The sequence below is a fragment of the Camelus ferus genome, chromosome 10 (assembly GCF_009834535.1).
Source record: "Camelus ferus isolate YT-003-E chromosome 10, BCGSAC_Cfer_1.0, whole genome shotgun sequence".
NCBI classification, from domain to species: Eukaryota; Metazoa; Chordata; class Mammalia; order Artiodactyla; family Camelidae; genus Camelus; species Camelus ferus.
In genome coordinates this window covers 64287008-64408903 of record NC_045705.1, presented here as the reverse complement: position 1 = coordinate 64408903, position 121896 = coordinate 64287008, and the positions used below count along the sequence as shown (strand labels likewise).

At 41.8% G+C, this 121896-nt stretch overlaps 4 protein-coding genes, 1 long non-coding RNA gene, 1 other non-coding gene and 1 pseudogene across 13 annotated transcripts; 4 read left to right on the top strand and 3 right to left on the bottom strand.

Moving 5' to 3' along the window:
- The first annotated feature begins 679 nt into the window (after nucleotides 1–679).
- Nucleotides 680–44800, top strand: ATL3 (atlastin GTPase 3). Its single transcript, XM_032489656.1, has 13 exons — nucleotides 680–980; nucleotides 11034–11248; nucleotides 11389–11532; nucleotides 17505–17609; nucleotides 18579–18629; nucleotides 23296–23352; nucleotides 24183–24275; nucleotides 25156–25294; nucleotides 36801–36928; nucleotides 37576–37632; nucleotides 38467–38538; nucleotides 39083–39514; nucleotides 40290–44800. Exons 1-13 carry the CDS (start codon nucleotides 935–937, stop codon nucleotides 40374–40376), a joined length of 1626 nt encoding a protein of 541 aa, XP_032345547.1. The 5' UTR covers nucleotides 680–934; the 3' UTR covers nucleotides 40377–44800.
- Nucleotides 38938–39009, bottom strand: TRNAA-AGC. The gene has a single exon. It is a non-coding gene; the product is annotated as a tRNA-Ala (tRNA).
- Nucleotides 44801–50024: 5224 nt separating the features above from the next.
- PLAAT3 (phospholipase A and acyltransferase 3) lies at nucleotides 50025–79457 on the top strand. 3 transcript variants are annotated; one of them, XM_014552523.2, is made up of 5 exons: nucleotides 50067–50205; nucleotides 50688–50753; nucleotides 64595–64697; nucleotides 67474–67742; nucleotides 79183–79457. In XM_014552523.2, the coding sequence occupies exons 2-5, from the start codon at nucleotides 50739–50741 to the stop codon at nucleotides 79282–79284; spliced, it is 489 nt and encodes a 162-aa protein (XP_014408009.1). In that variant the 5' UTR covers nucleotides 50067–50205; nucleotides 50688–50738; the 3' UTR covers nucleotides 79285–79457. The 3 variants fall into 3 exon arrangements, with proteins under 3 accessions (XP_032345540.1, XP_014408009.1, XP_032345542.1); XM_032489651.1 differs by lacking the exon at nucleotides 50067–50205 and adding an exon at nucleotides 50299–50457; XM_032489649.1 differs by lacking the exon at nucleotides 50688–50753 and having other exon boundaries at nucleotides 50025–50205.
- On the bottom strand, nucleotides 77649–77758 carry LOC116666721 (annotated as a pseudogene).
- Nucleotides 79458–88145: 8688 nt separating the features above from the next.
- On the bottom strand, nucleotides 88146–96065 carry LOC116666688 (translation initiation factor IF-2-like). The gene is made up of 5 exons (XM_032490519.1): nucleotides 95982–96065; nucleotides 95449–95932; nucleotides 94798–94891; nucleotides 93871–93979; nucleotides 88146–89955 (listed from the first exon to the last, which is right to left on the bottom strand). The coding sequence occupies exons 1-5, from the start codon at nucleotides 96063–96065 to the stop codon at nucleotides 89890–89892; spliced, it is 837 nt and encodes a 278-aa protein (XP_032346410.1). The 3' UTR covers nucleotides 88146–89889.
- A 76-nt stretch (nucleotides 96066–96141) lies between these two features.
- On the top strand, nucleotides 96142–97914 carry LOC116666511. Its single transcript, XR_004323413.1, has 2 exons — nucleotides 96142–96343; nucleotides 97317–97914. It is a non-coding gene; the product is annotated as an uncharacterized LOC116666511 (long non-coding RNA).
- A 2839-nt stretch (nucleotides 97915–100753) lies between these two features.
- LOC102508077 (galectin-12) lies at nucleotides 100754–111105 on the top strand. 6 transcript variants are annotated; one of them, XM_014565057.2, is made up of 11 exons: nucleotides 100754–100845; nucleotides 101512–101717; nucleotides 103420–103508; nucleotides 103640–103853; nucleotides 104609–104728; nucleotides 105316–105354; nucleotides 105968–105994; nucleotides 106224–106312; nucleotides 108020–108125; nucleotides 108439–108589; nucleotides 109041–109178. In XM_014565057.2, the coding sequence occupies exons 1-10, from the start codon at nucleotides 100821–100823 to the stop codon at nucleotides 108586–108588; spliced, it is 1065 nt and encodes a 354-aa protein (XP_014420543.1). In that variant the 5' UTR covers nucleotides 100754–100820; the 3' UTR covers nucleotide 108589; nucleotides 109041–109178. The 6 variants fall into 6 exon arrangements, 5 of the variants coding, with proteins under 5 accessions (XP_014420543.1, XP_032345534.1, XP_006191624.2 ...); XR_004323412.1 differs by lacking the exon at nucleotides 109041–109178 and having other exon boundaries at nucleotides 108020–108191; nucleotides 108439–108571; XM_006191562.3 differs by lacking the exon at nucleotides 108020–108125 and having other exon boundaries at nucleotides 100765–100845; nucleotides 109041–111105.
- The last annotated feature ends 10791 nt before the right edge of the window (nucleotides 111106–121896 follow it).

Here is a 121896-nt window from a genome sequence, read left to right as displayed (position 1 = left end):
TTGCCAAAGCAGCTTCTAAACACGTTTCTGTAAACCTGAGGTTTACAAAAGATGACCATGGCTTAGACTGGACAAAGGCAGTGTAAGGAGTTTCACTGGAAGTTCTTACGTTAGCTATTAGAGTGGCGTTAGTGCACCATCAGGTGTGGGCAAGGACGGGAATATGAGGTGAAGCTGACGATGGTGACAATGTCACGTCCTCCTCTCCTTGTGAAGTCAAAATCATTTTAAAAAATAGTTATGCTCACGTCATCCAGGTTTGGGGCCTCCTTCGGACCTTCGGGCAGAGTGTCGCCTACCTATGGCCCCGGCTAGGGTTAAACACCGAAACCGCCTCAAACACAGCGGGTTGGGTTCGAGGCAGGTAATACCAAAGCCTCAGCTCGGGGCCTGGCCACAAGGCTAGGGGCGGGGCTGGGATCACAGGCCGGTCCGCGCTCGGGCCGGCCATCCCCTCCCCGTACGGCCTGCTGGGAGTTGTAGTTGAGTCGTCGAAGAGCCGTGTCAAGCCCCGCCTTTCTCTTCCACTTCCTCCCGGCCCGCGATGAGTGTGCAGAATGGGGACCGCGGGCGGGTACCCAGAGAGCGTGGGACTACAATTCCCAGCGGACCGTTGCGCCGGTTGCGCAGCCCCAGGTAGCTGGCGGCTCGTGGGGCTCCCGCGCACGCGCACACGCGTCGGGCGGTGGCGGGGTTCCGCCGCGTGCTCTTTCCCGCCCCAGTCCGCACGGCCCCAGCTGCATCCCGGGCTGCTGGTGGATCCTCCCTAGCCCACTCTGTGCTCGGTCCCTCGCGGCTTTGCGCGGCCCTCATTCTCCTTAGTTTCTTCTAGAGCCCAGGCCCCGCCCGTTTCCCGCCTCCAGGGCCCCGTTTGTTCCCGCCCCAGCCCGCCCCTCTCTGCGCCCCAGCTCCTTCTGCTGGAGGCGGAGGCTCCATGTTTTCCCCTCAGCGAGCGGTAGCGGCTGCATCGGGAGGAGCAGGTGAGGCGCCCAACTTTCCCCGAGCCCGCCCCGTGGCCACTCCCGCTGCCGTCCCTGCTATATCTCCGAGGAGACTGCACGCCCTCCCCACCGCCCTTCCTGGTCCCGGGTTTGGGACTGCGGTCCCTCGCTGGGGTCCCTTAGTCCCCAAATTCCAGGCGGAGGGCTGCTTGCGGGGCCCGGACGGTTGGGCGCGGGCGGCGCCTTCCTCCGTCCCCGGGGGTCGGGCCCTGTCCCCGGGGGATGCCGTTAGTGCTCCTCGGGGTTGCCGGTGCCAATCTGGCACCTCCCCTCCAATCCTGGGGCAGCCCCGAGGGCCGATGGTCCCCGGGCGGCGTTCTCCCGGGGCGGCGTTCAGAGGTGCGGGCCCCGCCGGCCCGGCCCTGGGCAGAGCCAGGCTCTCGGGGTGCTGCCCCCTCCCTTCCTGGGCTCCTTGCACGCTCGCGGGCTGGGAAACTTGGGTCCAGTGGCTCTGGTCGTGTTAACGGGCCCAGAGGGGACGGTAGATGCTTTCAGCCTCTTTAAAAGCGCTGGAGGGCTGCGAAGCCTCTGAGTTAGAAGCTTTATTTTTATCCTAACGACCTTGAGTCACTGACAAGAAGTATCAGGCGAGTGGATTTTCAACCCACACTTTATCTCCGTAAAGAAGATAAAAGAATGTGGCCTAAATTGATTTTTAGAAAGTTCTTTTAGTACGTTTGGTACGGTACATTGTTCTGTTCTTTTGCTTTCCTGAAGACAAAAAAAAAAAAAAAAAAAAAAAAAAAAAGAGTAAAAGTACTAAAAACAAATCGTCCCCATCATGGATACGATTTCATCTGTCATTTTACCTCGCTTTATTCTTGTTTGATGTGTGTGGTCTTGAAATTGCCAGAAGTTTCACTTGCGAAATCTGAAGGCCAAAGGGAAAAAAAAAAAAACCAGAACATCGTTTGAAGACCCTTTTAATAAATCCCAGTTCTCGAATTTGAATACGAAGTTGGGTGGAATGTTTTGGGAAAGGGAGAAAAGAACTAATGGATCAAAAACGTGATTTTACATTATGGCTTGCTTTTGGAGAGGCAAAGCTTAACGTAGTTTTAAACCGTGGCAAGTATTTAACATTGCAATGTACTGAATTTCAAATTAGTGCTTTTTTTTTCAGTGCCCACAAAAACGAGCTCATAGTACAGAAATCCCCGTTGCTACTTTAACACCTGTGAAGGAAACGCTTGGCTGAAAAGGATCTCGCCGTAATGAAGCATTACACTAGTAGAGCGGATTGTTTTATTAGCTATTGTTTGTCTCATTGGAGTAATCATAAAATTAAGAAAAGTGATAATAGAGGATAAATGTGACGATGTGTACTAGCATATTGTCTTAGTTCTCACTAAATAGGACTTGTTTAGAATAGGCTTTTTAAAAATTGGTTTTCTATGGTGTAACACATGCACTTTCATTTTTATGATTCCTAAGTCATAGAATAAAGGATATACTCATGCTAATGAGTTAAAATGAAATAATGGAGAATTTTAAGAAGAAATATAAATTCCTTTCTACCTCCTCAGTTCCCCAGTGGTAGTCATTACTCAGTTTGGTCACATATTCTTGGAAGGTTTCTATGAAGTACTTTAGGGAACCCTAGGTTGTGTGAACTTGTTTGAGAACTGGTTTAAAATTTACCGATAATGATGAGGCATGCCTGTTAAAGTTTCTATGGCCTTGTGTTTCATATTGAGAAATTGTTCAAATAACACAACTGTACAGTTTAAAGCTAGTCTGAATTTTAAAAAACATTTTCCTGACTTATCTTTGAGGTTCTAGGAGCATATTCTCTAAAAAAAAAAAATCGGAGGGGGATTTTTATTTAAAAGCAGAAAAATTTTCTAGTTATTGTAGAGCTGTGGTTCTCAGCCCACATGCATGTTAGAATAACCTGGGGTTTTTAAAACCTGCCAATGCTTGGGACCTACATGTTCTGATTTAATTAGTTGAGGGGCCAGGTAACAGTTAAACCCTCAAACCCAAGTAATTTCTATACTAATATATAATTAAATTTCCTTATAGTGGTTGTTTAACTTGAATTGATTTATTACTTGATAAGAAGTATAATTTGTAATAGCAATATCTTTGTACTGGGAAGTTGATGCACTTTAAGCAAATATCTAAAAAGTGCCTTTTATTGGTATGAAGGTTCAAACCAATAAAAGGCAGTCAAAATAGCTTGTTAGAATATTTTAGATATATTTCACAGCTAGAGTATATTACAAAGTAGAAAATAGGCTTTACCGTTGTAGTAGGCGAATAAGTAGATTAACTCTTTTTGTGCCTTGAAATGATGAGGAATCCAAATTAAATATAGTCAATTAAGAAAGTCTTATTCAACTGGAATACAGGTAATTAAAACCTCCAGGTACCCAGATTGATTGTTAGTGGTGTTCTTGTTTGTAGGGAAAAGTCAACTAAGATGCATATTGAATTCATTCTATTAAAAAGATTTCTTTCCTGTAGTATAGCCTGGTATCTTTTTTAGATTCAGCTTGGTCATTGCATTTCTGAATCATTAATACTGTTTAGTCATAATTGATCTTTATAAATCCATGAAACACTATAAAATTCTTAGTTGATAAAGAAAATGTGGTTTTCAGCATTCTTTGCTACTAAAGTACAAAGATTTTCTACAACAGATAAATTGAGAAAAAGCTTCCTCTTGAACCCTTTAATTAATTAGAGGCAAATTTCCTGTACTAAAATTCTGTTTAGTTGGATTTAAATAGTATTTTCACTAAAACACGTTAAGTATGTGTATCTACCAGCATACTGACTGCCTTGAGACAAAATAGTCTTTAAGAGCACTCCCCCACCGTCACCAAAAAGGAGGCACACCCAGCAGGTCTAGAGTTGGCTCAGGGCTTTTGTGTACTTACGGTCACTTAAGATAATGTGTTTTCGCTGGCTTTGTCTGTGAATTAGGAAATTTAAAGACTGCCAGTGAGAACCAGACATGAAGATTGTATGCTTCTGTTTTTGGGTGTGTTGCTTTTGCCCTTTAGAGAACATGGTATTTCAAAAGGAGAGTGGAAAACTCAGGTCATAACTTAATCCTGAGTCATGCACTCTACTCAGTGAAGTATTTCTGTAACTGTAGTTATGATTTGCTTTTTCAGAACTCTCTGGACAGTAAGGATGAGCACTGAGGCAGGCTGTACCCCAGTGGTTATTAACCCAGGGTGATTTTTGCCTGGTGGGACACTAGCAATGTCTGGAGACATTTTTGGGTCTCATAACCAGAGAGGAGCACTGTTGTATCTCGTGGGTAGGGGCCAGAGATGCTGCTAAATATCCAGCAATGAATGGGATAGCTCCCCACAACAAAGAGTTATCCAAATCAAAATATCAGTGGTGCCGATGTTGAGAAACCCCGGTCTAAACTATTGAATTGATTGACTAGGTTCTGTATGAATCATCTGAAATGGCAGTTGTAATTGCTTTCAATTAACTAGTTGCATTGGATTTATCATTGTTTAGATGGTCTTCTCCAATATTTGAGGGGCATTTAAACTCCACCCCCCGTGATGCTTTTTCTGATAGAACTTACTGCTTAAGATTTATGTTTTCCGTAAGACCGGATAGGTCAGTTATGATTCAGTAGTCTCATTTTTTTTCCCATCTACATTTGTTTAACCTGTACAGCTGCTTTTTTTTTTTCTTCAGTCCTTTAAAAATTCAGAAATAATTTTAGGAAGAATCAGTGCTGTAATTTGCACAGATCTCTACAAATTTTTTCCCTCTGATAATTAATTTCACGTGTTAGTCTTTCAACTTCATTCTATTTGGGTTGTCTTTGTCATTTTAGTCCAGAGCTAGTCCATTGAGTCCAATTATACAGTGATTATTTGAGTAGACATCCTTAAACCTGTTGGTTAGCCTGGATTATTGTGTGTTGTATCAAAAGTAAAGGATAAGTTAGTATTTTAAAATTAGAAAAAAGGTTGTAGTTCTGCATAAACTATTGGAGTGCTTTTTAATTATCCAAATTTTTCATTGTTTCTACGTACTTTAAAGTGATGGCTAATACAGTATTACTATGAGCTATTTACAGCAACAATCAGAATTGGCAGTATGATGTGATATTTCTACCACTCACCTTTTCTTTTTAAACAGGTTTTAAGTTCATTTAAATGTATACGGATGATAGATATGACTATGGTAAGGCCTTATCTTTGTATGTGTACTAAAATGTCACATCTGTTATTTATATAAATGAACATAGTATATATAGCATAAACTCTTCATATAAATGAACATTAGCTGTTTACATAAATGAGCATTACTGTTGTCTCAGAATGCGTATCTAGACCTTGGAAAATGATTGCTTCACTCAAGGGAGAAGGCATATAGGATTGCCACTTAAGTTTTTTTTTCCCCTTAACTGATACTGGGGATTGAACCCAGGAAGTTGTGCATGCCAAGCATGCAGTCTACCACTGAGCTATAGCCCCCACCCCCTTAATATATATATATTTTAAATGGAGGTACCAGGGATTGAACCCAGGACCTTGTGCATGCTAAGCATGTATACTACTGCTGAGCTATACTTAGCCCCGACTTAGAAGTTTTTCTAGTACCATCCCTCACTGTAAGATCTCCAGAGTATAAGATTCCTAATAAGTGGGAGTAATTTCACTGCAAATGGGAGAACCCTCTCCCCTGCAAAAACAACAACAACAACAACAACAACAATAAAACCCCCAACAAACCCTCAAGTCTTTGTGTGGTCCTTACTGGGCAAGTTGCTTTGGTGTTTTTATCATCGTAAATTTTGATCTGTTCTTTAGCCAGGCCTATACAATATAAATTAAACCAAGGCATGAATAGGTTACCTAGCAAGGTTGGCCAGTTTATTAGATGCTCAGGATATTTTCAGTTGTTCAAGAGACATTGAATTTTAGAGTTAGAAAATAGCTTTACCTAACTGCCTGATTTTGTAGAAGAAACTGAGACACAGAGAGGTAAAATGATTTACTCATGCTGTTATAGTTAGTACAAAACCAGGCCTAAGGGGTAGGGGTGTAGCTCAGGGGTAGAGTGTGTGCTTAGCATGCACCAGGTCCTGAGGTCAATCCTCAGTATCTCAAAACAAACAAACAAACAAAAACCAAAACCAAAAAACAAAACTGGGCCAAGAAGTCTGATCTTTTCTGATTGTTAGGGGAAGCCCTTTATCCTGAACATATTGCCTCATGAGCATAATAACCTTTGCCAAAACAGGAGCTTAAGTCATGGAAGGAAGAAATGAAAGGGTTTGGTGGCATGTTGCACATGGGAGTCAGGGAAAATGTGGAGGCTGAAAGGTGGAGATTTCAGAGAAGTGGAGTAACTGAGAGGATTCATTTTGATGACACTAAATGTAGACTTACAGAATTGTTAGTACTGAAAGGGTTGCTAGAGGTTAAATCTTAACTCATTTTACTGTTGAGACTGAAGACTAGACATGCCCAGAATCACACAGGTTGTTGGTGGTAGAACTGGAGTAGGAACTTGTTTCCTGACTCTTCTACCCATATATTTCTACATAATACACCTCTGAGAGTGAGCTGTTGGGTAGAATATCCAGGTGAATTGTCCCTTAGGCAGCTATACATTTGGACCTAAATGCAGGTTAGAAATTAATGAAGTTGCATCACCAAACTGGAAGGTGTAGGGAAATTATTAGAATAAAGAGCTCATCCAGGGAGTGGATGAGAACTGCACCGGGCTGAAGCAGATGCTAGTGTGCATCACAGGAAGCTGAAAAGGAGGACCAGTGAAAGGGGTGATAGAGAGGCTAGGAGAGAACTAGGAGTGTACACTTTGGCTGAGTCCAAATGTTTTAAGAAGTTTTAGAAGTGGGTGGTATTTTGTCACAGGTGTAAGCTTGAATGGGAATGAAGAAAGTCCTGTTGGTTTTGGCAGGAGGTCACTGATGAACTTGAGAACAGTTTCAACAGAGAGATTGGGAAGAAGGTCAGAATGGAAGGTGATAAGAAGGGAAGAGGGGGATTAGTGGATGAAAACATACCTTCAAGGAGTTTGACAATGAAAGAGACTGGGAGGAAGAAGGGAAGAAGTTGACTTTTTTTTGAGGTTCTTTGCATGTACTGTTGGGTTTAGTGTTCACAATACTAGGAAGTTATTATTCTTCTATGGTAGATACTGGGGCTGATTCTAACAGTTTCTCTATCCTCCCAGGAGTACCCAATCTGGGTGATAAATCATAATTACAACATACTATTTTAATGAGTGAAATAATAGTATGTACAAGGTTTTAGTGGAAATAGGAAAGTGGGTTTACTGTGGAGTCCCTGTTCTATGTCAGACACTGTGCTTTGAGCTGGGTATTAGATTTATCAATAAATGGAGCCACAAATGATTAGAAATTTATCTGCAATCACATTGGGACTAAGTGATGGAGTTTGTTCATTTATTCCATAAATATTTATTGGATGTCTACTACGTGTGGGCACCGTTCTGCATCTTGGGGGATATAGCATTAACAAAAGAGACAAAAATGTCTGATTTCATGGAGCTTACATTCTATAGGGGAGAAAGTAAGGAATCAAGCCCTGCCCTGTCTTGATTGCTTTTCAGTGTACCATGTAAAGTGGTAGGCTCTGAGAGGGAAGTGAAGGTAAGTGTTGAAGGATGAGCACGTGTTTTGCCTGAAGTCAGGCAGAAGCAGCATTTCAGGCAGTGGGAACAAATGGTCGAATATGCTGTACATCTGAAATTTTGGAATCAAGACAGGACAGGACCTGAATCCTCTTTTCCGGGAGGAAGACCAATGAGAATAAATCTACCTGGGAGAATGAGGAGAATAAAGAATTAGAGGAACGAAGGCAGTAGGGAGAATAATGATAGGCTTTGACTTACAGGATGGAGACGAGCTTTGAGCCGTCAATCCATAAAATGTTTCCGCTAGCTTTTTATACGATTGCTATCAGGATACTGTCAGGATACGTGTATGTACTGTAATGAAGGCGGTCCGCCCTAAGGGATGAGGTGACATCGTCAGTGCAACACTTGGGGATGATGACTTGCATGATCAATCTAACAGACAAGAAAGGTTGGAAAGTGGCATGGCCAAAGGAGAGGGCCCTAAGGTTTTGATTAAGGAATCTAAGGGACTGGGGAGTCTGAGACATGAGGAAAATCAAATCAGCAAAGGACATTTACATGATATCTAGAAAGGAGTGAAAAGAAATAAAGTTTTTACTTGGACAATCAGTAATATAGTCCTATTAGGAAGTAAGAGATGAAGATGTTGTGAAAAGTGAGCAGCTCTATTTAAGCTGACTTACAGTTCATATGTACAGTTCAGAATGATTTTTCGCTTAAGTGGATCCAAACCAAAGGAAAAAGGTCTTTTAAAATCCGATATGCCCAGTATATAGTTGAGGAGGAATGCAGAATCACCCCAGTTCCCCCAACTAAACATAGCCTGGTTCTCTTCCTTTTCACTGTGCTATAGGCAGAAAGAGGAAGAGATGAGTGAAGGCTTTATCACTTTTTTTTTTTAACTGTCCTCAGTGATCTTCAGCTTCTCTTGAAGTGCAATTCATTGTGTCCAACTGCAGACATTTTTGTCCTTAGAATATTCTGTCTTATTTGTAGCCCAGGTAACCTTATCTTCCATGCCTGTTGCCCTGACAATACCACCTGCATCCCTAGGGTGGTAGCCTTCAACTGTATTACAGAGCATATCATTCATTCTTTTTACAGTTGTTAATTGTCTGCCTGCTATGTGCCAGTACATTCATGTTGCTCAGTAAGCTTTCATAGTGAAATAGATGAAACTGAAAGAGCCAGTGTCATGAGCTTAGTTGTGAAGTCCTGGGAAACTCTTGTATTGGTTGCTAAGTTTAACTGTTTCTCATAGAGCCTCCAATTAAGTGATTTAAACAAGGTAGACATTTTTCTTTCACATGAAAGTGAACCAGCGTGGCAGTTCTGCTACACAAAGTCCTCAGCCCTACCTCCAGTATTCCTGGGGTGTTGCCCCTCATGTGCGTGGTCTAGGGGAACTTGCTCTAACTTTTGCATCAAGCCAGCAGAAAGTGGGGAAATGCCTGATCTGGAAGTTGCTGTATCATTTCCAGTCAGAGCTTAGTCGCCTAGTGATACCCTGCGTATAAGGTTGGGTTGGAAGTGTGTTTCTTTTGAACAGTTATATGCCCAGCTGAAAAATCTACTACCATAGCAGGAGGAGAAAAATGAATATTGGAAGAGCAACCAGCCATTTCAGGGACTTCGGTACTGCTTTGATTACTTCTCAGTACTGAACCCTGTGGCTTATCCGTAAGGTCTCAATAAATTGTTCTCATTTGTTCTTTCATATGAAAGATTGAAGGTCTTCAGGTCCTGGATTCACCTGCTGTTATGGCAATAAGAAGAACCCTAAGAGATTATTTTAAAAAAAATGTTTCTTTTTTATCCAGACAATAATGGGAAAGCAAAGTATTACTATACATTTATTACAATGATAGCATGACATTTAATCTATATTTATAAACGTTTTCCACTAGTCTGCAAAAAATTAAAAAGGGGGCAAGAACCCTTTTGTTGCTGTCTGATACTCTAAGTATAAAAAGTGAGCAGCAATTCCCATAGCTTAAAGAGTGGAGTCTGGCAGTCGATCTGTTTTGTCGACTTCGCTGTGATCATGCAGCCTTCAGTGCTTCCCGGACCACAGTGTTTCTGGGACCATATATGTGATTTTGGTCATAACTGCCTCCCTGTCCTGTGCCCTACTTAGTATTTGTCCTTCAGGTTACTTTAAATTGATTCTTTTCTTAACTTAACTTCTTTCTAAGCAATAGTCCATTAAGACATGGTTTTGCTTCCTAATATACATTAAAATATATCATTATTAACATAAAACAAATTTCATTTTAACTTCCTAAAAAATACCTACTTTAGTACCAGTGGTACATACTCACACTTAGGGAAATAGTGCTTTGCCTCATTTCATAGACCCCACGGCTGGTTTTTTGTAAACTTTCCATAAATCCATATAGCTACTAAGTGGCTCTGAATTTCTAAGAATCAGTATCTTTGGACTTTAAACTCTAGTAGGGAAACTACTAGTTAGTGCTTAATTTTGAGCTAAAGAATTAGTTGCCGCTAAGACTAACTAGGTTATTAAGAGCGATCTGTAAAACATAGCCACCTAAAGGTCTTTTCAAGCTTTTCTCCAGACCTGTTGGGCAAGATGTTAACTTTTGTAAGCCTAGGTTTCTTTATTTTTAAAATGGAGCATTATTATTTACTTCATGGGGTTGTTCCGAGGATTATATAAAATTGTGTGTAAAAGGCTTAGCATTGCCAGGAACCCTTTCTACTGTTGGTGGATGGTTTATTTCCAGTTTTAGACCATTTTGAATAAAGTTAATGTGAGTATTCTTGTATATATGCCTTTTGGTGGACATACACATTTATTTCTCTAAGGTATGATCATGGTTATCTGTAGTTTTTAGTAGATACTGTAAACAGTTTTTCAAAGTGGTTATAATCCCATCAGAAGGTACAAGAATTCCAGTTGTACTCCAATCGCTACTACAGTTTTTGTCAGTATTTTAAATTTTAGCCATTCTGATGGGCAAGCAGTGGTATCATTATGGTTTGAATTTGCAGTTTTTATAAGTAATGATATGGAAGCATCTTTTCATATGATTGTTGACCATTTGGATAACCTTTTTTAATGAAGTGCCCATTTACAATATTTTGCCCATTACTGTTTTTAAAATTAGAGTAATTGTCTTTTTCTTGTGGATTTCTATAATGATTCTAGATTCGAGTCTTTTGGATTTAGGTGTTATGAGTATTTTCTCCTAGCCTGTGACTTGCATTTTTACTCCCTTAATGATGTCTTTTAATGAACAAAAATTCTTAATTTTAATGAAGTCTGATTTGTCATTTTTTTTCTTTTATAGTTAGTGCTTTTGTGCCCCGTTTAAGAAGTTTTTACTCTTCCCATGTTAAAACATACATATTAAAAAATATTTGAAACTAATTTTTTTCTCTGCCACAACATAGGTGATGCTATGGAGAGTGGAAAGCCTGGTCCAGTGCAGGTTGTTTTGGTTCAGAAAGACCAACATTCCTTTGAGCTAGAAGAGAAAGCCTTGGCCAGCGTCCTCTTACAGGACCATATCCGAGACCTCGATGTGGTGGTTGTGTCAGTGGCTGGTGCCTTCCGAAAGGGCAAGTCCTTCTTTCTGGACTTTATGCTACGATACTTATATTCCCAGGTAAGGTAGAATTGTTTCATTTCAAATTAGAAAGCGAGACTTTTATGTCCAAAAGAGCAAAATAAGCTCATGAATTATCCTTGATGTGTAAAGTTACTCAAAATTTAAGATTCAGTGGAAATTTCTTATTTCTTCTGTAGAAGGAAGGTGGCCATTCAAATTGGTTGGGTGACCCAGAAGAACCGCTGATGGGATTTTCTTGGAGAGGGGGCTCTGACCCAGAAACCACTGGGATTCAGATCTGGAGTGAAGTTTTCACTGTGGAGAAGCCAGGTGGGAAGAAGGTAAGGAAGAAAAAGACTTAGAAACTAACAAACACAACAAAATGAGAACTTTAATGTGTAGTCGGATAATCCAATTAAAAAATAATTTTTATCAAAATGATATAAGTGCAGGTTTAAAAATAATGCATGCAGGTCAAATAGTAATATAAGGCTTCTGATGAAAAATAGCCATCAGATGCCCTAGTCTTCCCTCTGCTCATTTTCATGTCCCAGAGGCGAATGCTCTCAGCTGTTTTAGATGTTCCTTCTGTTCTTTACACTCCACTCCTGTGTGGGCTGCACAGACTTGGCTGCCATTATCTGGGAGCTGAGCAGAGAAGGGGCTCTGGGTGGGGGGGTCTCCCAGTTCAGAAGGTGAGCATTCACTCCCCTTACCTCCCCTTCTATCAGGGTGCCTCACCCCATCTCATGGAGCCAGTAAGCTACCGTTGCAGTGCTTCTCCTCAGATTTCTTTGTAAGGGTCAGCAGGGGCAGGTCATGTGTGGAAGAGGGGACCTAGGGGGTACGACTGTTTCTTAAAAGACTTTAACCCACTGTTTCTTTTTTTTTTAATTAAAAAAATTTTTTTTTGTTTTTAATGAAATGGTTTCATTACATATTCAAAAACTACTAAATACACAAAATTCTGCATGCTAAATATTAAAATCAGATATTTTAAGTGATCATAAACTAATCATGTCAAACCCACTGTTTCTGATTTTTAGCCCTGCCCTAAAGCATGCCTTCACAGCTGTTTGTACCTATCATTTCTGAGTCTTTCCAGGGCTTAAGGTTTCAAATCCCCCATTCAGGTTGTTCAGTTTCAGCCTTTTCCTAGATGCTAAGTCAGTCAATATTTTGGGAGCTGGAGAGTTGATGCATGACTCTTGATCACTTTTTATAACTTCTATTCTTTTTCCTTATAAATTTCCTTATTAATTTATTTAATATTTTATTTTTCTTTTAACATTTTATTTCTCTTTTTTTTTAAAGTGAGGTTTCAGGAGAGAGGTATATTGGAAAACCCACTAATTTCTGTTTTAATGCGTGGATACACATACTCAAAAGATGTGTAGCAAAATGGGGAGATTATCACACAATTTTTTAAAGAAAATGTAGGAGAATAAAGAGTTATTGAAATATAATATTAGAAACAAACAAACAAACAGAAACTCCAAAAGGAAAACAAATGTAATATTAGAAACTTTTTCATGAAGAAGTTTTAGATACTATTTTGTACAACCTTTACTTTTTGAGCAGTTTTACTGAGATAGAATTGACTTTTCGTTTCTCCCCTCCCAGCTTTTGTGCTTTTGTCACTGATTTTACTTTAAGAACATGTTTTTATTTTTGTTTAAATGGTCAGTTATCTTTTAAAGATAAATAATAAGAAAAAAGCTGTATATTCACCCATATAGTTACCAATAACTACCCTTCACTTTTTGTGTCCCTGTTTCTATTTTTTGTCTCTGTTTTTCTTTCTGCCTGAAGGACTTTCTTTAATATTTCTTGTAGTGCTGCTCTCCTGCTGCTGAATTCTGGCTTTCATATGTCTGAAAAGTATTTTGTCTTTGTTTTGAAAATATTTATGCTGGGTGTAGGATTCTAGGCTGACAGCTTTGTTTTTCAGTGCCTCGGAGATGTCGCTCCCCTGCCTTTTAGCTGACACGGTTTCTGCTGAGAAATCTGCTGTTATCTTTGTTCTTGTGTGTCGAACGTGTCTTTTTTCTGTCTGGTTGCTTTTAAGATTTTTTTCCCTTTATCGTTTGTTTAAAGCGATTTAATTGTGATGTCTCTTTGTATAGTCCTCTTAATGTTTCTTGTGTTTGGATTTGTTGAGCTTTTCGAATCTGCAGGTTTATAATTTTTATAGAATTCAGACATTCTGGGGGCCATTATTTCTTCAAATTTTTTTGTCCCTTATTCCCTGTAGGGACACTATTACATGTATGTCAGGCTGCCTGAAGTTGTCCCATAGCTCATGATGCTCTGTTTTAAAGTTTTTATTTCTCTCTCTGTTTCCTTTTGGACAGTTACTATTACTAGGTCTTCTAGTTCACCAATCTTTATAATCTGCTGTTAGTCCCATCTAGTGTGTTTTTCATTTCAGATATTGTGATTTTCATCTTTAGAAGTTCATTTTAGGTCTTTTATGTCACTTCTTAACTTTTTGAATATATGAAATATAGGTATATAGAATACTGTTTTAGCATCATTTTCTGTTAATTTTAACATCTGTGTCAGTTCTGGGTTAGTTTTAATTGAATTTTCTCCTTATTTGGGTCTTATTTTTCTGATGCTTTGAATGCCTAAAGATTTTTGATTGATATCAGATGTGTGAATTTTACCTTGTTGGGTGTTGGGGTTTTTTTGTATTCCTACAAAATGCTGAGCTTGTTAAGGGATGCAGTTAAGAAATTTGGAAGCTATTGGATCCTTTTTGGTCTTTCTTTTAAATTTTAAGGTTTATTAAATGGGACAAGAGCTGTGTTTAATCTAGAGCTATTTATTTCTTACTACTGAGGCAAGATTCTAGAATTCTGTATTTTCTCAACTCAGGGAATCTGTTGGATCTGCCTGGGTTCCTTCTCCTGTGGCTTAGCCAGTTAGCTGAGCCAACTGAAGGGCTCACCTCATCCGTTTCCTTTCTCTCGAGGATCATTATCTTCTGTTACCTGATGTCCAGTGTCTTGAGTATATGTACAGATTTAGTTTTAGCTTTACATGTGTGTATATTTGGTCATAGTGTAAAATATATTTCTTACTGTGGGTTCCAGTTAAAAACACTAAAAAGCCACCCTGAGGTGGAATTGCTGGGTCTGAGAATGCCCATTTCCCCTTTTTTCAGCTGTTACCAAATTGTTCTTGCAGGTGGTTGTGGCATTTTGCTGTTCCACTACATGTTAAGAGAACACCATTTCCCCCCGATAAGCAGCACTTTAGGTATACATATGACTCCTATTCCTCAAAGAGCTTCTCTTTTGTATTTCTCCTTGTTTTCTCTATTTAGACTCATTTTTCTAGTTAGCAGATGCAATGATTTTCTCTTTTTCACTGAGGTATAATTCACATACCATAAAATTCATCCTTTAAAAGTATGTTAGCCAGCAGTTTTTAGTACACCCACAAGGCTGTGCAAGCATTGCCATCTAATTCCAGAACATTTTCATCACCCCAAAAAGAAACCCAGTACCTGTTAACGGTCACCCCCTACTACCCTCTCCCCCCAGCCCCTGGTCACTGGTGATCTGCTTTCCGTCTCCACGTTTGCCATTTCATACAAATGGAGTCATGTAAGGTATGGATCTTTTGTGTGGCCTCCCCAACCCAGCCCAGTGCCCTCAGAGGCCATCCATGACATGTGTTAGTACTTGACTCCTTTCCATGGTGGAGTAATATTCTATTGTATGATTATGCCACATTCATCAAAGGACATTTAGGTTGTTTCTATATTTTGACTACTGTTAATAATGCTGCAGTGTACATGGGAGTGCAGAAATCTCTTCAAGATTCTGATTTGAATTCTTTTGGGTGTGTACCCAGCAGTTAGATTGCTGGATCATAAGATAGCTTCAGTTTTAGTTTTTTGGGGGAATCTCCATATTACTTTCCATAGTGGCTGAACCATTTTGTATTCCCATCAATAATGTCCAAGTGTTCCAGTTTCTCTACATCTCTACATCCAATGCTTAATATCTCTTTTTTTTTTTGCTGATAGCTTTAATAGGTATGAGATAGTATCTAATTGTGGTTTTGATTTGTATTTTTCTCATGATGAGTAATATTGTGTACCTTTTCATATACCTGTTGGCCATTTGCATATCTTCTTTGAAAAAATGTTTATTCAAGTCCATAACCCATTTTAAAAACTGGATTATTATTATTGTTTTTTGCTACTAGGTTTTAGAGTAAGCATGTGTTTTCAGTTCTCTTGGGCATACACCTAGGAGTGGAGTTTTGGGGTCACTTGGCAATACTGTATCTAACCTTTCAGAAACAGCCAACCTGTTCCCCGAAGCACCCTACATTCTTACCAGCCATGCGGGAGGCTTCAGTCTTGCTACATCCTTGCCACACTTGATATCGTTCGTCTTTTTGATTATAGTATGTGTGAAGTGGTATCTCTCATTGTGGTTTTGATTTGCATTTGCATTTCCTTAATGACTAATGTTGTTAAGAATCTTGTCATGTAGCCGTTTGTATATTTTGTTAGGAGAAATGTCTGTTTAAATCAAATTCAAATCCAGTTTTTAGTTGCATTATTTGTCTTATTATTGTGGAGTTCTTTATATGTTCTGGATACTAGACCCTCATCAGATATGTGATTTGCAATTATTTTCTTCCATTTTGTGGGTTGTCTTTTTGCTTTCTTCAGAGTATTCTTTGATATACCAAAGTTTTTAATTATGATGAGTTTCAATTTGCCTTTTTTGTTTGTGCTTTAAGTGTCATATCTAAGAAACTACTGCTTTGGGGCAACAAAGATTTACATCTGTGTTTTCTCCTGTGAGTTTTGTGGGTTTTGCTCTAATATTTAGGTATTTGATCCATTTCAGTTAGTTTTTGTATATGATGTGAGGTAGAGATCCAACACCATTTTTTGGCATGTGGAACTTCACTTGCCCTGGCCATGGCTAAGCTTTATTGGTCATTTAGTTTGACAGTATCCTCTTCACAAAACAGCTAAAGTGTGGGTAGGATAAAATTGCCTTCTATGTGTGTCATTAGATGTTAGTGTATTCAGGCTAGAAACTTGAATTGATCTTTTTTTCTGCATAGTACTTTCTTTTGCTTGAGTTTATACCATATCTATTTGACTACAGTAGTGGGTTGGGTATATGAGAATAAACTCATAGGTATATAATGTGATTAATGAAACCTGATAATATAAAGTGATAATCTTATTTCTAAGAATAAAATTATTCTTTACCTTTTCTAAGTAATAAAATTTTTTCGTTTGTATTTGTTACCATAAATCTTACTTAAAAGTGTTTTTGATTAGGGCATTTCTCTTCTTGGACTCAATAGAGCTTCATGGAAAAATTCTCTTCTGGCTTTTGCAAATAATATAGGTATTGGTAAAGAACCAGGCACTTGCTGATGAATTTACTAATTTTTCTGAACATATTAATTAAACCCTGTTCTCTTTTGGAACCAGTTATGCATGGGTTTGAAAAGTTTTGTTTTTTTAATTACATGACTGAAAATTATAGCAAGTTGTATAAGGATAATAAGGTCGTATATCTTATTTAACATTTTGTATAAATCTCACTTCTAAGGTGGGAATGAGTCAATTAGGTTCTTTTCAGAAAGCCTGAGGCTTCATGAAGCCTAGTTACGTCGAGTGCAGGGATAGCCTAGATTCTCTTGCTTTCATTTGGCATCTCTGGTATGCTCTTTCTTTCATAATGATTGAAATAAAATGTTCATTTTCTTTTATCAAACAACCAGAAAACCCTAGAGATTTGAGAGAAGAATACAGCCTTGCAGTTGAATGCCAAAAATATCCCAGGCCATATGTTTCATTTTTTTGGATTAAGCCTAAGTTTAAACCAAGTCAGTTAGTATTTAAAATTTTTTTTTCAACAACAAAAAACATCCAGATGACTGGTTTGGAAAGTGAGCCAGCTGGCTTCAACTTGCAGCTGTTTTGATTGTTAGAGCAGTTTTCCCCTCCTTTCATATTGCTCTGTACACCTGTTATATATCATCTCACCAGGTCAGAGCAGATAATCTTCTACAGCAAAATTCTCTGGTCAAAAAACAAGGTGCCTAAATACTTACATTTATTTAAAAAAAAAAAAATCTGTGAGTGGACCTGTACAGTTCAAACCTGTTGTTCAAGGGTCACCTGTAATTCTTTTCTGATAGACCCTATAAGCAGGTGCTTAAGCCTCATTTAAATGTTATCTGCACTTCTAAATTTCCCCTTGTGTTTTGCCCTTTTCACTTTAACATGTTTTGTTTGTATTTTCTTTCTTTTTTTTTGTAGGTTGCAGTTGTTCTGATGGATACCCAGGGGGCGTTTGACAGCCAGTCCACAGTGAAAGATTGTGCTACCATCTTTGCTCTAAGCACCATGACTAGTTCTGTTCAGGTAAAAACCACTTGACTAGGAAAAAAGTTTGTAGAAAAATAAAGAGAATACATCTAGTTTCAGTTATTGTTCTGTTATCAGAATTCCTATGGTGACATGTAAATGTTCTTTTTAGGCTGCAAATGTAAGTTAAGCTCTTAGAAGCTCAAGAAGGAGCCTAAACTTTTATTTTTCCACTTTGGTCATAAATATATACAAAATACTCCAAGAAAAGTCTGAAAAATGGACATTGAAATTAATTCAGTAACATTATATAGGAAATGTAGATTTGGTAAGAGTTTAAGAAAACTATATTTTAAACTATAAAGGAAGAATTATGTAATTTCAACCTTATATGCATAGTTTTCCAGAAGACAGATAGTATTACTGTTTGATCAGACCGTATTTTTTTTTAAACCCACGTAGACCATTTTAATAACAAGTGGTGTATAAAATACAATGAAGTGTAGATGTTATTTATATGTGGAATATGGAAAACAAAACAAATGAACAAATATAACAAAACAGAAACAGAGTCATAGATACAGAGAGCAAGCAGGTGGTTGCCAGAGGGGAGTTGGGGGGGGGTGGTGAGAAACAGGTGAGGAAGACTAAGAGGCACAAACTTCCAGTTACAAAATAATTGAATCATCAGTATGAAAGGTCCAGTGTTGGGTATATAGTTAATAATAATGTAATATCTTTGTATGGTGACAGATGATAACTTGATGTATCATGGTGATCATTTTGTAATGTATAGAGATAACAAGTCACTGTGTTGTACACCAGGAACTAACGTGGTGTTGTAGGTCAATTTTACTTCAAAAACAAACTCATAGATAAAGAGATCAGATTTGTGGTCACCAGACAGACTTCATATTCTTACATGCAGACCTTTAATTGTACAAAGCTTCTGTTCAGTGCTTTAGGCTTATTTGGGATTCGTTTGAAGTAAGGTAGAGTATATCAACCTGATTTTTTGTTTCCCAGATTTATAATTTGTCCCAGAACATTCAGGAAGATGATCTTCAACAGTTACAGGTATTTATTCCTCATAAAAATGTAAATGTATCATTTAAAAGTTTTAAGATTTCACAACTGAGTAGTTTTAGCAAAAGACTGAAATGTAGAGGAAAGTTTTGAGTTCATGGTATCCTGCACTCTGTATCTGTTGCTGGGGTGGTCAGGGAAGGCCTTACTGAGTTGAGCAGGGAACCTGCTCAGGTGGGTAAATCCTGCAGGATACATCTGAGGGAAAGTGGTGCAGGGGAGGGAACAGCAGGAAGAAAGACCCTGAGGTGGAGCGTGCTTGGTGGGATCCAGGAACAGTGAGGGAGCCAGTGGGTGGGATTGGGGGGTGAGACAGGAGGAGGCTCGTGCTGAAGTCAGAGAGACGTTCAGCTTCCAGTGTTCGCTGCCATTGTAAGGACTTGGGCTTTTCCTCTGGTTGAGATAGGGCCATGTTTTGATCAGAGGGGTGGTACTATTTGACATTTTAAAAGGATCACCCTGGCTATTGTGTTCAGAATAGATTTTTAGAGGCACAAGGGTGCATTCAGTGAGACTGGTTATGAAGCTAATGTAATAATTCAGGTGAAATTAAATAAGCTTAATATTTATAAAATGCATAGGATCATGTGCCTGAAAAATAGTATGTGTTTAATAACTGCTAGCCATTATTTATTGTACCTATTACTACTACTGTTATTAGTCATTGTCTTCTCTTCTCCATAGCAGCAGTTTTTATATGTTTTTCCTGTAAAATCCTCTTTGTTGGATATTCCAGAGTTGAATGCAACCTGGCGTGCTTCTCTAATTCCACTCCTCCCACTGACATTCAAGAAACATATGGGAGAGGGGAGAGTATAGCTCAGTGCCTGCTTAGCATGCATGAGGTCCTGGGTTCAATCCCCATTACCTCCACTAAAACCTAAGTAAATAAACCTAATTACCCCCCACCAAAAAAAAGTTAAAAAAAAAACATTTAAAAAATTATCAGAATATGAGTGAATGAGGATGTGATTTATTATAGAGGTTACTTTGACTTAGTTCTAATTTATATTCCTTTAAAAAAACAAAAAATAATTCCTAAATTTTGACTCTTAATGTTATTATTAGCAATTACTTGTATTTCATAATTGGTGGTTCTATACCAGTGCCATGAAACATTTCCATCAAAACTTGAGTTTGACACCTTTTCACCTGAAATTTATTCCTTTCTAAGTGCCTTTCTTTCACAGTTTTTTTTTAAATGCCTAGCTTGTGTGAGACAGTGCACCAAGTGCTATAGATACAACAGTGTTTGAGGCAGACGTGATTTTTTATGGATGTGTAGTCCAGTCAGTGAGAGAGGACCTAAATGAGTAGGCACAAGTGATGCATTAGTACTGCTGTAAGAGTGTACCACAAAGGGTGGCTTAAAACAGTAGAAATGTATCATCTCACAGTTGTGGAAGTTAGAAGTCAGAAATCAAGTGCTTGACAGGGCTACAGTCTCTCTGAAGCCTGCAGGGAGAATCCTTTCTTGCCTCTTGCTAGCTCCTGGTGGTTTGCTGGCAGTCCTTGGCTTTCCTCGGCTTGCAGCTGTAGCACTTGTCTCTGCCTCTGTCTTCATGTGGCTGTGCCAGTTTAAATTCCCACCAAGAGTGGACAAGGAAGGACTCCCTTTTCTCCACATTCTTGCCAAATCTTGTCTGTTTGATAATAGCCATTCTAGCGGGTGTGAAGTGATAGCTCATTGTGGGTTTGATTTGTGTTTCCATGATGACTTAATGATTTTGAACATCTTTTCATGTACCTGTTGGCCATGTGTATGTCTTCTTTGGAAGAGTCTGTTTATATATATCCTCTGCCTAATTTGTATGAGCTCTTTTTATATTTTGGATATTAACCACTTATCTGACATATGGTTTGCAAATATTTTCTCCTGTTCGGTAGGTTATCATTTCATTGTGTTGATGGTTTCTTTTAAGTCTTTGATCCATTTTGAGTTAATTTTTGTATATGGTATAGTATAGTTATCCAGTTTCATTCTGTTGCATATGGTTGTCCAGTTTTCCCAGCACCATTTATTGAAGAGGCTGTCCTTTCCCCATCGAATATTCTTGTCTCCTTTGTTGTAAATTAATTGACCAACATTTGCTAGTATCTATTTCTGGACTTTCTGTTCTGTTCCATTGATCTATGTGTCTGGTTTTATACCAATACCATACTGTTGTGATTAGTATAGCTTTGTAATATAGTTTGAAATCAGCCTGGCAATTTCTTTTCAATTCCTTTCTCAGTTGGATCCCATTTACTCTTTGATTTGTTTATTCTCTCTTTAATTTTATGTATTCTCCAATAGCTTCCTGAGAAAGGCTGCATAGGAGATAACTTTTTTGAGGTCTAGTAAGTCTGATAAGATTTTAACTTTATCCTAGAATTATAGGAAAATTCTGTTAGGTTTGAAGGCATTGCTTCATTGCCTTCCAGCTCCCAGTGTCGCTGCTGAAGTCCCACACTATCTGATTCCTGATCCTTTGTATGTGACCTTTTTGTTTCTCTCTGAAGCTTTTAAGATCTTACTCTTGGCATGCATTTTCATGGTAATATACCTTAGTGTGGGCTTTTTCTTCATTCTTTGTATACTCATATCCTCAGAAAGATAAGACGTTGCAACTATTGCAACCAAGAAATAATAGCAAGATGCTGTTAAAAAGCAACGTTCAGAAAACAAAAAAGAGCTCCTGGAAATTGAAACTATGACAGCAAGAATGGAAAATTCAGTAGAGGAAGAATTAGAAGATAAATTGGAAAAAATTTCCCTAACAGGTTGAATAAAAAGACAGCGAGTAGAATTCGGTAGCAGAGTTGGCAGTGAAGCAGAGAGAGAAGGGAAGAGGAGAGAGGGAAGGGGAGGAGAGGAGAGGGAGAATGGAGGGCATAGAAAAATAGGAGCAGTTGAGGATCAATTCAGGAGAGATTTAGTATGTTAATGGGTATTTTAGTGAAAGAGCCCAGAAAATGTAGGGAAAGAAGTTATAAAAGGAAATAATATGAGATGATGCTCTAGAATTGAAGGACATGAGTTTTTGTCTTTCCTGCTAGAGGCTTTTCTCAAAGGTTGGTGGTCCTTGGCTATCTGTATTTAAGAGTGAGCTGCTAAAAATCTGACTCAGAGCTTTTGGTAAGAGATTGGGCCTTGTATACTGGTTTGGATTACAGTGAGATAATTGGGCAAGATTATTTAGTTATTTTGTTGCAGCCCCTAAGTGTCTGTATTTGCAGACTATTATCTTGGGCTGTCAGTTTCCCCAGAGAATTGTTTAAACTCTTGCCTGGTGGGTAGAAGCTTGCTGTGGCTCCAGCAGGGTGAGAAGGCTAGGGAGTCTCACTGTTCCACATGTAGACTTTGACTAAAGTACCTATTCCAGTAAGGTAGGGGACTTATTCCCATCCTCAGCTGAGTTTGGTTCAAAGTCTAAATTCTTTTTGGTTTATCCTCTCCAGATAGTACACTTCCCATCTTCTGTGGGGACAGGAAGAGGATTGGAGCTGGGGGAGCAGGATCGAGAATGTTGATTCTCTCTCCAAAACTTTCAACCCTTTTCTTTGTTACCAGCCCTGATCCCCCAAGTCCTCCTTCAGGGTGACTGTGGCTTCTAATTTCTGATCCCTTCAGGGACTCTGCCAAGAGACTGCTTATTTCTTGTTGGCTCCTGCCTTTTGCATATTTCTCAGTAGGGCCAAAACCCGAGACAGTTCTCATTTGTCTGTTTTATTTCCAGTGTTTTTGACAACTCATTTCTGCTGTCATATCATTTCCCATCCTCTTTATTCTGGGAGTTTGTAACTTTTAAAGTTCATTCTGCTCTACTTTTTAGTTAGGCTTCTTGAAGAAACAGAGGTAAATGTATGTGTAACCCTAACGTTAAAGAATTCATTCATTCAGTCATTTGAATGGCACGTGTACCGTGGGCTCAGTATGTACTGTTCTTGCTGCTGGAGGCCCAGTAGTGCACAAAACAAACATTACTGCCCTCATGGTGTTTAAATGCTAGTAGTGAAGACAGACTCTAATCAAGATAAGTAAAGATACAGTATGTTAGATAGTGAGACAGATGAAGGAGAAAAATTAGGAAGAGACATGGGGTAGGAAATATTATGTGGAGAGCTGTAATCTTTTTAGGGAGATGACCACGAAAGGCTTCATTGAGGAGTCATTTGAGTTAAGATCCTAAGAAGTGAGGGAGCTGATTGTGTAGATATTTGGGGGAAGAACGTTGCAGGCAGAAGGAGGAGGCAGAACACAGGATCAGGCTTTTAAACTGAATGAGGTTGGAGGGTTTTGAGCAGAGACGTGATGTGGTCTAAGTAACCTTATTTATAGCAGAGCCACTGTGGCTGCTGTATTGAGAATAGCCTGGGCGGGGGGAGGCAAGGGCTGATTCAGGGGGACCAGTGAGGAAGCTGGTGCAATATTCCAAGCCACATGGAAGTTGTGGGTAGTTGGATTTTGGGTTTGCTAATTGGAATGAGGAATGTGAGAGAGAGGAATAACCAAGTTTATTTTAAGGTTCATGACTCCTGTGGGCTTTTGAAACTGTAGAACTTGGGTCTCTTATAAGTAGTCTTCAGTCTGTTGAATGAATTCTTTGCTAAAAAATAGCTGTAGAAATACTTTATGTAACACTGCCTTACAAACCATAACTCTTCTTTTTTAAAGCTCTTCACAGAATATGGTCGGCTGGCGATGGATGAAATTTTTCAAAAACCCTTCCAGGTAGAATGTTAACTTATAAATATAAGTAATATCTTAACTATAAATGTAAGTCATATCTTTGTTTTAGTTTGGAGATGAGCAAACTATAATCCACAGGCCAAATCTGGCCAGCTGCTTGTTTTTATATGACCTGTGAGTTAGGTAATTTTTTTTACATTTTTAAATGGTTGAAAAAAATCAAAAGAGGAATAATATTGATGACATGTGTAAATTATCTGAAATTTAAATGTCAGTGTCCATAGTGAAAAGTTTTATTGGGACATGGCTACAGTCATTTGTATTGTCCTCAGCTGTTTCTTGCTACAACAGCCTAAAATATTTACTCTCTGGCCCTTTACAGAAAAAGTTTGCTGACCCCTGCTTTAACTAATTGTTTTATGAGAATGAGAATGCACAGTGACCTAAGTAATATTAGAGGATCTTAAGTATTATTATTTATTTCAGTTTTCTTTTCTAACATTAACAGTAAGTTGAGTTTTATGAGTAGCTAGTGCTGTATTGTTTTCTCATCCTTCACCACATTCCTCATACCTGCTTTTAGAGCAGAGCCCGGAGTTTAAGATTTTCTCATCAGTCTCTTCTCATCAATCCCTTCCTGTTCATCCATGAGGAAAAAGTATCAGATGGGGTATATTGACCTCACACATGGCTTATACTCGTCCTTCTAGTGTTTGTAAAGTTTCTAAGACATTACAGAGTAGATAAATCCTTCAGCACATTTTTCTTGCACCCTTTGAAGAAACTGGCATTATGCAAAGAAGTATTTCAACTGTTATTTTGAAGATGCATTTATGCAGCATTATAATACAGTCTGCTCTTTTCCTAAATAGACACTGATGTTTTTGGTTCGAGACTGGAGTTTCCCTTATGAATACAACTATGGACTACAGGGAGGAATGTCATTTTTGGAAAAGCGTCTACAGGTAAATAGAAATATAATCTTATGAGGAATTACCTGAAAGTAGTGATAACTTTCTTTCTTTCTTTCTTTCTTTCTTTCTTTTTAATATTGTTTACTTTTAATTTTGGGAGGAGGAGGTAGGTAAGTGGGTCTATTTATTTATTTTGTTTATTTAATGGAGGCACTCGGGGATTGAACCCAGGACCTGTGCATGCTAAGCACGCATTCTACCACTGAGCTATCCCCTCCCCCTGTGATAACTTTCTTATTTGGCTTTAGCTATTGTATTTAAAGCAGATTATGGAAAATTAAATTAAGTGTGTTAAACACTTGGGAATATTAGCACACACTAATATTATTCATAGTAATATTAGAAAACCTGAGTATATAACACACAGGGATTAGAGAAGAACCCTGGGCAAAAGCCCAAAGCTTTGGTTACAATTTCTGTTTCACATTTTATATGAGGGTCTATGTGCTTCTTTAGAATGTCACATTCAGAGCTTTAGTTCTGTTGTTCTTATTCAAATTTTTATTTGCTTTTGGTGCGGATATAATCAGGCTTAGCCTGTTCTCCAAAATTAAAACACAGAAGTCCTTTGTCAATACTGCTTACTGGTTAGATCCTCCTTCATGCCCACAAACCTTCCTTTGTGCTTCCTAAGTCTTGCACAATACTTTTTAAAGAAACTCTTTAGTACCTGTTCTTTGGTAGCCATAGGAGCCAAGCCATAGTTAATCAAACATATGCACTTATTACTTCTTCAGGTTCTGGGGTTTTTCATTGGACAAGAACTGTGATCCATTAGAATTGTGAAGTCTTTCTTCCTTTGTCCTACACCAGTGGTTACTGGTGAAGAGAAACGAATGCACTTTTGTAAATCGTTGGCCTTTGTTGGCAGGTGAAAGAGCATCAACATGAAGAAATTCAGAATGTCCGAAATCACATTCACTCGTGTTTCTCCAGTGTCACCTGTTTTCTCTTACCACATCCAGGACTGCAGGTGGCCACAAGCCCTGAGTTTGATGGGAAACTGAAAGGTGTGTTACAGATGATGTTATTTTATACATATGATTTTATCTTTGGAATTAAATAGTGATTAGAAAATATCAATTATGAATAGCAAATGCTTAAGAGAAATAGTGTGTTCTCTCTTTAGAAAGAATAGTATTTAGAGTCTAGTTCAGTTTTTGCTCCTGTCTTAGCTGTAAAACTGATTTAGTTTCTCCGTTTGAAATGGTTGTGGTGTAATACCCATTAACGCTCTTTTTAGGAGAGTGGTTATGATTGGTTTACAAGAGATAAAAGTACTCAATAAAGGAGGATTTAGCATTAGTCAGATCATATTTATGAAGTAAAATTAAATTCCCAAAACAAAGGTAGCATGATCCCTAGCGTGGCTGTTGTTTTCATCTTAATTGTGATTATAGCAAAACCTCATGCTGGGTCATGTGTTACTGTCAGCAAGTGCTGACTAGATGGTAGTTTAGGGAAATCAGAGGTGGGACTCTGGGGTTCCATTATCTTATTTTTCTTCCTTATTCACTGAGACCTTGAGTCATTTAATGGCTGGTCCTCAATTTACATGTGTTAAACTAAACACTTTTGTTTATAAACGTACCTGAGCTTCTTAGGTTCCCAGTAAAGGAGAGATGATAATAGCTGCCGTTCCGTTTTTAGAGGCCCAGCTGTGTTCCCAAATGTCAGGCTCTTCCAGCTGCCATAACAAAATGCCGTAGACTGGGTAGCTCGTAAACAACAGAAGTTTGTTTCTAACAGTGCTGGACTCTGGAAGTCTGAGGTGGTTGTGTGGGGGTTCTCTTTCTGGTCTCAAGACTTCTGGTTGTATCCTCACAAGGTGGAAGGGGCTGGGGAGCTCTGTGGGGTATCTTTCATCAGGGCACTGATCCTGTTGTTGAGGGCTTCACCCTCATGACTGAATCACCCCTACTGATACCATCATCTTCAGGGGTTAGGATTTCAACATACGAGTTTTGGGGGGAACACAAAACATTCAGACCATAACACCAATGCTTTGCTAGTTACATTTATACTCAATGTTCCCAGTAATTCCATGAAGCTGATATTATTTCCTTTATCTTAAAAATGAAGAAACTGGGGGGAAGAAAAAGAAAGACAGAAACTGGCTAAGGAAAGTTAAATAACTTGCTCAAACTACTCAGCTAGTAAGTAGTAGGGCAGAGATTCACATCCAGATCCTTTTTGCCTCAAAGCCATACTGTGCTGAAATAAAAGTTCTGTTATATCGAGGAAATCATTTAGAGGAGATATAGAATTTTCCTTTTGAAGTGGAAAATTTTTATAGCCTCACATTAAAGATAAAATGCATCATTTTCAGTTTGACTCAGTTGACTCAAGAAAGTTAATATATTTATTCAACTTAAGATTTACATTCCAGCTGGTCTTAATATTGCACAAGAAACTGAGTTTGAGAGACTTCACCTTTATTTTCTGTTTGTCACTTGTATGACATTTTTATGTGGTGGACCACTTTCCAGAGCAGGAAACTTATACAGCCTTAGAATGCTGTTGGCAATTGTTGGCAATTCAGAAATTCAAGGTCGGGGCCTGGCTTTGGAGAGACATCTGTTCAGGCAACACTGGTGCTAAAACTAAAGCAGTTTCAAGTGACTTTTCTGAGTGGAGAGGAAGTTGAGTGTGTAGGTGATGTTTTCTTTTAGAGTTAATAACGCTCCATCATTAGACATACTTTTACCAAACCTAAACTCAGGTTCATTCATCCCTGGTAGGGAAAGTGTCCAGTGGAAACCTTTACTGGGGATGTAGAGGAGGAGATGGGTTAGAGAGACTCCTCCTTTCTTTTTGCCTCAGGGCAGGTCTTAGGTTATTGGGCAGAACTATACAAAATGACATTCCTCCATATAACTGAACATTTAAGTATTTCAGAACATCCTGTTTTAAAATTCATTTTTATCATGTTATTCCAGAAAATAGGAAGAGCTTTTTAAAGTTCTATAACCCTGACTTTTGAAATTTGTATCACTTTTGGGTATGTGTATTGTATTAATTTCCTAGGGCTGCTGTAACAAAGTGCCACAAACTGGATGGCACAAAAAAGTTTATTCCTTAACAGTTCAGGTGACCAGAATTCTGACATCACGATATTGGCAGGGTGGGTTCCTTCTAGAGGTGCTGAGGGGGGAATCTGTCCTGTGCTTCTCTCATAGTGGTTGCTGGCAATCCTTGGCATTTAGTTTCATCACTTAGTCTGTCTCCAAGGTCACATGGCCACCTTCTCTGTGTGTTCACTCTTAAAAGGACATTACTCTTTGAATTTAGGTCCCACCCTAATCTAGTATGGTCTCAACTGGTTACATCTGTAAAGACTCTGTTTTTAAATAGATCACATTTTGAGATTCTAGGTGGACGTGCATTTTGGGGTGAGGATTAGGGGACACTATTCAACCCAGTACACATATTTATAGATATGAGTGGTTTATTACCAAAGTTGTGTATTAAGTTTCATATTTATTGTATTTATAAAATAGGGAACAAGCTCTGTATAGGCAACCTTTAATCTCATAATTATGTGCTGTCTGCTTCTCTCATCTGTGATTGAACTGTAAAACACATTTGTAGGGTTAAAATCTGCTGCTGCTCCATGCAAAAGCAAGTCCCAAAGGAAAGACTACACATGGTCAGTATATATTCATGAAAATATATATGTGTAGCATAACAGCAATCAAGGAAGTGCAAATGTATTGATACACATTTGTGTGGTCTTTATGTGTTAGTATCAAATTTTAAAGTGTTCACATCTTTTGATCTAGGATTTTACTTTTAGGAAATTATGCTAAGTAGTTACCCATATATAAGTAGGTAAGAATACGTGGACAAGGATACTGCTGTGACATTATTATAATAGCGAATAATTAGAAACAACCCAAATGTATGTTTTTGAGGAATTGGTTAAATTATGGTAATCTGCACAAAGGAATAAAAAGAAAGTCATTTAAAAAGATAAGATAGATAGATGGCTCTATCTGTATTTACATAGAAAGATGTCCATAATATGTTATTAAATGTAAAAGGATTGCAAAGTGGCATATACTGTATGATCCTAATTATTTAAAAATACATATTTAAGAGGGGAGGGTATAGCTCAGTGGTAGAGCACATGCTTAGTGTGCACAAGGTCCTAGGTTCAATTCCTAGCACTTCCATTAAAATAAATAAAAACCTAATCCCCCCCCCCCCAAAAGTAAAACAATTTAAAAAAATATATATTTATGAGGATATTTTTAAAAGGAAAGATTTGAAAAATGAAAATTTCCTTTTTTGTTTCACTTTAAAATCATGTTAATAGTTTGCCCTTGTGTAGCTATTTAGGGAAACTTGGGTTACTAGGAGAATTGTTCATGAATTCTTGTTCTGCACAGTTTTATGTACTTTTTAGCTTTGGAGATGGATATTTTGTAATTTTAGGGAATCTTTTAAACAAGATATTTAAGAGTTTTGAGTGAAAAGTAAACTGGATGCTACATTGCAAATAGAAGGGGGTTTGTGAATATTTGGCAAGTGCTTGATTGAGAACTGTGTAAACATTATTGTGGGGGACCTGTAAGTAGAGCTGATACATTTCTCAGAGTTCAAAAAAATACCTAGACATGGTATTTTCTCAAGTATATACTTACGCAATGACTTGGTTGAGATCCTGCAGCCCTGCTCCTTATAACCTGGACAAGATGCCATTACCTGAGTATGTTCAGGGTTAATCCATAAAAGGACCTTCATGTATTTTCTATAGAACATTTAAATTTAGTAAGAAACTGCATTCTGAAGCTATTTCTGCAGGTGTTCCTCTACATACTTCAGGGGTGGTTTTAATGGTTTTATTTTATTTTTTAAAAGGATGACCATTTATTCAGAGGTGAACACTTGCCAAACACAACCTTAGTTTTGGTATAGTCAGTGCTAAGCTGCTGCTTCCTGCAGTAGTTAGCTTGGAGATTAGCTCATTTTTGAGACCCCTTTTCATCAGACACAGGATGACTGTGTCATTACCATAAAGAAAACTGTCTTTTTACTGGAGCAGAGAGAACTAATACAGTGACTACTGAGTTGTTTAGCTAGAAATTAAACAGAAGAGTTTGTAGGCAGCAGACTTCTTTGACTCCATGAGATGAAATACTGAGATTGTCTCAGTCATGAGATGGTTCTTGTCTACTCTGTCTAAAACTCATGTTTTGGTTCAGCCTTCCCAGAAACACTAATAGCTGAGGGTCGTTAAATCTGGGTAAAACCATGGATACTAATAATCTGTAGTATCTAGATCCTGCTACTTCCTTGTGTGAAATATTTTTGAAGCTCTCAGTGTGATGAACGTTGAAACCATAAAAAAATTTTTTTTTGGAATAGGTAAATGCATTTACATGTTTAAAATCCCAAGAAGGATTAAAAAGTATTCAGTGAAAAGTCTCTTTTCCATTTTTGTAGACTTCCAGAGTTTCTTTAATATATGCAAAGCAAATGTAAATATACACAAAATAGCATATTATATATGCTATTTTATTTTATTTTTTTCATTCCAGGGTTGTAAAGAATTTGTCCCACTTTTTTAATTAAAATTTTGTGGTTCCATTTTTCACTTTATAACTTACGATCCAATTTGGATCCAGCTTGTTTTCCAAATGGCTACCCATTTGTCTCAGCAGTGTTTATTGAATAGTCCAACTTTCCCCCACAGGTTGAAATGTCACCTTTATCATGTTTTAAGCCATTAATCAATGTGGGGATTAATCCCTTTTTAAAGTTGATATAGTCCATACTTTGGCGCCATCCTGAGGAGACTATATAGAATTAAGAGTATCTAGATTTAGAATGTTACCCATTTACTTAGGTAGGACAGATTTAAAAACTTAAATTGTTTTTTAATATCTTGAGATCTTATGCTTGATCAGTTATTTAAGATGGGATGGGGATCAGTGGAGATTAGAAGTACATGTTACTATTTAGAGAAAAATCTCACAAAGATTTCAACTTATAAGCCATAAATAAATTCAAATTACGTAATTTAAAGCATGGGGGAAAAAGTTAATTTTATTAAACCTCTGGAATTGGGGGAGGACTCTTTAAAATTAGAAGGAATAAAAGAAATTATCAAGGAAAAGTGCTATAAGTTTGAATACATAATAATTAATCTTATGCATATTTTAAAAATGGCAAACAAACTGGAGAAAATATTTCAGTTATCATAGTACATGTAAGGTAGTGTATTTATTTACTTGCTGAAGAGTGACTGTATTCTAAGATAAACGCCCCTAGTAGATCACGGAAAAGGAAATCAGCTGAAGAACAAATACAGAGAAAATTTGGCCTGACTAGTGATAAAAGAAATAAAAGCAAATTAAAATAATGAGCTGCCATTAAATTTTTAAATATGCTATTAGATATCCAAAAGAATGCAAAAGTATTACATATAAGAAATAATACACATAATGTATACATGTAAGGTATAAAACATACTGTATGAACATCATCAACCCAACTTACTATCTAGAACTAGAATTGGCAAACTTTTTCCGTAATGGACTAGGTAGTAAGTATTTTAGTTTTTGTCGGTTATGCAACTACTCAGCTCTGCTGTTGTAGCAAGAAAGCAGCCGTAGACAATTGTATAACTGAATGTACATGATTGAGTTTCAATAAAACTTTATTTACAGATAGTTAGCAGGCTGTATTTGGCCCAAGGGCTATAGTTTGCCAAACCCTTATTTAGAACATTACCAGTACTGTTTTCTATACCTGTGTGCTTTTTCCTTGTCCCTGTCTTGCCACAGAAATAACCACTGTTCTGAATTTTGCTTTTTCTGTCCTTGAATTAAAAAAAAAGTTATTACTTATGTTTGATTCAGTTTACAGTCTACTGCTAAGTTTCTTTACTTTTGAACTTTATAAAAATGTAGTATGTGGCCAACTTGAATTTTCACTGAGTGTTTTATTTTTAAGGTTATCTGTAGCATTGCATGTAGTTACAGTGCATTCAGTTTCATTGTAGTATAATGTTGCCTTCTGTGTATATAACAATATATTTTTAATGGAAATTTGGGCGTCTCCAGTTTTTTGCTATTATGAACAGTGCTACTACGAATATTTTTTTTCTTTTTCATGAACGTTCTTGTATAAGTGGCTCTATGGGAGTTTCCCAAGGTATGTGCTTAGAAGTGGGATTGCTGGATATTGGAATATGTGTATCTTCACCTTTAGTAGACAATGCCAAATTGTTTTCCAAAGTACTTGTTCCTATTTATACTCCATCAGTATGTATGAAAATGCCCATTGATCCATATCCTTGGCAACACTTGATGTTATCAGACATCTTAGTTTTGCTAAATTAGTGATATAAAGTGGTATGTCATTGTGATCTTAAATTGCATTTCTCTGATTACTAATGGGATTAAATATCTTTTCATGTATTTACTTCTGTTAACGTTTTTCTTCCTCTGAAATTCTTCTTGTCCAGTTTTCAATTGGGTTGTCAATGTAAAGATTCTAAATGTCTTATTTTAAGATATGAACCTTCATTGGTTATGTGTTGCAGACATCTGCTCCCATCCTGTGTCTTGTCTTTTTTCTTTAATAATGCTTTTTTTCAATGAGTGCTTTAGTATTAATGTGGTTGAGTTCATTTACCTTTGATTTTATATTGTGCTTTTTTATTACATTTTTCTTTTTCCTTTTTTGTTGAAGTATAGTCAGTTTACAATGTTCTGTCAATTTCTGGTGTAAAGCATCATGTTTCAGTCATATAGCATACATATATTCATTTTCATATGCTTTTTCGTTATAGATTACTATTGTTCCCTGTGCTATATGATATGTAGTGCTTTTTAAGTCTTGTTTTAGAAAATCTTTTCCTTTCTCTACGGACACACACATGCATACAAACAGTCTTAAATTTTGTCTTTTATATTTGTGTTTTGTCCACTGGGAATTAATTTTCGTGTATGTGTGGGATAGAGATCTGTTTTCTATTTTTGTACATAGATATCCATACTTTTGACATCATTTATTGAATACTCTTTTTCTGTTATTTGCAATTTGTTATGTTTTAAAAAAAAACTTATTTCTGCATGGGTCAGATTCTAGCCTTTTTATTCTGTTCCTCTGGTCATTTTGTTTAGTTCTGTGCCATTACTACATTATCATAATTATTATTTTATAATAAGAGTTGCTATCTGGTAGAACAGTTCCCTCCCTTTTTTACCCTTAGTCTTCAGGAGTGTCTTAATTATGCTTTTATTCTTTGCTCTTCTGTGTAATTTTTGGAATCAGCTTATTAAATTTAGTAATGTCCCTGTTTGGCTTTTGATTGGAACCACGGAGGATCCATAAATTGCTCTGAGGGGAATTGGCATGTATTCATGATAGTGGGTAGGTATTCTCTATTTTATGTGTACAGCCATCTTTCTAAACTCTCATTATTTCCGATAATACAGCTGTAAATGTTAGGTATTGTCTATGTCACTTATGAAGGATGGAGTTTTTGCTTTTTTCCACATCAAGTAATATATATATATATATTTTTCATTTAATTCTTAATTAATGTATCCATTGATTCACATCTCCCCAGTCCCAGGCAGCCTGGGAAGGACCTCAAATTTTATATTCTAAAATTTTGTTCTTGACTTGTAGGTCTAGGATTCCAGTATAATGCTGAATAGAAGCAATGACAATAGACATCTTTATATCTTGGTCCTGATATTAAAGGGACTGCTTCTAACATTTTACCATTACTAATGTTTGCAACAGGTTTTTAGTATGTATCCTTTTTAGATTAAGGAAGTTCCCTTCCGTTTCTACTTCACCAAAAATATATTTTAAATTATGTGTTATTATTGTATTTTGTCAAATGTTTCTTGTGCATCTGTTGAAATGAGCATTTGGTTTTGCTGCTTCACTCTTAATGTGATGAATGACGCAGATTTTTCTAATGCTAAACTACCTTTGCATTTCTGGAATAAATGGGTCCTGATAATTTTTTTTCTTTCTTTTTAAAATAAATATCTGTCACTGGATTTGATTTCCTAATAATTTATATGGAATTTTGGTATCTAAGTATACGAGTAAGCTTGGTCTGTAATTTTCTGATCTCACATGCCATTATCTGGTTTTGGTATTCTGGTCCTACAGAATGTAAGTAGTTCACCCTGTTTTCTGGAAGAGTTCACATCACATTGAAGTGTTTAAAAGAAACCTCCAAAACTCCTTGGGGCTGTCTGTTTGTGTGTGAATATTTTACTGTTGGTTCAGTTAAACTCATTTTCTTCTGTTTTAATACTTAGGTATTTGGTTTTCTTTTCTTTTTTAACAGAGGATTTTAAGGCTGTAAATTTCTCTTAGTGCACTTCAGCCAGTCGTACTAGGTGGCATTTTCATTGTCTTTCACTTGTAAATAGTATTTAATTTTTCTGATTTCTTCTTTGACCCATGTGTTACTTAGAAGTATGATTTTTAACTTCCAAATGTATGAGAATTAAAAAACTTTAATTCTCTGATGCTTAAATGCTTGATGATGCGTTTATCGACACATTTTATCAAATGTGCTGGTAGTGCATGAGTCCTGGGGTGCTGATTCTTAAAGATTTGCTGATACATATTTTATGACCTGGACCTTCTGTACATGTTCCATGTGTGCTTCAGCACAATGAGAATTTTGTTTAAACTTGGGGTGTAGGGTTCATCTGTGTCTCTAAATCATACTTGTTATTTATGTTATTTTCTTCATCTTCGCTAATTTTTGTCTCCTTTAGATCAGTAACAGATGGGTATTGATCTTCCTCTTGTCAGTGCTCCCTGTTGTTCTCTCATACATTTTGAGGCCATCTTAGTAAAGTTTAGAATTGTTACAACTTTTCTGGTGATTTGAGGCAGTATAACCCTCTCCATCCCTAGAACTGTTTTCATTATTGTTTAAGCATTCTAAGTCTTTATTAATATGGCTATCCCAGCTTTGTTTTCCTTCATATTTGTGTATGTTTTCTGTCTGTTATGTTCAGCCTTACTGTGACTGTATGTTTTAGGTGTGTCTTTTTTAAGCAGCATATATGTGGAGTTTAAAAAATTTCAGTTTGACAGCCTCTTTTTTTGATTGGTATGTTTAGTCCGTTTTCTGGTTCCTGAAATACTTGGTTTTAGAAGCTGTCTTGCCTTTCGCTTTCTATCAGTCTTACTCTTTCTATGCTCCCCCCCATTTGTCTTTTTGAAAAATTGTGTTTGTTTTCTTATTCCATTCCTCCCCCACCAATATGGAAGTTATACCCTTTATAAAAATCTTTGGTTGTTATCCTTGAAATTTTACCATGTATACTTATGTAAAATGTACATAAAGAATTTACTCTCCTTGCAGAGCTTTAGAGCAGTTTAATTCTGATTACCTTCCTCTCAACTACCATTCTAATTCTGCCTTCTTTTTCACCTCAGCAGTTAACTGTCATTATTATATAAGATAATAGTTGCTTAGCTTTTCTTACATGTTTTTAAAATTTCTTTGCTCACCTTCTTGTATTGCAAACCTTCCTTCTGGGAACATTTTCCTTCTTTCAGAAGGTCTTTGCTGTGTTAGTTTTGCTGTTACGCATATATTTCTTTCTGTTTAACCTGCTTGTGATAAGCTGCGGTTTCTGAAGCTGTGGATTCATGTATTTCATCAGTTCTAGAGAATTCTTGGCCATTATCCCTTCTCTTATTGCCTCTAATTCACTCTCCTTCATCTTCCAGGACTTCAGTTAGTTGTGTGTTAAATCTCAGTCTATCTTCTTCATCTTACTTTTTCTTCCTTATTTCCCATCTTCAGGTCCCTCTGTGCTGCTCTTTGGTACATTATTCAGATCCCTTTTTTCCTCCAGAGAAGATCTGTGTTTGCTCCTTTGGGGAGCCTAGGGGCTAACCAGTCTGGGACAGTTCCAGTCGCATTTCATGATCCAGCTTATTTTAGGAGTTAATTTTGTCCAGTGTTTGGTCACCTCATCGCAGCCTCTCAGTGAATGGCCTCACATGAGCCACAGCTTCACGTGTACTTGGAGCTCAGTGTCCTGGTTTCTTGCCGCCTGTTCAGCCCCTTGCAGCTCTTTTCCTTCCAAGTCTACAATGTAATGGAATATAGTTTGGGCAGGATCTTGTTAGGAAGAAGATCCCTTCAGATTCTCCCAGTCAACAGTATTGTGAGAAGCAGAAGTCACAAGATACTACTATTTTTAAACCAATCAGGTCAGTAAAGGTTTTATAAACAGTAAAAATCTCAGGTGTGTTCAGAGTAGTAAACAAGCCTTATACGTTGATGGTAGAGTATAAGTTGGTACAGTCTTCTATAGCAATATTTAAGGGCCTTAAAAAGGAAGGAGCATGTTTTAAATGTTAATTGTGATTATCTGATGGTGGGCTAAAGTATGGTGGTTTTTTTTTTTTTAAATAGTTTTGAATGTCTACATTGATGTCACAAATCTAGTAATTCCTCATAGACGACTGTATAACCTGAGGAAATAATCTAAGGAAATAAAAGTAACCTGACGTTTTTTCTACAGAGATTTTTATGGTGGTATTTGTAATTGGAAAAATTTAGAAACTGCTTTTGTTTTATTCACTGCTTTGTCCCCAACTCTTACAACAATGTCTGCCACAGCAAGGTGCTCAAAACTGTTGAATGAATAAATAAGAATGTCCCAATTTGTAAGTTAGGGTGATGGAGTGTTGAAGAGTTCCTCCCTTGATGTGGGTTCCTATCCATTTTCTTTTCAGTTGATAGTTTCAGTTAGTTGGGAACCTAGGAAGATGTTAGATCATCTAAATCAGATTCCGCGCATTTTCATAGTTCCAGCTAGTTCTCACTTTGAGGAAAGAGCTCTATTTAATGACTCTCCAGAACCCTCTGTGGGAGCTTCATAGAAGCTGAGAAGAAGCTGTTCCTTCCCTGAGGTGGTGGTCTTTTCCCTCTGGGCCTCCCTGAGGAGATGATAGAAAATAAATATCACGTATAGGTGCTTCTACTTCTTTTAACATTAAAATATGAACGAAAATAGAGCAAATGGGGAAACGGTGATTTCTAATGGATTTAAGGGTGTTTGTGAGGGTGCAGCCAGGACCTGACCTGGGAGAACCTGAAGGGTTGATCATTGGTTTGGTTTTTTTGTTGTTGTTTTTTGTTTTTGAAGACCTTGTTAATGAAATTTTTTAAAAAGTAAGATTTCTTGAAAGGCTAGGGAGTAAGCTGAATCTTCCAGGATGGTAACCAGGGTAGAGATATTCTGCATATTCTACTCTGGACTAGGGAGGACTTAATACTGCAGAAGGGAAGGAGACAGTAAAGATGAGTGAGAACAGAGAGTCAGTCCATCAGCAACCTGGTCATTGCTGGAGAGTGCCAGACATCCAGGCTGGGGCCCCCTCCCCTCTCTTTCAGCTTGCAAATGTCAAAACTACTTGATAGATTGTGAAGATTGTGTTCATGCTCCCTTTGGTTGAATACATCTGTTTGGCTCATTTCCTTCCTCTTGATCCTCTGAACAGATATTGCCAGTGAATTCAAAGAGCAGTTACAGACACTGATACCATATGTATTAAACCCAGCTAACTTAATGGAAAAGGAGATCAATGGTTCAAAAGTCACCTGTCGGGGGCTATTGGAGTATTTTAAGGTAAATACGGATTTTAATTATTAAAATGTTTGACTTTTGGTAAAACTGATGTAGGTTATAAACTAACGGGGTTTCAAATATTTTAAGTGTTTTAGGGGAAAGTTTCAAATGTTTTAAATGTTTTAGGGGAAGTTTCATGGGGGAGATCTCGGTGAGAGGCATTTTCAGAGACTCCAGTGTCCTTCCAGGAATGGGCCACTGGGTGGCAGTATCAGTCTAAGAACCAAATGGATGTTCTTTGCACTCTCTTAGAGGAGTGATTACTGTGGCTAAAGGAAGATTGTTCCTCAAGGAAGATGGTGTGGACAGGAGGTGGTTAGGAAGTTGCTGTGAGTAGGAGGAGACGGCACCTAGATGAGACACGACTACCTCAAGGCGGATGGTCACTCTGCCCACAGGTAGTGGTGAGGCCAGTGTGCATGGGGAGCCTGGTGGGAATCCTAGCCTTGGTAGGCTCGTGCTGCTTTGAGAACATTTTTAGTTAACTAAAATGCTAACATGCACTCAAAGGTGTGCTGTGTTTTTGCTAATTCCTGGGTGTTGATCTAGGTCTTTAGGAAAATGCAGTTGTATGGTCACTGCTTAAAGTACAATTAAATATGACAGAATGACATTTTTCATAAGTGTTTTTATTTTTATATTCTAAGGCATATATTAAAATTTATCAAGGAGAAGATCTGCCTCACCCCAAATCCATGCTGCAGGTAAGCAGTTCTTTGGCATTCCAAATGACATCCTTTGATTTTTGGGTTGACCTGCATACAGGAAGGAGAGCCCTTTACGAAGAGAGTGCTGTTGCTCCCCCTTTTCATTATGCTGAGGTCCTTTCATGTTCAGCACATTTTCCAGCAGTGTGACTCCCTTCCAGTTTCCTTGTCTGTACTCGTGGTCGTGAAGTTAGAAAGGCCTCTCGCTGGGCCTGGTCTTCTTCCCAAACACGCTGTGGAAACACGCACCCAGGTTAGATGCACCCAGTCCTGTTAGATGAGCCCTTTTCCTGTTGCCTGCTGTCTGCTTTAATAGAAAATATCCTGACACGCCCATTTTCTATTTACTGATCAGGTTTTTTATTTTCAACATTTTGATGTTTTTGAGATGTCATTTTGTTAAAACATGTAATTTCTGACTTTCATGAACTGAAGATAAGGCCATTTGTTGCCAAGTGTTTATTTCTTTAGTAGCAAAACATTTTCACAATGGAAGCTGGAGCTTGGAATTTATGTTGTAAAGATAAAATTTTTCCTTTCCTTTCTGAGTTACATCTATTTTTTTATTTAAAATTGAAGCAAAGGAAATATTTTCAGAGGTTTAACTTTATGATAAAGATTCTTATGTATAAGAGCATTTTTTTTTGCAGAAAGTTTGACAGAAAGGGGGTGTTTTATTTCATAAATTGGGCTATATGGAAACCTAAAAAATAGCAGAAGAATAAGGAAGGAGGAACGGGGAATAGGGGGAGAGAAGAATTTTACTTGGCTTTTTGAGGAAGAATGTTAAAAGAGGAAGGATTTATAGTTCATGCTTTCTTTTCTTAAAAGGCCACGGCTGAAGCCAACAATTTAGCAGCTGCAGCCTCTGCCAAGGACATTTATTATAACAACATGGAAGAGGTATGTTGGGCAGATGTCTTGTTCTGAAACAGCTATCACCTGGGCATTGTTGCTGACTTCAAAAGTCCAAACTTGACCCTGTTTAATGTATCTTATGATGATGAGGCAACAAAGCTGTATTCAGGTCATCCCGGTCATTGGGGCCTTTTCATTATCACCCTTTCTGAGCAAGGCTTTGTCACACTGTCCCTGCGCTCGCTGATCAATAGCACCGTGGTTACCAAGTGTGCTCTTCAGAGGACTTGAACCCAGACCTTTATTGTTCTTGGTCATCATTTTAAAGTTAATTTCTAATATCTTAAAATAGTCTAAGCTTTTCAGTGTTTTCAATTCAAATAATTTTTTTTGGTGGGGGAAGGGTAATTAGGTTTTTGTTTATTTATTTATTTATTTTTTAAATGGAGGTACTGGGGATTGAACCCAGGACCTTGTGCATGCTAGGCACACACTGTACCACTGAGCCATACCTCCCCCACTTCACTTGTTTTATTTGGCACTTGTTTTTGAAGGGATCATCAACACATTGTGTCTTTATTCTTTTTAGGTTTGTGGGGGAGAGAAACCTTATTTGTCTCCAGACATTCTAGAGGAGAAGCATTGTGAATTCAGACAACTTGCTCTGGACCATTTTAAGAAGACCAAGAAGATGGGTGGGAAGGATTTTAGCCTTCGTTACCAGCAGGAGCTGGAGGAGGAAATCAGGGAACTCTATGAGAACTTCTGCAAGCACAACGGTAGCAAGAACGTCTTCAGCACCTTCCGAACACCCGCAGTGCTCTTCACGGGCATCGCGGCTTTGTACATAGCCTCAGGCCTCACTGGCTTTATTGGGCTTGAGGTGGTGGCCCAGCTGTTCAACTGTATGGTTGGGCTGCTGTTAATAGCGCTTCTCACCTGGGGGTACATCAGGTACTCCGGTCAGTATCGTGAGCTGGGCGGTGCTATTGATTCTGGTGCAGCGTACGTGTTGGAGCAGGTAAGTGGTGCCACCTGAGGAGGCTGAGGGCTGATAACGGACAGATATTTGTGCTTTTATTGTAACATACCTCCATTTGGAAAAGTTTCATAGTGAAAGAAGGCATGAGAAACTTCCCCTGGCCATTTATTTTTCTGATAGGCCTTATGTTTTATTAGTCTTCTCTAGGATATTCATATTTGTTCCTAGCATTTTGCCTAAAAACTACTCCTTAATGGAAAAAAATTTGCAACTTACATATGTTGTGTTCTTCATGGGACACTTAACTACATGTTTTTCAGACATAGTTCCTGTGTTTCTCCCCCATGCAGGGTTAATTTGCTTCACTGAAATCACAAGCTTTGACAAATATGAACTTATAAACAGAATTTTCTGTTTTGAGCCCTACTAATGGATGGCATCTCTTTTACTTAAATCTTCCAAAAGACCAATGGTTTTTGACATTGACATGATCTCTAGGTTTACAGATCTTTGAGACTCTGATTGATTCCTTTTTTTTGAGTAGCAAGAACAGATCAGTTAAGTTAGAAGCTTATGTTAAAGCTAGGAGGGCTGCCTGCCCGACTCTGGTAACAGAACAGAGGCTCAGCTGACTGACTCTGGGGAGGTGGCAGCTGCCACAGCCTCCCTGACCCCTGCGTTCTCATTCCCTTATTTTCCATAACACACTGACAGTGTAGACAGAGATTTTTGAAAGTCTGTCTCCAATGACTTACTCTGTTGATGTTGTGCTATATTTTATTAACTTACATGTTGAATAAATGGACTTTTGCAGGCCACTTCTCACATTGGTAATTCCACTCAGGCTGCTGTGAGGGATGCAGTTGTTGGGAGACCACCTGCTGATAAGAAAGCTCAGTAGCATCTTAACAAGAGGATCCAAAAAGAACCCAGCCAGCGCCTTCTTTCTGGGCTCCTGCCACGGCCACAGGTCCAGGTCCAGAGGAACGCAGACCTGGGACCATCTGGGAAGAGCTGAAACACAGCACCAATAAATGAGCAGACCTTTCCTGTGGTTTCAAATTCTTAAACACACTTCCATTTCTCTTGGAAGCATTTCTTCCCCTTGCTGATATAGATCCAAGCCTGTGTCTATTTTCTTATTACTCTCTGCTTTGTGCACTTTATGGGGGAAAAAGCTAAAGGAAAAAATGGAAATGCAGTTTTAAGTCCTTTATGTGCCACTTAGTGCCTTTTCATTGAATCCATGCTTTTGAGGACATGATAGGGAGGGGACTGAGGATAACCTCATAAAAGATGCTGTTCTGGGGGGAATTGTTAGTGCTTTTGTACCTTACTCTTTTGAGAAGGGTTCCTTTTTTAAAAGTTTACAAAACTTGCAGAAGCTTCAGAACTAAAGACTGACTGAAAATGATGCCATTCTATTTTTTAAGATCGTATAATATTAGAGAATTGTTTGCCACGTAGGATAGAAAAATCATATCATACTTAAATCTACTATACACTGAAATTTAAGGTCTGTTACCTGACAGGATGGCAGTTTTGTTAGAACATACTTTTTTTTTTTTTTTTTTTAACCTTCATTCCTATAGCTTCTTTCTAGAAAAGAGTCATACATGCCTTGAAAAGCCAGGTAACTCATAATAAAAGGAATGAGCTTAATACTTTAGGGGAAAAACTTGAGTTTAAATGAACCACGTGACCTCTGATAAGTCACTTGAACTTGTGCCTTGGTCAGATTCACTGATGTAGGTTTATATACATATACATGTTTTACACAACTCATGCGCAATTGTCATTTGAGAGATTTTGTTTTTGAGAGTTCTGCATGAGAACAGAACTTTATTAAGGATTAGAGGAAAGGCGTTACCAAACATACTGCCTTTAATTGATGTCCTGTTTTATGTGGCTTAGCAGTAAATCAGGTCTTCATCCAAAACGTTTATTTGCATTCTTCTATGCACCAATGTTTCTAATAATGAAGCTGAAACAGTTTTATTTAGTGGCTCATCTTTTACTTAACTTTATACATGACTAGTCTGGTAGCTTTAAAATAACTTTGGCTTAGTAAGGACCAAAGTCCCACTTACATATGGACGTATAATATCTTGAAGTATCTAAGAATTCTTTTTTATTTACCTTGATTGATTTTTTATTTACCTTGATAAAAAAAAATTTTGTCTATTACTTGCCTTTTCCTTTGATTTATAATGGTGAATTTTTGTGGATTTTAAAACTTCATAAATTGCCTGCAAGTATTTATATAAACATTCAGGTATGTGAGCCTTAATTCTTAAGATAATTTTAAGTTTGTTGTGGAAGGGAGGTAGGAAGTTTTGGGCAGATTCTGAGCGTAAATTCTATGTACATGAAGTATAAAAGGAACATGGAAAAAAGAAAGTCTCTTCTGGCATGTATTCCCTTTATCAAAGAATGTTGACTATTTTATATTAATACTTTACCACTCAAGTATTTTTTTTATAAGTTCTGAATTAATTTCAAGTGTTTTATATATTTTTTCGTATTTACATACCATCTTGCCCTGAAGTTTTTGCTATTTTATTGTCACTGTTAAGTTTTAGAAAAATTCCAGCTTGTTTTTAAAACTTCTAACTTGCATATCGGTGATGCTTAACTTTGTTAAATTAAAAAGCTTAGTTTTGAAATTTTGGTGCATTTTCAGTGGCCTCTTCCTGAAAGTTCATACTTATTAGCTAAAGGCCTTGCAGGTGCTGAAGATACTTGGGTTTAAATGCTTTCTATAAGCACATTTATAGATTTCAGAACAGTTGTCTAGAGTGAGCCCACTTATAATGGTGAGAAAAAGATGCTGTGTCTAAAACTTTAATACTAAACTATTAGGTTTTTAAAAATAAAGAATATGTGATAATGTATGGTTTAATGAAATCTTAGGATTTAGTTACTATTTAAATTCATCATTTCTGTTTTGATCTTAAAGGAGTAACTTGGTTTGATTACCCTGGAGAAGCCTTTTTTTTTTCCTCCCCAAATCTTTGTTGGTTAATTTATTCTGTTTCTGGAAATTGTTTATAAAATTGTCTCAGTGAGGATTTTTATGAATTTCCTTTGGCCTGTTTTAACAGCAAATTGATGATTTTATATCAACTTTTCCAATAAAAGATGCATACTCATTGCTGGCTGCCAGTAGTCCTGGGGAGGTATGATCAGATTGAAAAGAATGTCTTTTCCCTTCCCTCAGCCTTAATTTGTGGGTCAGGAACATTACTGAGGACTGTGAAGGTTTTGCTAGGTGGTGTGGTTTTTTTTTTTTTTTTTTTTTTTTTTTTGTTTGGTGTTTGTCACTCTGCCGCTCCTGCCTTTCCATGTAAGCATTTTTAATTTGCACATTCCTAACATGATGTGGGACACATTCCTATTAACATATAAAAGGTTTTCAAATTTTTTTATGAGAATTCATTTTAGGAGGAGTTAAATGTTAGGTTTTTGGGTATTTTTTTAAGTTTTTTTTTTTTTTAATAGTTCCAGTTAGCATCTTATAGTAAAAATAATAGAGTCAAAATTTGGATTCTTTCACTGAGAAATCTTTCTATATTTTGTGTAGACAAGATGAGGGAAACCAATCTTGTGTGGTTATAAAACATCTTCAGAGTCATACCTTATTTTAGCAGTATGCCAAGAAATTGGTTTGTCCCCTGGAGGTTTATGTATTAACACCTACTTCATACTTGGTAAAGCTGCCTGTGAACATTGTTTTTATTTTACCTGTTCTTTTTTTCTTTTTCATAAAGTAAAATTCTTTATGCGAAAAAACAAACTGCCTTGTATGGGCAGTGCGTTTCTTTAGCAGGGCATACCCAGCGTTCTCCCTGGCTTATGAAAATAGTATCTTAGGATGAGTTTGGATGAGTATGTATGAGTTATAGAGAAATTAAATAGTTGATTTAGGTCCAGGCAAAAGTGATAAAAAAATAGTTTTATTTTTCCTTAGATTTTTTTTTTTAAATAATGTGACTTAATATGACCATCTTCATAGAACAATTCTTTTCCCCCATAGAACTACTGAAATACAATTTAGGATTATTTAGGATGGCTACCATCTAAGTCAGCCAACATAGGCTGCATTATTCCGACTTCCATTTAGATCCACAAAATTTTAGTCAAGGAATAAGGGCATAATGAAGGCAGGCTCCAGTTACTAAACTACAAGTTATTTGTGTTAAGTGACATTTTAAAATGACATTCAGAAGCCTATTGTAAGAGCCATTTGCAATTGAATAGTTTTCCTCCTGTTAAACCATACCGTAGCTCTGTTTTGGGTAATGGTTGCTCCCCAAAAAGCTATCTTGGAGCGCATAAGACTTAACCCCTGGGATGTGTTTAAAAACATTCAGATTCCCAGCTTTATACCCAGGGATTGCCTCAGTGAGTCTGGGTCTGAGCTGTGGCCGTGGAATCACCACTTGTATAACAGCATAGCAGGTGGTCCAGAGACCGCGGCGATAGAGACCACTCCATGGAATGGGAAAGTGCAATTCAGTACTGTCTGGAGGCAAGTGGACGGCTTCTACCTGAGGTTCAGAATCGGTGGTCTACTGCCAGATGCAGTCACTGAGAGTTTACATACGGTGTTCAGAGAAATAAGGATGCCTGTAATCTAGAGGCTTGTCTAAGCTTAAGAATGTTTTTTCTAAATTAGGATGTCATAGTGCCTTCTCTGAAAAAGTATCTGAACTTGTTCTCTGAACAAGTATCCTATTTAATTACATGTAGTTATGATTAAAGAAACTATTTTGAAAGTTCTTTTAAAAAGCAAAATTCAACACTGTGACTGGAACCCCTAAGTCTTTCATGCACAGAAAACCTTAAGCCATAAATAAAAATAATGAAGGAAACGATCATAACTTTGAAATTCAGTGACAAAATACCCTTTGTCAGGGCCTTTTCAAGATAGATTTAAGGGCAGAAAGATTTTAGGAGAAATTTTTCTTCCTTGGAAAGGAATTTCATGTGCCAGAACTAAAATTTAAATGTAGTCTTCTTATGACCAAGGGAAGGTTGCATTTGATTCCCAAAGCTTCCCAGTTTAGATGAATAGATGGTGTCATGGATTTAAGCCTTAAAGGAGTTAATTTTGAGCATATATAACTTTTCCTCTCTTATCTTTTTCTTTAAAAAATGATTTGGTTTAAAGCACTTTCTTCTAGACCCTATTTGAATGGCTTTAAAATTTAATATACTTTTTTAAAAAGTGCAATGGGATGAGATTATGCTATTAGTGTATTAAAAGCATGTTTCTGTTTCTTAGTTTTAAGGTCATTTAATGGAATAAAGATCACAGCACTATGTTGTCTGTGTTTGCTTTCTTTCTCTGCTCTTTAATATGGGAAGATCTGTGAAGTAGATTTGGGCTTGGCAAAGCGAGTAGGATTTCTAAGGGATGAGAACTTGGTGTCAGAGTTGGTAGTGGTAATGTGGTTTGAGCGGGTCAGCTTTCTCTGTCCTGCAAGACAATACCGAACTCGTCTCTTACTAGCATAGTGCTGGAGAAAGCTGTGCTGTTGGTATTACCTCAGATTGAACACAATATTTATAGTAATGGATATGTGAGGGCCTTTGAATGTGTAGCCCTTGCATTTGGTTGCCCCATCTGGAGCCAACTGGTTAAGTGTTTCCTCTTCTGGAGTAGGGTGAGGCAGCCTTCTACTGAAAGCGTCTCCTTTCACTGGTGACCTTGGAAGCAGCAGGGAAGTTGGATTGAACTTCTCAAATATTGACTAACTGCTAGACATAACCCATTTAGCCCTACAATAAAAAGATTTCTTCCCTAGTTTGAAACATACACTGGGAGGGGTCATACACTGGAGAGGCCACCATCCTCTCCATCCCTGATCGTATGTCAGGTACCACTGAGTTCATCACAGTTTAGTAGGGAAGCGGCAAACTCAGTTAATGTGACAGAAGAGTAGGGGGAGTGCTGAGGACTAGGGTGGGGAAAAGTGGCCATGTGAGAATGGGAAGAAATCAGACTGGCTTGTGTTTGGTGCATTGACATTCTCGCTTTTGATTACCATAAACAGTTTGCCAAAGATAGATGCAACTCTAATTAGCTCAAGGAAGAAAAAGACTTGTAACTAGGGAAACATTTCTTGTAATTGGATGTCTAAAAAGTGAAACTGACAAGAGGAAGAACTCAAATGTCAGCAGGGCTATGATGTCTGCAGTGGCCACATTATTTCCTCTTGAGGATAGGTTTTCTCCATGCGCGGGGGAGACAGGGACACATGGTTCCATGGTTACACCATCCCACATTAATGTCCCTAGAGGAAGGAGGCTTTGACCCACAGTCTATTAAAAAGTGTGTGTGTGTGTGTGTGTGTGTGTGTGTGTGTGTGTGTGTGTGTAGAGATTCTGACTGGGCTGGGTTGGCTCACATACTCCTTTCAGGGTCACTGACTGTAGCCTGAGGGCTGGGACATCCACCAGAACCACATAGTGTCACCAGATGAAAGGCTGCTGGACAGACGAATGAATGTCCATTACAGGTATCAGTTCCCCAGACCGGCCATTTAACAGACATGGTGGAATCAGAGAGCCTGGAATTTCGGGGATGTGCTTCGAAGGGAAAGTAGAGGTGGTTATGCTGCACATTTTTGCAGTGGTCTCTCCCTAGGGGTTTATTCTTGCTCTTATTGGGAATTCAGGAGGATGTTACACTTATAAACCTCCTCTTCTTTCATAAAAGCCTGATTTTTCTGGTTAGAGCAAACTGTTGAAGTTAGTGTGGTCAGAAAGCCTGCCCAGAGGGGCTTGGAGACATGTAAAAAGCCTGAATCCAGTTGGCTGAGGGAGCAACTTTCCCGTGAGGGACACTCCGGTTTTGAGAGTTGCTGTTAAGTAGCAGAAGCCCTCCTGTTACCCCAAAATGCTCCTATGAGTTCTTTAGCCTTCAGTGAGGTTGGCCTACCCACTCTTTCCCCACCGCTCCCCATTGCCTCCTGCCCTGGCCTCGCTACCCGTACCCACCCATCCTGCTCAGACTCCCCAAGGCTCTCTTAGGTCTGCACAGCACTCACCCTTGTGCTGTTTCCTCCCACTTCCTCAATTACTCCTTCCTCAGAGATAGCCCAACAATGGATTTTCCTGGAGGAGCCGTCCTCCTGCTCAGAAGGTAGAGGATGGAGAGATGGCAAATAATTAAATATTGATGTTTTCCCAGAGAATTGTTAGGTAAGTGATGGTACTTGCCATGATGGAATATTACTGAGTCATTAAGAATTTAGGATTCAGGTTTATATAAAAAGTAATACATATTACATATAATATATAATGAAGTCACAAAAGCAGAATGAAAAATTATATATCCAGAATGAGTGAAAGTATGTAAAAATGAATAAGAAAAGAAAAAAATATAAGGAGATGCACAAAAATACTTAAAGTGGCTGCTTGGATAATAGGACCAAGGCTGTTTTCCCCTTTCTTTCCTGTTATATGTATTTTCCAAATACCATAAGTATTGCATGTAGGATAATGAAATAAACATCTTTTAAAAAATATTAACGTTTTCCACCCATCATAGAAAGAAGAATGATCCTCCATAGCTGTGGTTGCAGAAAAGACCCCAGGCTTTGGAGGCAGATAGCAGTTTGATCCTGGCATGGCTGTCCACCCTAAATCGTAGTAATGGGCTTGGAACGGAGCTTAAGGACCGCCTTGCCGGTGACGGTGCCTGCCTCCTGTGGTAGCTTCTCGGTCCTGGGTCTTTCTAACAGAGCTCCTCTTTTGAGAGCGGTGTGAAAGGTAAAAACCCTTCCCAGAAAGCCCCGCCTTCAATGTGCTTTTTGTTTTGTTTTGTATTTCCTGGCACAACAACAGGAAGAAAAAAAAAACAAGTAAAGGAAGTTTTTTAATATTTGGGCAATATTGAAAGCAGAGATTAAGGAGAGGAAGAAATCAATCTGGTTTCCTCAAAATCGAAACTCTCCATCCTGGGCTTGGACAGACTTACAGATAATCACTTGCTCAACGTGCAGAACAATTTGTTGGGTGAATAGCACTGCACATAAAGCTCCGTTGTTTACTGTTTTTTTTTGGGGGGTAGTGGTGGAAATAATTAGGTTTACTTATTTATGTTTAGAGAAGTACTGGGGATTGAACCCAGGACCTCGTGCATGCTAAGCATTTGCTCTGGCTTGAGCTATATCCTACCTCCTGGTATTTACTTATAATGCCCCTGACTTTCTTTGTTGGGGAGCCAGCAAATAAAATGTGATGTTGATGAACACATGTCTTTCCTCCCATTAAAAAGGCCAACGTGTCCTGAGTGAGGACTGACCGTATGCCAGACACTGGGTTCCCACTTGATGAGCCTCATTTCATCCGTTACTCTCCCTTTGGGGAATGTGTTTTTACATATTACCTTCTATGTTGCACAATATCATCACCACTCCATTTTACAGATGAACAAACTGAGGCTCAGGGAAGGGTGCCCTGGACCCTTTAGCTAGCAAGTGACAGGGCCAGGATTTGGCCCACGTGTCCTGAATCCAAGGCTCAGCGCAGGCAGGAGTGGCAGGAATAGAGATGAACAGGAACTGCTTCTACCCTGTGGAATCTCAGCCCAGTGCAGAGGAATAGCCTGTGTTTGGTCATTCATTCATTCATTCATTCATAGAATGCCTACTGTGTGCCAGATTTGTTCCAGGTTTGGGGGACATCTGTTGGCTTAAGACCCATAAGTACTTAAGACTTAAAAGTACTTTCTGTTAGGCCCTTGCCTTTAAATGGCTTTAAAATTTAATATACAGTAGTCCCCCCTTATCTTAGGGGTATATTTTCCAAGATTCCCCAGAGGATGCCTGAAGCCACAGATAGCCCCAAACCCTAAGGTAGTCCCCCCCTTATCCCTAGTATTGCCTCTCATGATTTGTTACTCAGTGGACCCCAGAAAGCAAAACTGTGGATAATGGGGGCCTGCTGTACTTTTATTTTATTTTATTTTATTTATATTTTTTATTGAATGAAAAATTCTTTAAATTCTATAATGTTTTACAGTTTTCAAAAGGATCACACATATTATTTCACATAATCCCATAATCATAATCACATAAAATAATAACTCTTTTTTTCTACCCTGATATTGCCCCCACTTCCCCACTGGTAACCACTAGTCTGTTCTCTGTATCTGTGAGTCTGCTTTTTTTTGTTTTATTCACTAGTTTGTTATATTTTTTTTAGATTCCACATATAAGTGATATCATACAGTATTTGTCTTTCTCTGTCTGACTTATTTCACTTAGCATAGTACCTTCCAAGCCTATCCATGTTGCTGCAAATGGCATTATTTCATTCTTTTTCTATGGCTAAATAGTATTCCACTGTGTGTGTGTGTGTGTGTATTTTATATATATATACACACATACATACACATAAATATACCACATTTTCTTTATCCATTCATCTGTTGATGGACACAGTTTGCTTCCATGTCTTGGCAATTATAAGTGATTTTGCTATGAACATTGCCATACCTGTGTCTTTATTGAATTAATGTTTTGTTTTGTCTTTTTTTTGGATATATATCCAGGTGTGGAATTGCTGGGTCATATAGTAATTCTATTTTTAGTTTTTTGAGGAGCCTCCCTACTGTTTTCCACAGTGACTGCACCAGTTTACATTCCCACTAGCAGTGTACGAGGTCCCTTTTCTCCACATCCTTGCCAACACTTACTAGTTCTGTTCTTTTTGATGATAGCCATTCTGATGGGGGTGAGGTGGTGTCTCACTGTGGTTTTGCTTTGCATTTCTCTGATGATTAGCAATGCTGAGCATCTTTTCATGTGCTTGTTGGGCCCACTGTAGCTTTTTTTTTTTCTTGAGTGGCATATTTGTTGTTTTACTGTTAATTCGACACATCTGAACCAAAGCATTCACAACACTTGATATACTTTGAAGAGAATCATATACTATAGTCTTAGACATAACCACAGAACAAGCAGAAGAATTAAAGCTACATAAGACCTTAAAATATATTCACAATGTGTGTCATTTCAATATTCATTCATTTACAAATTGGCGTATATACTGTTAATTTTCTTTTTCTTTCATTGTTTTATTCAGGCAGGATTCATGCAAGAAAAGGCAACTTAATTGTGTGTGAGCTTTATTTTTTGCTACATTGGTTAATATAAAAAGTATGAATTAAATGTTTTCTTATCTCCTGCATCCAGGGGTGAAGCCATGAAATTCTCAGATAGTAATCCAAAACAACAGATTCTATTCTTAGAAACAAAGTGAAAAGGGACCAAATTGCCAGTGTGTTTGTGATCTTAAAGGACATCTAGTGGACTTTTAGGTTTCCTAATAAGGACAGTACTGCATTTTGACGAGGTTAGTTAACTTGAGTGGAGGAGACAGACAAACTGACTACACTCCAGTGTGATGTGTATACACGATCTTAAATACTGAGCGCGCTGCAGGACCGGTGTAGACTGGCTGTGGAGGAGGTGGACCTGAGCTGGGTTCGGGGGCGACTAGGGGCAGAGGAGGGTTTGAAGGGAACAGGGGGCATCCTGGCCTGTGTGTCCTAGAGGCTGGAGCAGGCTGTCCCTGTTGTCCGGGACAGGGAGCTCTGGGAGACTCTAATTAGTCACATGGGGAGGGGCCGGGCGACCTCACGCTGGTCTGAACTCTGCGGCCATTTAACCGGTTCCCTTTGCCGTGGAGGTCGCGCTGCCTCCCAAGTCCACAAGGTGGGTGGAGCGGTATTTTTCGGGACTTAAGGAAGGCTTGGGGTGGCTCTCCGGGTCCCCGAGGCTGCGTGGGGGATGGGGAAGCTTGGTGAGGCGGGAGACAAGAAGTTAGGCAGCAGCTGCAAGCAGCGTCGCCTTCAGGGGCCCGGGAGGCAGGGCGGGGCGCGCGGGCGGCTCGGCTGGCTTTCTGGGGCGCCCAGGCGACACCGATCGCGCTCCCCGGCGCTGCGCCGCCCGCCTCTCCGGTGTCGGGTGAGCCTCCCTGCCCCCTTCAAGGGATTCATCCTTTCGAGGCCCAGTGCAGGGATAGGGAGAGGGGCGGAGGAACTCGCAGGGAGTGAGGCAGTTGTTCCCTGAGGGGTCGGAGACCAATCGCGCTCGGTCTGCCCACCAGCAGCCAGTGACCCTGGGGTCTTGGGGACGCTGTTTCCCGTTAATGACATAGCGAATCCCTGCTCCCCCTGCTTCACGCATCTCCGCAGCTGATAAAGCCAACTCCTGCCTGAAATTGAGGATCGACGTCACCCAAGAAGATGCGCGCGCTCATTGTAAGTGTGGGGCTGTCGTGGGCTAGGGGTGGGGACCGTGTTTCAGTAGGCACTCGCTCCGGAGCCCGAGTTATCACTTCAGAGAGAGGATCCTTGAGGATGTAGGGGCCACCCCTTGGTCAGCCGCTGGGCATCAGGTGTCAGATGTGGGTCAGCTGGAGCCCTTTGGCGTTGTCTCAGTATCAGTACTTGTGTGGGCAGGTTTGGAGGCCACCCTTCCTGAAACAGGCCCACGGGAGGGCAGGACCTACAGGAACAGGGAGGCAGCAAGGGGAGACTCGCTCCTCCAAGACCCTGTGCTGCCTTCCAGAGTCAGACCAACACCTTCATGGGCTGCACTGGTCTGACCGCAGGTGCCTTTTCTGGTCTCAGCTGAGGTACCTCCTGACCAGCCCTGCCAGCAACTTTCCAGCTCCCACTTTTCCTATTTCTAACCTGTGATGTGGTTCAGAAATCAGAAAGGGGCTTAGTCAATGTGCCCTTTCAACCCAGCAGGACCCGCTGCAAAGAGGTTCTGAGCCCTTGCTTTTGAGGTTGACCCACCTGGGATTGTGTTCCTGCTGAGCCAATAGCTGTTGTAGTTTGATCAAATTTCAGATCCATTCTGCTCCCCAGAGTGAGGGTCATATGACTTAATACTTATGAAGTGTGCAGAACAGTGCTTCATACACATATTAAGTGCTCAGCTGTAACTCATTATTATTATTATTTCTGTATTATTATTATCTCAATTCATGTAAAGGGCTTCACACAGTGCCTGGCATTAGGGTGTTCTTGGCATATGTGATGCCTGGATATGTCATTTAAACATATCCTTCTCTTTTATCTAACAGCAATATTTTCAGTAATAATCATGCAATGAATTGTAACAATGGCCAGAAAAGAAAGTAAGTTTCTTCTACTAAGCCTTGTACATGAAATTATGCCAGTGAAAAAGTAAAAAAATGAAAAAAAAGTCAATGTTAAAATAAACAGAAAAAGAGAAAATAGTCATGGATTTATATTTTTTAATTGCATTAATGTATTTTGGAAGAAAACTTATTCTTACATATATATAGGTTGGTCACAGTAATGAATAATAAAAAAATTACAGTTTTTGTTTTGGAATTTAACTTCTGAAGTTGTCCTTGACTTTGGAAAAATTCATCTTCTTTGCATGTTCATTTTCAACATTCAGTCAAGCTGGATCTGTCAGTCCATGTTTGCTCACAATTGATTGAAGAATACCTTTTATTAATTTTAACTTCAAAAGCTTCTCTCATATGAAACAACAGATATACAAATAGAAAAAGCCTTAACCATTAGGATAAGTTTGTCAGAAACCCATAAAAATCCCTTTTCATAATAAATTCCTGGAAATGCAATAGTGCCTATGTCTTTAGAAAAAAAAAACACTGGTTTTTAAATGACTCCACATTTGAAACATTTTCATTAAAACATCTTCGCCAGAAAATTCATCATAACTTTTTATCTCATTTGACAAAATGCTTTCAAGTTTTTCTTCTGCAAAAATCAGAGAAAGTGACTGATTGATGGTGAACTTTGACATTTACTTAATCCATTGCTTTGGAATGAGAGTCTAGTTCTTGGTGAAGCTGATCCAGACTTTTCAACCGTTTTCTTTTGGTTTCTTCTGGCCCTGGGCGAGCAGACTCTCTTCTGTTTAAACACAGGAAAATGTAGGACCACAGGGGTTGGTGGCCCAAGCCCTGTGGAAAGTGAACTTGAACCATTCTGGGCCGTTCAGAACTTACTGTTGGAACAGACACATGTAGTTGAGTCTGTGTGTGATGGAGGTTAACCATATCACTGAGTGTTCTCTGATTAAGCTTCCAGGTAGAAGACTAAGTTTATCAAAGAATGAGAAATGAAAATGTGCTAATTTAAAGCTCACTTATATATTATTATTATTATTGTTGTTGTTGTTGGTATATATATATTAATTGAAGTATAGTCAGTTTACAATGTTGTATCAATTTCTGGTGTACAGCATAATGCTTCAGTCATACATGAACATACATATATATTCATTTTCATATTCTTTTTCACCATAAGTTACTACAAGATATTGAATATAGTTCCCTGTGCTATACAGTATAAACTTGTTGTTTATCTCACTTATATATTATTAAATCTCAACACTAACTGCATCTGTTAGAACTTAGACGGATACCACTAATATTGTTTAAAAGTGTTGGCACATGGTGATGAGAACAGCAGACTGACTTTTGATGTCTTATTATTGTTTTAAAATTCTCTGCGGCAACTCCCCCCTATTTGCCTGCACCCAGGGGATTCAGCCCCCACACCCCTACTCTGAGTGTGCCAATGCTTGGCACTCTGGGCTTGACAAATGTTAGCTGTTGTTAAGGCAGCTCCCCGAACTCCCTGGGATGGAGAGGAAACTGATGGGCCTGCTCTGATCTCTGATTCTAGAGGACTTAAGGACTCCTTAAGGACTCCTTTAGGACCCTCTAAGTTGGCCGGATGTTTTGACAGATCTCTGCGGGGCTGGTTAAGGTGAAAGGACGGGGGAGGAGAAACGGATGGTTCAGGCAGGGCAGGGGTTCAGCCGCACTGTGGAGAGGCCCCAGGCTGGGCGGGGCTGGGGAAGGAAGCAGTGCGCTGGTCGAGGCTGCAAATTTCTGCTGAGAATGTTGCATGCATCGAGCTGGCTGCTCAGTCTGCGGGCTGGGCGTGGAAACCGACCGCTACTTCCCAGGGGTTCAGCTCAACAATCACAGTCACTGGAAAAGCAGGGCGGTGGCCGTGTGGGCAGCGACACTCTCCTGGGACCTCGGGAGGGGACGAGGAGGCATTGAGGAGGTGGAGACGTTGAGGGATGTGTAGGAATTTGCCAATGAAGAGCCAAGGGAATTTGAGGCCAAGAGTACAGTGCTGTAAAGGCAGATCTCACCATGTGGGTCGTTATCAGATGTCAGTACCTTTGTGAATTCCTGGGTGTAGTGTCCTGGCCTTTGGATTCAGGCAGACCTGGAGCATAATCCCAGCACTGCTTCTCGGGCAGTTCTGAGAACTCAGGCAAGTTACTGACTTGGAGCTGTTTTCTGGTTGGTAAAAATGGGGCTGGTGTAAGGATTCCAGATAACTGGGGAAAACCCCGAGGAGTGCTTGGTGACGGAGGTTGGGGTGGGGGTTCCCAGATGAGTTCAGGGGGAGTCCTGGCTCACATGGGGTGAGGTTCAGCATGGAGAACAGATATGGGGCTGGGAGGTCAAGAGCCTGAGAGGGCGGATGAGTTTTGACTCCTTTTTTCAGGATACTCATGATCTTTGGGCCCCTGGGACTGGACCTGGTGCCCACTGAAGCTGTCCCTGTCCCACTCCCACAGGCTGACAAGGGAAGAGGTGATGTGTCAGCCCAACCTCTCCTCTGCCTTCTTGCTGGGCCTGAGGCTGGGGAGTCTGGCCAGTCTGGCCTCCCAGTCATGCTCCCTGCACCCACCCTGCCTGGGGCATGGGGTCTCAGCTCTCTCATAGGCGTAAGTGATTTTAAGCTTTCACGCCCATCATCTCATTTGTTCCTCACAAAGGCCCTTCTGGATGGGTCTTGACAGCCCTCTTTTACCAGAGAAGCTGAGAGAGGTTAAGTGATTCCTGAAGGTCACACAGCAATATAGCAGAGAGGGCTTCAGACTCAGGTGGACTGGGCTCTGCTTCCGGAAACGCAGCCTCTGACAGTGGGCTCCTTAGAGGGTTTCTTTTCTTCCTAAAACCTTCACACCAAAATTCTCAACTCTGCTGGGAAAACCCCTTCTGAGCGCTCACCCTGGACTTCAGGTTTTGTTTTTGTTTGTTTTTTTAACCACAAGCTTCTAGATGTTTTCTCCAGAATATCAGAACCGAAGCGGGTAAGGTGAGGGATTTCCACATTTACCACAGCATATAATTTTGGGACAAAGAGAACTTGCTCTCAGGCTGGGTTTTACCACCTCCACGGTGTCTTCCAGCTGGTCCTGGAGCTGTCTGTGACATTTCCAAATCAAAAATAATAAAAACAAAGAGGGGAGGGGAGGGCTTAGCGGTAGAGTGCACGGTAGAGCGCATGCCTAGTATGCACAAGGTCCTGGGTAAAATCCCCAGTACCTTCATTAAAACAAATAAAATAAACCGAAGTACCTACCCCTACAAAAATGAAACAAACCCCACAAAAACCAAAGAACAGTGATAGCAAAAACTGCATTTACAGAACACTACCCATGTGATTTGCTGAGTGGTAGGTATTAACTTATCTGAGCCTCAGGACAACGTGGTGAATCAGGTACTATAATTATCCTCATTTTAGAGCTGAGGAAACAGGCTGGAAGAAGAGGGGTCACTTGCCCAAGGCTACCCAGTAGCAGAGCCCGAATTCGAATCCAGGCTGTCTGGCTCTGGAGCCCCTAGGCTCTCATCCACATCTTGTTTCTGAAAACTCAGTCCATCCTGATTGAAACACCGAGCAGTCATGCTCATGAGACTCCTTTGTGTATTTTCTGTACGTCTGAAATATTTCATTAAAAAGAATAAAATTGCAAACCTCTGATGATGAGGCCAAGCGAGGCTGAGCGTGGGTGGATTGGAATACTTCCCTAGTGGCCTTGAATTAGAGAAAAACATTCTTTCATTTTTTGTTTCAACCCTGGGGTTGAAAAATTCTTCTGAATGTGACTTTACTTTCTCCTGTGGTCCCGTCCGGGGCCCACAGCTGAGGATCTCGCCCCAGATCAGAGTTGCAGGAGTGGTGGCTTATCACGCAGGGGCAGATGGCCAACTCTGCTGGCCGGCTGGGCTGTGTCCTTTCTCCCTGTGGTGGGGGACGAGGCTGGGGTTCAAGTTCCTGCTTTGCTACTTCCAGGCTGACCCTGGGTAAGTGACCTCATCCCCCAGCCTCAGTTTCTCCACCTGCAAAATGAGGCGTGACTGCCTCTCTCTGCCTAACCCTCTCCCCGCTCATACCTCCTCTCTTGTGGTTCTCACTCTGGGCTGCACAAGTAGAATCACCTGGAAGCTTTAAAAAAAAAAAAAAAAGCCAAGCCTGGAGTCCACCCCAGGGTTCCTGCTCCTAGCACAACCCCAAGAGCACCCAGAGATGCCTCCACCCTGTGCTTTTTCTTCTGTTGCCCTGCGTCCCTGTTTACCTGTCTCCACCTATCCCCCTTCCGGCCACTGCCTCCCTGCCACCTTCACTGATTTCGGTAGAGTGTGACAGTTAAGAGCGAAGGGTCTGGGTTTGAATTCTGTCTCCACGACATACACGTTCCCTCTCATCTTTCAAGACTTCAACAAAAACCTCCAGTGCCGCCTTTCCTAGTGTCATCGCCAGTCCCCTCTCCTCCCTAGATGACTTATTTACTAAGGCTTTAAAAAAAAAATCCTGTCTCTCTCCCTGATACTGAACAAAAGCTCCATGAAGGCAGAGATCTTTGCTTTGTTCATAGACACAGCCCAGGTGCCTGGGGGCGGTGCCTGGGGTCCAGCTCTGTATGCTTCTGTTGAGTGAATGAGCAAATGAATGAGTTCCTTGACCCTCCTAGGCAGAGGTGGGCATTCCCAAGGTGAAGAGATGCTCAAAGTGTGTCGTTGACCACTTACACCACTTCTCTGGGGGCATTTGTAAAGGGCTGCACGCTTGCGCATGCCTCCTGTAATTTGTGCACAGGCTCAAGTCAGAGAACCACAGCTGGGTTCAAGTGTGGAGTCAAGAACCCAGTGAGTTTTAGAACACAGAGTCAGAGCATGTCGCATGCTTAACTGCTGCTGTCATCGGCCTGAACTCCCTCAGTGTTTTGCCTGTGCCTCTCGCAGAAAGAACACTGATCACTTACATTTAGAAGAGCTTAAAGGTACTACACAGGTGGAATGAATAGGTGGACATTATTTGTGATAAAGAAAATACAGTAGCAGAATAGCAGAGTCTAGGTGGTGGGTATACAGATGTTTACTTAAAAATGCTTTCAATTTTGAATGTTTGAAAATTCAAACTGTATGTTTGAAAAACTGTCATAATAAAGTGTTGGCAAGCACATGTTATAAACTTAAAAGTGTTCATTGTAGAAAAGCTGGAAAATGCAGAAAAATAGAAGGAAGCAAAATAATCACAGTAACCACCCATAATTCTAGCACCTGGAGGGAATCTCTGTTAGGATGTTGGTGTATAGCTTGCTAGTCTTTTGCTGTGTGTATTCATTTTGTTACATAATAGCAGTTGTATGGATTGCCCCAGATTGAACACACTGATGTTTGTCAAGCCTTACTTTGTTTTTTTTTTTTGTTTTCGGATTCTCAAACAAATATATGTGTATTTAAAACATTTTGGAAAACTAGAAAAGAATTAAAGAGAGAATTAATACCCCAAATTCCACCACCGAGTAATAAACACTGTTTACGTTTTGATATATTTCCAGTTTTTTAATGCATTGATTTTATTTTTTGAACAAAGCTTAGACAATATACTGTTTTGTGTGATACAAACTACTATATATAAAATAGATAAACAACAAGTTCCTGCTGTAGAGTATAGGAAACTATATTCAATCTCTTGTAATAAACTCTAATGGAAAAGAATCTGAAAAAGAATATATGTATACTCAGTTATAACCGAATCACTTTGCTATACACCAGAAACTAATACAACATCGTAAATCAACTGTACTTCAACACAAAAAAGCACTGTTTTGTGTAAAGCTTTTTAAAAAAATATTTTATTTATTTAATTTATTTTTTGTTTGTTTTGTTTTCTGTTTGTTTCAGGGGAGGCTAATTAGGTTTATTTATCTACTTTTTTTTTTTTTTTTTTGGTGGATGTACTGGGGATTGAACCCAGGACCTCATGCATGCTAAGCACGCACTCTACCACTGAGCTATACCCTCCCCTACTGTGTAAAGCTCTTTTTTCTTTTTTGTAACTTTAAAAAAATTTGAATTATAGTTGATTGTAAATCTTTTTTATTAAACATTATATTATGGACATTTCTTGTCCTTAAGTACTCTTTTAAAATATAATTTTTGTTTTTTTAATCTCTATTTTATTTATTTCCTCCCTGATCTTTATTATTTCCTTCTAAAATAAAACTTTTAAAACACAACTGTATAGTTTATAAGTACATAAATATGGCAAGATTTAACTAATTCCTTTATGTAGGATATTTAGGTGTCAGATGTTTTGCCATTAGATGTGACTTTGTGATGGACATCTTTAGTAGGCATTTCAGATGATTTCCTTAAGATCTATAAATAGAAATTGAGTCAATGGATATGAATATTTTTAAGGTTAGTGATACAAGTTGCCAAATTGTCCTTCAGAAAAGTAGTACTGATTTATATTCCCATCTGCAGTGAATGAGAGGGTCTTTACCCACATCTTTTCCTATACTTAGTATTTTAATTTTTCCCCAAAACCCTTTTTAAGTTACACTTATTTGATTACTGGTTAGATAGAATATGTTTTCTTGTATTAGTGGTAATATGTATTTCTGCTTTTAAAATTATTTATTATAACCATGTCCATTTTTTTCTATTTTGGTGTTTAAATCTTTTTATTGATTCGTAAAAATTCTTTATATATTAAAGTTGTCATTTTCTTCCAGTTGGTCATGGTAGTTTGTGGCAGTTTTTTCCAATGCACAGAATGTTCTGGTCTAGCTCTTTTTGTTATAAGTAACAAGTAGCCCACTTAAGCTAGCTCAAGTAAAGAAGGTTTGGTCTAAGGACACATGTTGGGAGGTAAGGGAATTCTCTTGAAAATTTAAGTACAGGAGCTGTAATAAGGTTAGGCCTCCCAGGGGCTGGAGCTGGGAGGCAGTTCAGGGTCACAGCAGCTCTAGGCACTCAGCAGCTGGAGTTCGTGCATCTCTGTTCCTGTGAGCCATCCTTCTTGTGACTAAGCTGGCTGTTTTTGATGTGCCCGCTTTCTTCTCTGTCAACAGGGGTTTTCTACTTGGTCAGAATGGATGTTCTCTCTTCTCACCGTTGGTTTGGTCTGTGATTCACTGAGGTCTCTCTTGCCTCGTCTGTGTCATGACTTTTCAGTATTAGCTCCTACTGCCAAAAAGCTTTTTTTTTTTTTTTCCCCCGTTACTTGGTTCAGATTTTTGAGAGAGAGAGAGAGAGAGAATTTGATTGGCCAAACTCTGTTTACTTTGGAGGGTCATAGGATGCTGACCTGCTTGGGGCCCAAGCCCAACTGGCAAATGCGGGGATGCAGTGGTCACATGGTGTAAAAATGGCTGCCTGGGCGCTGGTATTGTAGGTGGTCATTTTCTCTTAAAAGGGAGTATGAACATAACAGGCAATGACAGAAATTTTTAATCATAAGAATTTTAACATTTTTTTCAATTGTAAAAACTTTTAGTCTTTGACTTTTATCTTTAGAATGTCTTTCTCTATTCCAAGACCTGATACATATCCATCTATGTTATTTTAAATTTTATTTTATGGCTTTATGTGTTACATTTAAGTGTTACTGATTTTTAAGCATCATTAACATGGTAATATTTATAGGCTCCAGGTGGGAGATGGTTTCAAGAGGTTTTGGGGACAGATAATGTCCACTTTTTGCAATTAAAAGAAAACTGCAAGCTTATCAATATGAAGGATTTCTTTCCCATCTCAAAATCTTTTAAAAGTAATTTACATTGGTTAAAAAAACCAATAAAATAATGTAGTATAAAATGTAAAATCTCTGAATCCCAACCCCCACTGTATATAATATACAACAGTTTGGTGTATTCTCCTTAGCTCATTCATAGTGTATAATGCATCGTACACTAATGTTTTTTAAGCAAAAATGGGATAATAATGGGTTCCAACTTACTTTTTCCTATTATTTCTATGTCTGCTCACGTAAATCCATCCTGTTCTCTCTATTGGCTGTACATAGTACAAATATAAGATTATTTATGTAATTGGTCCCTATTAATGTTTTTTAGGTTGTTTTGCCATTATGAATTTCGGAGGCCAGATATTGTTCCCCAGTTTGCTTGCTAAGGAAAATGGCTGTTACACAGCTCTTTGTAGCTCTGCTTTTGTGGAGAGGATAAAGACTTTTTGTTCTGAAATCCCGTGGGTGCAGAGTCCCAGCTTTGCCATTGTGGTAGCCTGTGTGATGTAGGAGAGCCCTGGTTACTGTGCTCTGGAGAGTTTCCGGCTTCCTGCTGGCCCACCTCGTTCCTGGGTGATAAACCACTTGGCAATAAGATACACTCAGATTTCTGGGACTGAGGAGCAAGCTGAGTGAGGGAGAGTTCACTGTTGATCCTTTCATAACAAGAGTTTGGCAATTTTTTTCTGCAAGTGGCCAGAGATAACTTTACTATCTCTGGTCTCTGTTGTAATGACCCAACCCTAGCCCTGTGGAGAGAAACTAGCCTCAGCCACAATGTCAATGATGGGTATGGCTTTGTGCCAATAACACTTAATAGATACTGATGTTTGAATTTCATATAATTTCACGTATCACAAAATATTCTTTGTTTGACTATTCCCCAGCCATTACAGAATATAAAAATCATTCTGTGTTTGCATACAAAAATAAACAGAGTTACAAATTTGGCCCACGGACTGTAGTTCTCATACTTCTAATTTGAAAACATGATTTCTTGAGTTCTTAATTTTGATTCAGCTGAGTTGGCCCTATGTATCATTAAGTAGTTATTTCTCTAGTTCAAGTGTAGTGATAGAGTTTGAATTATTCATATCCTTGGTTCATGGCACCCTGTCCTCACTGGCCCCTGCAAGACCTCTTGTCTTCTGGGTTTTAAAATTTTTTTTATTTAAAAAATTTATTTTATTTTTTTTAAAATTTCTCTTTTATCATCAACCCTTACTCCATCTTTCCAATGGCTAGCATCCTCATATAATTAATATTTGTGCTTTAGTTTCTAAATTTAATGTGTGTTCTTTAGATTCTTTTCTTGTTGCTTTTTTTATTATTGTTGTCTGTTTATTTTTTTAAATCACTCTGGGTGATTTTTTTTTTTTAATGAAGGTACTGGGGATTGAACCCAGGACCTCGTGCATGCTAAGCATGCATTCTACCACTGAGCTATTTCCCTCCCCCTTCTTGTTGCTTTTTTAAAGTTATATTTTCTGGTATGGTTCTTATAAGATATGTATTACTGGTTTGTGTGTGGGTATCGTTAATTTATATAAGTGGTATTTTGCAAAGTTCATCCTCAGTTTTCCACTCAGCACTGTGTCTAAAAGATTATCCGTGTGGTCATGTGAACATTGATTCCTTGCTTCTAACTAGTGCACAGGGCTCTGTGGGCAACTCCGCCACCTTCCACTTCACTTTTTAAAAGAAATTTCCTTGAGCGGTGTCATGCTTTAAGCTAGTGCATATTTGGAAATGTGTGTCTTTTGCCCTTACAAGGGACAGGCAATATGATTCAGTATTAAAAAATTACAGCTTTTTTGCTTTCAAATTATAGATAACCTTTAAAAATTTTTTTCTATTTTCTATTTTACAGAGGTACATACAGATTGAACCCAGGACCTCGTGCATGCTAAGCAGGCACCCTACCCCTGAGCTATCCCTTCCCTCTGTAGATATCCATTTTTTAAAAAAAATTTTAAAAATTTATGTATAAAAAAAACCCTGGTGTTTAAAAAATTAAGGTCTAATTTACCCCTTTTAGTGTTCAGTTCTCTGAATTTTGATACACACATACAATTGTATAACCATCATCACCATCAAATACAGGGCAGTACAGGAAGTGTAATTGCCCTGAAATTCCCTCATGCTCCTTTGGGGTCAACCCCTCTCCTCACTCCCAGCCCCTGACAATCACTGATCACTTTGCTGTCCTATAGCGATGTCTATTCCGGAATGACATATAAATGGAGTCATACAGTACCTAGCTTTTTGGTATGGCTTCTTTAACTTTGCATCAGTACCTTTATAAAGTTGAGTTTCTCTGTAGATAATTTTGTTGACATCTTATTACTGATGTTCAAACTGTCTCCTTTTCTAATCGGTATCTTCCCTGAGGGCTGGGTCTCTGCCTTCCCTTTATGTCCTTGCTTACTCATTGAAATCCTCAGTTAAATTCCCCTTTGCGGAGCCTTGAAGACCCCTAACTCACACCAAACAATTAGTATATATTTTTTCTTTTATTTGAGAAAACAAATGGGATTCATAATTTATGACCATTGTCCGTTGTTCTGAAATAGGTTCTCAGTAATGTCTGGGTGCTTTCTTTTGGGAAGATAAATTATAATTACTGAAATAAGACAACATGGTTTATCTGTAAAATTCCTGTGAAAAGAGTGTTTTCCTGCCACAGGGGATGTTTGTTTGCAGTTTTAATGTTTCTGTAAATAGAAATGAACTGCCATCGACCCTGCTTCATAGCCATTGCAGGGCTGTGATCGGCTAGTCCCACTGCCCGTCATTTTTATCCCAGGGGAGGCCATACACGGGGGAGTCCACGCTCCCTCTGTTACCGGAGATTAGGTTCTTGTCTCACTCAGAAAAGAATTCAAGAGCGAGCCATAGTAAAGTGAAAGTAAACTTACTTAGGGAGAGCCACACTCCTTAGACAGAATGTAGAGCCTCAGAAGGCAAGAGAAGCCACCGAGGTGTGGGAGTGGTTAGCTTTTATGCACTGGGTAATTTCATATGCTAACAAGTGGGAGGCTATTCCAACTGTTTGGGGAAGAGGTGGGGATTTCTAGGAAATGGGCCCAGCCTAATTTTGTCCTTTTCAGGTCAGCCTGGGTACTGTCACGGTGTCTGTGGGTGTGTCATTTAGCATGTTGATGTGTTACAGTGAGCCTATAATGAGGCTTAAGGTCTACTGGAAGTTGAATCTTCTGCAGTCTTTGGCCAAGTTGCCTCTAACCAGTGTATGTCCTATCCTCAATTGCTGTGTCATTCTTTTAATGGTTATTCCCTGCCCTGTTCCCTCCTGTCTCACCTCTTCATCTTTGATAGAATCTCTCAGTCAGGCTGACAGAGTTTGGCGGTGGGATGTGGGCAGATCCCTATGAGTCTGTCCCCTAAGAGCAGGTGGGCCAGAGCCCTGGCCCCACCTCTTCACTGTACTGAAGGGTGAGCAGCAAAGGACAGAGGGACTCGAACAACCTCTGATGGGCTCTATCGATAGGTGCTTTAAAGTGGTTTAAGGTTGGCTTGGATGAAAGAGGCTCATCACCTCTGATTCTGGTCCAAGTTGGAGTGCCCCTTCAACCTGCAGCATTGGGACCTTATTACATTGAATGAAAGTAATCTTGAACCGCCCCTGACTTTTCTCAAGCTCTGGCCATTCTTCCCGAACAGAGTGGGGCTCTGAGGAGCCTGAGAGCATCCTTCGTACCTTCCCCTGCACATACCCACGTACCGTCACTTCCACACAGGCTCGCTGTGTTATTATTTATATATATATATATAGTCTTTGTCTCAGGTTCCTGCCACAGCATTCCTAAAATCTGAGTAATTTCCTGAGTGGTAGAGGTGAGAGGAATGTCTTTTGTTATTCAGAATAAGCCTTTCCCAACCACATTGGAGTTTATACTAATAAATTGATGGGAGCTCAGAGCCAAAGGAACCAACCAGGTGACCAGAGGGCTGGAGGTTGCCTCAATCACCAATGGCCAATGATTTAATCAGTCATGGCCTATGTAAGAAAGCCTCCATAAAACCCCTAACCCGGGTGTTGGTGAACACTCAGAGGTGCTGGAGAGGGGTACGCCTGGAAGGGACATGGGAGCTCCGAGTCCCTCCCCCCGTGGCTTGCCCTCTTCGTTTCTTCCATTTGGCTGTTCCTGAGTTGTTTCTTTCTTTTATAATAAACTGGTCATCTAACAAGTAAAATGTTTCCCTGAATTCTATGAGCCATTCCAGCAAACTAAGAAAGGAAGGGGTTGTGGGAATCCCCAATTTATAGCTGGTTGGCAGACACAGATAACCTGAAACTTACAATTGATGTCTGTAGTGTTTGGGGGGCGGGGGGGTCAGTCCTGTGGGGTCTGCACCAACTCCTGGCAGTTGGTGTCAGAACTGAGTTAAATTGTGGGACACCCAGTCAGTGCCCACCGAGGACTGAATTGCTTAGTGTGGAAACCTCACACATCCAGGATCCAAGTGTTGGTGTGAACCCAGAGTAGAGTTTTCCCTCACTTGTCTCACACTCATACACACACACACACACACACACACACACACACACACACACACACACACACACATCCTTGGGATGAGCAGCCTGGCAGTCTGATACCAGTTCTCTGCCAGACAGCCTCCTGATTTGACAGCCTCTGGCAGGGTCCCCAGGTGGGCAGCTTCAGTCAAATAGCCTGTGGTGTCTGCCTGACAGCGAATGTGACGCTCAAGACACTGGGTCTGGGACTCAGGCAGCCTAGTGTCCTGGCCATGTCACTCATGGGCTGTGTGGCTTTGTGAAAATTCTTTTGCCTCTCTGAGTCTTGATTTCCTCATTTATAACATGGGGTTCACAGCAGTATCCACCATATAGGGTGGTGGTGTGAATTTATTGAGCTATACCTGTCAAACACGTAGCACAGTGCTTGGCTCAGAGTAAGCGTTCAATAAATAATATTCCTAGAAAAAGTAACAGTGAGGCAGAGGCCCCAGCTAGTGAAGAAGCGTTTTAGGTTCGCACTTTGCCAATTACTACGACAGGTGGACAGACTCATCCCTGAAGGTCTGGGACCTGGGCTTGTGAAGTCGGATTGCCGTTGGATGGGCTGGGCAAGGCTCAGGAATCCGTCTAGATGAGCTGAGAGCTGGAGGCTGCTGAGCTGCACCCTGCTAGCCGAGCCCTGCCCCTGGTTCCAGGTCTCTTACCACCTCTAACAGCCCTGTTCTCCATTTTGCAGCCAGAGCCCCAGCTTGGAGACCTGATTGAGATTTTCCGCCCTTTCTACAGACACTGGGCCATCTACGTTGGCAATGGATATGTGGTCCACCTGGCCCCCCCAAGTAAGGGTGCCTGGGTCCTCTGCTGTGCTGGGGCTGAGAGGAGAGGGAGATGGGGGAGCTGTGGGTGACAGGGGACTCCAAAGTTCTTCTCACTCCCCAACTGGTGGTTGGTTCCTGAGTGCTACAAGAAGACAGCTGGGTGTCGGGTGATGGTTTTCAAACTCTGCTCCTTAGAACCCAGGGGTTTGCAGAGAAACTAAGGCGAGCTTCCAAGAAGGCAGGTCTGCTTTTGTGTATTTTATATGTTATGACTTTGTATAAAACACTTTCAATCCTTAAGCATAAAACTCCTGGGAAGAGCACAGGTTTTTGGGCTGCAGACCTGGCTGTGAATTCAGTTTCACTCTCCAGCCTTGGTTTCCTTATCTGCAAACTGAGGCTAAGAACACTTGACTTGGAGAATTGTGAGAATTCCTCACCCCTTTTCTCAAACTTTTTACTTAAACTGAGATATAATAACACTAATAAAGTGCGCCATATAGTCAAGTGTAAAGTCAGTGGATTAAAAAAAAATGTATCCATCCACGTGACAATGACCCCTAAAAGGCTCCCCGCTCCTGTGCCTCTTCCATGTCGTCTCTCCCACCCCAGAGGCAGCCACTTTTCTAGGTTCTCTCACTGCAGGTTAGTTCTGCCTGCCCTAGAACTTCAGGGAAGAGGACTCACACAGCCTGTGCTCTTTGGTGTCCGGCTCTTTCACTGGGCCTGTGAGAGTCGTCTGTGTTGTGAGTAGCAGTAATTCTTTTTCATTGTGGTGTGTCTTCTGTTCTGTGGATACACCTCAGTTTGCTATCCATTCTTCCGCTGATGGACACCCAGATGGCTTCTAGTTGTGGGTTGCTCTGAGTGCCATCCAGTGATTACTGCAGAGAACGTGGATGGATTTGAAGAAGTGCATCCCATCCTTCTTGGAGCAAAGGAAACAAAGCCTCACAGCTGCTCCCAGAGGTGTGACACCAGGGAGGCCCAGTGGGTACACTGGCACAGCCCTGGCCGAAGCTGAGAGGCTGGGAGGGGCAACAAAGTTCCAGAAATGAAACTGCCTTGAAGAAAGGTATTCAAGGGTCAACACAAGGACCAGGATGGTGGGGGAGGGAAAGCTAGTGCCAGCACACGGACTGGGCATCTCTCTGGAGCCCAGCCAGCCTGCCCTGTGCAGGGAGGGGCATGCTTTGGGTATGAGGGCTGGAAAAGTGGGTGTGCACTAAAGAGGCAGACCCCAGGGGACATCATGAGGGGAGGCTCACTCTCCCTCAAAGAGCCTCTGTAGCCCTGCTGGGATCGGGAAGCCTCAGGGCTCTTCCCAGCAGGGGAAGCACCCTGTTACCCTGGGCAGGACCCAACTTGGATGTCTTTTGCTGACCAAGAATGGTAGCAAACTAATGACTTCACCTTCTATTTACTGAGAAGTCAGAAGTAACCAGAGGCAGGGGGGAGGGTATAACTCAGTGGTTAGAGTGCATGCTTAGCATACGTGAGGTCCTGGGTTCAATCCCCAGTCCTGCCATTAAAATAAATAAATAAACCTAATTACCCGCCCCACCCTCCCAACACCCACACACAAAAGAAGTAACCAGAGGAGATGTCATCTTCCCCATCCCTGATCAGCCAAACCACCAATATCTGCCCCCACATAATCTGCCTTTTCTTCTGTTAAAATGCAAAAGTACCCCAACCTTTGTTGAAAAGCCAGCCCCTGTGTGTGGGCTCTGGCCCCCTCCCCTTACTTTCATAAGCACTTTGCTCCTCAAACTCCCCTCTTTCTTAGGTATTGCTGCTCTTGGCCTAGAGATCACTGTAATATCTCCTGTTAACAAAACAAACAATGCCCTCCTCGATCTCACATCTTCTCTACTTAACTCCCATGGAGCAGATCTCTGGTCTACCACGGCCATTGGCCACCGCTGGTTCCTCACTTCCTTCCTCTCTTCTCTTCCCTCCACCTGGATCTCTTATTTACCCCCTCCCAGAGCAGCGGGTATCCAGGCTCCCATCAATACTACTGATATTCTGTTCACAGCTTCCTTGGCTTTTCTGTAGCATCTGACACGAGTGACCTCTCTCTACTCTTCTTCTGGCCCCTGCCTTTCTTCCTCTCCCACTGGAGACCAAGACTCCTTCTTGGTCTCCTGTGTGGGCTCCTCCTCTCCTGTATCCCCAGTCCTTACTTTCTCCAAGTGACCTCATTGGGTCCACTGACTTCCAACACCTTCTATTTGTTGATGTCTCCCTAAGACCATAACCTTATCGTAGGCTTCCCTGCTCAGCTTCAGACTTGTATAACTTCTTGACTACTTGGCATTTTCACTTGGGTGTCTCATCGGCATGTTGAACTTGACATGCCCCACATGGAGGGTTCTGGTGGACAACACCATCCAGTTGCTTACGCCAGAAATCACAGTATCATCCTCGGTCCTTTTCACTCCATGTATAATCCATCAGGAAATCCCATTGGCTTTAGCTCCCAAACCGACCCCCAATCTGGTCACTTCTCAGCGTCTCCGCTGCTGTGCCCTTCGATAAGCTACCATTGTCTCTCTTGCCTGATGCTACTGCAACTTCTGGCTGGTCTCTCTGCCTCCTGCCTACTTACTGTCACTCCTTCCTTCCCTGGGCAGCATGATCATTCTAAAGTATATATCCGGTTATGTCACTCCCCTCCTTAAAATGTCCACAGGCATTTCCATCACACATTGAATAAAATTCAAATCTGTGCTCTAGCCCCTGTGGGCCTGCCCAGGACCCATCCCCCTGCTTCCTCTTGGTGAATCCACAGGTGAAATCCCGGGAGCTGGTGCGGCCAGCGTCATGTCCGCGCTGACCGACAAGGCCATAGTGAAGAAGGAACTGCTGTACGACGTGGCGGGGACAGACCAGTACCGGGTCAACAACAAGCACGATGGCAGGTACCCGCCGCTGCCTCCCAGCAAGATCGTCCAGCGGGCAGAGGAGCTGGTGGGGCAGGAGGTTCTCTACAAGCTGACCAGCGAGAACTGCGAGCACTTCGTGAACGAGCTGCGCTACGGCATAGCCCGCAGTGACCAGGTGTGTCCCCGGTGTGTCCGCCTCCCCAGTAACCGGACCGCCTCCTCAGCTGACCTGGGCATCTGTCGGGGCGGGGCTGGGCTGGGCTGGAGACAGAGGCGCGAGCAAGACCAGATAGCAGAGGCAGAATCCCTGCCCTCGAGGACGACACGGTGGGGTGGGGACGGGGGTGGGGAGCTGGGCGCTGCAGACCAGTGCGGTCCCGGGGCGACGTTCGAGGTTGGGAACACGGCCATCACCGTCAGCCGGCTTGCCGAGCCCTCCCTGGCCGCCTGGCCCTGAGGTTGACCCTTCCCACAGCCCCAGAGGCAGGATTCATTATCCCGCTTTACAGATGGGGAAACTGAGGCTCCCAGAGCTTAAGTAACTTGTTGGTGGCTATTCATTTCATCAAACAAATCTGTGTTCTCTTTTCCTGGGAGTTGTCTGCGACTGTGCTGTCACGTTGCAAAGGTGGGATGTGAAGCCCAGGTCTGCTTGACATGGTTCCGGTGCTTATAGAAAGCACTTGCTCAGCTCTGCTGAGACCCCAGATCAGGCCAGGAGGCCCCAGCCCAGGCAGTTGTTTATTTACTTGCTTGATTTTGGCCATGGCCCCTCTCTTTTTTGAATCTCTTTTTCTCCTGGGTAACTAGTTTCCCTCTCATTTTCTCTCACTTCCTCCCCTGCCTTTCTGCCCCTTTGACACCTTTTTTGTTTTCTTTTTTTTTTTTGGTGACAACATAGTCTGGAAAAGTTCTTAGCTGTCTGTTGATGCAAAAGAGTGTGACTTTAAAAATTTTTTTTCTTTCAGTGAATGGCAGGCAGTTAATTTTTATTACTTTTAAATTTTTTGAGGTCTGGTCTCTTCTTCCTCGGTCAGTGTCGGGCTCATGAGCATGGGGCCCTGGAGTCAGGGAGACCTGGGCTGGATCTGGGCTCTGCCTTTGCCAGCTTTATGACCTTAGGAGATTTATTCAAGTTCTCTAAACCTTGAGAAAGCACCAGTGATAATACTGATCTTAGAGGGTTACTGCGTGAATTAAATAAGAGCATCTTTAGGCACCCTAAAGGTGCCAGCTCAGAAAATGCACTTAATAAATTATAGTAGTAGCAGTAGTCAAAATTACCCTCATCTTCATTCTTTTTCTTGGTTCATTCTCTGTTTTGTCCACTGGCCTATCGGGGCCACAGTGACTTGATGGGGAGGACATATCACTTTTCTCTTCCTAAAGCTTTAGTCCGATCCCCCACCCATCCACCCAAAAGAGGCAAAACCATGACAACACAATAAAACAGTATCAACAATTCTATTGGACCCCCTTCACAGTACTCACAGTAAATGAAACCAGAGCACACTACAAAACAAGAAGAGGGGCCATCTATACTGTTTCCCAAGATTTCCTCTCTCATTTCTTGGCCGACATGAGGGTTTCTTAGCCTCAGCACTGTTAATATTTTGAGCCATTGACAAGGTAGATAAGTTCTCTCTGTTATGACTTGCCTTGTGCATTGCAGGATGTATAGTAGCATCTGTGGCCTCAGTGCACTAGATGCCGGTAGCATCTGCACCGCTAGCTGTAAGAACCGAGATGTCTGTAGATAATACCAGATTTCCCCCAAAGGGGAAACCTGTTCCCACGTAGGTGAATCATGATGATAATACACGCTGTGGCCAAACTAAAATGTAGCTTCCATACTTGTCCCGTCCCACTGGAGATGGTGGGTTTAGTGGGTGTTGGACAACGTCTAGCACTAATTTTCTTTGTAATCACCGTCAAAGCAGTGACCTTCTTTTTCATTTAACTCAGGAGGACATTTTTGTGTGTCTTTAAAGAATCTGCTTGGCCATTATGTTTATTTGTGTTTGGCTCTTTGAAGTCGACTAGATTTTCTTTCTTTCTTTCTTTTTTTGTAGCTTAAACAACAGAAATTTATTTTCTCATAACTCTAAGGGATAGGTGTCTGAGATCAAGGGGTTGGCAGAGTTGGATTCTTGGAAGCACACTAGATTTTCCTCCAACAGAAATATTTGTGACTTACCTAACTTTCCAGATAAAAAGGGAGGCAAAGCAATGGAATGAAACTAAAAGGTAGTTTGTGCTTTACATACCTAAAAGTATTCTTAAAAAGTTTCTCCTGTTTTCCACCTACCTAACTAAAAATACTCAGGCTTTGAAAAATATATACTTAGTAAACTTTTGTAAATAAGCCTTCATACTGAATAGTACTTAAAAAAAAAAAAGAAAAGCAACTGGGAGCTACACTCATGCTGAAGTCTACTCTGTTTCAGATAAAATATTAAGATAAATAGAAATTGAAGATGTGGACAATGATGATGTATATATTACACAAACCTGGACGAATTGCAGAGTATTATTTTAAAATGACTGTAAATATTAAAGCCAAATTTCTGTACACATATTTTATAGCCATTCTTATTTTGTAAACTCTCTTAGGCTAAACTCAATTGCTTTCTGAATAACGTTACTCTTATATTCACTTAGAACATTGCTGAAAGTAAAGAATGCACCTTAGAATTTCTTTTCCCCAGAAACAATTCCGGGGCTTAACTCAGAGGAGCTGTGTAGCATATGCAACGAATTGTCTGCAGTCTGATATTTTCAGTTTGCCCATGTTAAAAAAAAAAAAAAGATGGATTTCTTAGCATTTTTAATGATGGGGAATTTTTCTCTTTTTTAATCTTCTTATTGAAGATCTGGGACACATGCCAGGTAGCCCATTTCCATGATCAGAACTCCTGTAATTTCAGGAGTGGCTGGGCTGACTCATCGGCCTTGCAGCAAGAAAAGTCCTCAATGGCATCTGAAGGTAGCCCTGTCTCTCCTGGGCAGATCATTCTTTCCATAAAATTTGCACTATCAGGGCTAACTATATACTACTTTCTTGGATTCAGTCGCACACTTTGACTCCGTACAAAGCCTGAGCACAAACAATGAGGCTATTGTTGCTTTCCTTGACAAAGTATCTTTTGTATGAACTGGCTGCATCAGCGTTTCTTCTCACACTATGAGGTTCTGTAAAGAACTGGAGGCTTATTGTTCCTACTCCATTATCTGCAAACCATTTCTCCCACCCTGACACATAGCTTAGGAAAGAAAACACTGGCTACAAGTGGTTCTATGCAGGGTCCCTAGCAAGAACGCAACAGAACCATGGTTGCCACAAAGCCAAAACTAATTACCTTTAATTTAAGAGGAAGGTCTAAAGACTGCCTGGCAATCAAACCTTAGGTCAATAGCTTCATTCAAACCTTTGTTGCCATGCGTTCTGCCGCTAAGGACACCAGTTCTGGGTACCTTGTGATGTTAGTTATGCTGGTGTATTTCCTGGCATTTCACACGACTATGCTGGACACGTTTATGGTTAGAGAGGACTGAGTGGTGCCAAGATATATGTATTTTAACCATTGAAGCTTTCCAAATTCTTCTCTGTGTTGGTCATGTGGGAGTTTTGCAGCCACAGCATATACAACCTAGGCAAGCTTTGCATTTAGGGTGCCAAGAGCAGCGTTGGTGGTGTTGTGTAAGGATGTGGGTTTTGGGTACCAAGTCCACCTTTTCACCCTTTTTATGCTTGAGATTTTTGATACACTGTCTTCGTTGGATTTCTTGGCATAAAATGATAAAGAATTTTTTCCTTTGCTGTTCTTGATTCTGCTTAACTGCCTGGCTTGGTTTAAGGGTGAGATTTCTTGATCTATGTTCATGACACTCTTAGTGGGAAAAAGTAAAGTTTTGCTGATTTGGGGCACTATGCTTTCATTGGGGACAGTCGCTCTAAGTTGAAGAGAGAGTTTGTTCTCCCTTTGCATTGTCACAGGAGCTGATGTTCCCAGAGTTGGGGCCTGGGTAATGCTAGAAGTAGGAAGAGGCTGAACTTGCTGTTGCTTGCAGATCTGAATCGCTGCCACTCAGTTTTGTTACCTTCAGTGTTGCTGCTACACCTGATAAGACATGAAGGGCTGAAATAGTGGATGTGGGGACATCGTGGCTAAGGGAGTGGGAAGGAAGCTGGGGAAAGGGCCATTGGATACATTGGCCTTTCAGCCAGACTGCAGAGGGGGCAACACAGTCCGTTGGGAATGGTTTCTAAGCTTCGGAATGCATCCTCACCACTCACTAATAGAGCTCTTTATCTGCACTGAATCTGAAGCTCTCAGTGTTTCTGGAGCTCAAGTCCATGGCTGCCATGTTTCAGTTCCGTGGCAGACTGTCAGGTCTTGGAGTTGTAGATGAACAGTGCTGTGTACATCAAACGTACTTGAGTGCTGAGGTGAAGGAAGAGCTGGCTGTACCAAATCTAATTCTTAAAAGCTTATTAAAAGTAGACAAATCCCTGAAATCTGAAACACCAATAGCAATGCTAGGTGCACTTTTAGGCACTTGAGATAAACCAGATTGAAGATCAGAGGTCAAAGGCAAAGGGGAACGTTCCAAACAAAGTGGAAGAGGAATCTGAGCTGTGTGTGTGTGTGTGTGTGTGTGTGTGTGTGTGTGTGTTTGTCCTCTCAAGGCAATTGCCCATCACTGGACAAAGCCAAGCTACCACAACAGTTGCTTCTGTTAGATCTGAGCCAACATAGTTATCTGTATAATAGGTTAGCAGCATTTTCTTGCGGCTGTTTACTAGAATGCTTGTTTGTCTTCCTAAAACTTCCTGTAGTCTATACCCCCAGGATGGGATGGTTTCATCATCACCTTCTTGACTCTCAAGTTTCGTAGACATGGTGTTGATGTTTGAAATTAGTGGGTACAATAAAGTTTTGTATCAGGTTCCCAGGCTTACTATTTCTTTGTCTTTTGTTCTTTCTGGAAAAGTTTTCAAATTTAATTTTTAGTTTTTCAAGGTTATACACGCACACAATTTGCAAAGGCAACCAGCACCAAAGACTTACAATAAAACACAGGATTCCTTACCACACCTCTCTCTACTCCTCCCAGCCCCCATCCCAAGAGGCCACCACTCTTCCATCTTTTAGTCATTTATTTTGGCATTTACCTATCTCTGATTTTCTAAACAATATGAGGTTATTACTATTATCTTATACAAAAAATTTGGATGTGCTCTTTTGACTTCTTGTAATGGTAACTGAAGATTAAACTGTTTAATACTGTCATCCCCGTCCCCCTCCTCATTCAGTATAATTTCATAGTATATATTGTTTATTAAACTGATATTCAGTGTTTGTTTTATGCCTAGGCAAATTTTGCTCACGGCTGAGTGAGTGTTGTGGTGTATTAGGATAGTTTCCTTCTTTTTTGGGTGGCAGGGTTGTTTTTTTCTCTTGAAGATAGCTATACCTCCTTTCATTGCTTAGTTTTCCTTACACCTGTTGTCAGTTCTTCCTACACTGTTCAGTTAGCTCTCAGTACAGTTTTCCACAAGAGAAATCACATCAAATAATCTAGCAGATCTAGTATATTTCCCTTGGACACATCCGTCCCAGAAATGGCCATTCTGCTGTCTACACTGGTTGGCCCTTGAATGACTACATGCTTCACCCTAGGATTTCCCTTTGCTGTCACCCTTGGGATTTCCTTTGCCTTTCTCTTGGATTGGGTTCCCTGGTTCCATGATCTCTTAGTTTCTTATTTCTTCGCTCTTTCTCTTGTGCAGGTGGACCATATCCCCTAGAACTTGCTTTAGGATACACAGGATAATGGTGCCAACAGGTCAACTCAACATGCCAGGCTCTCATCTGTTTTGGTTACTGTATGAGTTTCCTACTGCTGCTTTAACAAGTTACCACAAATTTAGTGGCTTAAAACAACACAAATGTATTGTCTTATAGTTCTGGAGGGTGGAAGTCTGAAGTGGGTCTCACTGGGCTAAAATCAAGGTGCCAGGTGGACTGTGTTCTTTCCTGGAGGCTCTAGGGGAGGCTGTTTTCTTGTCTTTTCCAGCTTTTGCTGCCTGCATTCCTTGGTCTGTGGCCCCCTTTCATCTTCAAAGCTTGAAATGGCTGGTTGAGTCTTTCTTACGTTGCATCACTATGACCCTGACTCTTCTGCCTCCTCTTCCATCAGAAACTTGATTATATTGGGCCCACCTGGAAATACAGGATAATCTCCCTATTTTAAGGTAAATTGATTAGCAACCTTGATTCCATCTGCCATCTTGTAATTTCCTCTCACCATGTAGCATAATATACTTACAAGTATTAGGCATTAAGACATATTATGGAATCAAGACATGGATATCTTTGGGGGCTATTATTCTTCCTACCAGTTACTCTCTACACCTGATACAATGTTATTGTTATTGTCCAGGGATGTCCCCTTGTTGTCATTCTAGAAAGAGCCTCTTCTTTTCTCTCCTGTACGGGAGCATCACCTTCTGTATCTCATGTCTTCTTTCTTGGTTTACTCCCTCAATTTGGTAGGACCTTCTTCCACAGCTTCCTGAAAAAGGATGCATGGAAGGTGAATTTTTTGAGTCCCTGTATGTCTGAATTATTTTTCATTTTGTCCTCCCACTTGATTTGATAGTCTGATTTGATTTGATAGAATTCTAGGTTAGAAATTGTTTTACTTTAGGATCTTGGAGGCATCATTCCATTGTTTTCTTGCTTCCAGCATTACCGTTGGGAAGTATGAAGCAATCCTGATTTCTGGTCATTTCTCTGTTTCGTGTTTTTCTCCCCTGCTCTAGCAAGTGTAACATCTTTTGTTTACCCAGTGCTCAAAAATTTCACAATAATGTGCCTTGGCATAGGTCTGCTTTTATCCATTAAGATGGGCCTCAGGAGCACCACTTCAATCTGAAAGCATACAGCCTTTGGTCCTAGTAAATTTTCATGAATTATTTCACTCTTGATTCCTCTTCTCTGTGTTTCTTCTATTGTCTCTTTCTGGAATGTCTATTCAGATGTTGGGCTGCTTGGATTATTTTTTCATTTTTATCTTTGGCATCTGTTTTCCATATCTTCATCTTTTTTGCTGTCTTCTGAAAACTTTATTTTCAACCTTTCTATTGAGTTTGTAATTTCCATCATATTTTTATTTTCTAAGAACTGTTTTTCTTCTCTCAAAGTTCCATCATTTTTAGTAGCATTTTGTTCTTTTTTTTTTTTTGACTGTTTTAAAGATCTTTTTGTGTGTGTGTGAGAAGGAAAAATTTGGGCTGGGCCAAGACTGGGCCGGGCTAACTCAGGGATTTTAGGTTTCACTCTTGCCAGACTAGTTTCAGGTTACTGGAAATGACTTTGCTTCCTCTTTTTGGACACTGCCTAGCTGTACTGCACCCTATTGGTTGATGGAACCCTATAAATCCTCATCACACTTCCTGGAGGCGCTCAGAGCTTCGGAGCTTAAGCCCCACTGAGTCCGCCAGCGTAATAAGCCTGAGTACTCCAACCCTCCAAGTGGTGCTTGTTTCTTGACTAGGCCTGTCATTTCCGTAACAAGAGCATAGAAGAAAATAGACAGCTTTATTGCTTTGCCGGGCAAAGGGGACTCACAGCAGGCTAGTGGCTTCAAAACTGTGAACCCACCTTGGGGATGGGGCAGGGTGATTATGTAGCCATAGATGAAACAATAAAGCACCGATAACAATCAACAGAATTATTTTCTTGTCATAAGACTGAGAGTGGTGTCATGATGTCTCCAGGCGACCAATTCTGTAGAGGCCAGCAGTTGTCACTTTTTCAATTCCTTTATCTCCTAAGTTCCTAAGGCGTGGTCTTCTTGGTAATTCAGGCTACTTTCTAAAGTTCCATGACCTTCTCCCGGGATAATAACTCAGGAGCCAAGTATGACTATTACTTTCGATTTACTGGAATAAAGCAGAAACAGTAATAGTAATAGCTTTATTTTTACAACAGGCCTGGAGCTGTGAGTAGCAACCGGTCAGTCGGGTCAGGTGACCGTTTCAAGGGCAAGCATAAGAATGCACAATCAGTTAGCCTAAAGGCGGCCATTTTATTAATCCTCCTTCAGTTTGACCAGTGGTTCACATACAGTTTTCACTTTGAATAACATACATCCATGCCTTACCTTCACCAATACCGAAGCAGCAATAATCAACAATATTTTAGCTCTAAGGTGCATCATCTCACTTCGACCTTATAGCAGCCCTCTTTTACGGATGAGTCAACTGAACCTCAAAAAGGAACCAACCTATCCAAGGTCACACAGCAAACGAGAGCCTGGAAGCCTGCTTTTTAATTCCCTTGTGCCCAGTAGTCTCCTGCCCACAGGCAGAAAAGATCTCGGCATTCTTCTGTTGAGTTCTACCTGCCTTATCTGCTTTTTCAGGCAAGCTTTCCTCAGGCTAAATCTAGCTCCTCCCAAGGCAAGATGAAGTATCTGATGCAGAGGACACAACAGGTCCAAACCAGTCATCTCGGTGGTCACTCTGACCTTTTCTTTGCAAGAGGACTACCCGCTCCCCCTGGTTAAACAGAAACTTCCAGAGCGCCCTCCTACAGCGAAGGCCCAGAAGGTCAGCAGCCCTCCCTTTCCTCAGCCCTCCTCCCTCAGATGGCCGACCTTCTCACTGGTACTACTTCTTTATAATATTGCGATATAAAAACCAAACCAAACCTGAACCTTGGGTATGTCTCATCACCATGGAAACGACTGCAAGCCTGAGTGCCTCCAGGAGATGTGGGTGCTGCTCTTCCAGTGTCCATGGAAATAAGGGTCTGGGAACTGGACAGAGCTAAAACAAGCTCCTGTGGGATTAATGGCAGTTTTGATAATAAACACCATGTTCAGCGTCAGATTATGTCATCAACAGCAGCAGCATCAATTTATATTTTCAACTTCTGACACCTTGCTGGCTCGGCATGGAGCATACCAGCCAAATGAATGCCAGCTCATATTGTCCTACTTTTGTGAAGGGATGTTTTAAACTCTATTAAGGTGGCTCAAAGAATGTGGTAGGGAAAAAAAAAAACATAAACAGTAGTAAATTTCGAGACATTCTGTAGATGCATTTTTGTTTCTGGGAATGGGAAACCAAAATTTTCCTGAGACTCCACTATTAAAGCCATAAATAAAACAGCCCTGATTCAGCTGCTTGGTTGCTGTGCTTACACGGCTGAAGATCGTATTTTATGGTTACTTATGACTACAAATATGTTTTCTACTGTTGAGAATTTTTTGGTTCAAATCATTTGTTAGAAAACCATCACCTTATATCATACTGTTTGAGAGGATGTCCGTTTTGTAGAGCAGGGATCCTACACAGTCAAATCCATTGGGGTCCTTAGAGAACCTTTTATCTTTTAGGGTACTTTTTGCTTTTATTTGCCAGTGTAACTTAACTATAGTGGCTTGCAAATTTTTTGACCTAAAAAATACATTTTACATCATAATCCAACAAACACACACACACATATATATGTATATTAACTGAAACCAAAGTTTTGCCAAAAATGTCTACCCTAACCCTGAGTTTTCTGGTTTTTAAGACTTCTTCTTGAGCAGTTTTAGGTTTAGAACAAAACTGACAGGAAGGTACAGAAATGTCCTGTACACCCTCTCTCCACACACATGCATAGTCATTATTTTTATTTACCAGATTTGTACTTTTTTTTTTAACTAAGGATGAATGTACATTGACACATCATAATCACCGAAGTCCACAGTCCACCTTAGTTTGGACAAAAGTATAATGACATAAGTCTTCATAGTTATAATGTTATACAAGGAATTTTCACTGCTCTGAAAAACGTCTCTATTCCACAATGGCATATGGAATCTCTTCTTTCCCTTGAAAAGAGGTTCAAAGCCTTCATGTCTATAAGACCACCCATGGCCCGCCCACCAATGCATGGACCAGACAGGCTCTAGGCAGCAAATCCCGCCACCAAATACTGTGGGTTTTCTTCCAATATTGAGCCTTGTCTCTCTGGTCCTGCCCAGCAGCCATGTGGAGGACACACACACACAGGCGGACACATGTAAGGTATCTGTTCATAGGATGGCCCCAAGTTTTGTGCCCCTTGTCACAATGAACCCAGATTTCTGTTGGGTGTGTTGTAAACGGGAAACTTTTAATCAAATCCCTTTACTGCAGATGAGTTTATGTGATTTACCTGAAATTGAACAGGTAATTAGTCAAGGTGTAGCTCCGTGTTCTCATTTATTGGATGCAATATGTTCTTTTATTCTCTAATGATAATTTTTTCAAAGACGTTTTCTTTTCTTGATCTGGTTTCTGTATCTCCAGATTGCTTTTTCTGGTCTGTTTTGCTGTCTTCTATTTTAGAGGTCTTTCTCAGACATCTGGTACCTTGGTTGTGTGCTCATGATTAAGGGTAGGGGGCTCGCTGAGTGAGCTGGGAGGGGGCAGTAGCTCATTGACTTTAAGATTCACTTCCGGGTGATCTGGGTAGACTGGGAATCCTCAGTATTGGTATCTTTTGTTATTTCCACTTGGGCCAGTCAAATTCCCCAGAAAAGTCTTCCTGACTCTAGCGTGGAGGATAAAGTTCAGGGAGCAGACAGCAATACGACGGCCAAGAGTCTCCAGTTAGCATTGGTATGGCCTCTCCATCACTTGGTGGTGGCGTGACACTCACACCTGCACATGTGCTTCTAGGTTTCCAGACCCCCAAATCTTCTGACTTTGTTGTGTGTGAGGGAGGAGTCTGGGGACCCAGCTAAAGCCTCTCTCTCTTTCGCCCACTCCCAGAGGTACCCGGTGATGCCAATATGTGATCTTTTTCAAAGATCCTGTTGGAGAATTAGGATTGATCCTCAGATTCTCCCATGGCTGCTTAGCATTGAGTGTTCTCTGGGTCCTAGTGGAATTATGCCGAAAACGAATGCCCTACTTTACTTGCAGTTGAATTTCAGGAAGGCGTGGACTTTGACACATGTTCAGTTGCGACCCTGAAACTTACTCTTATTTTTGCCACCGTATTTTTTTCCAGTACAAGCCATACAAATCAGATATCCTAATAATTCAAAGTATAACATCACTACTATTCACAGTTGAGTCCTTTATTTAAGAACATGTAAAGAGCGCCTCTCTGCCCGGCAGGACTGGGCCCTGGGGAGACAGCGAAGATTAAGACAAGTGAGGTCTTTGCTCCCACGGAGGTCATGGTTACTGCGTATTCAATAGCAATTTCTCTTCAGCTTTACACTTGGCTTCAAGAGCTCCCTGTTGGCTAGCCAGGATTTCAACCCTCTGGCTTCATCTCCCTGTCCTTTCTACCCCCACTCTCTGGGGATCTGTGTGCTTTAAATACTCACAGAGTGAAGTGAGTTTCCCTCTTTAGGCCCGTGTCTGTTGCTGGCCAGCTGGCCCCATCCCCCTATTCTTCCGCATCCAACCCTCTTCTCTCCATTTCTCTGTTGGCTCCTGAGTTTGTCAAAGAGGCTAAGGTGCATGTGAGGCTCCCTGAGCTGAATGTTCCTATTGAATGTACAGCCTGTACTCAGACTCTGACATGGAGTCTGACCCAGCCTCCTCTCTCTTGCAGGTCAGAGATGCTGTCATGATGGCCGGTGTCGCAGGCGTGGGCCTGGCAGCCTTGGGCTTCATTGGAGTCATGTTCTCAAGAAACAAGCGACAAAAGCAATGAGTTGAAGCGACTGTCTTGTCAGCAGTGATTTTATACATTAAGAGGGTGTCTGGTTCTGCTGGTGGGTGTGAAGTTTGGTTTGTAGGTTTCATTATTTTGTAACAAGTCTTATTTTCGTAGAATAAAATAAAGCCCAATAAGGGAAGATTTTATTGGGGGAAATGCAGCAAGAACTGCCTGGTGTGAAGTCTGTTGAGGGTCCAGCTAGGCTCTGTTCATGGTGATGCTAGGTTCTGCTCTGGAGCTTTGGTGGTTTTCTCGCACTTTCTCTTGGTGGGCTATGTTCTTTTCATGCAGGAAACAGAGTCCACCTCCAGTTATAATAAGTGATGGGCATTTCTGGTTGTGAGGATACAGGAGGGCAGTAAGGGAGACAGACAAACCTGACTGATGCACAAGACCAGGAACCATCGGACACCCGGGACCCTTAGCCTGGAACTAGACCCAGGATGGCTTCTAGGACTCGGCAGCTGGAGTCAGGCGATGTTCAACAGAGTTCAAACCAAACCAAACCAAACTTCAGCGGTAAGGAAACAGTATATGCTCTTGCCAATCTTGTTAAAACCTCCGTATCTCCCCCTGCTCTCCGCAGCTTTCCTCTGCCTTATGGCTTCCACCCCGCTGCGGCGTTCCTGCGGCCTCTCCACTCAGGCTTGTCATGACCCTCACTAGTCACTGACCCCACCCCTGCACCCATGGCTTCCCTCCCCACATCCGCTCAGCTTCCTCCCTCCCCGCGGTCTACGGGGTGTGCCCAGGGCAAGTTCCCAAGAGAGAATCTGATTGGCTCAGCTCACCACACATAGCTCAGGCTTCCGATTGACTGGCTGCCTTAGGGTCAGGTGGCACCACTAGGCCAATCAGCTCTGACCATTGGGACCAGGTCACATGGTAGGAGGTTGCCTCAGACCCTGCAGGATGATGATGTGGCTGTTCCCATGACCCACATCCCTGCTGCTTGAGCCCTCGAGGGAGGAGCTAAGGGGGAAGGCACGACCTTCTTGTGGTTGGTCCTTTGAGGTCTGCTGTTACTGCTTGCTAGGCTTGGCAGCATTTCTCTGAAAGAGGCTTTCATGGATTTCTCAGAAATGTACTGCTGGGGCCAGTTGTCTCTGCTCAGGGCAAGGCTTCTCCATCTGCTTGCAAATGTTTCCTTTCTCAGTCCTGATGTCTGGGGACCACCGGTCTGTTGGAATCGTGGACAACTTAACAAATGGCTACCAGCTCCCTCCTGCCTGACTCACATCTGGTCCAAGATAAGCATATGTCCATCCATGCCCCAGGGTTGATATAAGAAAAGCTTTCTCCCTGTGTAGTTTCCTTTCTTTTTGTCTCAGCTCTATTGATGTAACATCTCATGCCAGTTCTCAAGCTCCCCAAACCCAAGAGACACAGGTGAAACTTAAAGGGTGGGTTTCTTGAAGCCCCTCTCTCTCATGTGGCATAAGGCGACAGGGGACACACAGAGTATTAACTTCCAAACTAATTACAGAGAAAAAAGGAATGAGGAAAAATAAACACAAGAAAGCAAAACAGAAACACCCATTTTAATTAAAAAATAAAGAAACATTACATACAAAAAGTGGGATGGGTAGAAATAATCCTAAGAAAATGGAAGAACTAATTCCAAACATGTAGGTAATGACTGTAAATATGTACAGACTCAGCTTGCTGAGTAAAAGACAAACATCACACTGGATTAGAAAACTAGTCCGGGGAATACTGTTTACAGCAGATACACTTGAAATACAAGGACACAAAGACCGAAGTTAGAAAGTTGGACATTTTACACAATGACATGTCTGATGTCTTAAAAAGTTATTGTTATCAAGGAGAAAAATTGAGGGTGTGTATAAACTGTGTTGAAAGACATGTTGGAGACAAACTCCACTAAATGTGAGGAACAACTATACAAGCAATTTGGGATGATTGGGGAAATTTGAATATGGACTGGGTATTAAAGAATATTAAGGAATTATTAATTTTATTAAGGGTGATAATGGTATTGGGTTTATATAAAGCCACATGACCTAATTAAAAGAAAGATGCAGATAAGGCAAATATGACAAAACAGTAAGCTGTTACTAGATTAACAAACCTAGGCAGTGGGCATATGGGTGGCCATTGTACTAGTTTTTCTAGTACTTTCCATACCTTAAAAAGTTTACATAGTAAATATCTTAAAAATAGCTGAAATTTGAACTTGAAAATTTAAATAAAATAAAACTTTTGAAACTACTTCAATAGATTATAGAATAATTTTTTAAATTAAAAGAAAAAAGGTACACTAGGCAAATATTAACTAAAAACTTACAGTATACTTGTTAACTAAAAACGCGTGTAACTATATATATATTTTTTAAACTTTTTTTTTTTTTAAATATAGCCAGTCACCATGTGTCAGTCTCTGGTGTACAGCATAATGTCCCAGTCATTGTATAACTATATTGATATCAGAACATATAGGCTTCAAGCCAGAAATTATTACTAGATAGAAGGAGGATTAATAATGTGGCATAATATGAAATACATGTGGTCTTTGTCCTTGGTTCTTGGTCGGAGCTCCTAAAATCCTTGGAATTTCCTGAGTGACAGGAGTGTCTTTTGCTGTCCCTAACTGAGCTCCTTTGGATCAACCTGAGTTTGTGCTAAGGAGGTGACTGGGGGACCTTAAGATAGCCTTAGGGTGGGGCCGGTTATCAGAAAGATCAAGTGATTAGAGGGTTCAAGTTCAGCCTACTGATCTCTAAGAAGGGGAGGTGGGGGTGGGGCAGGCAGCTGAAGCTTAATCTCCATAAAAACTCTTGAGCAAGAAGACTTGCCGAGCTTCCTGGGAGGTGAACCTATGGCGGTGCTGGGGGAGTGGCTGCCAGAAGAGGGCAGTGGAAGCTCTTGCATCCCTCTCCCCCGACACCTTGCCCTGTGCATCTCTTCTCTCTGTTCCTGAGCTGTATCCATTATAATAAACCGATAGACATAATTGAAGTGCTTCCCCAAGTTCTGTGAGCTGTTCTAGTGAATTATTGAATCTTAGGAGGGGTTGTGGGAACCCCTGATTTTTTTAGCCTGTCAACAGAAGTACAGGTGGCCTGGGACTTGCAAATGGTGAAAGACGTCTAAAGGTGGGGGGAGGGCAGTCTTGGGGGGCTGAGCACTTCAGCTGTGAGACCTGGCCCAACTCCTGGTAGTTAATGTCAAAACTGAATTGAATTGTTGAACACCCAGTTAGTGTCTGGAAAATCAGATAATTGGTTGCTTGGTGTTGGAAAATGCTCCAAAAAGGTTCTGATAAAAGTTTCATCTCACTAGGAAGATACAAAAATTCTAAAACTGTTTGCATCTAATAAGAGTCTTAAAAGAGATACTGAAAATTTGGCCAATTGCAAGGAGAAAATGACAAATTCACCATCATAGTGGGAGAGCTAGATATGCCTCTCTCGGGAACTAATAAATCGAGGAGACACAAAAGTCAGTGAAGATACAGAAAATTTGAAAAACTTACCGACAAGCTGCTTTCATGGACATGTATAGTAAAATTGTGAAATACAGATTCTTTTTGACCACACATAAAGGAATGCTCTTAAAAACTGAACATATCCTTGGCCTTGAAGCAAGTCTCAACAAATTTCAAGGGACTGGTAACACAGAGATCATCTTTTCTGACCATAAATGCAATTAAGTTAGAAGTCAATAACAAAGAGATAGCTAGAAAAACCCTATGCTTTTAGACATTTTAGAACACACATTGTCAAATAAACTATGAGTCAAAGATGAAAATATAATGGAAACTAGAAAATATTTAGAACTGGATGATAATAAGAATACTAGATACTGTATTTAGGTCATGCAGATAAAGGGATGCCTAGAAAGAAATTTGTAGCATGAATTCTTACACTAAGAAAGAAAAAGGTACAGACTAATGAGTTGATCATCCAATTTGAGAAGATAGAAAACATACAGATGGCCAACAGTTACATGAAAAGATGCTCAACATGAATAATCTTCAGGCAAATGCAAATCAAACTACAATGAGATATCACCTCACCACTATTATCAAAAAGACAAGAAATAACAAGTGTTGGTGAGGATGTAAAGAAAAGAGAACCCCTGTCCACGGTCAATGGGAATGTAAATTGGTGCAGCCACTGTGGAAAGCAGCATGAAGTTTCCTCAAAATATTAGAAATAGAACTACCATACGATCCAGCAATTCCCTTTCTGGGTATCTATCCAAAGAAAATGAAAAGATAAACTGAAAAGATATCTGCACCCGCCATGTTCATCACAGCATTATTCACAATAGCCAAGATATGGAAACAACCTAAGTGTCCACCAGTGGAGAAATGGATAAAGAAATTGTGGTACATATATACAATGGAATATTACCTAGCCACAAAAAGAAATGAAATCTTGCCATTTGCAGCAGCATGAGTGGACCTTGAGGGCAATATGCTAAGTGAAATAAGTCAGACAGAGAAATAACAAATACTGTATAAGCTTACTTATATGTAGACTCTTTAAAAAAAATCATGCTCATAGATACAGAAAACAGTTTGGTGGTTGCTGGAGGTGGGGGTTGGGGGCAGATAAAGGGAGTCAAAAGATACAAACTTTCAGTTATAAAATAAATAAATTGTGGGGATGTAATGCACAACATGACTATAGTTAATAATAAGTGTATTGCATATTTGAAAGTTGCTAGGAGAATAGATCTTAAAAGTTCTCATCACAAGGAAAAAAGTTTTTAATTATGTATGATGACAGATGTTAACTAGACTTATTGTGGTGATCATTTTGCAATATAAGCAAATATCAAATCACTACATTGTACATGATACTAATGTAATGTTATATGTTAATTATACCTAAAAAAAAGACTGTAAAAAAAGAAGATAGAAAGAGATAAAAGAAAAGAAAGTAAAAATATATGAACAAAAAGTGGGGAGGGTATAGCTCAGTGGTAGAGTGCATGCTTAGCATGCATGAGTTCCTGGGTTCAAGCCCCAGTACCTCCATTAAAAATAGAGAAACAAACAAACCTAACCACCCCTCCAAAAAAAGATACAAACAAAAACAAATGAAGCAAAATAAGCATATAAGAGAAAATGCACAAATCAATCTTTTTAGGAATAAAAAAGGCAATATGACTACAGATGCTAAGGAGATCAAACAATAAGAAATATCAATAAATAACTTTATGACAATAAACTAGAAGATTTGGATGGAATTGATACATTCCAAGAAAAACATGTTATCAAAATTGAACCAAGAATAAGTAAAAACATTTAAGCAGTCCTATTACCTTTAAAGGGCAATAAATGAATCAATAAATCATTAAAGGAATTAAATCAGTAGTCAGACATTTTCCCACAAAGAACCGGCATGCCAGGATGGTTTTATAAGTGAGTTTTACCAAACATTCAAGCAATACATGAATGAGCTCTCTATGGAGAAAATATTGAAGGACACTGAAGGAAACCTAATTGGGGAGAGATACATTATTCATGGATAGGAAACCTTATCATAAACATGTCAATTTCTTCTAAAATACATCTCTAGATTTAATACAATTCCAAACCAAATCCCAACAGGGTCTTTCCTGAAATTTGCACCGAGATTCTAAGATGGATATGGAAAAAGTAAAGAGGCAGAGTTGGTTAGCTTTTTCATTATCAAGAAGAAACACCAGGCTATCAAATATCATGATTTATTATGTTATTATTGTGATCATGAGAGTGCATTTTTGATGCAGGCATAGTTGAGCTGACTGTTGAACTGACTATTCCATTGAATAGAGAAGAACCTCTAAAACAGACCCACAAGTACATGAAACTTTAATTTACAACAGAGGTGGCACTGCAGATCAGTGGGGAAGGATGAACTGCTCAGGGCTGGCAAACTGTTTTTGTGAAGGTTCAGGTACTCGGTATTTTCGGCTTTGTAGGCTTCACAGCAACATAACTATTCAACTCTTCTGTTGTAGCCTGAAAGCCACCATCTACAATACAAGTCTGTGTATTGTAATACATTGTTGTGTATCTAATAAAACTTCATTTATAAAAGGGATAACTTTATGTACGCTGAGATTTAAATTTCATGTGCTTTTCATGGGTCATGAAATATTAGTCTTCTTTTGATTTTTTTTCAACCATCTAAAAATTCAAAAACCAGTCTTACCTATTGGACTGTATGAAAACAGGTCAAGGACTGGATTTGGCCTTTGGGCCATTGTTTGCTGATCCTCAACCAATGAATGGTACTCAAGCAACTGCATAATCATGTGGACTTTGCACTGCACAGAAAACAGCAGGTTGGGAAGGATTTTGGACTTAAATGTGAAAGGCAACGTATTTGTTGTGGTTCTCCAGGAGAACAGAACCAACAGGACACAGATAGATAGATGATAAATAGGCATAAAGGAGGTTTATTATAGGAATTGGCTCATGTGGTTATAGAGGCTGAGAACTCCTACCATCTGTCATCTGTAAGCAGAGAACAGAAAACTCATGATATAATTCAGTCCAAGACCGAAAGCCACAGAACCAAGCAGGCCCATGGTCTAAGTCCTAGTCCATCCATGGCTGAAGGTCGTTGAATGCGGTGGGAGGGGCCCTGGTCTAAGTTCTGGGGTCTAAAGGCCAGAGAACCAGGAGCTCTGATGTCAGAGAGCAGGAAAAGATGGACCTCCCAGCTCGAGAAGAGAGAGATTGTTCTTTCTTGACCTTCTTTGCTCTATTTGGGCCCTCAGCAGATGGGATAATGCTCGCCAACCTAAATAAACCTAGGAGACAATAGGCAGAAAGCATTTATTTAGGATAAAAAAATTTGCAATTTGGTGCACACAGATTCTGGTAGCAGCCTAAACAGTATCCAGCTAGAGAGTAAAAGTCAGGGGTTTTTAAAGGCAAAGAAGGGAGGCGCCGAACGTGATTGATTGCTAAGGTTATTACTAGAGTGAGGTCAAGTCCGTTGCTATGACAAATTGCACATGTTCTTGAAGAGTCATTGAAATATTTGTGGTTTGGCTCAGTTCAAAAGTTCATGGTTCCACCTTGGGAGGATGTGAGTAAGGTTCACTTCCTTAATGGCCTCCTGATTCAATTAAAAAACCCCTTGACAGACACAACATTGTAAAATGATTATAAATCAATAAAAAATGTTAAAAAAAAAAACCCTTGACATAAGTGACTCTATTTTGTTTTACATTTCGCACTACTCACTTTGACGAGATCAAACATTTACTCAGTCTACTAATTCAAATGCTTAATCTCTTCTGGAAACACCTTTACAGACACACCCAGGAATAATATTACACCAGCTATCTGAGCATACCTTAACCCAGTCAAACTGACTTGAAATTAACCACCACAGGCAAAAGTACAAAATTTTTAGAAAGAAATTCAGCAGAGTGTCTCTGTTCCCTTTCTGTAGTTCATAAGCACAAAAATATACAGAAAAAAAAAGTAAAGCACAAAAAGATAAATTTGGCTCCATCAAATAAGAGCCATAAATAAATGAAAAGGCAGGCCAACACTTGAGAGAAGATATTTGTAACACAAAAACTGAAAAAGGATTAGTATTCAGAATATATAAAAAAAAAACTCATATAAATCAGTAAGGAAAAGGCAACCCCACAGAAAAGTGGACAAAAATATTAATGAGCCTTTCACAGAGAAGTGAATATGTTGTCAGAGAATAGATTCTTGCCTTGCACAGGAAAGAATTCAAGAGTGAGCCATAGTAAAGTGAAAGTAGGTTTATTCAGGGAGATCCACACTCCACAGACAGAGTGCAGGCTGTGTCACAAGGCAAGAGAGGTGGCCCCAGGGTATGGAATTGTTAGTTTTTAAGGACTGGGTAATTTCATATACTAACAAGTGGGAGGATTATTCCAGCTGTTTGGGGGAAGGGATGGGGATTTTCTGGAACTGGGCCCCATCCACTTTTGGCCTCTAATGGGCAGCCTGGAAACAGTCATGGTGCCTGCGGGTGTGTCATTTAGCATGTTAATATAATACAATGAGCGTACAATGAGAATCAAGGTCTGCTGGAAGTTGAATCTTCTGCCATCTTGGCCTTAGTTGGTTCTAATCCATTTATGTTGTATCCTCAATGGCTATGTCATTCTTTTTTAAATTTTTAAATTTTTTGTTGGGGGTAGTTAGCGTTTATTTGTTTATTATTTTTTAATGGAGGTACTGGGGATTGAACCTAGGACCTTGTGAATGCTAAGCAGGCACTCTACCGCTGAGCTATACCCTCCTCCCTATGTCATTCTTTTAATGGTTGTGCCCTGCCCCCTTCCCTCCTGTCTCAAATACAGGCGTTCAATAAACACATGAAAAAGTGGGGCACTTCATAAGTAATTACAGAAATGTGAATTAAAGGATCCTGTGGTACAGATACCATGCTGACAAATATTTAAATGTTGGGCAATTGCAACTCTGGTATACTGCCAGTGGGAAGCCTATTTTTGCATTCTTTTTCTAGTAAAGCTGAAGAAGGTCATACCCTGCAACCCAGCAAGTCTGGTTTGTGACCCTTTAGTGAGTGAGAACTTCCATTTAGTGGGTCACAGTCAATGTTGTAAAAATCATTCAAAGAGACAGGATAATAGAGAATAGGATTTTTTAGATCCTCATCTGGTTTATTGGTAAATCTTTTGGTAAGACTTATTGACCTACCTCAAATCTGTATATATCCTGATACATTGTAAAGTGTATTTCTTCCTGTGGGTCTTGGTCAAAAAGATGTGAAGAGAAGAGGCTCCGGGAGGCTTGTGTGAGGATGCTCACAGCAGTTTTGTCAGTAACAGCAACGTCGTGGGAACAGCCCCAATGTCCATTGACAGGAGACAGGGTAATTAACTGTGCTACATTCTACACCGGGAATACTGTGAACGTGACTGAACAGTGGCTACAGTGCATCAGCCTGGAACCTGATCCTGAGCCAAAACAATCAAGTTAGAATGTATGGTGTTTGAGTCTGTTTTTCCGAAATTAAAAAATGTATTGTCGAAGGATACTTCTTTATGTGTAAAGGTTTTAAAAAAACAAGACATTAATAGGCACAAAATCCAGGAGAGTGGCTACAACAGGATTAGGAGGGAGAGGAACATGGGGGTTAATTTTTCTCATAACAGCTTTATTAAAATATAATTCACATACCATACTGTTCACCCATTGAAAGTGTACAATTCAGTGGTTTTTAGTATATTCACAGGAGTTGGGAAAGCATCATCATAATTTTAGAACACTTTCAACCACTTCAAAAAGAAGTACCACAGCCTTTAGCTATCATCCCCAAGTGCTGCCTACATCCTTCGTCCTAAACAATCACTAATCTACTTTTTGTCTCTGTATATTTGTCTATTCTGGACATTACATTTGAATAGAATCTTATAATATGTGGCATTTGTGAATAATATGTGCAATATATAGTATATATGTATTTACATGTAATATACTGTATACGTGCAGTCAAACTATAATAATTCTACCTAATAAAAATGAAACAGGAAAAAAGGGGACTCTATTTCTGGCACCAATCAGCGTGGAAAGGGTGGTGATGATGGTAATGTTGTGGGGCAGGGTTTGCTGAGTCAGTCCAGAGGGGCACCCAGAGGACACTTAGGTTACCCTTGAGCCAACTCCCGACTGCATCTCACTCTATTAAGCACAAACTCAAATACCTAGAGTCCGGACCAATGGCATGTAAACACCAACCAGAGCATCTCGTGGAAGGCAGGTCTCTCAAAGTCTGCTGAGCCCAGCAGACAGTCATATACATCCTTCCTAGGAGCAAGCAGTCCCCGCTGTGTGCCCACTCCCCACCAACAAAATAGCCAATTACATTCCCACTCCACCTGGCTGGGTCATACCTATCGACAAGAACAATATTCAATCAATCAATCAATCAATCAATATTCCTGCTGTAATTTTCTGGAATAACTGCCAGTAGGAAGACGATATGATTCATGGTGATGCTAGTCTCAGCCAGAAAAAAACAATCAAAACAAAACAAGTGCTGGATCATTGAGGATGTTGAATAAGCTTTGAGACAGAAGGTTCTGGGATTGGAGGGGTGGATTTTAGGATTCTAAGGAGTTTTCTTTGTTTCTTTAATACTCTTAATGTGCAGTATTGCCACTGGATGGGGTGTAAAGTGAAAAACTGCATGAGATTCACAACAGACTTTATAGTCACCTAGAGTTACTTGCTCTCTTGTTGAAGTTTCTCCCACTGTAAACTGATTGTATTGAGCTTTGGGTCTCAACCTTGATTGCAGATGGAAATTGCTTGCAGAGCTTTTAAAAATTGAGATTGATCTGGAGTGTGGCCAGGGAAACAGAGCTTTGAGAGCTCCCGGGGCGACTCTATGGGCAGCCAAGGTTGCAGCCATGCTGGAGGCTTTCCCCAGGTCCCATCCTTCCTTTTGCCTTGACTTTACCCTCTCCCCAGCATTTCATGAACTTCAGGGAACCTGTCTGCATCCTCCAGGGTGACCTCCAGTCCCAGCTGATGCTCCAGTCTTCAAATCCAGATTAAAGTTTCTCTGCCCTTTTTCTCTCTTTGGAATAAGATGTTACTTCACAATCCTCCATCCATCAGCTATTTATTTCCTTTGCACAGGCTGGCAGCCCAACTCTGGCCCTTCTCCCAGAAATAGGCACCTGTTTAGAAAAACCAGGCTTTCAGAAGGTCCCTGGATTATAACAGCTTCTGAAAGTCTTATAACCCTGACAGATGTGGTGCAGGGAAGTGGGTGGAGGGCTTGTTCCTGCCTGTGGCATGTGGCAGGGAGGCAGGAGCAAAAAAAAGTAAGAGCATTATTTTGAATTCCACAAGTCCCTAGGCTTGTGTTGTGTGTTGAACACACAGACTGTTGGGTCAATCCCTGACCAGGCATTGGAACGGATGTGGAAAGCTAGCAGCAGAAGAGAATCACCACGATACAGGTATTAGGAACTTCACTTCCAGCTCTGACCCCAACCCAGATGATGCCTCAGAAATTAAACCCAGAGCCTCAAACGATGACACAACACAAAAGAAAGACTATGGGTTAGAATGGCAGACAGCTACCGAGTCATGGCAAGAAGACAGGGTTTGCTGCCAGGAGACCTGGTTCAAATCCCAACTCTGTCACTTACTGGCTGTTCAATGGGTCCTTAGTAGAACTTCTAAGAGAGCAACGATGTTGTCTTTACAAAAGAACATTTTACAAATGTCTAAAGATTATTATGTGCCCCAGTGGAGCGCACCACTCCTAATTACTCTGTTATGAATCTGTCATGGTGAATTTATTGTCTAACCTTTTGCAATGAACATGATGCTTTTATCCCATCTAATACTTTGCAGTGGATATGATGGTTTTATTCCAAATGTACTCAATCAACAAATATTTATCAAGAACTTACTATTTGAAGCACTGGAAATACAGCAATGAGTCAGGTTGACAAGTGCTCTGCCCACTTTTGCAAAGAGACAGATAATCAATAAGCAAAACGACTATATAATTAAGGCAATAAATGGGGTGACACGATGGTGCTGGGTTGGGGCAGACTACTTTATGGGTAGTGTGTGTAGATGGTAGATAACACAAACTATCAAAGCTCACACAGGAAGAGATACATAATGTGACTATCCCTATGTCTATGAAGGAAACTGATTTTGTAGTTAAAACCCTTTCCACAAAGAAAACTCCAGGCCCAGATGGCTTTGCTGGTAAATTCTACCAAACATTAAAGATTATTACCAGTTTTACACAAGAATACTATAGAGTAAGAATACTTTCAAATCCATTCTACTGTGCTTGCATTACCTTAATACCAAACCAGACAACTACAAGAAGTATCCTTTATGAACATAAATGCAAAACGTCACAGCACAATATTGCAAATTGCATCAAACAATATATAAAAAGGGTCATACATCATGCCCACATGTGGTTTTCCCCCCAGGACTGCAAGATTGTTATAATATCTGAACGCCAATCAATACAATTCAAACTGAAAAAGAAAAACCACATGGTCATCTCAATAGGCATAGAAAAAGCATTTGCTAAACTTTAATGGCTAGTGCTAGTTTTTTTTTTCAGAACAAAACACTCTCAACAAACTGAGAAAAGAAGGGAACTTTCCTAACTTAACAAAACTGTCTATGAAAAACCTACAGTGTACATTATACTAAACAGTAAAGACTGAATACTTTCCCTCTAAGTTAAGGAATTAGAGGAAGATGTCTGCTGCCACCAATTCTATTAAACATTGTACTGAAGATTCGGGCTAGTACTGCTTAAGACAAAAATAAATGAAGGCATCAGATTGGAAAGGAAAAAGTGAAACTATCTGTATAGATGATATGATATGTCAAAAGCTCGATGGAATCTACCCCGAAAAGTTACAAAAGTAAATGTCAGGAAATAAGGTTGAAGGGAAGCATACAAGATAAGTACACAAAAGCCAATTGTATTTCCAATTACTAGCAACAGACAATTAGAAATTGGAATTTTTTTCATTTAAAATTTTCAAAATTGTCAATATTCATTTCATTTAAAAATGTTTAAATACCATGTCAATAGTATCAAAAAATATGAAATACTTTCAAAAAAGATGTGCAAGATCTGTAAGCTGAAACTTACAAAGCTTTGCTGAGAGAAATTAAGGAAGACCTAAATAAATAAAACACCTGATCATGGATCAGAAGATTCAGTATTGTGAAGATGCCTAATCTCTAAAAGATTTGATGTGATTCCAATCCAAATCTCAGCAGGCTTTTTGTAGAATCTCGGATAGCCAAAAGAACTTTGAAAAAGAACAAAGCTGGAGGGCCAACATTCTTGATTTCAAGAGTTACTGTAAACTATAGTAATCAGGATAGTGTGATATTGGCCTCACATTAGACAAATAGGATCAATGGAACAAAATAGCCCAGAAAAGGACCCACAGGTACCATGGATAACTGGTTTTTTACAAGGTTCAAAGGCAACTCAGTGGGAAAAGGATAGTTTTTTCAACAAGTCATTTTGGAACAGGATATCCACAAGGGGGAAAAAACAAGCCAACATCGACCTACTCATTGTACCATATACAAAAATTAACTCAAGATGTATCAAAGATGTAAATGTAAAATGTAAAAACTAAAACTTTATAATATCTAGTAGAAAACAGTAGGAAATCTTTGTGACCTTGGTTTAGGCAAAGAGATCTCAGATACAGCACCAAAAGAATAATTCATAGAAGAAAAACATAAACTGGACTTCATCAAAGTTAACAGTTTTTTATTCTTCAAAAGATATTATTGCTAAGTAAATGAAAACACAAACCACAGACTGAGAGATCAAAATTACAAGTACTGTTGAACTACTGTATACAACTACTGATGAAGTACTTGTACACAGAATTTCTGAAGAACTCTCAAACATGTAAACCAAGAGAAAAAATGAGAAAAAATTTAGACACTTCATTAAAGAATATATATATGTGTGTGTGTATATATATGTGTGTGTGTGTACATATGTGTGTGTGTTTGTGTATATATAAATATAAGGAAGGCAAGTAATGTTCAACATTGTTAGGGAAATGCAAAGTGAAACCACAATGAGGTAACGACATATCTATTAAGATAGCTAAAATTAAAGAGATCAACCATACCAGATGCTGATGAAGACGTGGAGGAACTGGAACTCTCCCACACTGCTGGTGGGAATGTAAAATGGCACAACTGCTTTGGAAAACAGTAAGTTAAACACACATCTACTTTATGATCTAGCCACTATATTCCTAGGTATTTACCCAAAGGAAATGTATGTCTCTACAAAGGCTTGTACACAAATGTTCATAGCAGCTTTATTTGTAACAGCCAGACACTGGAAACAACCCAAATGCCCATCAACAGGTGAATGGCTAAACAAATAGTAGCATATCCGGATATACAGTGGAATACTGCTCAGTAACAAAAAGGAATAAATTGTTGATAACATGCAACAATGTGCATATAACTCAAAATAATTATGTGAAATTATGTGAAAGGAGACCCACCAAAAAGCACATACAGGAGTTGGGGGAGGTATGGCTCAGTGGTAGCATGCATGCTTGACGTGCACAAGGTCCTGGGTTCAATCCCCAGTGCCTCTGTTAGGTGCGGGGAAATTTGTTTAAAAAAACGAGTTCATACAACATGATTCCATGTGTATAAGTCTCTAGTAAGCACAAACTAACACATAATGACAGAAGGCAGATCAAGTCATTGCTTGGGGATGGAAGTGGAAAGAGGGAGGGATTTACAGAGGGGAAAAAAGAAAGCTTCAAGAATGATGGAGGTGTTCATTATCTTGACTGGTGTTTTCATGGGTGTACACGTATGTCAAAACATATCCTACTGTACAATCTGAATATAATGCGATTTATTGTACGTCAGTTATACCTCAGTAAAGCTCAATAAACAGCTCTATAAATCTGTGTTTAAACAATTAAAAAGGCGTAAGCAACATCCCAAATCAGTGTACAATTCGACCCACCACATTGTATGTAGGTAAGTCACCAGGAAACTGACGGTGTTCCCGGTCTGAGAATTCTCGCGATACCCACCTCCGCGGCTTGCTTTGTTAACCTGCCTGCACTGCCAGGCTTCCGGGTCGAGTTCCACTCTGCTCTCCTCTGGTTGGGCGTGGGCTCCAGGTTAACCATAGGCTTCTCCCTACATAAAGTTTGGGATCATATAGTTAAAATACTTTTAAAATGCTTTTTAATTGAAGTATAGTTGATTTAAACTGTTGCATTAGCTTCTGGTGTATAGCATGGATGGACTTGGAGGGCATTATGCTAAGTGAAATAAGTCAGATAAAGACAAATACTGTAAGATAGCACTTACATGTGGAATCTAAAAAAATACAGCAAACTAGTGAATATAACAGAAAAGAAACAGACTCAAAGATGTAGAGAAGGAACTAGTGGTTACCAGTGGGGAGAGGGAAAGGGGCGGGGCAGGATGGAGGTGGAAGATTAAGAGGTACAAACTATCAGGTATAAAATAAGCTACAAGGATGTATTGCACAACATGGGAAGTATAGCCAATATTTCATGATAACTATAAACGGAATACAACCTTTAAACACTGAATTACAGTGTTGTATACCTATAACATAATACTGTACATTAAATATATTTCAATTTTTAAAAATGATATTGTAAACTAAATACATAAATAAATTTTAAAAATAAAAATATACATCTTGTAAGCACCCTTGTAAAGTGATTCTGTTCTGAGGATCTGGACAATGGCCCTGTGGCTAGAAAATGGTACAAGGCAGCCTCCCACCAGCCCTTCCCAGACTTGGTCTCCAGCTGTTATTACCAGGAGGAGCACACCAGCTTTCTGCCGACTGGTTAGTAGTAGGCTGGCTCACATAGAAACTAACTCAGGATTTGTTTTACAGAATTGCCATCAAAGGTGGTTCTTCAAAAGCTTCTAACCACCCCAAAGCTCAGTCCTTCCATACAAAGAAAGAATCTTACCCTTGCTGGACGCTGCTTCTGCTCTGTTCTAACGTGCCCGGCTGTGGCTGCTTGGGCATGAGCTGGACCAACGCGTGAGAGCCCATAGAGTCTTCTAATTCAAGAGAAAAAAAAATTTCTTTAAACCACAATTGCCTTCTCTGGAGCGTGAACCCTGTGAAAGGAGAGTTGGAGCGAGCACCTCAACAGCTCTGCGAAGGTGGGAGCTCCTGTCTAGAACCGAACCTGGCTCCTGATCAGCCCTCAATAAACTTTTGGATGAAGGGGGGCTATGGGGGTGCGACCATCCTGGAGGGGGCCCAGTTCCTCTGGGAAAGAGAGACTCTGGAATTCCCAGAGACAGAACAGGGGAGGGGACGAAGTGTGAGTTGCCACTACCGAAGATGGCAGAACCCTGGGGCTACACCCAACTGCAGAAGCTTCTGCCAGGCTAGAGCTGTTGTTCAGCCTACCTGCCCGGCAGCTGCCACGTCTGCCCCATGTCCACCCGAAATACACTAGGAAGGCAAATACCCGAGTCACTGGATGCCTGGCTCGCTTCAGTTAAATTAATAACGAAAGATCATTCCGAAATCATCATTCATTTCGGCTACAGGCATTTCGCACAATGACCAAGTATCTGCAAGGAGGGTTGAAAGAAACTGTGGTGACCTTGCTGGGGGTCCGATGGCCGGCTGGGACAGGGGGAACGATCCACGGGGGTTCCAGGCCGGGGCGTGGTGGCTCGGTGGAGGGGAGCCTCATTCCTGTGGCGACCCGACTGGGGCACAGCTGAATGTCCCGGAGCAGGCTGACTGTCATTTGGCCGTATACTCGCGGTTCTCGACGCGGCTTTGAGGCGGGGCCGGGGGAACCTAGGGAAGCGGCGCCCGCAATCGCCCCCGGCGGCGGGGCTCAGGCCCATCCCGCTGCTGCCGCCCCGCGGGTCCCAGGGCCTCCCAGAGGGCGACGCCCCAGGCCAGCTCCCCCGAGTCGGCGGAGCCACGGAGTCCGGGGCGCTGGGCGCAGCGCGGTGAGGAACTGCGCCCCCTGAAGGGCGGAGGGGCGCGCAGCAAACGGCGGGGGCGCGCGGGGCGCGGGGAGCGCGTGCCCGAACGCCGCGGGAGCAGGTCCCGGCGCTTGAAGGCCCAGGAACCTGCGGGGTTTTGAGAGGAAAGGCAGAGAAAAGCCATAGAGGAGGGTACTGGTGAGGTGGAAAGGAACAGAATAGTTTGCTTAAGGCTCGGAGGTGGCATCTGATGTAGCTGGAGAAGACAGAGGAGCGACATCTGCCCACAGGTCCATGGAGCAGACAGAGGAGCAACACAGGGAGACAGGGCTTGAGGCCAGGTTCGGAGGGCCTGGGGATCACACTCGGGAGTTAAAATTTGGGAGTATGCAGACTTTCAGGCAGATTGATAGGTAGATAGATCTTCTATATGTTTTATTTAAATTATGTATAATATGTTTAATATATACAAAAGAATACATGGACCACATGTAGTTATGAAACATGATGAAAATTACCACCCACGAATACACCATCCTGCGTTAAGAACCAGCACAGGTGATCCTCCCACGTGTGTTCTTCCCTTGTGCCGTCTTCCCGACTCCTCCCTCCCCACCCCAACCCCTCCACGCGAACGTCACCTCTCTCCTGAGGTTTTGTCTATCATGGCGTTGCTTTTTAAAAGTTTTTAAAAAATCTCTTCTTTGTACTCCTAGCACGTGTTTCGTTTTGCTTATTTGAAGCTTACAGAAATATCGCGCTCTATGTCATCTTCTACAATCTGCTTCTTTCCAAGCTGTCTCTATAATACATGCACATTGCCCGTACGCATAGACCTGTAATTTGTTTTCCCTGCTGGAAAATATTCCATGATAGGAACTGCCTAGGATATTATGGGGTCTGCAACCCAGCAGGGAAGGGTCAACATAATGTGGTCAACAGCAATGTTTGGGGGGAAAAAATCAAGTTTCAGGTTTTGAGCTGAGATTCTGCAATAAACCTATGATCCAGAGGGGAGGGAAGAAGCTTGGTGGGATACACAGCAAAATAACCAGAAGTGCTGTGTCAGCCTATCGAGGTTATGGGTGATGCCTGTTCTTTTCCTCATTTTACAATATTTCTGCCTAAATGGTAAAAGAGGTAAATAAAAGAGAGGGAAAAGAGGTAAATAAAAAGCAACTGGCTTTGTCCTACTGGTTCTCCCCTCCAAGTGTTTGTCTTCTCTCTCCAATTAGACTGGAAGCTCCCTGAGAGCAAGATTGATCACTGCCCCCTGTAACGACCCCAGCGCCCAGTATGAAAAATGGCTGCAGCCACTAAAGCTCACTTATGGGACAGAACAGCACTGAACGAAATTGAAACTGGTGGGGAGGGTGATAGCTCAGTGGCAGAGTGCGTGCTTAGCATGCATGACGTCCTGGGTTCAAACCCCAGTAATAGTGAAAAAATATATATGTATATGTATACCTAATTGCCTTTCCCCCTTGAAGAATGAAACTGTTTTCTCAAGAGAATGTTAACTTTCTTTCAGGCGACAGCACCTTCATTCCTTCAAAACCACGGATTAACCTTCTGGTGTCCAGGCTCCATCCAGATTGATTTCTGTACCCTCACCTCCTCCAGAATGGTCTTGACTGGAATGAGCCAGCTTGCCACGCTTCCAGATTATCTCCTATGTTTTTCTAGAACCTTCCCAATCATTTGGTTCAAGATGTTGGAGTCACTTTTCTTGGTCCTTTTTCCTTCATCTCCCTTATCCAGCCAGCTGTCAGATTCTATCAGTTCTTCTCGCCTAGTAGTTCCCCTAATTATCCCGCCCTCTGTTCCACGATGATGCAAAACTGGTCCCGAGAGAATGAGGGTCCATGAGAGTCTCCAGTGACCTGGGGGAACCAGATAGAAGGAAAGGGTGGAGATGTAGACCTATGCGCTAGTCCCTCCCTAGGCCCAGAGAGTGGTGCCTGTGCAGGAGCAGGGATTGTGAAAGAGGCTGCTGGATCACAGAATGGGGGAGAGTGGGGCACCTTGAGAGCTCCGACCAGGGATTATGCTTCCCAGGCTATTAACCAGTAATTGACAGGTATCAATAAAATTGCCTCAGTTGCAATCTGTGGCCACCTAGCAGTGTATGTGAGTATTTTGTGCTTGGGCCACAGTACCATTCCTGCTGGGGGAGAGACAGATGAGGCAGAGGAGCCAAAAACCGTCACCACCTCTTACAGGCACTCACTCCCTAAATATATTTTGAGCACTTCCTCTGTGTCAGGCATTGCTCATTACGGAGAGCATAAGAATAAATGTGCTCTCGTGGAACTTACAGGTGGGGGAGAGGGGGAATAGGAGACAAACCTTCAACAATTCTTTAATGTATAACAACAGGTTATGATAAGTGGTCTGAGGGAAAAGCACAGGGTGTAGGGAGCTGGGGGGTGCCAGCCTGGGACAGGGGAAACCCCCTGCCAGTGTCGCAGTCATCCTCAGCCTCTTCCTGGACCTCTCCCACAAGCTCCCCTTCACTCTGGCTCAGGAGGAGGAATTTACCCTCCCCCACTCCTGGACAGACCAACAGACACTAAGGCCCTGTCTTATCCTGGAGCCACTCAGACTCAACCAGCTCTGGACGTATGTTTTAAGCCCAACCAGGCCCCTCCCACCTGTCAAAACCTGGGGTCACCTGAAAAGAAACATGAAACACACCATCCGCTTCCTTCTGCTGCCTCCCCTCCCCACTGCAGACCCTCAGCACTCCCCTCTCCTGACTGTTGCAAAACCCTGGGGTTTCAGAAAGAGAACAGTTATGGCTGCTCCTCTGTTATGGGCTGAATTGCATCGAGTCCTAATCCCCTGCAACTAGAATGTGACTGTATTTGGAGATAAGGCCTTTAAAAAGGTAATTAAAGTAAAATGAGGTCATATGGGCAGGCCCCAGTCCAATATGGCTGGGCTCCTTATAAGAAGAGAATAGGACACAAATGCCAGCAAGCCTGGAGCCAAGCAGAGCCCTGCCCCCTGCCCCCCCGCCCCACCCCCTGCCTCTTGTTTATGGAAAAGCTGAAGCCTCCTGGGCCTCCCTGAGTCTCAGGAGAGCAGGCTCAAGCAGTTGATGCTTAGGACAACAGAGTCACAGGCTCACTGTCTGACACACATTCCTGAGTTGTTTTACAGGTACCATAACTGGCACCAGAGAGAGGGAGTAAACGCTAACTGCATGATGACCAGACTGCAGCCATGACACAAGCTGCTCCATCTAGAGCAGGACTGAGTCTATGGCTAGCACAATGCCAAGAACTGGCCTTAAAGAGAATGAGCCTAACACTACTGCTCATAATCATCTGTATCTTTGTGGGCATCAAAATAACTCTAGTTTGTTCTGCCCCTGTATGTAAGCAGGCAACTAAAACTGTCAGCAAAGAGATGCTTCAACCAACCCCAGGTTGATATCTTTTACCCTAAGACATCAACGCCTTTTTATCAGCGTGAAGCAGTTACAGAAGACAGACCTTCACCCATAATCCATACAAATGGAATGACATCTGGTGTGGGGGCATTTGTAAGCAGCTCTTTGCAGAAAACCCCGTTTGCCTTGTCACTTTAGCAAAGCTACATTGTAATTAACAAAGGCATCCCCATGCTTTACAAATCTTTCTACCACACAATGCCTTGCCTAACCTGTTGGTTTTCACCATAGATGGAAGAAATAGAAATGAAGAATCAGTAATTAACAAATGACCAGATCTCTTCCCTAGCTTCCCCTTCAGTAATCTTGTGAACAAACTGTGTGGACAAGAGTGCTTCTGAGGAAAAGGGGGTGGTGACAACTCTGACCCCTGTCTCAATGATCCACTGAGAGTACTTCCTGTTTTCCCTTTAAAACTTTCATGGCTGAGTCGAAATTCAGAAATAGTTTTGGGGGACACTGAGTCCACCGTCTTCCTCCCCAGATTTCCGGCATTCTGATTAAAGGCAATTTTTCTATCAACATTGTCTCTTTCGAGCATTGATTTTTGAGCAGCGAGCAGCCAAACCCAAGTTCGGTAACAAGACAAGAGGAGGGGCCCCAGGAAAAAGTGACTCTGCCAATGCCTGGATCTTGGGCTTCTAGCCTCCAGAACTGTGAGAAAATAAACTCCTGGTGTTTAAGGCGCCCAGTCTATGGTATTTGTTATGGCGGCCCTAGCTAACTGAATCCTCTTCCATCCTCAATTCACAGAGGAGGCACTGAGGCTGGGATGGGAGTAGGGGAGGGGCACTATTTAGATGCTGTGAGGATGGGACCAGGACCCATATGTGACTCCCAGTAGCAGGGAGTCCTGCCCAACTGGTTTCTCTACCTTTGGTTTGTACCCCCTGCTGTGTATGTAGATTCTTCTTTCTGAACACACCTCGGATTGAATTTCCCCACACAAAACACCTTCAGCCACCCAGCTCCACATACCCAGTAGGATCTGAACAAACTCCTTGGCTTGTACCCTAAGCCCTGCCAGTTAGAACCTAAGTCAATGTCTGCAACGTTAACATGCATGAGAATCACCAGGAGAGTGTGTAAAACGCTGCCTCCTGGGCCCCGCCACCAAAGGCTCCTGTTCAGTACGTCTGGGGTGGGGACCAAACATTGGCATTTCTAACAGGCTTCCAGGCGATGTGCACGCAGCCCTCGAATAGCTGCTCTGGCTAACAAGCCTCCTTTCCCCAGGGTCACCCACGCACCCGCCCCTCTAACAGAGCAGCTGGTTGCTTTTCCCTCACCACCCCATGCCCTTGAGCCTTTGCCCAGCCTGATCCTGCCAGGATCCCTGCTGCCAAGTCTAACACTGTGGTCAGACCCAGGACCTCCCAACTCAGGATAAAGTTGACAGGGTGTGCTGCTTTTTAAAGGGAAAGCGTTACTGGAATTCGAACTAGAACTGGAATGACTCTAGTCCAAAGGATCATAGAGGAGCTTGAAATAGAAACAACACAGACATCTAGACCCACCCCCAGATACAGACCTCCCTTCAAGACACTGTGACCCCGTGGTCACCCTTTCTATGTACAGATGATCAAAGGGAGTCCCAGAGAAGGTAAGTGAGTTGTCCCAGGGCACACAGCACATTAGAGCAGATGCTGAGCAGGACCCCAGGTCTTCAGTGCAGCTGCGTGCTCCCCACTGCCTACCTGTGTGCTCCCCACTGCCTTTTCTAACCCTAAGAGGGTCTCCTGTCTCCCTGCCCTTTCCCACCTCCCCCAACCCACTTTCCTATGACTCCAGATGGGCGCTTGCATTTCCAGCCAGTGCTGAAATGGAGTCCCAGAGGTCTATACAACTTGCCAAAGGGACAAGAGTGGGGAAAAGGGCAGGGAAATGAGGGAGAGACTAAAACCTTTTGTGCAGAAGGGAGGCCACTCATTGGCGTCCAGGAAGCTGGAGGCGGGGCTTCTCCCGCGACCCACCCACGTGTTCTACCAGCCCTGCCTCTGACCCCAGGTGGGCTCAGACCACAGCCCTGGGAACCACAAACCGTTGCTGGCCCCAAAGGAGACAGACTCTGGCTTGTCTCGGCAACAGGCTGTATGCTTCATACCCTGAGGCACTGGTTAGTTAGTTGGTTAGTTCCTGCAAGCTTTGCACCCCTCAACACAGATTTCTGCTCACACGAGTCCAATCAGTGGGGCTGGAGCTGGGATGAGGCACTGGGGGTGACAGCTGCCCTCCCAGACCTGCTCCAAGTGTCATTTGGACCCTCCAGGTGCAGGTGAGACAAACAGCTGGGAGAGCTGCCCAAGACACTTAGGGTCCTGGCAGAGAAAGGGAAGTCAGTCCAGTGGGCACAGGGTTCCTGGAATCGGGATCTGCAACCCAAGTTGGAGGTGCCCCACCCCCACCATGTCACCGGGAGAAACTCTGGACCCGCTGCCGGACACCCTCATTCTGCAGCCGCCAGTCTTCCACCCGGTAAGGAGCTGCTCGGATCTGGACCCTCCTGGGTCTCAGGGCTCCTCCCTTCCTCCTTCCAGCTGGGCCCAGACTCCCAGGTTGGGGGGTGGAGAGGCCCTCAGTTGTGAGCCCTGCTTCCCCAGCACCCGCGCATGGGCTCTGGAAGACCCTCCTGAGCTTATCAAAGTGGCTGACCAGCTCATTCTCACTTGAGTGTCAGTTATTGTTGGGCTCACGGGGGTCCTTGCATTTTAAAAGTAATAGAGCCTAGAGACACAGTGTAGTGCCCTCCTGCATGATGGGTGGCCAGGAGGACCTGGGGGAGTGTGTAGTAGGGTAGGAGATGGACACTGATTACCTAGGAAGGGCAGTCGTATCTCCAGCCTGGAAGGGAGCCAGGTCAAAACCTCCAAGTCAGAGGTGGGGCTGGGGTCTCCTCGATTCCTTCTGTTTCCTCCTTCAGCTCCTGCAGGTTCCTTCGGCTCCTGCAGGTGCCCTGCAGGTTTCCTGAAGCCTAGCAGTGCTTTACAGAAGGCTGAACTCCCAGCAGACTCCCCCCTCCCACTGATGAGCACTAATTACCACTTTCTCTTTACTTGGTCCTCTCCTCCCAGGAGAGCTCCAACAACTCACTTAATTACAGGCCAGGCCGGGAGCCCGGGAAGTGGGAGGGACTGACATGCTGAGCCTGGTTAAGCTGTGGGCGCTCTGACAGCCCGGGGTCTCCTGCAGCCCGTTTGGCAAGCTGTGAGCCCCCGCCTGGAGGGCAGCGCTGCTGGGTCTCAGCTCTTTCTAGGCGGTTTGGGCTTCTGAAGGCTGCTGGGAGCTGGAGAACACCGCATGAGGGCCAGCCTTGTGATACTGCCCAACATGTACCGGCTGCTTGTTCACGTTTATTCTGCAAACACCTCTTCAGAGCCCACGCTGTCCAGGCCAGGCACTGAGCCTAGAGAAGGGAAAGACAGGGCTTCAGCTGTGGGGGGCTCGTGCCTCCCGGCATGAAGAGCCAGCCATACGTCACCCGGTAAGCCGGCCAGCCAAGGACCAAACTAGCCGTGCCTGCAGCGAGCATGCTGAGGGAAGGAATGATTCAGGCACCAAAATGGATGATGCCTGGAGAAGGTGTCAGAGCCCGGAAAGTCAAGTCAGATTTCACAGACTAGAGGGCGAGCAGCAGAAACAGTCCCTGAAAAGGGAGGGAGTTGTATTTTACGAACGCCAGGGGAAAGCTGAGCTGGGAAGGTAGGCTGGGGACATTGTCAGGTATCTCGCCGACATCTATATGAGGGTCTGCATTCAGGCCCCAACCAGTCCAACTTTCTGCCTCCCAGTTCCCAGACTCTGGCCAATAAGAAGTCCTCAGCAAGCCTCAATGCCAGGCTTCTGAAGGCCAGGGAGGCAGCCCGAGGACAGCAAGCCTCACTAGGGATACCACTGTGCCCTAGGAGCTGGGGAGAGGGTCTGGGCTGGTGCGCCAGGGGGCAGGGGAGCTGAATCCGGCTTCCGCAGTGCCATGTGGCTTTCTGTGTGAAGGTCCAGGAGAGGGGAGTAGATGGAAGAGAACATTTCGGAGAAAGCTAATTTTTCCCCATCGGGACACTTTCTGTCTGGGGTGGGAGAGTTCACTTTTCTTGTTCCTCTTCCTTCCTCACCTCCCTGACATAGGGGTCCCCAGGTCCTTTCTCCAATCCTACATGGACGGGTTTTTCCCCTTCTTCAGGTGGTTCCTTACGTCACGACAATCTTTGGCGGCCTGCGAGCAGGCAAGATGGTCACGCTGCAGGGAGCGGTCCCTCTAGGTGCACGCAGGTAAGGGGAGGGCCCCACGGCGGTGCTGGAGCTCAGCCCTGGAGGCAATGAGCCGGGGGTTCCTCTCTGCCTTCGGGGTCCCTGGGGGTCCCTGACTGGAAGGGCCCTTTGAGAGCCTCACCTCCTCCCAGGTTCCAGGTGGACTTCCAGTGCGGCTGCAGCCTGCACCCCCGGCCAGATATCGCCATCCACTTCAACCCCCGCTTCCACACCACCAAGCCCCACGTCATCTGCAACACCCTTCATGGTGGGCAGTGGCAAGCCGAGGCCCGGTGGCCCCGCCTGGCCCTGCAGAGAGGAGCCAGCTTCCTCATCCTCTTTCTCTTTGGAAATGAGGAGATGAAGGTGACTGGAAGGGATGGGCATCAGAGGGTCTAGAACTTGCGTCCTTCTGCCTCCCTTCCTGCAGCTGAGTTCCCCATGTCACTGTGTTGAGGGGTACTGGGAGGGGGGCGGAGTCAAGTACACAGAGAACCAAGCTGCTACCACACCCTGTTCCCAGCTGCCCTGGGTCCACATGGCCCTGTACACAGGGGGCATTCAGCAGGCTCTATGGTGCTGGCCCTGGAGAGGGCGCCGCTGAGACAGCCACAGGGAGCATCTGGAAAGCGCCTGCAATACTAGCTGCTCTACGCCCTTAAACATCAGCTTAATGAATCCTCACAACCCACGAGGAGGGTCCTTTCATTCTCCCCATCTCACAGCTCAGAGGGCGGGGACAGCGCGAGAGAATCTGACCTCAGTGTTCTTTTTATCACTGATGTAAACTCCTGCCAGAAGGATCTTGAGGCTTCTCCAGGGAATAGGGAGCTGGAAGAAGCCAGCAGTGGAGGGAGGGGCCTGTGGACAGGGGTCCCCTCTCCCCACCTGTGGCTGGGGACTCTGCTGCTGGGACTGCTGGCAGGTCAGCTGCCAGGCGGAATGGGGCCTGCGTGGGGAAGTGCTGTGTCGGGGGCAGGGGTGGGCAGAGACGGTGCCACCATGTGCCGGCTCTGCGGCCTTGGGGGAAATTCCAGTAAGAGTGCTCGTGGTGCCTGGCACGTTGGCGTGAACTCAGGAACATCAGCAGCTGCCAGGCCAGCCTCCATCTGTCTCTCCAGGTGAGTGTGAACGGACGACACTTTCTCCACTACGGATACCGGCTCCCGCTGTCTCGGGTGGACACCCTGGGCATATATGGTGACATCTTGGTGACGGCTGTTGGGTTTCTGAACATCAATGTAAGTTCCCTGGAGGTTGACGCCTGGATGGCAGAGGCCTCTGACTTCCCCTGATGCCTGGCTAGGCCTGGGACACCCTCCCACTCCAGACGAGCCTTGTCAACGCAATTATAACCAAGGTGGAGGGGCTTTATAGAGGTGGTGGACACGAGGCGGGGTGAGGTGACCACAGAAAGCAGAGCTAAGAGCCTTGGGCAGCAGTCTATACTGGGCTTGGGGTGTGGTCCACATGGAGGAGCCATGGCCAGGAGGCAAATGACTTAGTGGCTTGGAGCGGTGGGACCCAAACCTAGCAGTGGCTGTATGATTCCCGGCTGAGGGGCTTTATTCAAAAGGCAGATTTCCGGGATCTGCCACCAGAGATTCGGATTCAGGAAGTCTGAGGTGGGGCCCAGGAATCAGCATGTTCAAAACGCCGGGTTTCAGAAGCCCTGACGGGGCCTCCGGGGAGATGCGGCGCTCTCAAGGCCAGAGCTCGGCCTCTGCCTGCTTCCCAGGCACAGCAGGGCAGGCGGGAGCCAAATAAATGGCTCCGGGGCTTGCGGTGGTGCTGAGTCCGGCTCGTTGCTTTTTCTCTTTCCCAACAGCCATTTGTGGAGGGCGGGAGCGAGTATCCGGTTGGACACGTGAGTCTGTCGGGAGCTTGGCTGGCGCTCGCGGTCCCAACCACACTGGCTGCCCCGCTGGCTCTCCCTCCTCCCGGGGCCTGACCTGCCCCTCGCTGGCCACTGCTCACGCGGCCCAAGGCCCAGCTGCCACCCACCTCAGTGCGCGGTTGCCATGGATACAACCGGCCCCGCCCCAGTCCCTGGGACCCGGGATTTGCCCCTCCCAGCGCCGGGGCGGTTCGGGAAGACGGATGCGGTGCGCTGGCTGCCCAGAAACGCCGGGGCCCCAGTATTCCCATCAGAAGCCTCGTCTCAGCTGGAGCTCTCAGTTCTCAGCAACCCTGCGAGGCTGCGGGGTTGGCCTGCGGGGCAGAAGGGGAGATGAGGCCCAGGCCCTTGCCCAGAGCCACAGGGTGTGAATGACAGACCCTCCGCCCCGTTCTCCCCCGTTATTTCAGAGCTGGTGTCCCTCTAAATTCAAAAGGACCCCTCTGGGGCTCCACTTACCTGCATTATCGCTCAGAGAGGCAAACCCCAAGTATTCCCATTTGTTAAGAATAAAATCCAGAGGTTCCTTTTCATGGAGCAAACAGCACGTGGCCTCCATGACCCCTCTTTCTTTCCTTGACAGCCTTTCCTGCTGGAGAGCCCCAGGCTGGTGAGTGACCTCCCTCCTCGTTCTGGTGGGGGTACAGTCCCTCACCTGCTCCATCAGAGGTGGAAGGGCACCCCCAACTGGTGGGAAATGCCCTCAACATCAGGGTTTCCTTCCTGCTCCAGGGGTCCCTGGCCCCTGAGGGCAGCCCACATAGCGGTTCCTGAGCGCGGGAGCCCTCGCCACGCCCCTCTGTGAGTCCTCGTCTCCGTTATCTCCTGTGTTCCCTCAGGAGGTGCCCTGCTCACGTGCCCTTCCCCGGGGCCTCTGGCCTGGACAGGTCATCATAGTGCGGGGGCTGGTCTTGCCAGAGCCGAAGGAGTAAGTGTCAGAGGGAGGGGTATAAGCATCTTTGGTCTCTTTAACCTTCAGCACGAGCTTTATAAGCATCACCTCTTTAATCTCCAGCACCACTACTTCATCCCCACCTGACAGATGAGAAGTAAATTGCCCAGGGTCGCACAGCTTGTGAAAGTCTGGTCCGATTGGTACAGGGTTCAGGCCGCCTTCGTGGCCCCAGCAGCCCCAAATCTGGGAGTATCTTCCCTGCCTGTACATCTTTTCAGGCCAACCAGCCTCTCCCCGCAGGTCCCAGCGGGAGCCTCGGGAAAAGCCCTGTAAAGGCACAGGCTGAGATCCAGGGAGAGGATGCGACCTCCCACAGTGACACAGTGCCCTGGTTTAGGAAACAGAGCCAGGCAGCCCCGAAGAGGAAGCCCTGTGCTGCAAAGTGAAAACTTGGAGGGACGCAATAACCAAGTGGATGCTGCCTAACCTCTCCGACAGAGGGCGCTCCCGCCCCATTTCCCAAACCTGTGGGCTCCAAGTCAAGTGTCTTTTTCTTTCTCTTCTTTCCTTCCTCCCCTCCATCCTTCCTTCTTCCTGGAATTGCATTGGACTTCATGACTTTTCTGAGCCAGATTTCCTGGGTTTGACTTCTGCTGAGGACACTTACTACTTGTGCAACTTCACAGCAGTTCCTTTTCCTTTCTGTGCTTCAGTTTCCTTGCGTGTGTACAAAGAGGTAAAAATAGTGCCGCCTTCAGGGACGGTATAAATGCGTAGGACTGTGCCCCGCACATAGCATGTGCTCCACAGCTGTGATGGTGCCACAATCCTTGTGGTGGAGGGGCAGGGGAGTAAGAAAAACACCTCGTGTTCTCCTTGCCTGATCCCCTTCCGTTTGTTTTTGTTTTTGAAGTCACTGGCCTCACTCCACCCTTACCCTGCATGATCTTGATCAGATCTGTGAATTCTGAGCAGACATGGAGGCTGTGGAAAGCATGGGCCTCCAAAGTCAGGCAGGACTGGCTGGATTTCTGGTTTTGCCTCTTATAGACTGTAGTCTTGAACAAGTCACTACACCTCTCTGAGTCCGGAGTCCTGAGTTTCCCTATTTGGTGGGGGGAGAGGGGAGATAATCCCAACCCTACGGGGGAAAAAAAAAAGTTCCCAGTAATAGAACCCCCACTCCTCCCAAAATTTGGAGACAGGAGACCAGGTTCAGATCTTTGCTCAGGGTCACATGGCTATGATTAGTGATGCAGCAAGTGATTTTACTGCTCTCTCTCAAGGGCCACGAACTGACATGTCCTCAGGGGCCAGGCAGTTCACAGAAAGAGTGAGGCACCAGGCTGGGAAAGCTGGTGTAGTGGAAAGAGTATTTCCATAGACTCACTCATGCCAGATCTTCTGATTATTTTAAAAGAGAAGCTGGAAACCATCTCTTATAAACGTTCTCACTTTTGAAAATGGTATTACTTTAAAGTTGAAGAATACTGCAGATCAGCCAGAACATTTCTACAGGCCCAGTCGGCCCTGGGCCACCAACATCCAGGCTGAGCGCAGTGCCTGGCGCTGAGCCGCCGGCAGTGAATGCCGCCTCTGTACTTCCTGCTGTCTCTGAAAGCAACTGGCTTGAATTGGCCGGGGTGGGGGGCTGGGGGGGTGGTGGAGAGAGTTTGGAGGGTGCCAGGTTCATTTGCATTAAAAGTTTGTCCTTCTCTGTCTACCTCCCCCCTCCCCAAGCGCTGAGTCTGGATGTGGCTGCAGCTTCAAAGGGCTGAAACAAGAGCAGCACCGCGCACTGGAGGGAACCCGTACCCAGTGGAGGGCGGTGCTGGACGGGGCTGAGGTGGGGGGCCACTGAGGCCTCCAAGAGTTTTCAGGCCAGTGGGAAGACAAAGCCTGATCTGAGGAGGCAGGTGGGGAAGGGGGTCCCCCAGCTAGTGGGTGGCAACGTGGCAGTTTAATCCCAGGTGCACCTAAGATTCAAGCAGGTGGTTCCTCTGTGAGCTGTTTCCCGAGGCCAGAATCTGGCCAACCTTCCAGCCACTCTCCTGCCTCCATCCCTCCCCTGAGGGCCAGCAGCCACAGCCTGGAAGAGCCAGGGAGCCAGGGACTGGGGGTTAGGAAGGCTGAGCCCCTTCTCCCGCCCCTTCCCGCAGTTTCACGCTCAGCCTGCGGGACGAGGCTGCCCATGTTCCTGTGATGCTAAGGGCTTCCTTCGCAGACAGAACTCTGGCCTGGGTCTCGCGCTGGGGCCAGAAGAAGCTGATCTTGGCCCCCTTTGTCTTCTACCCGCAGCGATTCTTTGAGGTGGGTCTTGGAGAGGCCTGGTCCCTTTGGGGTGGAGCACAGAGCTGCATTTGCATCCTGGAGACTGGCGGCATGTCCTGTGGGCCGGGAAGCCAGAGCCCCTAGGGGAGGGAAGGTCTATGCCAGGGCTCCACCCTCCACGCTGGTGCCGGGGTCCCGTGCCCAGAAGCCCTGAGGAGATGCTGGCATCGGCATTACTGAAAAGCCCCGCTAGTGACTCCAAAGTGCAGCTGGGGTTGAGACCACACCTCCAGGGGAATCAAGTCCTATTACAGATGGTGAAACTGAGGCCAGGCCTGGTGACAAGCTGGGCCCCTTGTCCTGTTCTCTTCCACCCCTGGGTGCCTCATGGATCCAGTCTCTGATGGGAGGGGGGGGCTGGCTGGCTGGGGCATCAGGCCGGCAAAGGAGGGTCTGGAAGCCAGCAGCACCTCCCGCCCTCCTTTCCCAGGTGCTGCTCCTGTGCCAGGAGGGAGGGCTGAAGCTGGCGCTCAATGGGCAGGGCCTGGGGGCCACCAGCCTGGGCCAGCAGGCCCTGGAGCGGCTGCGGGAGCTGCGCATCAGTGGCAGCGTCCAGCTCTACTGTGTCCACTACTGAGGAGGGATCCAGAGGGCTGGCCAGAGAAGAGGAAGGCCCTCCTACACCCAGGATGGCCCTGCTCTCCTCCTCTCATTACAACATCCACCTGTCACCTGGTGTCAGGCCTGGCTCCCTACTGGAGCCACCAGCCTGAGTCTGCAGGGGCTTTGGACTGTACAGCAGAGGGTAGGCACAAGAGTGTGAGGGTTCAGAAATTCTGCAGCTCCCTCCACCAGGAGGCTGAGATCTGGTTCTGCCTTCCTTCAGGGCCTAGACAAGGAAGCAGGCTTTGTACTCTAACGAAGATATCCCCAAAAAACAGTGGCTAAAAATGTAGAAATTTATTTCCTTCCCATCTAACAGTTCTGGAGAAAATAGTCCGGGTCAGTAGGGCGTCTCTGCTCCATGGACCTTAGGGGTCATGCTAGTCATCATCCCACCATCCCCGGGGCGTCAGCATCACCTGCATGCCAGAAGCTCTAGGTTTCAACCACTGAGAAGACAGATAGAGAATATGGACAAGGTCCACCTGACAAGGTACGCCCCAGGCCTGGGCTTGGCATACAGTGTTACGCTCGCGTCTCAGGGGCCAGCACGCAGATACCCAGCCCCACTATCTGCAAGGGAGGCTGGAAGTGTTCTCCGGCCGGAAGGCCACGTGAGCAGCCGCAGTTATGCTACTGGGCTTCCCGGTACGTTTGGTTTTACTTACACCATCTTATTTTGTGCCATCTATTTACCATTGCTATTTTTTCCTTATAATTTCAGCTTTCTTGCTTGCTGTTGGATTGATGAAGTCTTCTTTATCACCTCCTCTGCCTTTTTTTCTTACATTGACTTGGAAGTTATGAATTCCATTTTACACTTCCAGTGGTTATCCTTGATCTTTATTTTATTTTCTTATTAACACAATATAATTGACTTTTGGGGGTGGGTAACATTCTGAGTTTTAATATGTATGATGATTTGTGTGACCACTTCCACCATCAGGATATATAACAACTCCATCATCCCCCAAAATTCCCCTGAGTCACTCCTGTGTACTCACACCTCCTCCACTCCTTCCCCTAACCCCCGGCAACCCACTCATCTCTTCATTACCATATTTTGTCTTTTTGAGAATGCCATATAAATAGAATCATATGGGGCATGACCTTTTGAAACTAGTTTATTTGAACCAGTATTATCCTTTTAAGATTCATCTAAGTTGCTGTGTGTATCACCGACCCACTCCTGTTTATTACTCAGTAGTATTCCATTGTACCACCATTTGCTTATCTGTTGACCCACAGAAGAACATTTCAGTGGTTTTCAGTTTTTGATAATTATGAAAAGAGCTGCTAAAAACATTTGTTTGCAAGCCTTTGTATGAACATGACTTTTCATTTCTTTAGGGTTAATTCCTACTAGTGGAATTGATGGGTCATATGGTAAATGTATGTTTTAACTTTATAAGAAACGGCCAAGCTATTTTCCAGAGTTGTTTCGGAATATCTTTGGGAATTTGGCATTCCCACCAGGAATGTATCAGATTTCCAGTTGTCCTGTCTTCTCATCGGTACTTGTTATTGTCAGTGTTTTTATGTTAGCCATCCTCATTGGCGTGTAGAGGTATCCCATTGTGGCTTTGATTTGTGTTTCCCTTATGGCTACCGATGTTGAGCATGTTTTCATGTGCTAATTTCCATCTGTGTATTCTCTGTGGTGTAATGCCTGTTCAGATCTTTTCTCCATTTTTAAATCGAGTTGCTTGCTTTCTTATCATTGACTTTTAAGAGTTCTTTATATAGGCTGGAGAAACGTCCTTTGTCTACAATAGCCAAGAGATGGAAACAACCTAAATGTCCATCACCAGAGGACTGGATAAAGAAGCTGTGATATATTTATACAATGGAATACCACTCAACCATAAAAAAGAGTATAATAATGCCATTTGCAGCAACATGGATGGATCTGGAGATCATCATTCTAAGTGAAGTAAACCAGAAAGAGAAAGAAAAATACCATATAATATCACTTATAGTGGGAATCTAAAAAGGAAAAAGAAGACACTAATGAACTTATCTACAAATCATAAACAGACTCACAGACATAGTAAACAATCTTATGGTTACTCGGGGGAGAGTGGGTGGGAAGGTATAAATTGGGAGTTTGAGATTTGCATATATTAACTGCTAAATATAAAATAGATAAAAACAAATTTCTTGTGTATAGCACAGGGAACTATATTCAATATCTTGTAGTAACCTATAATGAAAAAGAATATGAAAACAAATATACAGATGTGTATGTATGACTGAAACATTATGTTGTACACCAGAAATTGGCACATTGTAACTGACTATACTTCAATTAAAAAAAAAAAAACTAAGACATCTATATCCAATGCTAAAAAAAAAATCAGTTGGCCATATTTGGGCAAGCTTATTTTTGGACTCTATTCTGTTCCATTAGTCCGTCTCTTTGCCAATACCACACTGTCTTGACTACTGTATCTTTATAGTAAATCTTGATATTGGGTAATATAATTTCTCCAACCTTATTCTTCTTTTTCAAAATTATTTTGGCTCTTACTGTTCTTTTGCCTTTTTGTATAAATTTTAGAATCAGCTTGTCCATACATGCAAGATATCCTGCCGGGATTTTGATTGGAATTGCATTAAATTTATAGAACAACTTGGGAAGAACTGGCCTCTTTATTATGTTGAATCTTTCAATCCATTAGCATAATATGTCTTGCCACTTATTTAGGTCTTTGATTTATTTCATCAGCATCTTGTAGTTTTCAGCATACACATCCTGTACCTGAGTTGTTAGATTTATAGCTAAGCATTTAATTTTTAGGGTTATTGTCAATGGTATTTTTTAAACTTCAGTTTGCAATTATTTATTACAATTATATAGAAACATAATTGATTTATCTGTGATGACTTTGTATCCTGGTACCTTGTGAAACTCAGTATTTCTAGAAGTGTTTTGTCTATTCCATAGAATCTTTTACATAAAACAATTGTTTACATGTTGTCTATGGAAAGGGACAATTTTACTTCTTCCTTTCCAATCTATAAGGCTTTTTAAAAAACTTTTCTTGCCTTATTATGCTGGCTAAGAATTCTAGTGCAATGTTGAATGGGAGGAGTGAGAGTAAACTTCTTTGTCTTTTTCCCAATATTAGGGAGGAAGCCTTATGATAGTAACTGTAGATTTTTTGTAGATGCCCCTTATAAAGTTGAGGACACGCCTTTCTGTTTTTAGTCTACTGAGAGTTTTTTTTTATTATTATTATTACCATTATTATGAATTTATTACAAATTATTATGAAAAGATGTTGAATTTTGTCAACGGCTTTTTCTGCATGAAATGATATAACCATGTGTTTTTTATTCTTTAGCCTATAAATATGGTGTATTACATAATTGGTAATCAAATATGGAACCAAACTTGCTTCCCTATGATAAGCTCTACTTGGCCATGATGTATTATTCATTTTGAGAGTACAAGCACACCTCGTTTTGTTGCACTTCACTTTATTGTACACCCCAGATATTGCACTTTTTACAGATTGAAGTTTCATGGCAGTCCTACTTTGAGCAAGTCTATTGGTGCCATTTTTCGAATAGCGTAATTTCTTTTTTTTTTTGCATTTTAAGTAAACTTTTTATTTGAGATCATTGCAGATTCATGTGCAGTTACAGGAGATAATACTGAGAGATCCTATGTACTCTTTACCCAGTTTCCCCCAATGGTAACATCTTACAAAACTATAATACAATATCACAACCGGGATGCTGACATTCATCCAGTTCTGTCAAGAGACAGAACATTTCCATAGCCACAAGGACCCCTCATGTGGCCCTTTTGTAGCTAAATCCACCTCCCTTCCATGAGAACCCCTTCATTAACCCCTGCCAACCACTGTGTTTTCCATTTGCATAATTTTGTCATTTCCAAATGTCATATAAATGAAATCATACAGTATGTAACATTTGAGGATTGGCTTTTTTTCACTCAGAATAATTTCCTAGCGATTCATCCAGGTTGTTGCATGTATCAATAGTTTGTCCTTTTTTAATTGTTGAGTGGTGTTCCACGGTATGGTTATACCAGTGTTTGTTCATCTATTTACCTGTAGAAGGACATCTGAGTTACTTCCAGTTTGGGGTTTTTATAAATGAAGCTGCTATAAACATTTATGTACAGGTTTTTATGCAAACACAAGTTCTCATTTCTCTGGATAAATTCCCCAAAGTGTAATTGCTGGGTCATGTGGTACTCCCAGCAATTGAGAAACACTTTGTAGAATAAAATTATATTTCAAAATGGATGGATCTAAAGGTTGTCTCTGGAATTGTTCTTCTACTTACTAGAGGTAAGGTTTTGTTTCTCTTGGGCTCTTCTCAAGGTCCAATAGCAAAATTTCTAAACTAAGGTATATACATTATTTTTTAGACATACTGCTATTGTATACTTAATAGACTACAATATAGTATAAAACAGAACTTTTATATGCACTGGAAAACCAAAAGATTCACGTGACTCTCTTTATTGTGATATTCACTTTATTTTGGTCTAGAACCAAACCTGCAATATCTCTGAAGTATGTGTGTAGCTGGATTTGATTTGCTAAAATATTTTTGAGGATTTTAACATGTGTGTTCATGAAGGATAATGGTCTCTAATTTTGCTTTCTTGTGCTATCAGTCATTGTCTTGTTTTGTTATCAGGATAATGCTATCCCCTCCTCTGTTTTCTGGAAGTTTGTGATGATTGGGGATATTTCTTTAAATCTTTTTTTTTTTTAGCGTTTTCCAAGGACACCATCTAGACCTGGATATTTCCATTTGGAAGATTTTTAATTAAAATTTAATTCCTTTGGTAAGACATAGAAACAGACTGTGTATCTATTTCATCCTGGGTGAGTTTTGGTAGTTTGTGTTTTTCATGAATTTGGTGCATTTAATCTTAGTCATCAAATGTGTGTATATATATATATATATGTAGAGTGCATAGTATTATTTTCTCATCATTTTAATGTCTGTATGGTCTTTACAGAAAGCCCTTCTCTCATTTCTGAAACTGGTAATTTGCACCTTTTTCCTTTTTTTCTTTGTCAGGTTCACTAGACTTTTATCTATTTTATTGATCATTTTTTTTAAAACAGCTTTGACCTTGTTGATTTTCTCTATTGTTTTCTGTTTCAATTTTTATAGATTTCTGCTCTTACCTTTATTATTTCCTTCTTTCTGCTTGCTTTGGTTTATTTTGCTCTTTTTTTTTTTTTCCTAATTTCTTCACTTGGAAAAAGAATATTGACTTTAGACTCTTTTTCTTTTCTAATAAAAGTGTGGAAAACAATAAATTTCTTCTCAGCACTTCAGCTCTAGCCCACAAATCTTGATGTTTTATATTTTCATTTTTGTTCATTTAAAAATATTTGTTAATATCCACTGAGCCTTCCTCTTTGACCCATGGTTTATTGGGAAGTGTGTTATTTAATTCCACTGTGTTATGGATCATTTTGCCATCTTTCTGTTAGTGAGTTGTAGTTTAACTCTATTATGGTCAGAGAATATACTTTGTATGATTTCAATTATTTAAAAATTTTAAGATTTTCTCATGATCCAGAATATAAGCTTTAGTGAATGTTCTAATGGACACTTGAAAAGAATGTGTATTCTGATGTTGAGTTGAATCTTCAGTAAGTGTCGGTTAGATCGTGTTTGTTGATGGTGTTGGTTCAGTTTTTCTATATTCTTGCTGATTTTCATCCTACAAGTTCTGTCAATTATTCACAGAGGAATATTAAACTGTTATTGTATGTTTGTCTGTTTCTCCTTTCAGTTCTGTCTGATTTTGTTTCATTTACTTTGAAGCCTTTTTGGGTGTATATAATTTTGGATTGTTATGTTGTGCAGAAAAAAGTTTACCATACTAGACCCGAGATATCTATTCTTAGGAAGGCCTGCTTGCAAGGCTGGCTCTTGGCTAGTGTCTGGGAATTTGACTAGCAAATAATTCCCTGTACTAATATTAAACATTCCCTAAATATTAAGAGTAGCTCATGTGCACAAACCATTTGTATTGTTTTTTAATGTAGTTTATGCTAAATACCTCCTTTCCTTCTGGGAGTCTAGAATTTTGGTACATGCTAGGCAGAGGATGCCCATATGACTCACTCTTGATTTAAAAAGCCTGAACTTTTAGGCTCAAAAGAAGTTTCCTGGTAGACAACACTCCACATGTATTGTCACAAGTCATCAGTGGAGGCATTAAGCACTTGTGTGAATCCACTGGAGAGGGCCCTGGGAAGTTTGCCCTTGGTTTTTTCTGGGCATCACCCCATGTGCCTTTTCCCTTTGCTGATTTCACTTTGTATCCATTGCTGTAATGTCCTAGCTGTGAGTATGACTGTATGATAAGTCCTGTGAGTCCTACTAGTGAATCACTGAACCTGGGGGTCATCTTGGGGATCCCCAACACACATGTCTTCTTCTTGATGAATTGACTCTTTAACATTTTGTAAAGTCCCTTGTTATCTCTTTACTGTGAGTCCACTTTGTCTGATATTAATATAGCCACTCCAGCTTTCTTTCATTCATATTTGTGTGTTGTATCTTTTTTCATCCTTTTACTTTTAACCTATCTGTCTCATTCTATTTGAACTGAGTTTTGTGTATGTAGTATATAGTTTGGTTATGGTTTAGTTATTGTTTGTCAGTTGGTTTGGTTTGTTTGTGTGTTTTTAATCCATTCTGACAATCTCTTTCTTTTAATTGGTGTGTTTAGACCATTTACATTTAATGCAGTCATTGGTGCGTTTGGATGTAGGTGTACCATTTTATTGTTTGTTTTCTATTTGTTTGCTCTGTATTTCTAATCTTGTTTTCCCTTTTCTGCCTCCTTTTCGACTATTTGAACATTTTTAACATTCAATTTTAGTTAATCTATGGTTTTTTTTTCACTATATCTGTTTGCATAATTACTTTAGTGTTGTCTCTAGGGATTATAATACACATACTCAAGTTTTAAAAAATTTTATTGAGATATAATTGACATATAACATGATATTAGTTTCAGGTATACATCATAATGATTCAATATATGTATATATTGTGAAATGATCCCCACAATAAATCTAGTTAACACCTACCACCATACATCATTGCAATATTTTTCTTGTGATGAGAACTTTTAAGATTTATTTTCTTAGCAACATTCAAATACATAATATAATATTATTATCTGCAGTCACTATGCTGTATACATCCCTAGGACTTGAAACTTATAACTGGAAGTTTGCACCTTTTGATACATACTTAAATTTTTTAATTGAAGTATAGTCAGTTTACAATGTTGTGTCAATTTCTGGTGTATAGCAAAATACTCAGTCATATAGGAACATACATATATTCATTTTCATATTCTTTTTCACCATAGGTTACTACAAGATATTGAATATAGTTACCTGTGCTATACAGTATAAACTTGTTGTTTATCTATTTTATGTACATTAGTTAGTGTCTGCAAATCTAGAACTCCCAATTTATTCCTTCTCACTCCCTTCTCCGCCCCTCCCCCAGAAACCATAAGTTTCTTTTCTATGTCTGTGAGTCTGTTTCTGTTTTGTAAATAAATTTTTTTTGATTCCACATACAAGTGAAATCATGTTATTTCTCTTTCTGGCTTACTTCACTTAGGATGACATTTTCCAGGTTCACTCATGTTACTACAAATGGCATTATTTTATTATTTTTTATGGCTGAGTAGTATTCCACTGCATAAAAAATGCCACAACTTCTTTATCCAGTCATCTGTCGATGGATATTTAGGCTGTTTCCATGTCTTGGCTGTTGTAAATAGTGCTGCTATGAACATTGGGGTGCATGTGTCATACTTAACTTTTAACAGTATACTTAGAGTCAATATTTTATCACCTCAAGTAGAATGTAGAAACTTCATCACCATCTATTTTCCTTTACCTTTCCCTCTTTCATATTGAAATTGTCTTAAATAATACACCTATATCTATTGAAAAGCCTATTTTGTTTCAACCAACAAATATATTTTTAAGAACTCAAGAGCAGAATGGTCTATTTCAGGATCTCTCAAGCTCATCACATTTGAGGTCATATCATTCTTTGCTGGGAGCTGTCCTGTGCTTTATACCATGTTCAGCAGCATCCTTCTCCTCTATCTACTGGATGCGAATAGTAACCTCTCCTGCATCCAAATCATGACAATCAAAAATGTCTCCAGACATTGCTAAAAGTCCCCTGCGGGGCAAAATTTCCCCAGCTGAAAACCACTGGTCTATCACACTTAGATTTTTTAAAATTTCTGTTGCTCTTCCTTCATCCCTGATGTTCCAGGTTTCCTTCTGGTGTCACTTCTTTTTTTCTGAGGAATTTCTTTTAGTAATTCCTTCAGAGCAGATGCTGGCAATGGATTCTCTTAGTTTTTCTTCATCTGAAGATGTCACTTGTTCACTTACAGTAAATACCTACGCGTGAGATTGCTGAGTTGTAGTCAGTCTGCATTATGGTAAGCGTACAAGAGGTCTGGGGTGGTGTGGGAGGAAGGGATGAGCAGAGTGTGCATGGGTGGGGGTGAGATGAAGGAAGAAGAAGGAACAGCAGTTGAAGCAGCAGCAAGAGGGAGAGTAGTGAGAGTCTTAAGAACAGTCTACAAAATACAGATATATTTCAAAGATTAGTTATACACTTACAATATGACCCAGCAATCACACTCCCAGTTTACCTACGTGAAATGAAAATATATGTCTACAAGAAAATCCATATTTGAATGCTCATAGTGACTTTATTTATTAAAAAAGTATATCATCTATACTTCAGTTTTTTAAAAAAGATGTATCAAGCTGTATACTTAGCATTTGTGTGCCTTTCTGTATCTGTGTTATTATACTTCCATAAAACTTTTTAAAAATTTAGAAAACCTGGAAATAATCCAAATGTCTCTCAATTTATGAATAAACAAATTGTAGTACATCTGTATAATGGAATACTACCCAGTGAAAATAAGTAACAAACTATTCATTCATGCAACAACATGGGTGAATAATAATCATTTTTAAAAGCATTATGTTAAATGAAAGAATCCAGACCCAGAAGGTTCCATATGGTCAACTCCACTCACATGACATTCTGGAAAAGGCAGACTACAGGGGACCAGAAGTGAGAGTAATGGTTGCCTAAGGCTAGGTGTGGGGAGGAGTTGACTACAAGGGACAAGAGGGAACTCTCGGGATGACAAAATCTCTGTCTGGATTGTGGTGGTAGTTGGATAATTGAGTATGTTTGCCAAAACTCACAGACCGGAACTTAAAAATGGCAAATTTTACTGTATGTAAATTACATCTCAATAAACCACCTCCACCTTAAAAAATGAGAAGACTACTTAGTGGAAGGTAAGAAGATGGTACTCACTCAGAGCTAGCGCAATCGTTTTATAGGACAATTAGAGAAAGAACCTTGCTTTCATTGCTTAAATACTAGCAACACCATGTTAAGTGTGAAACTTACACTGAAGTACATTCCGCACAGAGCAAGCTTGGGGACCAGGGGTCAGATATTTTCAAAGATCAGCTGCTTTCAGCCCACAGCCACGCCCTGACTGCACATCCCAGACATCTAGTGAATTCTTAAAACATGTCAGTGCCTGGTGCCTACGGCAGATCCATGAAATAGAAACCTGTGCCTCAGTAAAAGTTCCCAGGAGATTTTGACATGCAGTCAGGCTTGAGAATGAACATTTCAGGTCTTGAAGACTGAGAACTTCCAACCCTTTTATGTGTGAAATTGTCTCCAGGAAGGAAATGCTATGGCCAGCACAGCCCTCAGTAGGGGGCAGTTTCCAGCCAGCTGAGAGCAAGGTCTGAGGGATGGGACTCCTGGGGAAGTAGGGGTAGTGGGGAGGATGAAGTAGCAATGCCCGTGAAGGTGGGGACACCCCAAATTATGGATCCAAGACGTAGTGCACACTAAGAGCAGAGGGAGAGTGGAAAAAGGACTCAGAGTGACAGGTCCTCTGCTGAAGAGGCTTAGGTAAATCATGTGACCTCTCTGAGCCTCAGTTCCCTCCAGTATAGGACAGGGGTGAGAAGTCATTGCTCTGCTCACCCCACAAGGGCAAGAGGACAACACACCATCGCGACAGAGGCTCACATCTGAGTGGGGCTCTCAGTTTTCCAGCCCTTTCCCACATGTTCCCTTCTCGTAAGGACCCTGTGATGGAGAAGAGATGGAGGAAGGAAGCTAGCAGACTGGCCAAGTCACTTGTCAGAAGTGACATGGCTGGTCCGTGGATCTGCCAGAGTCAGAACCAGCTCCTCTGTCCCTGGGTCAGAGCCTGCCCTCCACGGTCTCCACTGAGGATCCTTGCAAATGTCATTCCCAAAGCACACGATGCTATCATAGGAGGAAAAAACCAGCCACTTCTATGAGCTTAGATTCAAATCCTGCCACTTATATGAGCTTAGATTTCATGGATTTGGGCAAACTCCTTGTGGCCACGTGGAGAGGTATGGGAAATAACACCAACAGGATGCTTGGGAGAATTCATGGGTCGGAATCACTTCAGATGCCTCGTTCTGAGTTGGAACTCAATAAATGGGGACTTTTACTGGTATTGTGAGCAATAACGCTGGCCCTACTGGTGTTGCCAACGTCTCCTCCCCCAGCACCAGTGGACCCTAAGGCGTCTCACCTGCCTACTGCTGTGGGGACGCAGCCCAGAACAGTGACGAGCACTCAGTGTTGCTTTCGGGGTTGGGGGTGGGAGAGATACTGCCTCCGCTAAACAACCTTCTTTGCAAAACTGATGATCCGTCTGCATCCCGGGGACTGTGCTGTCCAGGGGTTGTGGACCCAGTTGTTTAAGGATGTGGAGAACTTACCTGCAAATCACAGACAGACTCTCAACTCCGGGGGTATCAGGGTACTGTGCAGAAGGAGGGAAAGGAGAAAGACAAGGGACTCCCTGCTGGCCTTTCACGGGCTCCACGGTCCCATGCTCTCTCTCTCTCTCACTCTGTGCAGGATTCAATGATTCAATGTATCCTGCTCTAGTCACTTGATTATTCAGAAAGAGACAGCTTTTCTTAACTACCTCCCTTGTGCCAAGCCCCGTGCTAGTGCCTAACATGCTGTCTCAGCCCCTCCCTTCCTCATCCCAAAGGGTTACAAGTATTATCATTTCCCCTTTAGGAAAGTCTCTTGAGCCTTGGAGAAACAGAGCAGCACACCCGAGGACTCGGCTGAGACACGGTGGAGCCAAGATTTGGAGTCAGGACTTACACACTCTGAAGATCTTGCCCTCTCCCTGGAGCCAGGCTGACACCTTGTGGACCTTTAGCCAACAAGTTCCTTTAGGGACACGTGAGAGGGTTTACCAAAAAGTGCAATTCAACTGATGTACAACAAATTCCATCCTACTGAGACTAAAGGTGCAGAGTATTTTATTTCCAAAGAACCCAAGGTGCTCAGTAAGAAAGAACACAATATTAGAATTCAGTGTACACACATTTATGCTTCTAAACTCAAGGGCTAATATTTAAACAGAAAATCCTTCCCTGCTTCCAGGGAGCAGATGGACCACATTCTTGTCTCACAGCCACTTCAAAAAATCTCAGCCAGGTCTCCAGGTGTAGCATGTGTCCCTCCTGCCATAGAATAACCAGGTGGACACGAACCTGAGACCCCAACTCCAAGAGAGTGTCTTCTAGTGCAGGGAAAGGGTGATGCTACAGCTTCATCACCTGGTGGGAAACCAGAAAGATGAAGGCCCTTGTCTCAGTACCTTCTGCCAAGACATGGGAAAGGAGGGAGGGTCCAGGGAGTGTGTCCACTGAGCACACGTTCATTCAGATGCACGTTCATGTGCACATGGTGTGTAGATGTGTTTCTCCATGTGTGTACTCATAAGAATCTACAGCATCTTTCCATTATGTCCAAGCACCTTGCCCACCGAGGACAACATTGGACAGTTTGTCTTGAGTCCCTTCCCTCCTTGCAGACTGACCCTCAAGCCCAGCACTGCTGGCTCATGGTGCCCATGGCCATGTGGAGCCTGCTCCTTGAACCCCCTTCTGGCCTCAGAATGTTCTTTCATAGCTGATGTCCTGAGAGATGCAAGTTGAAGTTGATGTGATCCAACAGGTAGTTGGGCCAGGGACCAAGACCTTGTGGGCTCACACAGCTGTTGGCAGTGGGATGGACCCCTGCCATCCAGCCCCCCCCCATCCACATGACAAGCTGACGATCACCCCCTTGTACAGGCGCAGGAACCAGGGTTCCAAGAGGGGGATGATTTGCTTCAGGTCACATGCAAAGAGGCCAAGCTGGGTCTTTTCTCTGCCCACAACTCTCACTAAGCAGCCCACGGTCCTGCCGTCCTCCCTTCCTCACCCCACTGCTCATTGTCCATTCTACCCAAGGGCACCACAACACAAGAACTAATACTTTTTCTGTTCCCTCTATGTTCCTGATCTGGGAAAAGACATCCTCTGCTCCAACTCTGCTTCCAGGTTTCCGAGTCCCAAGAGAGGACCATCCTCAGCCCTGCATCTGCACAGCACAACTTCTCTTTCCACCCTAACATCACCCCTACCCCTGCTACCAGCATTCAATCACAAAGCCCATTCAGTGCTGACCCTGGAAATGTCTCCTGAGTACACTGCCTCCTCCATCTCCCGGCTACTGACTTGGCCCAG

Excerpts from the sequence above, each read along its gene's own strand:
- LOC116666688 (XM_032490519.1), bottom strand. The coding sequence starts at position 96,065 with ATGTCGCTCCTCTGTCTTCTCCAGCTACATCAGATGCCACCTCCGAGC. Across the intron at positions 95,933-95,981 it reads TGTTCCTTTCCACCTCACCA|GTTCCTGGGCCTTCAAGCGC; the intron begins GTACCCTCCTCT and ends AAAACCCCGCAG. Across the intron at positions 94,892-95,448 it reads GCCATCGGACCCCCAGCAAG|AAGACTCTATGGGCTCTCAC; the intron begins GTCACCACAGTT and ends CTCTTGAATTAG.
- LOC102508077 (XM_006191562.3), top strand. The coding sequence starts at position 100,821 with ATGATCAAAGGGAGTCCCAGAGAAG. Across the intron at positions 103,509-103,639 it reads GTCCCTCTAGGTGCACGCAG|GTTCCAGGTGGACTTCCAGT; the intron begins GTAAGGGGAGGG and ends ACCTCCTCCCAG. Across the intron at positions 106,313-108,438 it reads GTCTTGCCAGAGCCGAAGGA|TTTCACGCTCAGCCTGCGGG; the intron begins GTAAGTGTCAGA and ends CCCTTCCCGCAG.
- ATL3 (XM_032489656.1), top strand. The coding sequence starts at position 935 with ATGTTTTCCCCTCAGCGAGCGGTAGCGGCTGCATCGGGAGGAGCAG. Across the intron at positions 11,533-17,504 it reads AGAAGCCAGGTGGGAAGAAG|GTTGCAGTTGTTCTGATGGA; the intron begins GTAAGGAAGAAA and ends TTTTTTTTGTAG. Across the intron at positions 25,295-36,800 it reads GTTTGATGGGAAACTGAAAG|ATATTGCCAGTGAATTCAAA; the intron begins GTGTGTTACAGA and ends TCCTCTGAACAG.
- PLAAT3 (XM_032489649.1), top strand. The coding sequence starts at position 50,107 with ATGGGGAGGGGCCGGGCGACCTCACGCTGGTCTGAACTCTGCGGCCAT. Across the intron at positions 50,206-64,594 it reads CTGCCTCCCAAGTCCACAAG|CCAGAGCCCCAGCTTGGAGA; the intron begins GTGGGTGGAGCG and ends TCCATTTTGCAG. Across the intron at positions 67,743-79,182 it reads GCATAGCCCGCAGTGACCAG|GTCAGAGATGCTGTCATGAT; the intron begins GTGTGTCCCCGG and ends TCTCTCTTGCAG.